Source organism: Lacerta agilis, chromosome 6 (assembly GCF_009819535.1).
Source record: "Lacerta agilis isolate rLacAgi1 chromosome 6, rLacAgi1.pri, whole genome shotgun sequence".
Taxonomy (NCBI): domain Eukaryota; kingdom Metazoa; phylum Chordata; class Lepidosauria; order Squamata; family Lacertidae; genus Lacerta; species Lacerta agilis.
In genome coordinates this window covers 22,613,555-22,757,733 of record NC_046317.1, presented here as the reverse complement: position 1 = coordinate 22,757,733, position 144,179 = coordinate 22,613,555, and the positions used below count along the sequence as shown (strand labels likewise).

The 144,179-nt window shown below is 43.2% G+C and overlaps 1 protein-coding gene across 1 annotated transcript; it reads left to right on the top strand.

Annotated features, from left to right (window-relative positions):
• Positions 1-31,648: 31,648 nt before the first annotated feature.
• Positions 31,649-113,441, top strand: PLPPR5 (phospholipid phosphatase related 5). The gene is made up of 6 exons (XM_033151586.1): positions 31,649-32,043; positions 67,227-67,359; positions 72,413-72,663; positions 96,481-96,657; positions 97,948-98,067; positions 113,296-113,441. Exons 1-6 carry the CDS (start codon positions 31,759-31,761, stop codon positions 113,326-113,328), a joined length of 999 nt encoding a protein of 332 aa, XP_033007477.1. The 5' UTR covers positions 31,649-31,758; the 3' UTR covers positions 113,329-113,441.
• The last annotated feature ends 30,738 nt before the right edge of the window (positions 113,442-144,179 follow it).

Below are 144,179 nucleotides of genomic sequence, written 5' to 3'. Positions count from 1 at the left end.
GAATCCCAGCAGGTATATAATAGGACGACCACCCTGGCCAGGCCACAGGTGGAGTAGCAAAGGGCCTCTCTTCATCTAAATCTGGCCCTTACAAGGAGGAAATCACAGCCATTCTGCCTTCTGTTAGTCAATGCAGTTTTGGCATGGAGGAAAACGACCTCCAAATTGAAGGTTTTCACATTCCCAAAGAGATGATACCACTTGTCAGTGGTTCGAATCCACATGCCGGGGTGAGCTCCTGTTGCTCTGTCCCAGCTCCTGCCAACCTAGCAGTTCAAAGGCATGCCAGTGCAAGTAAATAGGTACCGCTGTGGCAGGAAGGTACAGTAAATGGCATTTCCGTGTGGGGTCTTGTTGCCCCAGAAGTGGTTTAGTCATGATGGCCACAAGACCCGGAAAGTTGTCTGTAGACAAATGCTGGCTCCCTCAGCCTGAAAGTTAGATGAACGCTGCAACCCCATAGTCGTCTTTGACTGGACTTAACCATCCAGGGGTCTTTTACCTTTTACTTTATATGATGGACCCACTCTTTAATTCTAACCAGATATCTGCAGAGGTTCTTCATTCCAGATGTTTTTGCATGGCTTGTGGGACAGAGGGAATTATTATTTTTTGTGGGGGGACAAGTAGAAAGTGGTATGACTGTTTACAAGTCAGGACATGAATGCTCTCCAGTTCATGCTTGTGTTTATTCCTTGGCAACTGCCTTCTTCAGTTACTGCTGCCGCCTCCATTCCTATTCCTTCAATACACCCCTAGATAGAAGAATCAAGAGGAGTGGAAGATGCAATGGCTTTTCCAAGCTTTGGCTGTGGGACTGGATGTTTGGGGAACTTCTCTCCATTGCGTTTTCTTTTGATTTATATTCTGTGTCCCAAACTGTCAGTACAACGAGCTTCGCAAATCAAGAATTCCCATTCCCTAATTATGCATGGTTCCTGGACAGATTTGTGGCTCTGGCCAGATGGATAGCCCATTTGTGCTGACATCATGGAGCAAAGAGGATGAACCAGTCATAGGAGAGAGGCTGACAGTATGTCAGATCCTCCAATCACTTGTCAAGAGTGGTAATGCAGTTACTTCACATTTTACATTGCAATCATGTTTGATTGCTTAGAACTGCTTCACACTTCGAGGGTTTGGAATAGCTACAGAGGAGCTACCACCATGCTGTTTCCTACAGTAAATGCCAGGGTGTGCAGGACAGACACATCCCTAAATTCCCCATTAAAAAAGCTAGTGGAATGTCCCTTCACATCCTTGTCTTTTCATGCTGTGACAGAACAAGGCCAGCCCCACCATTTGACTGAATGAGGTGGTTACCTCAGGTAACAGGAGATGGGGCACAGGGCAAATGAAGAAGAGAACTTTGTGTGCCAAGTGCCTTGCACTGCAACCCTAACCTAGCCTGCTGTTCTCAGGTGGGATATACTGTCACTTTGTTAGTGTTGAAGTAAGAATCTCAACTGCCAATCTGGTCAATTTCAGTATATGGAACTATAGTGGGGGAGCCATCTTCTCTTTTGTCTAGGCATGAAGATGTCATGTCCTAGCCCTGTGGTAGAGGGATCCTGCACACAAGATAATTAGATAGAAAGAGAATGCTAGAAATGCTCAAATATGGGTATATATATCGACGTGGGTGGCACAGTGGGTTAAACCACAGAGCCTAGGGCTTGTCGATCAGAAGGTTGGTGGTTTCAATCACTGCAACAGGGTGAGCTCCCGTTGTTCAGTCCCAGCTCCTGCCCACCTAGCAGATTGAAAGCACGTCAAAGTGCAAGTAGATAAATAGGTACCACTCCAGTGGGAAGGTAAACGGCATTTCCGTGCACTGCTCTGGTCTGCCAGAAGCGGCTTAGTTATGCTGGCCACATGACCCGGAAGCTGTACGCCGGCTCCCTCAGCCAATAAAGCAAGATGAACGTTGCAACCCCAGAGTCGTCCACGACTGGACCTAACAGTCAGGGGTCCCTTTACCTTTACCTTTATTAGGGTATGCCATATTTCAAAAAGTGAAAATCCGAACACAAAAGCTGTTGATTTTATTTTTATTATTTTGCAAAATCTTTAAAAACAAAAAGAAGTTTTGGGCCAAAGTTGTTGAGCTTATCTTTTTTCTTTTGGCCAAAGTTGTTGAGCTTTCTCCAATGACTGAATCCTGCTATGTCTGGGAAATTCTGGACGTATGGCAACCTTAGTATATATACACTGGTTATCTATATCAATCTCTACCCATATGCATACATTTATGTACACTTTATCTCTGTCTCTATCTCTATCTATTTATCCATCTATCTATCTATCTATCTATCTATCTATCTATCTATCTATCTATCTATCTGCATGGATTAGAATTTATTTTCCCGCCCAGGCTTGCTCTGTGCAGGGCAATGATCAAAGCTGAACAAGAACGAAGACTTTGCATGCCTGTTCTACACCAGGTGTTTTTCCCTTTTTTTCCCCCACAGGTCAACATGCTTTCCTACACTAGGCCGCATCCTCGTAAGATCAAGACACTTTTGCCATGCTTTATTTTAGTCGAGGTAAGAAAACACTCAAAGTGCTATCGTGGAATTACCCGTTTCTGTTTCTGAAAGAGTAATAATAAAAAAAGAACCTCTCTTGAAAGAAACACACTCAGATTTATCACCGTGCTTTCAGTGAGCTCAAGGAGCCATTATTGTGTTGTTACAGCATGCTATCTATTTACTAGCAATCACTTTCCACAGCCATAAACGGTCCCGTTCCTGCATTATTATTGTTTCGTTCTTTGAAGGTAGGAGATATAGGAGTCCTGTTCACTGACTTTGCCCCTTGGCAATTTACATGGGGCTGGATGGGATGCAGTGGGGGGGGGTGTTGGATTTGACTTCAATGCTTTCGAAGTGATAGATTAAGCAAAATCACCACAAATAGAAAAAAATAGTGCCATAAATAGAGGTGCAGAGCATTATTCATTGTGCGTTACATTGCATGGCTCAATCCTGAGAGCTACTATAGGAGCAAACAAGGGAATTTATTTAGTTGAATGCAGTGCTATTTTTCTAGAAAAAGAGGTGCCAGAACTCACCATGAATGCCTCCCTTGTTCTCTTATAATGGCAGTGGTGCCCACCTGAGAGGTGCCAGAACTGAGTTCTGGTGAGTTCCAGCTGAAAAACGCCCTAGTTAAATATAACCCACAAACTTGGTTGAATACCACCCACTGGGGCTACTCTGAGTACTACTAATGTTGGATATCACCTATTTTTATTTTTATTTTTACCATGCATTCTAAAGGGAAACTTCTTAATTGTTTTGGAGGTGTTATTTTTATGTGTGCTAACATAATATAGCTATGGCATAGCAAAATGTTGGGTACTGACAACACAAGAATCCTTTTCAGGGCTTCTCCACAGTAAGGGGCTGGATCTAGACACATTAAAAAAAAGTGTTTCAGGAAAACACATTGTAAACTTCATAATGGGAAAACACATAGCTCTACATTTGTTGACAGTCCATGCAACTGCGACTCCCAGTTGCACAGGGTCCCAGCACCTGCATGCTTAGATCTGCACACACATAGAAGATCCTTTGCCGTTTTTGCACTGAAGGACCAGTGGCACACACAAAATTGAGGGAGGGCCAGTCATGTAGTCCTACTCTTCCTTTTCCAGACATTTGCCCTAAATGTGGAGAAGGTCTGGGGTAGGGCTATAGCGATAGTCCATTTAGTGCTTTGAACTAATTGCTCGTTTTTATAAAGCACCATTCTTATTACCAGAGTTATAAAAAGGTTTCAAGGAATGCATCTGGAGCCAGAATTAAATGCAGCAGGAGCTGGATGGCTTCTGCTCAAAGCAAAAGACCTGCACCCTTCTCCTCCTTTTCTCTCCCTCAGTAATGTCTACAGCAGTTTCATCACATCATGTGCTTTGTAGTACTGCAATGTAATACTACAAAGCACATGATGTGATGAAACTGAGTAACAGGCTTCCCTGGCTCTGCAACTGGCAGCCAATGCAGTGGTTCTATGGTACTAAATGTTACTGTGGGAAGGAGGACTAGACAATATGGCATTGTCTGCTACCACTGGCAGTGCCTCACCTCACATCTAGTTGTGGCTTGTGGAAAACGGGGAGAAACAAAGAGATAAAGCCAGAAGAAAAGTAAACTTAGGCCATTCTTTTCAAGTACTATTCACCAGAGGGAAAACCCAGAAAACCTCACAAATAAAAGCAAGGACGACATTACCTTCATATTGTTGAATCAGCTGTAAGTTGTCCAACTTAATTTGGTTCTTGGCAAGGAAAATATCTTAAGATTCAGTGGGAAATGGTTGCATAAAAAACTTTGCAGAGTGCATAAGTGAATCACAGATTGATGACCTGTCAGTTTTCCTGAAGAGGCTTAAAAAAAAAAGCACCTCAATCTAGCAAACACATTCCACATTTAATAGAGCTTTTGTGTGTATGGAATGTTTGTCCTTCAGGCTCCTACATGAACCTGCTACAACACTGAAAATAAGGATGGAAAAGTCTCTCAATTTTGGTTTATCTCAGATTCTCCTATAGCCCAGTCTTAAATTCCATTCGCTCCATTTCAGCAGAAGTTTGTAATTTTTCTTAGAAGTCCTCACCTAAATTCTTCACAGTGAAGTCTCTCCATGCTTTGCCATTCTTTGGAGGGATTGGATGAAGGAATGTCAAGCTGGCATGGGGGAATTGACTATTATGAAATTAGTTCAACGATTTAAGAAATAGCAAGTGAAAGTCAAATATCTCCATGGAAAAGGCTCACCTGCTCCAATATATCTGGGAGTGAAAGGGAAGAGCTTTTAGCTCAAAGTGTGGCCGGATTTAGATGAAGAGAGGCCCTAGGCTACTCCACTTGTGAGGCCCCTCCCCACCCCCCGACCCTCACAACTAGAAGAAAATGGAAGGGTGTTACAAACAAAATTGAGTGAAGCCAAGGATGATGACGGGTATTTAAAATTCTACAATTCACAATTTCTCCTCTAAAGGACATAAGATATTATTGTTAAATAGCATGGTGATTTTTTAAAATGCATAAAATTAATACTGAAAAACTTTTGCAGTAACAGAACTTTGTAAACCTTCTGTGGCCTGGAACTAGTTCCCATGTCTTGTTCATCTCTAAGGAATCAAGTTCAGCCTTCATGGCATTTAACCATGGCTCAGTATCCTCTGAGGTTAAACTCTGGACCTCTTGGAAACTTGAAGGTTCCCAAACCTTCTCTGAGTTACTAACAACAGCTGTATCTGCTATGACTGTTTTAGCAAAGTCTTCAGCATAACTTTTGGGTGGTTTACCTTTGTGGCCCTTTCTGTGTACTATACACAAGCCTTCCATGCTAGGCTTCTCTTTAGGAGAATGGTGGGCAGGCCGAGTCATCCTCTAATATACCTGCTGGGATTGACAAGGCACCTGACCCTCACCTGAATCTCATAGCTCTCCTGTAGCTGCCTCTGATTAGTTATCATTTAACTCTTGGGGGAAATAATTAGCATCACACGTCATGTGCATGGAAGTTGCTGAACCAATTAACCAACTAGAAGGATTACTGTTAATAGCACCAGTTTTCCTATAACTTGATATTGCTGGATAGTTTTGATGAACTGCAAAAGCATTTTTAGTTTGCTCTCTGTTGCCACCCTGGAACCTTTCTTTATAAGTGCCACTTTGTTTTGTACAATTCCTTGCAAATGAAGGAAAACAACTTTTCTGCTTGTATATGTTGATAATATAGTTTTGGTTACCAAGGACAAACAAGATTGTACAAAAGCAAGATTGGGTGCAGGCCTGGCCAGGACATAGGCATCCTGACTGTGACAAAGATGACCTGTGCACTTGCTTGCTTGCTTGATTAACAGCTGTTGGGAACTTGCTCTCCCTTCTTATGGTCTTTGTACTGGACCTGGAGACTGATTTCCAATAAGTCCCCCCCCCTTTATTTCCATAACAAGTCCTTGAGTCTGTACTCTGAATAGTGACACCAGGGACCTAGAAGGTGCGGGGCTTGTCAGTCCAACCCCTGCACAGTCTCATCAGGGCTGACCTAAAGGCAATTGGAGCAATTGGGCCAAATTGGGCCCAGCGTGCCGCTCCTAAGGGGCCCCCCACACCAGGGCAATCTAGATGGATTTTATTTATATAAGATTTTGCAGACTTTGACTGTGAACTGGTACCCTACCAAAAAACAAAACAAAAAAACAAGTTGCGCCCCACTGCTTCAAATTGGGCTCCAATGGCTAGCCTTGAGTCTAATAGTTGCTGGGTCTGAGTTGCCCTGCCCTTGCCTGAAGTCTTGGGTTTACAATTTTGGGAGAGGGGAGACTGCCCACTGGGGAGCATGAGGGCTGGCGAGGCCCCCTAGATTTAGAGGCCCCTGGCTTCAGCCTACTTTGCCTATACAGTGGTGCCTTGCAAGACGAAATTAATTCGTTTTGCGAGTGCTGTCGTATAGCGAAAATTTCATCTTGCGAAGCACCAACGGGGGAAGAGCAGTTTGACGGGGGGGGGGAATGGGCAATTTTTTCATCTTGCGAGGCAAGCCCATTGACAAATTCGTCTTGCGAGACAGCCTTCCGCTGGCGAATGCCTTTCGTCTAGCGAGTTTTTCATCTAGAGAGGCTTTCGTCTAGCAGGGCACCACTGTACATAAATCCAGCACTGCTTGCAAGTAGCGTTAAGCCCTGACACCTATTTTTTTAACGACTTAAGTATAGATGTTTCCCTATATATTCCCTGCTCGGAGCCTGTAAAATCCAGCTAAATGCATTTTACTGGATTCTACAGCCATGCACCCAGACGTGAAACTGTGATTTGAGTGTTGGCAAGGCACTGCTGACAACTGCTATAGTCAATGTGTCCTTGTACATATTGATTTTTCTAAGTGACATGTTAGATCTTGAACTTCCTATGAGCTTTAATTATCTGGGTTTTATGATGTACCTGGGTTTTTTGGAAAAGCATCTTCTGAGCTGTTGATGCTGACAGGTTCATTCATAAGGTTTTCTGCCCCTGCAATTAAAGGCTTAATCTTGAGCACAAAGGGTATTTCGCATGAGTACTAAGGTATGCATTTGTGTCTAGTCAAAGCTATGGATATGTTGTTCCCCACTGCATTAAGATACAGTAATATGTCTGAGAGCATGGGTAGGCAAACTAAGGCCTGGGGGCCGGATCTGGCCCAATCGCCTTCTAAATCCGGACCATGGACTGTCCGGGAAACGAGTATAATGTGTCCTTTTATTTAAAATGCATCTCTGGCTTATTTGTGGGGCATAGGAATTTGTTCATTTCCCCCAACCCCCAAAATATAGTCTGGCCCCCACAAGGTCTGAGGGACAGTGGACTGGCCCCCTGCTGAAAAAGTTTGCCGACTCCTGTCTGAGAGTGTAGCCCAGCTATCGACACAGTATCATTTTCTGCATATGCAACACTCTGTATATATGAAATCTGTTCTCCCAATCAACACAGAATTTGTTCTGTGACAATCCCTTACAAATTTTCATGTCTAGAAAGCAGAACAGTAGCATCTACTCTTGTTTTTGGAGAGGGATGAGGGAGAAATTTAGTTTACCTCACATTATGACGCAAACCTACTCAATTTGCACTTCCTGAAACTCAATTTTCACTTCCAAAACATCTGGAAGGTCCCATGTTGGGGAAGTTTTTCCATCAACCAAGCAATTCCACAGCCGTTTATTTGATTGCATAGGCATTTTCTGCAAGTTGTCAGAGAAATGGCTGTGAGCCTGACAATGTAAAGCAGACTTCCCCAATGTGGGACCTTCCAAATGTTTTGGACTACAACTCCCATTAGTCCCAGCCAACATGTCCAATAGCCAGGGATGATGGGTGCTGAAGTTCAGCAACAAAGACTAGAAGAGAAGAGCCACGAAATCCTGCCCCTATGTGTCATGCGTTCAAGTTCCCAGCTTGATAACACAGTAAGCATTGCTAATTAAAAAGGAGGATTTATTGCAAAAACAAACAGATAGCTCCAGATGGCTGTAACATAGCCTCCGGTGTCATCAGTCAAGACGACCCTTCTGAAGACTGTTTCTGGGTTCTACAGAAGATATTGAATTTTTGTACCCTGCATCTTTTCCTTTTTTCGGTCTAACAGCCCGCCCCTTAGCTGACTCTTAGTAGGGATTGGATCAGCTCCAACCTCTTCTCAGTCAGACAGACTACTTTCTTCTCTGTTCCCACCTGATTGAACTTCCCCAGGGTTCCCTTATCTACCGGCATTCCAAGGGGTGGGGGAGTTAGCTCTCTCTGTTGTTCATCCTGCATGAAAGTTAACCCTCTCTGTTCCTGGCTGCTTTCTTCAGTTGGCTGCAAACCTTCACTGGGAGCTAGCTCATTCCTGACGCTATGTACCAGCAGAATGACCAGGATTGTTCACACTCATACAATTAGCACTTGGTGCTCAGTTGTCAAGTGGTGTGTGTATGTGTGTGTGTGTGTGTGTGTGTGTGTACCAGCACTCACAGATGTGTCAGGTTTCTGATGCCCTTCCTGGAACATTAAAAACCAACCTCCTCCCCCAATAATCCCATTCATATCTTTAACACATTGTTCCCAGCATTGAATAAGTAATCTATGAAGCTAGACTACCCCTCAGAATTTTGGGGGCCTTGGTAGGCCAGAATGTGCAGATGTCAGAATGATTCAGCATGTTTTGCCCTGAGCCACAAGGACTTTACTGCAAACATATAAATTGGTCCAGAACTGTGCCCATCGATAGGTTGCCATTTAATATATATTTTTTCAACATAGCGCTGATAAATGCCAGAAATTGAAGGTGTTGGAGATATCTTTCAAGAAACATGGAACGGATGAGTAAATTCCAACCTAAGTTTATAAATAACTGAAAGGCCACTCTTGCATCAGCAAACTGTGCAGCACAACACACCCAGAACCCACTTTGAGGTAATTACATGGAAGACAAATTGCAGGATACATTATCAGAGGCAGTTTGTGCTCTTCAAAGTGAACATGGCTAGATCATTTTTCTTCTGGAGTTGGATAGAATTGGAAACAAGAAGCTGTTTTCACTTGTCTTTGATTGAGATGGGAGGCGATATGGTGCTGGGCTTTCATGATATCTGATGGAGGGGAGAAATGGAGTTCTTTTCCCAATTTGGCCATTGGTAAGGCAAAATACAGGCAAAGTCTGGATGCAAAATCACATTTTTTGTGATATAAGAGTAAATACTCTCCAACGGTAAATACTCTTTTACTCTGAAGGTGCCCTCTTCTATTGTCTCCCGAGACAGACTGATGCCAACAACTCACACACATATTAGATATACACACATTGGGTGATATCTAACTAAGTCAAACTTAGAGTAGACCCATTAAATTCAAGTGATTGTTGATCATTATTCATACTTATCATTCTACTCTGGGTATCACTAACATTGACTATTGCCGTATGCGTGTGGTACACACACACACACACACACACACACTCAAAGTTTCCAAAATTACACTTTCCAAAGAATGAAAATTAGGTTTGTTCATGGAAGACTGAAAATATCAGGAGGAAGGATTTATCTGTGCAGTTGTATTTGGGGGTTATATCAGCTGGGTAAGGTTGGGGTTACTACAAAATTCTGTATGTTGCTGCAACTTGAAATTATGTTAGTGAAGTGGAGGTGCAAAGGCATAATGACATCATGATGCCAGCATAACTTTAGATTTGTGTGGTGGGAAATTGGGTAGAGATGAGGGTGGGATGCAAGAAGATCAGCTTAGTCCAGTAAGGACCTCAACCTAGGCTGATGCAAGATTGCAAAACAGCTGACATACAACGAAATGCACATTCATAGGAGTCCATTCATCCAGAATTGTTTTTTCTTTTGCTGCTCTTGTGTCTTTAACTTTGCTACTGGGGGGGCATAGGGGGAGCTATGCTGCTACAAATTGTAGTGCACTGGTCGCCATCGTATAGCTAAAAGGGTCTCTCAGTTCATGTCCTCATGGCCTGATCCTGTGAGTGCTTACTCAGAAGGAAATGAACTGTCCAGTAAGTGTCCATGGGATTCACCCAAAGTCCCATGGGAAACATGATATTTAAATTAGCTATGGTCAACATCTTTCGAACTGCATGCACACACTTTATTTTAAAGCACATTCAAAGTACATTTTACCTCTCAAAGAATTCTGGGCATTGTAGTTTGTTAAGAGTTGCTGGCAGTTGTAACTCCGCGAGTGGTAAACTCCAGTGCCCAGAATTCTTTGAGGGGGGGAAAGTATGTTTTGAATGGGCTTTAAAAGTAAAATGTGCATGCAGTGTGTACACAGCCTTAGTGGGACTCTTGTCACAAGTGACTGAGCTATTTTCTAATGAAATTGGATTTACCCAAAATAATTTTTAGAGTTTTGTTCAAGGCAAACATGTCTCTGTTTCTATGGCAATGGTCATTTGCAAAGTGGTGAGAACAGAACATACAGTACCCAGAACTTGACCATTGGGCCTGCAGAAGAGAGAAGCACACTACCACAGATTAAATTCTGTCTCTTTAAAACAACAACAACAACAACAACAACAAAAAACAAGCAGACATTCACAAAATTACTTTGTGCTCAAATTTGTTAATCTTAAACATTAAACCGGCACCCAGGATACTTGGAAATACATATATATGTGTTTGTGTGTCATATGGTGATTCTAGTATAACTGATGTCCTATCTGCAGAGATGCGCTGCATTTTCTTCACAGCAAAATATAATGCACGAGTTGCCCAGAAAATGCATCTTTCCTGAAATAAGAGTGCGACTTTGAAGGAAGATGTTTGGACCATGAGTAAACAGCAGCTAATCAATGTGCACTTAATCTGCACCCAAACTGATTCCGAAGAAAGGCCTTGACATTGTCATAATAAATTCAATAAATTCAGAATAAATAATTTCCATATAAACTTGGAGAGCTCACTCATCTTCGGTACTGAATCCAGACCTACAAACTGGAGGCTCCATCCACTGTCCCGGACAAAGGCTTTGGATGTAAATGAATATTTTGCATCTCTCATTATCGCGGACAAGTATGTCAGCACTAATCTCTGCCAGCAATTAATGGATTTGCGTGTTTAGACCTTTTACCTTTCCCCAAAATAAATTCACACAGGAGTCAGATTTTTGGTTTGGTTTTTGGCAGAAATTTAGGCCACAACTTTATTGATTACAATCAAGTGAGTGGTTACATAGGTTCTGGTTCGACTATCTCCCTGCACCCATACAGGCAGTGCTGTCCCAGAGCTATGTTCATAGGACAGCCAAAGGATGAACACCAGGGACATCTGATGGAGGGAGCACCAAACAGCCACCCTGATGTCCCCTGGACTTGGGTGCGGGCCAAACCCCTTTCAGGGTTTGCCAAACCAGCGAGTCCCTGGATTCCTTTATTGGACTACCCTTCATTGCATAGGCGTGGCCACATCACGTGCCACGCCTGTCGCCTGAACCAGAGCCTATCTGCAACTTACAAGTTGTGACAATTTGCTTTGCGGCAGGCGAAACCCAAATGTCACCAGCCAATCAGCCAAGTGGGGAAAATTCCTACCGTGCCCCTGCCCCAAAAGCAGGCGACACATGACGGCATAGCAAGGTCAAGTGCAAGCCCTAAATATAGGGAGAGGTGGGCGGGTGTTCTGATGTGACAGCCCCAAAGAGGAAGCTCTTAAGCCTCGCATGGGTTTATATAGGTCCCGCATTGCTGCTTCTTCAAGGCACCCCATTGGTCAGATTGTGCCCAAACAACGCTGGACCCACCTATCAGGGGTTGTGGCTGTTCCAGGATTACCCACCCCCAACACTGGGTCAGGTGGCCAGGTCGCACCACAACACGTGCCCTCTTTGGGGGAGGACCCAATTTGGCAGACTGAGTCACTTGATAATGAGGGAGATATTAAAAGCAGATTCAAAAGAGAGATGGAACACACCCATAGTAATTCTATGTATATTTCATAAAGGAGATCTGAGAGAGGGCTCTGTTTTGATAAATCATACCCCCTTCTTCCCTCCTCTGTGGTTGTCTCTCTCTAGCTTTTGTCAAGACCCCAGGCCTTTTTGTACAGTACAGCCATGTGCTGATGTTGCACTAATTATCTAGACTGCCTAGTGGGCTGTGTTATTTGAACTTACAGCTGGATGAACTTAAGGAAGTGGGAGGGGAGAGGAATCTTCCGGTTGAGTCATTTTCTGATTTCACATTCATTTTAATGCAGTTTACGTTGTAAATTTTATATACGGCAGCAGCTTGTCATTGTGGGACAGAGCAAGACATTATTAGAAAATGTGAAGCCGTATCTGACTCTGCCTGATATTTTAACTTTTAAGAATGTGGCGAATTGTTATTGGAAATGAACTGAGAAATTAAGTTTTGAGGCCACATAATGTGGCAATAAATATTTCAGAGGAAGGTATCCATACTGAGTTTTTAGTGAGAGCAGAGCTATGAAGGCTGTGGGGGGGGGGGGAAGAATGAGGATTACAAAAGATGAATTGCCTTCAGAAATTTTTATTTAAGTTCCAGCCAGTAAGACCAGAGGTAGATGAGCCTCATTTTCAAAACTGAGAACCATAATAGATTGCCATCTGAATTCATCCTGATGTTGTTGGAATCCAATTCCTGATAACCTCAGCCAGTATTGCCAATGCTCAGACATTATAGAGTGTCCAGCAAGATTGGAGATTGCCACAGGTTCCCAACCCTACCTATTAACTGTGTTGAGCAAGGTGGAGCCTGACATCTGAGGGGAATTAGCTCAAGTAAATGGCTGCAACGGGACACGGGTGGTGCTGTTGGTTAAACCCACAGAGCCTAGGGCTTGCTGATCAGAAGGTCAGTGGTTCGCCCACCTAGCAGTTTGAAAACACGTCAAAGTTCAAGTAGATAAATAGGTACTGCTCTGGCGGGAAGGTAAATGGTGTTTCGGTGTGCTGCTCTGGTTCGCCAGAAGCGGCTTTGTCATGCTGGCCACATGACCCGGAAGCTGTACGCCGGCTCCCTTGGCCGGTAATGTGAGATGAGCGCCGCAACCACAGAGTTGGACATGACTGGACCTAATGGTCAGGGTTTTTTTTACCTAAATGGCTGCAACAGGATCACCTCAGCCTGCTTGGATGGCCAGCCGCTTCAAACATGCTTAGACAACAACAATATGATGGTGAGGAGCTGATACAGACAAGATGCCAGAAACCACCTGGGCCAGCTTCAACACTGGTGATCCTCCACATCCGAGACAGCAGAGCCCAGGAGAAGGGGGTGCGGCAACAGAAGGGGATGGTGGAGGGCTCAGGAGGAACAATGAAAGGCTGCTGCTGCCCCTGGGCATCTGTCCCCTGAGGCGATTCCCTCACTCTCCCTAGCGGTAGTGCTGGCCCTTGGTCTAATTTAGTAGCTAATGAGAAAAATTTGGAAGAAACATTTTATATCTTCCTACATTGAGGCTAGGCTAAGGAAGAGCTGATGTGGCTTAGGAACCAGCTGATGGTCCAGGTTCCCGGAGCAATCCTGTAGTATCTGCTAAGCCTGTACATTCCTAAATAAAGCATTACAAAGGCATCAAGAGTCCCTGCTTCCTCTTGCAAGGAGAGTTACAGCACTTGCTGTGGCTGCAGAGGCTGATACAGGAGAGACATGTTTTATTGCAGGTGGGTCAGATGGAAGTGCCCGGTTGTGCTAATGTCGGTGTACCATGGCGTTTCTTCTTTCTATGCACCTCCCAGTGGTCATTCCGCCTCTGATCACTGCTGTGGATATGCGACCTAGTACTGCAGCCATCTACAAAGGATTACCACGCGGTGGGGTTAATATCCCCAGCCTTCATGCCATGTTTGCAGACATCTTTGTAATGCAGACTTGGTCTGGCAATGGACCTGTTGCCTGAAGTCAGTTCCCTGTACGACACATCCTTGGGGATCCTGACATCTTCCATTCCGTGGACACAACCAAGTTGGCATAGATGTCACTGAGCCAGGAGTTTGAACATGCTGGGAACGTGGACTTGGGGAAAGCTCATCTTTCTTTGAAACTTTGTCTGTGCTGGTCCCGAGGGTAATGCAAGAGGCGAGGTCCAAGTCCAGTCCAAAGTCCAAGGAGTCAACGAGGGGTCAGTCCGATGAAGTCGAGGCAGGGTGCAGGGCAGGAATCCAGGCAGGGTCAGGAACAGGAACACAGGAACAGAGCCAGTGTGGTGTAGTGGTTAAGAGCGGTAGACTCGTTATCTGGGGAACCGGGTTCGCGTCTCCACTCCTCCACATGCAGCTGCTGGGTGACCTTGGGCTAGTCACACTTCTCTGAAGTCTCTCAGCCCCACTCACCTCACAGAGTGTTTGTTGTGGGGGAGGAAGGGAAAGGAGAATGTTAGCCGCTTTGAGACTCCTTCGGGTAGTGAAAAGCGGGATATCAAATCCAAACAGGCAGGATCTGGCTAGCAGCAATGTTGCTCCTGCAACCTGGGGTGGGATCTGACCGCCCTTTTATCTCTGACGAGGTAATGGTCGGTCCCAATCCCCCAATGACTCACTGCCCTGTCTCGCCTGAAGGCAAGCACTCCTCCTGTGAATACCCAGGTCCCTCCTTCTCTCAGCCCTGAGTCTCTGCAGCTCAGGAGACGCCGGAGGGTTACTAGACCCAGGGGCCACCTCAGCCTCTGATGGCCCAGCTGACTGCAGTGAGGTATCCTCAGCACCTGGAGCCAGGCCAGGCTCAGGCCCCTGACTTGGCCCAGCTGGTGCTTGTTGCAGGGGAACCTGAGCAGACTGAGGCTCTTCAGGAACAGGCCCCAGACTAGGTTCAGATGATGTCTGAGGCAGATGATCCGGTGCGGTGCCATCACATTATCCTGCCATTTGATGCCCAGAATCTTCAAAGTGAAAACAATACCCTCATTACAAAAAATACATTTGTTGCACTAGAGTGACAGAGTGGCTTAAATCCGCTTTAACTGCACAAACCTAAATTTGCAGTATGTGCTTTGAATCCCCCTTGCAAAATAGTAACTGTCTGGAGGCAGCCTAAAAATCAGGGTAGACTTACGTTGGCAGGAGCTTTGCTGCTCAGTCGCCCTAGAATATAACGACTTATTAGAAGAGTGAGATGGAAAGTTCAGAACTCCTTCCTGAAGCTTTGATTTATTTGGGCAATATATATAAACTGCAAAATCAATGGGAAACAGTCTGAAATGCGCCTTTCTGCTGACAAAGGGGCCCCTTGCGCTAATGACAATCTAAGCAGTAAAAGTGCTGGCGGGTTCTGTGTGGATGTGACGTTAAGTCATTTGCCCAAGGAGGCACGCTTGATTCAAGGGCTTAAATTCACTCTCAGAGCAGAAAAGAAGAATCCAGTGGCATTTTCATTGTAACGCTGATAGTTGTGGCTCTGAGTTTACATTGTATGGGAAAAAATAAAAAGGATACTCTTTCAGAATGGTAGGGTTTGGGTTTTTTGCAGGTGTATCCTGCAACATGTCATTGATGCAAAAAATAGCATGCTTATAAACTGCTTTGAGGTTTTTCCTACAATCAAGGAGTGTCTAAATTTTATGAACTAAATAAAGGAATGATGTCTCAATGCAGTGCTGCTACAAAGCAGTTGCGCAATTCAGATGAAGGGTTGTGGAAAGGTCTTTTTTCTTTCCAGAGTTTGAGTCATAGAATCATAGAATTGTAGAGTTGGAAGGGAACCCAAGGATCATCAAGTCCAGGGTTTCCAAAACTTGTGTCTCCAGCTGTTTTTATTTTTAAAAAATTCCAATCATCCCTAACCACTGGTCCTGCTAGCTAGGGATGATGGGAGTTGTAGTCCAAAAACAACTGGAGACACAAGTTTGGGAAACCCTGATCTAGTCCAACCTCCTGCAATGCAGGAATCTTTTGCCCAGTGTGGGGTGTACTGTTTGTCAATGTCGATGTGGCTCATTGTGAGACTCTGCCCCATTGGCCTTGCTGTGTACCTGAACAACAAAGTTTCCAGGCAAAACTACAGCATTCCTGCATCTAACCATTGTTATTGTAAGTCTCCAGAAGGCATGAGATTCATTCTGAGAAGGTGCTATTCATTGATCCTTCTGTTCGGCTTTTGCAAATGGGCCATCCTCCTAGTACAGAGGAATTTCGGCTTCAAGAGCCTATGGGTTGCTTCACGTGGTCCTTGAGACCACTGTAGTAGGTAAGGGCTGATATTTCATTTGAAGTAAGATGACAGTTTGATACGGTGACCGTTTCTATGGTGGCAGCCTGAGTGTTTGAAAAAAGTTATTTGACGTAATAAAGGTAGACAGGAAATGCAGTACTGGGACTGTTGGTATTCATTTTGTGGTGGCCTTGTAGACATCTTTCTGGTGAACCAACAGACAGCCTCATTTTGCAATTTACAGAGAAAATTATAATATTATCAACCAGCCCACATAAAAAATCCTGAGTAGTTTGTTGAATGAAGATAAAATTAATCACTTTGCATGTTTCTTAAGGGCATCAGTAAATCAGATTGCAAATGTGTACTGTACTGTCACCAAAGATTAAGCATAAAGCTGTTGTCAGATGTATATCCTATAGCCAGTGAAATATTGCTAAGAAATAGAGTTGTGTTCCTTATAATTGTAGTATACAAGACTGCTGGCTTTTTGCCTCAGGGTCCCCTTTCACGTCAGTTATGTACAAAATGGGCCCAGCTTGATTGTCTGCTACACAGTATTTGTTTATTGACCTAATTAATTCAATTTAAGAATACATTCCCCAAACAATATCTCAAAGTAATTTCACAATAAAAACACCAGCGATTAAAAAAACAACAGTTTCATATATGAAAACAATTATAACATATGTCTAAACAATTTAAATCCAACACAGATGCAAACTGGGATAAAAATATCAGTAGCACTTTTATTTATTTGAATTCATTGATTGATTATGTTGTATGTCCAGTATTTATACGCAACCCTGTATCAATCTTTTTTTTTTTTTTTTTTTTAAGGAATGCTACGTTAAACAAAAAGGCACTGGACCTGATTTGTCTTAATGTCTCCTGTCTTTGCTTAAAGCAGCTTGTAATGAATAGTGAAATGTAAGGGTCAGGTTTCAAGGTCCAATGCAGAGGGGGGGGACTTCAAAAAGTTTCATACAAGTTTAAACTTATTCAGCAGAAACTAAACTTGGAAAAGTGCTAGGTTCTGGCCAAAACAGATGAGCTGTGTCAGCCCTGTTATATTCTAACCACAAAAGTGTGCAGAATCTCTTGGTAACTCTGGTGCATATCATTTTCTGATCCTTAGAAAGTACCTGAAGCAGCAGAAGCTGTCAGGTTAGCCCCCTCCCCCTTTTAAAGTTTCCGTACAATGAGAAAATCAGGGCCGGCCCTACCATTAGGCAAAGTTAGGCAGTCTCCTTTGACAAACAGTGGCAGCAAGATGGTGGAAGACTAAGATGGTGGAGGACTGAACTGGGCGTGCAACTGTTCACCATAAGGTGGTCTTGCTGCCTTCAGATGTGGTGGTGTTAGGGACTGGACTGAGGAGGAAAGGCTTCCTGAACCTTCCTGAGAAGAGGAAGACAGTATGCATTTACAGCAGTGGTTTGCAGAAGGTCATGACTCTGAGACAGAAGAAGGACGGAGCTGGGAGATAATGGAAGGGGAGGAGAAGGAAGCAGCAGAGCCAAAACAGCTGGCTGACACTTTATCATTAGAAAGCATTCCCGACCCCCCTTCTCATAGAACCAGGAGGGCTGTGAAAGTGCAGAAAGCGAACAGACGAAGGGCCTTACGCAGCCACTGTATAAGGGGGTTGGCACTACAGGCGATGGAGAGTAAAAGGGCGGAAAAGATTACTCGGAGCAACACCATTGATTAATAGGGACTACATTCCTTTCTCTGTGTGTGTAAATCCTGAATAAATTATGTGGCAAGGACTCTTCTTGTTACCTGCCACTGGGGGAGGGAAAGGATTCCCTGAACCTTGACAGGTGGATGCAGCTGCTGTGGTGAAGTTAGAACCCATCAGTCTGGTCAGGTTCTGCATGTGACGGAACTGCAGGAGAAGGCGCCATCTTGCCTCTTTCTCCAGGCAACAAAATGCCTTGGTTCAGTCCTGAAAATACTGGAGACTTGTGCTGTTTTTTTGAAACACATTTTTCTTTACCAGTATTTAGATTGAGTGGAAAACAAGTACGCAGTTAGACAATCCCAAGGCAGCATCAAGGGCACTCCCCTACTATGGCTTTGGAGATGGACAAGGCCCAGTCCTGTAGCATTTCCTTGTACACTGGCTCTATGATATGATCTATGATCCCCATAGATATGTCCCCATTAGTACATAAGAGGAGTGGGAAGCTAATGGTCCTTCAGATGTTGTTGGCTTCCAACTCCCATATGCCCCAGGCAGCATGACCATTATTTTGGAATGATGGAAGTTGTTGCTCAACAACATCTGGAGAGTCACAAGTTCCCCATCCCTGGCATATAGAAATGACTTGATGTGGGTATACATTCTGGAGTAAGTTCAAAATAAAAATAAAAAAAACAACACAAGAACAGACGTGCTGAATTAGACCAAAGGTCTATCTAATTCAGCAAACTGTGTCCCATTTCCTGCTAGTATTCAGAAGCATGCTATTTCTGATCCTAAAGGTGGCATATTACCATCATGACTAGCAGCCATTGATAACCCCATCCTCCATAAGTTTAGGGCTTTTTTTATCTGGAACTCTCCAGAACTCAGTTCTGGCACCTCTCAGGTGGGCACTATTGCCATTCTAAGAGAATAAGGGAGGTGCTCATCGTGAGTTCTGGCACCTCTTTTTCTAGAAAAATAGCACTGCATAAATTTGTCTAATCGCCAAATTCTGGCAATGCTGGCTCTAAGCTAGGGGCCTTAACTCAAACCCTGAACATTGCATGATAAGCCTAGAAGTCACAGGAGACTTTTTTTAATAAAAAAAATGTATAGCTAAAATGCTGTTTACGAAATGATTTCTGAATTTCTATGATGTAGTCCCATGAGATTTTCAATCTTTTTTTTTTTCAGTGATGATGGATAAAATTAGAATTTTAAAATACAGCTGATCTTTCTTTTTTAAAAAAATAAAAATGAGGCAACCAGGAGCCTAATAAGAGTGGTGGCAACAGTTCTAGGCCTTGTGTTTCCTGCCTGCCTTTGTAAGTGTGTGTGAAAGAAAGAGTTCAGACACTACCACTGAGAGTAGATGAAGTCAGTATGAGGAGAAGGACTCACAGTCTCATAGCAAATAGGAACTAGAAAGGTTTCTGTGAAGTCATGGAAAAATGGCCTTCACACATCTTCCCAGAAATAATGAAGCCAGTCTCCTCAGTTACAGTTAGCTTGGACTCAGACATTTGTCTTCATCTTTCTCATAATTGGCTGGGCATAGGTATCAATTTTCAAGCAAAGGGCTTAAGGCCTCTACAGAAGTGTCGGGAATTGAAAGTTAATGTGTGCCCATGGACAGCTAAATATTGAGAGAGAACATAAATCTCCACACATAAAGGTGACTGGTGGGAGGGACACAGCCTTCCTTGGTTTGAAGCTTCAGGAATTTTGGAAGCTGATAAAACAATCTTTTTGTAACCATGACAGAATGGCAGGGGTAGCCCCTTTACGTTCATCTTTATTATATCTATACAAGTTGATGAAACAATTGGTTGCGTTAAGTTCTGTCTGTGTGTGGACATAGCACTTGCTTCTTTCACAAAATGTCCAAAGGTCAAACTGAGTGATGTACACCAAATCCGCCATGTTAACCTTGACAGGTTGTTGTTGTTGTTGTTGTTGTTGTTACATTCTAATACTGCGTTTTTAGTGTGAATTGTAAAGTTCTATGTGCATTGCCTATATTCTGTAAGAATCCGGTCTGTATTGTGAAATTCTACATTTTATTTCAAAGTGTGGTTGATAAATCTTTAAATAAATAAAAATTAAAAACAGAGCCAGGCCCATGGTGGTTTCTAGAAATGCTGGTGTGCTGAAAACAAGCATGTCTATACTTGCAAAGTTCTGAAAACTACCAGTCTTCAGTAGCTTGTGCAGCTGGTCTGGGGATACTACCAGACAAGGTGTGTGCTGAAATGGGAACTTCCAACCTGCTAAACCAGAGGTTCACAACCTTTTTGAGTCCATGGCTTCCTTGACCAACTACATTCTTTCTGTAGCTCCACTGGCCAGCCCCAGAGGCACCATTCGCCTGGGGAGCTTGTAGCCAGGGCTGCTGCAACAAACAGCGGCACAAGCCTTTGGGAGGCAGATACGCAAGGTGGCATCAGAGAAGGGAGGGGAGGAAAGAAAGAGGGACAGGAGCCAGTGTTGCCTGTGGCAACCCTGACTATTCTTCAAGGCACCCCAGGGTGCCATGGCACACTGGTTGAAAACCACTGGGCTAAACAATTGGGCGATGGGTCCTGCCCAGAGAAATAGGTGCAGCCCATGGGTTTAGCTGGGATTTTTGTTGAAGGGGGAGAGGACACCCACCTGCCACCACCCTCTGTCTCTTTTAGTTAAGTATTTTTATTCATTTACTTGGTTTTTTGGGGGGCAGCTCCCCCTGGCTACGCCCCTGGTGCTGCAGTATTAAAGAAGGCAGGCAAGAGCAACAAACACTTAGAAGATATGGAGGCAGTTGTATATAGTGGTTACATACACATGATAGCAAATGACCTTTTGATAAATGAATGGTCATCTGTTCTTACCCTCTTTGAATTAAATTGCAACTGTTGTCTTCTGTCACTGTTGCACCGGTGGTGCTAAGAAGCTATTAAATGGCAGAGGCACTGCTAGCAGCTGATAAAAACTGATGCATTTGAAATAGTCCTGTAGTGTAGGAAGAAGACAGGTCCAAATGCTTTTTCAGCTGCCCATTTTGTTATTGAATAAGGCAAGAAGAGTTCTGCATATGTCAGCTTATTCACCAGTGTGCTGTCTCATCAGCCCAGGATAATACTATAGTCTCCAGGCTATTTCTTGTACCCCCCGGGGGGGGATTATTCCAATGAAATTACTTACACGTTTATCGAAAGCTGATGAGACTGGGTCCTATGTTCTTAATTATACCAACTGAAAATTCAATTTTTACCCAACCAGTGGTGCCAAAAAGTGCGCCAGACTTTGACAAATGCAATGCAATTTACAGTTTTCAGTCCGGTGCCAATCTGTGAGCGTGATTCAATATTATATTCACCCATCTTGGCAATAAATGGGTGACGGTTGTAATAATTTTCTAATTCATTTCCTAAGTTATATTTCTTACACCAGGCAAAATTCTGACTGCTTAAAATCAGGGTCAGCAGAAGAGAGACAGCGGCAGAGTCATGGCCTGCTTGTGATCGATTGTTCAGTGCGGGCTAGCTGCTATGATTTGCATATCGCAGGCATGGGAAACCTGTGGCCCTCTAGATGATGCTGGATTCCCAACCTGCATGAGCCCTAGCCAGAATGGGCAATGGTCAAGGATGATGGGACTTGCAGTCCAGCAACATCTAAGCATAGGCTGTTTCCCTCTCACAGCCTCTGTTGGGGTGAGTTCTTAGGAACATTTGAAGTCACCTTTATGCCACGCCAGACCACAGGCAGGGATGGGTTAATCTGTCAATTTCAGTTTATGTCAGTTTCTCATTTTTCCAGCCTTAAGTTCAGTTCACATTTCTGCATCAGAAAGCCTTTTTTTTTTTAAGGATCTTCATGAAAATTCAGCAGCGTTTTAGCGCGAATTATTTTGTATGTCGTTTTGCCTAATATACACATTTTTGAAAGCAAACTCCCCAGGGATAGGCTAATCTGCCAATTTCGGTTTATGTCAGCTTCTCATTTTTCCACTTCGGTTCAGTTCTCCTCATCTCCACATCAGTTTGTGAATCTTTTCTTTTAAAGTCCTCTTGAAATTTTCCATCAGCGCTTTAGTGCAAATTTCTCCTAATATATACAATTTGGGAAAGCCATTATTCCTAATATAACAGGTTTTTGCATGCTATTTTAATGTGCACTTTACCCCAGTATATGCATTTATATGCACATTAGCTGGCTGGGGAACTGTGTTGCAAAAAACTGTGACTCTCAAAGGACGGCTGGTTAGGTTTGAAAATTAGGTAGGTTTGCCTTTAAATGTGAGTCGATTCCTTCCCAGTGCCTCACAATTGGTCCATCCAGACTAGTGTTTCCCAACCTTGGGTCTCCAGCTGTTGTTGGACTACAACTCCCATCCTCTCTAGCTAGCATGGCCAGTGGTCAGGGATGATGGGAATTGTAGTCTGAAACCAGCTGGAGACCCAAGTTTGAGAAACACTGATCTAGATCAGTACTATCTGCACATGGAACACTGGGTGCTTCAGATAGTCCTATCCTAGTCCTTCCTAGGTCCTACCTGAGACATGCCAAAGATTGAACCTGGGACATATGGCATTCAAAACATGTGCTCTGACACAGAGCTTTTGTCCTTCTCTAAGGGGAAGAGATTTTCCTCTGTGTGTAGACAGTAGGGGTGCCTGAAAGTGGAGATGGGAAACTGCATTGTGCTAGCACTCATCCTTAGAGTAGCCTTACTATTCAGTTGAATACAACCCATACGGACATAAGAAGCTGCCTTATGCCAAGTCAAAGGCTGGTCCATCTAACTCCAGGAGTCTTTCCTCAGCCTTACCTGCAGATATCAGGATTGAAGCTAGGACATTTTGCATTAAAAGCATGTGCTCAACCACCTAGCTCCAGTCCTTCCTTGCCAAAACAGGTGATTGTTTTACCAAACAACTGATTCAATTAGCAGCATGGTAAGTTAACATGTAGTAAAGGGTCGTTTGTACTTGCTCTTACACATTTGCAGCACTGTGCAGGATTCTTTTGTTTCCCCCTAGGAAACATATCAATCCCTGCTTTCTTTCCTTTTTTTAAGGAACAAAAGAGTGACAATTTCAACTCCTTTGTGCCATCACTAATTTTGCACAATCTATGTGTGTCTTCCCCCCCCCAGTCGAGCATTCATACACAGCGCCGCTCTTTGCTTCTTGTTCATCGGAGTCGCTCCGAGAGCTTTGAAAGCATTAATTACTTTAGTCATTTAATCAAGTGCTAAACAGCCGATGGGCTGAGATTGTGACTCAATATACCAATCACAATTGAGTTCACTGCCACCTCATGTCCCCCCTACTCCTGTCTTTTCAAATTTCTCTGCTGTTCCTCATCCTCTGCTCAGGCTCTGTACAAGCTTCCTAAGCTCCTGGGAGAAGAGGGAGGCAGGATTTGCAGTGGAGAAAATATTGGAGGTAGAAGCTGCAAAAAAAAAAAAAAAAAAAAGGATTTCCTCTGACGGGTGCACTGGAAGTTCAGTCCCATTTCATCCCCACCAACAGCAGGTATTGCAATCGGACTCCTGCTTCAGTTCATAGAATCATAGCATTGTAGAGTTGAAAGGGACCCCAATGGTCATCTAGTCCAACCCCCTGCAATGCAGGAGTCTCAGCTAAAGCATCCATGACAGACAGCCATTCAACCTTTGCTTGAAAACCTCAAATGAAGGAGAGTGCACAACATCCCGAGGGAGACCGTTCCACTGCCAAACAGCTCTTATTGTCAGAAAGCTATTCCTGATGTTTACCGGTACTTGGAATCTCCTTTCTTGTAACTTGAAGCCATTGGTTTGAGTCCTACACTCCTGAGCAGGAGAAAATAAGGTTGTTCCCTCTTCCATGTGATGACCCTTGAGGTATTTGAAGACGGCTATCATAGCTCCTCTCAGGGACTGTGGTCTAAACCACAGAGCCTAGGGCTTGCCGATCAGAAGGTCGGCAGTTTGAATCCCCATGACGGGGTGAGCTCCCGTTGCTCAGTCCATGCTCCTGCCAACCTAGCAGTTCGAAAGCACGTCAAAGTGCAAGTAGATAAATAGGTACCACTCCGGCGGGAAGGTAAATGGCGTTTCCGTGTGCTGCTCTGGTTCGCCAGAAGCGGCTTAGTCATGCTGGCCACATGACCTGGAAGCTGTTTGTGGAAAAACGCTGGCTCCCTCGGCCAGTAAAGCAAAATGAGTGCCGCAACCCCAGAGTTGTCTGCGACTGGACCTAATGGTCGGGGTCCCTTTACCACCTATCATAGCTCCTCTCAGTCTCCTTTTTTCCAGGCTAAGCATACCCAGCTCCTTCAACTGCTGCTCATAAGGCTTGGTTTCCAGACCTTCCCAGGTTGATGAGTCCTATCTTCCCCTCACTTCCCTCTACAGCATATGCAGAAACCACTTTCTTGACTGTTGGACCAACTATTGGTCTCGACCACTTAATCCACTGGAGCCTGTCTTCGCATGAAGGGGAAGTCCCTAACTTACTGAGGGTTTGAGGACAATGGGGTGAATGTGTGAGTAGAAACAAGCTACTTTACATAGGTAAAAATTACATTCACTGACCCTCTCACTTTTGCCTCTGGCCCCGCCCACCCCTGGCATATGGTCTCCAGAAATTTGTCCTGAAGGGGATATGGCCCTAAGTCTGAGAAAGTTTTCGTGTCTTGGTCTACTGCCCCATTCTTGTCTTATCTTTCTGCTTCCATACTATGAGTAGATTTTGCTCTCCTCTTCAAGTTGTAAGATTTGGTTTCCAGGCAGACAAAGACGATTGGGTTGATATCAACAGGGCTGAGACTCTATGGCTGCTCTGTTGTGGATCTTGACATGTTCAGTTTGTTTTAAAATTTTGTTTATAACCTTTATGATTCCGGGGGGCAGGGATCCCTTAGGGAACAACGTGATTGGAATTCAAACATGGGAACTGGTACAACAGACAATTAAGCTTTTTTTTTCTTTGCTGGTATGTATGCTTGTAAGCCAATGTTTTCACTACTAGACCTTAGTAAACGTCACTTCAGATCTCAATTAACTGATGATCAGCTCCAAACATCCTAAGACCTGCCACTTCTCATCGCACTTTGGAAATTGCACAAATGGCATTGCAGAAGCAGCACAACATGCCTGCAAGCTAAATGCCATTAAAGAGGGAAGTAAATAAGTTCGTATCCTGGATTCTGGGTGATTGTCTGCTCTGCAACTGAAAACAGTGTTTCTTTTTTCTTTTTTTAATTTGACGTTTGTTGACGCTATCGAAAGGTTCTGAAATTTAAGCTCTTTGAAAGGAAGCATCCAGGCCAGAGTATAAGAAAGTTCAAAGTTGAAGACAACAATAATACACAGAACTATATTCCATCAGATTCACAATTTCATATCTACAGTAGTGCATCAGAATTTCTGCATACAAGCACAGTGGGGACTCCATTTCCAAAGAAATTTCTTACTAATGCCTTATTTACCCTCAAGTTGAAATTAGTTACAGCAGTTACCGAATAAAATAGATGCATGCAGAACTCAAAATTAAACAACAATAATGGAAAACATCATCACAAAATAGTCAGCTCAGACAATCAGCTTGATGGTTTGCGTCAATGTTAACATCATCCTGTATTTATTACTGGAGACCACACATGAGAAGAAGAGGAAGAGTAAGAGTAAGAGTAAGAGTAAGAGGAAGAAGAAGAAGAAGAAGAAGAAGAAGAAGAAGAAGAAGAAGAGGAGGAGTTTGGATTTGATATCCCACTTTATCACTACCCAGAGGAGTCTCAAAGTGGCTAACAATCTCCTTTTCCCTTCCTCCTCCACAACAAACACTATGTGAGGTGAGTGAGGCTGAGAGACTTCAAAGAAGTGTGACTAGCCCAAGTTCACCCAGCAGCTGCATGTGGAGGAGCAGAGAATCGAACCTGGTTCACCAGATTATGCTCTTAACCACTACACCACACTGGCTCTCAGTGTGGGAACCAAGTGACCCATACAACATAACTTTGCTATATGGTATAACCATTAGCATTTGGGGAGGTCACAGTTTCCCCACCTCTGGGTTAGAGGAATGATGAATGACTTGAAAAACCTTTATTGCTCTAAGATCAACCTCTAGGCCTTTTTGAAATGCCTGGTGTTATGTGAACTTAGGGCAAGTCCTCAACGTACCAACTTCTTAGTACTGAGACAGTGGTTTTCAACCAGTTTGCTGCGGCATCCTGGGGTGCCTTGAATGATGGTCAGGGGGTACTGCAGGCAACATTGGCCTCTTTCCCTCTTTCCTTCCCTCCCTCCTCTGATGCCGTCTCACATCTCTGCCTCCCAAAGACTTGCACAGCTGTTTGTTGCAGCAGCCCTGGCTACAAGCTCCCCAGACGAATGGTACCTATGGGGCTGGCCGGGGCTGCTTCCTAGGCCTTTGTGGGGCAGTGGGAGGAGACACCTCTCTTTGGGGTAGGGGGGCAGCTCAGAGACTGGGGTGGCAGCAGTAGTTGCCCGGAGGGCACCCAAGGAGATGGGAGAGGAGAGGAGGCTGAGGGAACACTCCACAAGGGAGGGTGTTCAAAAAGGGGTGAGGGGCTGCTGGCTCTGCAGGCAAGGGGTGACATAACTGGGCTCCTGAGCCCCACAGGGGTGCCGCAGAAAGAATGGAGTTCGTCAAGGCAGCCGTGGACTCAAAAAGGTTGAAAACATCTGTACTAAGGGAATACCTGTGATTTATAAGCTTTACCATTAAAGATCTCCACAGTCCAGCCTTAGCTGCACCACTGCATACAGAACACACCCAATAGTTTCCTACCAGAGGATTCGAGTCCATTTATGCTAGGAGTCAAGCATGAAAAAAGTCATGCAGAAAGCCAGACTCTTTCATTGCTTCAGACATTTGGGCACACCTCTTCAACTGTGCCATCCTATGTTGCTGAATGCATGGGAGTCTGGTCCTGAGCCACTGGTCATCTATACACTGGGCTTTTTCAAACTAGTGCCCTCTAGATGCCATTGACTCCAATTTCCATCAGCCAATGGTGAGGGGTGGTGGGAACTGCAGTCCAACAAAAATCAGGAGGGCACCAGGTTGGGGAATGGTAATCTGTGTGCCCATAGGTAAAGTGGCTGGAATGTTTTTTGACTACGAGTTCTAGTGAAGTTTATTTAAGCAGTCTCTCTCCCTCCCTTTAAGAATGCAGATTTCCTATTCTGGAAGAACAACTTTCTCTGTAAGAACATACAAGTTAGCTGAGGACAGTTATGTGTTCGGAAATGTTTGCTGCACCTGTCTGCTTGCATTTTTTTCATCAATGAAAACTTTATTGCTTTTTCAGCACACTGTCTTCCTTAAGTAAGGTGCACAACAGCTGCTTGTCAGCATCTGGTTCTTCTGAGCTACGGTTAAGTGCAGCTGAATGTTGGCATAGGTGACCTGCATAAATTTAGGTTTGCCCTTCCGTATTCAGAAACTGTGCTTGAAGATGGGAAGCGGAGCTTTGCTCAGCTCAACTTGCCTTGCCCTGTCAAAGCTTTAGCAGCACAATTGTAACCAGGTCTGCTTGGAAGTAAGTCCTCCTGAATTCAATAGGTCTCACACCCAGTTTAGTGCAGTTAGGATTGCAGCCTTAGTGACTTGAGAAACTTGGCAAGATCCTGCGGTTCTTGTTGTGGCTGCTGTGAATATTCTACTTCAACTTGCGAGACGCATCCCAATGATTAATTCAGCTCATTAGGAAGCAAGCTTACCTTGCTTATGCATGGCACAGCACAATGCTGCTTATGTGAATGGCCTGGGGAGATATAATGCCTCTCCTTTTAAATAGATAAACAGGAGCGCTTTTTTGCATTCCGTTATTCAACTAACCAGGCTAGATGGGGACATAAAGAAATACCATCGAAAACTAGGTATTTCAGAAATCCAAGAGGCAGGCAGTTTTGAATTTTTATTGCAATTCTGCAAACACTTTCCGCTTCCATATTTTGTGTTTTACTACCAGTTAAGCAATTGTTTAATAAAACATCTGATTTTTAGTAGCCAGCATTGTATTTTTTAAAAAATGCACTAAAGTTTTTCCTCTTGATAATATCAAGAAGGCAGCCCTGTTTAGGGAAGTTTTTAATGTTTGATGTTTTGGTATGCTTTTATATTTGTTGGAAGCCACCCAGAGTGGCAGGGGCTACCCAGTCAGATGGGCAGGGTACAAATAAAATAATGATAATGATAACGATAATGATAATAGATTTATTTGAATTGGGAGAATGTTTCACTTCATTCTTCCATAGCAATCATTCAATCCTTGGCTGTTCCCCCACCTCTCTGAGACTGTTCATATACTGTAGGTAGATAGATTAGATAGATAGATAGATAGATAGATAGATAGATAGATAGATGATAGATAGATGATAGATAGATACATGTGTGTGTACACACACACACACACACACACACACACACACACACACACACACACATATACAGTGGTGCCCCGCTAGACGAAAATAATTCGTTCTACGAGTGTCTTCGTAGAGCGAATTTTTCGTCTAGCGAAGCGGCAATACAGAGCGGAGGTTTTCGCGACGAATTTTTTCCCCCCGTCTTGCGAGGCAGCCCCATTGACATTTTCGTCTTGCGGGGCAGCCTTGCACTAGCGAATGCCGTTCGTCTAGCGAGTTTTTCGTCTAGCAAGGCATTCGTCTAGCGGGGCACCACTGGAGAGAGAGAGAGAGAGAGAGAGAGAGAGAGAGAGAGGACCCCTAGACGGTTAAGTCCAGTCAAAGGTGACTCTGGGGTTGCAGCACTCATCTCGCTTTCAGGCTGAAGGAGCTGGCATTTGCCCACAGACAGCTTTCTGGGTCATGTGACCCGCATGACTAAACCGCTTCTGGCGCTACTGAACACCGTGACGGAAACCAGAGTGTATGGAAACGCTGTTTGCCTTCTTGCCACAGCGGTACCTATTTATCTTATTTGCACTTGCATGCTTTCGGAGCTGCTAGGTTGGCAGGAGCTGGGATTCAAATCGCCAACCTTCTGATCGGCAAACCCAAGAGGCTCAGTAGTTTAGACCACAGCACCACCCATGTCCCAATCCTGTGCATATAGGAAGTGACTAGGAAGAGCAAACTGTCTCTCAAGAATTGTGGATTTTGGAGGGGAGGTTCCACAGCTGTCACAGGAAGTACTGGTGGGCATAGTTGCTCCTGTGGCACAACGTTGGCAAACTCTGATGTAGGATAGCAATTGTGGCAGTGGGGGAGGGATAGCTGGAGAGCTGCAAATTCAAAGAGTACATGTGGTGAGGTGGAAAGCAAATGTAGTGTATGAAATCAGAACAACCTACATTAGAAAGCCCAGGTCATGCTCTCTTTAATGTTCTCTTTAATTCAACTGCTAGATATTTGGGAAGTTCTTTTCGCGGGGTTGATAAAGGACCTGCCTTTTCTCCAGTCCGATAAAAAGAATTTCGAAAAGAAATTCCACACAGCTACTGGCATTGTAAGCAGTCTCAGAAACATACACCAGAGATGCCATTAGCAGCGTTTGTGTTCATGCTAACTGTTGACCCCCAGGAAAGTTTGCCACAGTAGCCACAAACCCAAGCACAGCAAAAACATAATTGCTCCAGGACAAAACCAGTATTAATGTTCCACCAAGGCCAGAATTTCACGGTAGTTAATATTCCATAGAAGTGCCTATGAGAATATTTTATTCTGAACCTGCAGTCCCATAGAATACATTGAATGAATGTTTCCTGTAAGTCACTTGCGCATAGGAAACTGCATGACTCTCATGTGCTATGTATGATGGATATACATGTAGATCCATTCCACCAGTGACACTATGTGACAACCTTATCCTGGAGATATGCAGTTCCCCCACACGGAATTGATGTCAGGGCAGGAAATTTATCGTGTAGGAAAACAGCTGCATTGATAAAGAAAGTATTAAGCAGTACCAGTGGCTTAGCTACATTGTCTCCTATGCAACTGTTGCATCCACTAGTGTGGATGGAACAGAGAGGAAACCCTTACACACACATACAAACACACAAAAATGCACACACTGCAATACTCAAGCAATTGCAATCCCAAATGCAGCATGCAGTTTTCCAATGGAAGAGGATTGACTCTATAGCAGTGGCTGCATCCACATTATACCTTCAAAGTGCATACTTCAAAGAACGATGGGAACAGTAGTTCACCTCACACAGAGCTGCACCCTTAAACTACAGTTCCCAATGATTCTTTGAGGGGAGAAATGTGCTTTAACAGCATACTGTTTATGCAAGAGAACTCTCCGTGTGCTCTTTGTTTATTCAGTAGGCTATCCCAACCCTTTTTCCATCATGAAAGTCAAGGAGGCACACAAGAGATTCTGGGTGGCTTCTCATCCAGGTACTGGCCAAACCTAGGAGATTTCTGGATTGTCACTATTTTCAGGTAGGATTGAATCATGTTTTGGCAAGCCCAGGTTGCACAATGACTGCTGACTGGGAGGTTTTGTGCAGCAAATCCACTTCTCCAAAAGACCGGGCTTTTTGCGATAAGGAAAGTGAGGTTGGGAATGCGCTAGAAAGTGTGGGTGCTTTGATGCAACATCATCTAACGCAGATCAATAATGCTGCTGAAGCCAGAGCGATGCTAAATGAAGTTGTGGCTTTTCCCGTTTCTGTCGTTTGCACCAGTTTGCATAAGAAGCCTCTCAAGATGGTTGGATTCTGAGAAGCGTCTCTTGTGTTTCTAATCAGCTAGTACGAGCTGAGAGCCAGCTGCAATGCCAGAGCTTGCAAGCAGCTAGTTCTCAAAGCAGGAGGAGGAGGAGGAAGAGAAGGAGCTATATATATTATATATATATAATATATTACACACATGGGAAGCTGATGCTTCGATTGACGAGCACGGGGGAGTTACTGCTTCCGCTTTTTTCTTTAAGGGGAAAAAAAGCCACACACAACCAAAAATCCTTAATAGGGGAGGAAAGACGCGAGCGAGAAGGAAGCGCCTTTTCAAAATCCACCCACCTATCTCCCCACCCCCTCCAGCTCTCCGGCAGCCTTGGAAACGGCATTTGCGCTGCCTCCGCCGCTGCGTTCGGGCAGGGACCGGTTCAAAGCATGGCAAGGGATTAAGCGCAGGGCGAGCTTTTCGCAGGCGCGGGTGCAGCCGGCGGAGAGGTGCCGGGGGGCCGCATCCCCGCGGCGAAGGATGGAACTTTGAGCGCGCCGGGGGCAAGGAATCCGGTCTGGGAGTGGAAAGGATCCCTCCGATCGCCTCCAAGCCTTGTTGGATCCAAGTCTCCAGTCTGAGGGATTTATTTAACTGGTTTTTTGTTTTTGTTTTTTGGAACGACTTACTGATATTTTTTTTGCCCGCAGGCAAATCTGCAAAGAGGAGACTTCCGTGCGCCTGCTACCCACTCTGGTCTATACGGTCTATACGGGACGCTGCGGGATTAAAGGACCAGCTACGCCCCCCCCCCCCCAAATCTCCCCCAGTGGTCGCAGCGGGAGGCTGTGTGTGCGCGCGCCGCGACCCGCTTCCCCGGCGCGCGGTTGCTGCGCTCTCCTGCCTCGCTCGGAACCGTCTTGGAGAGCTGCCGCGGACAGAGCGCGCTTAGGACCCCCTCCCTAGCCGCTCCAGAGGCGCCCGGGGCTCCGTCTGCAGCGGGGGAGGCCCGGGCTGGTTGCCTCCATCACTCTCCCGGGGGGGCCTTGCCCCACGTGCGCGACCCTGCGCCCAGGACCGCGCCGCCTCCGCCCATTGCCATCCATGCGCTCGGCCGTGCGCCCGGACGCCTTTGGTCCTCTTCTTCTTCCTGCTCCTGCTCCTCCTGCCTGGGACTAAGGCGCCTCCTCCTTCCCCCGGTGGATGCCTCCGGGAAGCGGGCGGAGCGCGCAGCCGGGGAGGGGGGCTGCCGCTGCCGCCGCCGGAGTACATGCCAGTGCCCTCTCCTCCTCCTCCTTCTCCTCCTCCTCCTCCGCCACCACCTCCTCCTGCTGCTGCTCTTCTCACCAGAATGCTTTACTTCCAGATGGTGATCATGGCAGGGACTGTGATGCTGGCTTATTACTTCGAGTACACCGACACCTTCTCGGTCAACGTGCAGGGCTTCTTCTGCTACGAGAGCGCCTATCGCAAGCCTTACCCGGGCCCGGAGGAGAGCAGCGCGGTGCCCCCCGTGCTCCTCTACTCGCTGGCGGCGGGGGTGCCCGTGCTGGTGGTAAGCGTCGCTGTCGGCAAGCGGGGTCCCTCCCCTCTGCCTCTCCCACCCTCTGGGTCTGTCCCCCTTTTCCTGGCACCCCCCCCACCCCGGGGAAATATATACAGTATGTGCTTTTCGCCTTCTAAGTTGCTCAACTTGTTGACAAGGTGTCAGGAGGGCACAGGGGTGCCAACTCCACTTGAATAAAATATGGGGGGGGGAGGCAGGTAAGCCCCACCCCACATAATTGATCACATGACGGGGCACACCCACACCATTGGAATGCCAATGCCTATCAACTTGGGGGAGGCCCTCAAATATTTTATTGGGGGGGAGGAGAGGCAAAGGGACCTCTGCCTCTAGGAGTTGGCACCTATGGGAGGGCACAAGGAGGGAGCAATAAATTGAGGGGGGTGGAATCCACTGTCAGTGGGTCGGTTGTTTTGGGGGTAAGAAATCCTCCTTCATGCTATGCCTTGTTAGTATTTTTTGTTTGAGTACTGGAATATTATCCAACATTCTTGCTCTTTGTTCCTGTATTGAGAACACCCCCCCTTTTTTTTTGCTTGAGTCCAAATTTGTTCCCTGGTGCCTTTGAGATGGGTTCAGCAATTGGGCCACCAGTTGGACCCTCTCATTTGGGGAGGGGGCTCTCCACTCTTCTCAGCCATTTTCTAAGGACTGCTAGCTGAGAGGGGGCCTTCGGTTTTTTAGAAAAGCTAGGTTCAGTGCTAGTCCGTTTTGGAGTAGGAATAGTGCCTCCCCTGCCCCCATCCTTCTTTAAAAACCAAACCCAACCCTGACATGATTTTTGTTTGGCTCCATTCGAAGCATGTGTTAGTCACAGATCCGGTGGGTAGCATTCTGGAGGAGACCAGTTGCTGATAATAGCCACATGTTAATATTTCAACCAACGGAAAAAGAAAAGAAAAGACAAGCCTGGTTATTTCTGACAGTAGATCGCTATTTAAAATGGAGCATGTGCCTCTTCTGATTTCTGCCTAGTACATTTAAGAGAGGCACGGTGTGGCACGTGGCATGATGTGCAAGTGAAATCTTAAAAACCTGCTACTTATATGTGGTTTTCTGCACACATATTTTTTTAAAAAATAGAAGTAATTACACACACACAGATATGTGGCTGTGTTGTAATGCAGTTCAGCTGGGTTCTCGGCTGGGGGCTGGGGGAAAATATCAGCAGCAAAGCAACAAAACATCTGCCTTTAAATGGCTCAGTGTACAAGTTGTAATGTCAGCTGACAAAAGCATTAGCATCATTTAATAATCCTTGACCATATTGAACAGATGAACAGAAAGGGGAGTGTGTGGCTGTTAGGGCTGGATTATATATAGACATGAACACACACATGCGTGCGTGTACACACACACACACACACAGAAAGAGAGGGGGGGGAAGATACTGCATAGAATTAGTCTTGTTCTCGAATCTGCTGATTTCCCCCTTGGTAGCAGTAAATATTAAGGCCATAAAGATTAATGGTAATATTTTGGAATTTGCAGTTTAATAAAGCAATGGTCTCCTAGGAAATCCTGAATGGAAAAATAAAACTCATAGAGAATTTCCTTTCCATCACAGCAGGGCTTTGCTTAGGAGTCTCTTTAATTATAAATCAACCACACTTGCAACCCTGCGAGTCTTCATAGTGATTTTAAACCCGAGAGCCAACTTATGCCCTGATCAAGAAATAATTGAAGCCAGGGCTGGCACAGGTTGCCTCCCACTTTGCAAATGTTAAGGTAGAGCATTGGATAGAACGGTATTGTGCTTTTCTCAGGCCGGGAAGAACTGGAAATGGGAAAACTTTTTGAGTACCGTTCCAAGAAAACACACACAAAAACTTAGTGTATTAAACTACGCAACTGCCTGTCCTCTTTTTTCAAAGCTTCTTTGCTTTTCAGTTTCAAAAAAATATATATGCATATAACAAACAACCCCCATATACCTCCCACCCCCAAGAAACATTCCATGCACCTACACAGTAAGTGATAACAGCTGGACATGAAGTGGGATTGTACTATACTTTAGTGTTGATTTTAGCAGCCAAGGGTCTTCGCTTCTTAACAGAGAGTGACATATTAAAGTTTGCTTGCATTATAGGATGGGTCAAAGAAGGGAAAGCATTTGACTGTAAAAAATGTCACCTGCTGACACGGAAGTAAAAGAGACTTAAGGTTGCAGTCCTGTGCACACTTACTTGGGAGCAAGCGACACTGGACTCTGTGGGACTCACTTGAGTAAGCATGCTTTGGATTGTGATGCAAGTCAGTTCCTTATATGGGTTGCAGGGAGGTGGCGGGGCAGGGGAAAAAAAAGAGAGAATATTAGCCCATAATTCCCATAGAGCACTGGGCTATTTTTTTTTTTTTAATGTAAGGTAAGCGGAAATCTACTTCCATCAGACACCTGAAATGTAATTAACAGCAGGTATGTGATGGAAACCACTGTTGCCGGTGTCAGCAAAAAAAACCCCAAAGGCACTGCATACTGAAGGTGTCATTTTCCTAATACACTTGGCCCCTTATAGGAACCCTTTAGCAGGTCAAGGCATGAGGGCAGAAGATTCCTGCATTGCATGGGGGGTTGGATTAGATGACCTTCGTGGTCCCTTCCAACTTTACAATACTATGATTCTATGAATGTACAGTGCCTTTGCATTAAATGTATTGGAGCAATGTATTGGACCCTATTCTTCTCTCCAGATAATTATTTTTGTATCCATGTGAGTGCAGTACGGACCCAGCGGTATGCAGCGTGGATGTTATTTTGTTAGCTTGGCTTCATTAGGTGGGCAGGGGAATCTAGGTGTATGAAGTTCCAAGCATGGAGAGGATCGTGATAAATCACCAGTTCAAGACCTCCATAGATCTAAAACACTCTGTCGTGGATCCTCAGTGATCCACACTGGATTTGTGGCCGTTGTCTGCATCATCCCAACGTGATTTGGAAAGAAGGAAGGTCACAGCTGCTTTTGTGTGGCTGTGCATTTCTTTAGAAGGCAGTGATGACATTGCCGGATTATTACCCCAGTCCACACAATTTCACAAGCAGAGTAAAGCGGTACCTACATGACTGCATCTCTGCATATTAACCTGTGGAAGAGGCGGTTGCTGATTGTTTGGAGCGGCACAAGTTTAGAAGGGGATGCTGGGTTCAAAACAGTCAAGAAACACTGCCTGTGACCTGTCATTGATTGGTCCCATTGATTCTGTAGTTGAGTTTGGCACCTTTAGAGCTTTCTGCACAGATTGCTCTTTTTAGCCATTCCCGGTACAGGCACCTTGTATTGAAAGAGATGGCATGAAAGAAAGAAGACACATGGGGGGGGACCCTCCTTTTTAATTAGCCACATCACATGACTCTGCATCCACTGCATCGAATACACATTGGCTGCCAGACTTGTTTCCCAAGATATTAATTTTTAAGGAGATTTGCGGTCCAGTTAAATATTCATTACACACTTCTATTTGGCAAGACTGTTTAAAAAGTGGCCGTTAGATACATTTTCTCCTCCTTATTTATCTTCCCAAATGCCTCGTTGCAAGCAGGAAACAGCATTTGCATGGCCAGGCAGAGACCCCCCTCCGACCCCAGGTGACACCCAGGTGGAATAATGACTCGTGACACGTGTTATGGAATTAAAATTGGCCACAACTTTATTAAACTTTTAGATATAGGAAGACTTAGGCACTGGGTGTTTATCCCTTCCAGTCCCCAGCTGGGGATCTGGGGCAGATCAGGGTTAATCAGTCTATCTGGGGATTGGGCTGGCTCTGGAAGACGTATGTTCAAGCAGAGAGCCCGCCTCCCATTTCGCCGCCACACAGGGGAGAGCACTGACAACCTTTCAGTGTATGGCCAGTGACTCCCCATAACACAACCCTAGAAGAAGAAGAAGAAGAAGAGTTTGGATTTGATATCCCGCTTTTTACTACCCGAAGGAGTCTCAAAGCGGCTAACATTCTCCTTTCCCTTCCTCCCCCACAACAAACACTCTGTGAGGTGAGTGGGGCTGAGAGACTTCAGAGAAGTGTGACTAGCCCAAGGTCACCCAGCAGCTGCATGTGGAGGAGTGCAGACACGAACCCGGTTCCCCAGATTACGAGTCTGCCGCTCCTAACCACTACACCAAACTGGCTCTAGGATCGCCACTGCAGGGGGGGGGGGTGCATCACAGCTTCACACACACACACCCATTTAGGGAAGATAGACTAAAGGATTCCGCCCAAGGCCTGAAACCGCCAAAGTTGTGGTGTTTTGCTACGGGGACGGCGAAACCTGCCAATGCAGGGAAATTCCTTCACGGTCCCTCAACAGCAACCATCAAAGATCATAGCAGCGCCCACATGCCTGTAAAGAAGATGTTAACCTGCAATAAAAGGCCTAAACTAAGGGAGGGTGGGGTGGGAGAAGCTCTGGAGCCGACTGAGGGCTCCCAGGTAGGTTACACCCTCTATTGTGCCCAAAGGGCGGTCCCAACCCTTACCTGGTCCATTCTCCTGGCTACGCCTCCCCAGCTGCAATTGGTTCATTGAGCTGAGGTTAGGTGGAAATCTCTAGGTTTGCAACTAGGGGAGGCGGTCCAGGATTGCTTTGCTGGAAGTCGCGTTGGATCGGGGGTGCCACGCAAATGGCGCCATCCATTTGATGCGAAGAGCGGTCATTATGTATTTCTCAGCTATGTAAAATAGATAGCAGAGAAATGGCTCTATCTGAGCGTGCCAGGTTGGGCCTCACATGGGGGGGGGCCTTTTATGTGTGCATGACATCACACATGCGGCACCTTGCCCTCCATCAGGCCACGCCTGTTGGGACGTGCAGGTGCCTGCTGGGATGCTCTGGCAATCATGGGGGGAGGGAGGGTGAAAATTGCCCTCCAAGCCTCCTGCCCTGTGTGCTGGCATTTGCCTAGGGGCAGCAGGGGATTAAAACTGGCACACACAGAGAAACTCCCCTTCCCTCCACCAAGGCCTTCCCTTATACCCAAGTCATTTCGTACAGACAGGAGTCCCTTCATTTTTTTTTCTGCCCCCTCTGCCTTTAGAACCTCGGGAAACAGCTAATTCAAATAGTGTGATAATAGACTAGTGCAGTTGTTGTTGCTGCTGTTGTTGTTGCTGCTGCTGTTGTTGTTGTTTTGCCCCACCCATCTGGCTGGGTTTCCCCAGCCACTCTGGGCTGCTTACAGCATACCTGCAAACATAATAAAAACATCAAGCATTAAAAACCTCCCGAAACAGGGCTGCCTTCATATGTCTTCTAAAAGTTGTGTAATTCTTTATCTCCTTGACATCTGAAGGGAGGGCATTCCACAGGGAGGGCACCACTACTGAGAAGGCCCTCTGCCTGGTTCCCTGTAACTTCGCTTCTCGCACTGAGGGAACCAGCAGAAGACCCTGGGGGGAGGACCGCAGTGTCCGGGCTGACCGATGGGGGTGGAAACGTATAGAGAGATGTGCATTAGCAATCTTTACAAACTGCCTCTGAGTCTGTCCTGAGTCACCATAGTGGCATACAACAATTGAAGGCACCAACTTGCTTTTAGCTGAGAAACTAAAGAGTTGTGCTTGAGTACACCACTACAGTGGGATGACTGCACAGACCCTAGTAATTGAGAAACAACCCCCCATCTCCATATATTCATATGCTTAGTCTGTTTTGTGGTACCGCTAAATGTGACATAAATACATAGGCAAATAAATAAATAAACAAATAAATAAATAAATACATACATACATACATAGGCAAGCATGAGAAACAATTTGTATGGATATTAATCCCCCTCTTGATCTTGCTTAGTGTCATTGTTATGCTTGCAAGTGAAGGAAAGTCTGTTCCCTCAGATTTGAGTACAAATTCAGTTTTCTGCTACATAAAACTTGGGGAAGTGTTTGTTCGAACTTTAGTTTGTTAAAACAAACCAGGATCAAACTATGGTTGATATCCTGGTTTGTCAGCTAACTAAAACAACCAAAGTTCCTTGAGATGGTCATATGTAATGAAATACTGCAGTTTAATCAAAACGGAAAGTGGAAGCTTTCATTCTGTCATGTGAAAAGTAAATGGAGGGGCAGAATGGAAGTCTGAAGCTTGCTATGGCTCATTCCTGATAATCTAACTGTAGTTTATCTAGGAAACCATAGAGTTGTATTCAACTAGTTGTGCCAGCAGAATGTAATTTTCCCCTCCCCACCACTTCCAAGTCTGCTTCACAGGGCTGAGGAACTTTCATAATAGATTTAGGGTGGGGGAAGAATGTTCTGCTTAATGCTACAAATGATAGTTTAGATAAAGCACCCATGTGGTGCCTTCTGGATGCCTCTGGACTCCAACTCCCATCAACCTCAGCCAGCATGGCCAGTGACCAAGAATGATGGGAGTTGTAATCCATCAACATCTGGAGGGCTCCACATTGGCCACCCCTGGTTTAGACGATCTTCCAAACCTTGTGTGTGTGTGAGATACATGGGCAGAGATATATGAAAACCAACGGAAAGAGTTGTATATTTGTTGAGTAGCTGCTGAGAATGGCTGTTAGCTTCCTCCTTGCTTGTACTTTTGTACATGGGTAGCATAATCAAGAGAGAGCTCTCGGCCAATTGTAGGCATGGTGACAGGATGGAAGAGAGAGGCAGAGTCTTAAGTATGTGAGCTTCAAACAATTGTACCATTTTTTGTGGATCAAAATCTGTACCCCAAATTGTGCCTCGAAGGCCACCAGAAGCCGATTTGGACTGCAGAAAAATTAGCTGAGAATTCTCTTTTCTTTACTGATTGAAGTATTTAATATCTAGAGGTCATAGTCATGTTGAGATAATTTTAGTTTCTCTGTTATGTCTTGAAATCTGCCTAAGAAAGAAAAGGAGAACTGTCTCGCTTGATTCTCCACTGTGTGTGCTTTTCTTTGTTAAAAAAATGTGAATAGTTATACAGAATTTTTCCATTCAGTTCTACTTACAACCTTTCCTACTATGCTTCCTGGTTCTTTAGTAGGACTGCTTGCCTTTTTTGAACTCTTGCCTTTGACAGCTGGGAAATACATGTTAGCCTAATCTTTTGCCTACAGTTGAAATGATGCGTACATTACTTTTCCAGGAGGACCACAGTTAACCTACCAGATGTGCTACAAAAAGATGTGCCAATGGCCAACAACTTAGATGTCTTTGAAAGGGGATTAGATAAAACCATGGAGGTCAAGGCATGATGGCTGTATGCTATCTCCAGGTTCAGAAGCCTTTGAGTACCAACTTCTGGGGGGCAACAGCAGGAGAGGGCTATTGTCCTTCTGTCATGCTTGTGTACTTCCCATAGGCTTCCCATCTGAGGAAAGGGGATGCTGGACTAGAAAAGCCTTTCATTTGATGACTCCTTTTTTTCTATTGTGCTTTACCCCTTCTGCTTTCAGTGTCAAACAAAGTTGTCTTCTACCACTTTATCACTATTTTACTAAGATGCAAAAAGAATATCTTGACAGCTATGACACCCGATGCCACAGAACCATTTGGGCATACAATTTTTGCGAAGTGTTGTGATGGTTCTGTTGCTTTTCATTTACCCTTGTAACCTGCTATTTGCCTGGAGCAAGTAAAATGTACGTTCTGGCAAATGCAAACTGTGTGTCTTTTTGCTTCTCCTCACCTTTAAGAGGTACTGAGCTCTAAACCAGGGGTGGGGAACTGAATCTGGCTAGCAGACCAGATCCTGTTCTCCTCATAGGGCAAGTTCTACATCACCATGACAACAGTTCAGCATCCTTCTTGCTCTGGACTCTGCTCCAGATAAGAGCGGCCAACTTAGGGGTGCTCTCAGAGTCCCCCAAACTCATCTTTCCTTCAGAGGTGTCTTGGTAAGTTCCTGGCTCCTAGCATAGGAGAGTTGAGACTCTTCTCATCATCAAGCTCTCCTTGAGGTTAGCAGACAAATTCCCTTCTCACCTCCCTCAGTGCCTCTTCCGGTAAGGAGTTTACATCCTGGGTTTCTACATCAGGTTGGAACCCGGAAGGATTTCCCTGTCATCTCTGATGCTGAGACAGTGTTTCTCTGTGTATCTCTTCCTTCGAAATCTATGCTGCTCCTCTGGCTGCCTCCTTCCCACCTTCTCTCACTCTTCATAGTATGCAGAGGAGGAATAGCACCCCTCACACAGCTGTGAGGTTCCATGGAGGTAAGGCTCAGTTATGTCAAGCCCCTGACAAGTCCTAGCTTTCAGCCAGCCTCTGACAGCCAGGCAACTTTTTTTTTGCCCACATGGGTTTTGCAAAGTGCTTTGCAAGGTGCTGTGTTGAGCAGCTGTTCTGAATTCCCCAAGCTGCATGCACTTTTCCTTGCCACGAGAGGGAGGTGCTTGGAAAATGAATCTCTTTCCCCTCTCCAAATAAACCCGTTCAACAAGAGAAGGCTTTCTACAGTGGAACCCTGGGTTACGCACGCGATACGTTCCGGGTCGCCGTGCGTAACGCGGGTGTGCGTATCCCGAACGCACAAGAAAACCTGGAAGTAGCACGATTTGAGCGCTTCTGTGCATGCGCGAAGTGCTCAGAAGCGTTCTGCGCATATGGGGGCTGCGCGCACTCCGGAAACGCTTCTGGGTTGCAGGCGTTCTTAACCCGAATGTACGCAACACGGAGCGTGCGCAACCCGGGGTGTGATTGTATTTGGATTGTGGCTGGCTGGTGCCGGTGCCGCAACACCACTTACAACCGTTGCAAGAAACAGTTGAGAGAACTGACTCAGATACTCAGCAAACAAAAGGGGCTTCAACGTTCTCAGGGCTCAACAAGAGTTTCATTGAGAAGGAGGGATAGATATTAAAAAAACAAAACCTTTTGCACAAGCACAGTAGTAGTTGACTTTGTGTGCCTGGAGTGCCGAACATTGACCATGCAGCTACAGAATGTAGTTTAACATTCCAGATGTTGGCTTGTAATGCAACCGAGAATCATAAGCAGGACAAGTTCATAAACCAAGCCAGATTCATATTCAAGCTTTGGCAATATCACTGCTTGAGAGACCAAGGGCCATGTAGGAACAGAAATGCTCTCACTCTTCATTACCAGTGTTAGAAACTCAGATATATAAGCTAGGGCCAAATGGCTCCTTAAACCAAGGTTACAGTCACCAAAACGAAATGTCTAGTTGCCATTTTGGGGCAAGACAGCTCTTAAGTCTTATTTTTGAAATGATGGACTGACTGTGAGTGATTATCAGTTAAACATCTGGCTAGTTCAGATGACAACTTTGAGTGAGGTTAAGAGCTTTGAGAACTTAAAGAAGAAAAGTCACTTGATCCAGGGACAGTCCACATATATATTGGCTTAGTCCAGCCTCTTTTTCCTTAGTGGTGATATGGACCATTCACAATGTAGGGATATTCTTCACAACTGTGAGCAGGGCAGTGGGGGCAGGGTGTAAGTGAGGATAGGCTAAAACAATTTACTGTATCGTTGATCACTGATCCTGCTCAGGCTGCACTGAAAAAGCATTTTGGTTTCTGAAATTCATTCTGGTTGTGCAGATAAAATAGAACTGATAGAATTCTAAAGGGTGTGGTATTAGTGCATGGAAAACAGTCAAGATCCAAGGATGCCCAGGCATGCAGTTCCAGATGCTGCAGATGTCAGGTGCCATCCTGGCACCCAGGAATCTTTGCTTGGTCGCAAGTGGCCAATAGTCAGATGCAAAATGTGCCTGGCTAATTTTGAACACTGCTCATTACAGAAAGATTATATGGCATATCAACTAATAAGGTGAAACAATACCCAATCAAATGTGATTGACTTATAAATATGATAACTGTGGATTATTATTATTATTATTTGCCAATAAAACAATCCACATAATTCATTAGAAAGGGTGTTTTGTTGTGGTTCCTAAATGTCTCGTTGCAGCTAAAATGTGGCCTTTCAAGGACAACTTGGAGAGGGGCTGCCGCGTTAGTCGATGGCAGCAAAAACAACATGTCTTGTGGCACTTTAAAGACTTAACAAATTTATTACGGCATAAGGTTCTTTAGAGACCAGAAAAAGTTTGTGCCATAATAAATTTGTTAGTCTTACAAATGTGCCACAGGGCTCTTGGTTGTTTCAAGGACAGTAGCACAGACCTGAAAACTTGAGAAATATGTCAACTTCTCACATCCCGAGACTTTCTCCCCAAGGCACAGCAGTCAGAAATCACCTTTCTTGGCACTGTTATCATTTGTCCTGTCCTTGGTGGCACATGATTTTCTGGCTACTGCTGTGAACACGTTTTGTATCACTTGAACAGAAAGGAAGGAAATAAATTTGCTGCCCAAACAATTCAGTGCTTTTTAAGCGATCACCATATATCTGTTAAAAATTGAGCTCAGAATAGTGAGCATGATTACTGGGATTTGGGGCTCACATTTTGGATTTAGCCTTTTGATGCCTTCTTTGAAGTTTATTGAGCTGCCAATTTTAGTACTTGATGGGGCTTTCAGGACTGATGGGGGTATATCCTGGTGATGTGTAGATATAATGCCTGCTCCCTGTGAAGTAGGGATAGGGGACCTGTAGCCCTCCAGATGGTGGACTGCAACTCCCATCATTCCTCCTCATTGGCCATGCTGGCTGGGGCTGATGGGAGTTGGTGTCGAACAGCAAATAGAGCTTCCCTGTCTCTGCTGGAAAAGACGCCCAGTGTCTTACAAAGCACAATATATTGTGTGCTTCTTTCCCTTCCCACTTTCTGTCCTTCTTTCTGGAGTGAATTCTTGCTTCCTTTTCCTTTCAGTGATAACTATGATGCAGAGTTATACATACACCACCAGTGTAGGTGGTGATTTGGTTTTCTTGTAATCCCGGACTGCAAAAACTCTTTAAACCATGTTTTTAATCTCTACATTGCAGTAGTGATATTAGCCATGCGTTGATAACATGAACCCTAAACCATGGAACATAGCAACCAGGGAAGGGGGGAATCTGTGAAGCGTGATTGCTTTTCCAAGTCTAGCCCAAGGAAGTCAGCTTTGTACATGCACTGGTTCTTTGCTAATCACCTTCAACCATACATGAGTAACAACGAATGCTGACATGTGATGCTGATATGCATTTCACATTGCTTGAAGTTGAGAGGATTCTGCACATCTACCCTTTTAGACAACTTTCTCGATCCTGAACACGTTGCATGGAATCTTTTTTTTAAATTTTTTTCAATAAGATGTAATGCCACATTTTGTGCTAGAAAAGCTCTAATTCCAAGGATAGTTACTGAGAATCTTCATACCTCTAGAGTAGGTCCCATTGTTTCAATAGCACGTAATAGTGTGTTGCACCATGTATGAACAATGATTAGTTGTATGGGTGAAACAGTGATGACAGAGCATCCACAGTGAGCTTTCATGCTTTCCCTTATCACCCAATCCTTTGCGATGGAGGCAGTTTACGTATGCCTTCAGCTGTGATTTGATGGGTGCGTTATTGAATGATGTACAGTAGAATTGTATATCAATCATCCGTTATTTTCATGCATTGCAATGCAGCTGTTTTCGAAACATGTCAGATTCCATTTGGACTTAATATTATCACTAATGTGTTTAAGATCAGGATGCCAGTCATCATTATCTATGCCAAATGAGGGCACCATAGATGATAAGGAGAGCGAGCGTGATCCTTTTCTAAGGCAACTTAGATGGTGACATACTGATGTTGTGGGTGCATATGTCAGTGCAAATGCTTAGGATAAAGCTATTAGTGCAGGCTATGTAGAAGTACACAATCTATGCCTGTGGCAGGTGTCCCACACTGCCTTTCAACAGACCAGTAGCCAAATACAATATTTCCTTAGACCAGGGTTAAGTAGTCTCTGACCCACTGGTGTAATCCCAACCATCAAGGTCAGGGTAAAGAGGTGTATCTTCAGCATGTGGTAAAAACTGTCTAGTGAAGGTGCCAGGCACACCTCTGTGGGGAAGGAATTCCACAAGTTAGGGGCCAACACAGAGAATGTCATCACCTCAGTCACCATAATCCTTGACCTTCTGAGGACAATGGAGCTAACAAGAGGGCTTCCTCTGCTGATTTTCACACGTGAAACTGTCTGTAGTGAAGAAGGTGGACTTTCAGATATTTGGGGCCTATGTCACTTAGGACTTTAAACGCACACATGAGCCCCTTTATTGATCAGTCTTCAAGGACACATTCTAGCCAGGTGAAAACAAAATGAGGTGGGTGAGGGATGTAGCCTGGAGAGAAGTGTGTGGGCTGGGGAGAGTCCAGAGGGTGAGACAGAGAGTCGGGGGGGTGGGTGGGGGGTGGGGTGGCACCTGCCTTTGGCCATCCCTGCTCTAGAAAGAGGAAGTATTGACGTCCTCAGTATTCATTGTACATAATACTGCCTATAACCTCACTGTATACAATGATAGACCAAATCACAATGCAGATCAGATGCCACTCAGAGGGCATGAGTTCTTCCTTCTGCTAGACTAAAACTATAATAATAATAATAATAATAATAATAATAATAATAATAATAATAGCCCACGCACTAAAACAAAACCTGGACAATACAGAAACTTCAGTTGGCTAAATCGGTGAATTGTAAGAATATAATAATGAAGGGCAGGATTTATCGAACCAGCCCCTTAAGGACATTCCTCCCTCTCCTCCCCCATGTACCCCCAGGCCCCAAAATTGGCTGGAGAGGGGAATGGGAGAATCCTAGAGCAGTTTGTGTGTGAGGAGGAGGGGGATAGTTCTACCTGATGCGCCGCAATTGTATGACATTGTATCCTCAACATGTATGTAAGCATAGGTGAAGGTAAAGGACCCCTGGATGGTTAAGTCCGGTCAAAGGTGACTATGGGGTTGTGGTGCTCATCTCGCTTTTCAGGCCGAGGGAGCCGGTGTTTGTCCATTAAGCAGAGGCAGATCAAGAGATGAGAACTTGCAAAAATCCTTGCACTGGAGGAATGTGTGCTATTAAGGTCCCTTACTTGGGAGGGATGTGCCATAAACAAAACATGTTGGTCTTTTGAGCATAGAGCTATGTCATATCCAGCCCCTTGTGGGAAGGTTAGCCCACTCACATTGTTTCACTCTTCCCCCTTACTCCTCTCAGTTATCTACTTTTTCTAAGGAAATGGAGTTCAGAAGGTATACTTCCTTGAAATTTACATGTTAATTGGGTTTTGGGCTCTCAGGTTAATTAGGTTTAACATTTGTTTCACACTGGGATTATTCCTGTGATTGACTGAGGAAGCCTTGAGGGTTTTGAGGTCACCAGACTGACCTTTGCATGTCTTGTCTCTTAACTCCCCCCCCCCCCCCAAAAAAAACATTTTGCTCATATAATTCCCTGGGCTTGGGAACAGGCTAACCTTTGACTGCATGTTTCAGCTGATGCTGTTTGTCACACAACTTTAGTGACCAACATCCAGCTGAAGTAGGACATAGTCAACACACATATCTTTTGTTTAATGTCTCCAAATGTAGTGTAGTAAATAAAAATGAACAGCTGTGAAATATACTCAGAACTAAAACCCCAGTGAGTTCAATGGGACACTGTTTCAAGGAGAGTGGGAGTGGGGGTGCAGATGCTTCAAATAGCACTTTTGCAAAGCTTAAGGTTCATAATTATGTAAGAAAAGATAAGCATATGGGTTTTTTCAATTTTTTGTGTACATGATTGAAATTTCAATTTACTTTAAGAGATGTAATATATATATATATATGTATTGTATTGTAAGACTATTAATAAAGCTTGTTACATGTTTAAAAACAAACAAACAAAAACAACAAATAGCACTTTTGCAAAGGAGGAGAGTGGAGATGCTCACCAAACATTTGACTATCCTCCCCTCTTCTCCTTTGTACCCTAATGTTGAAGGTGCAAAGGAGCAGTGCTTGGTAAGAGACTGCTAAACAAACAAACAAACAAACAAACAAACAAACAAACGGAAGTGTGTTTGCATCTGGATATGCAAGATCTGATCTTGCTTTCCAAAGTCCTGCTAAAATTGTGCTATAGAAGGGTGGTGAAAGAAGGGACGCTTCTCTGAAAAAATGCTTCTGAATACCAGTTGCTGGAAACCACTGGAGATAAAAGTGCTATTCTGCTAATGTCCTGCTTGCAGGCTTACCATGGGCATTTGGGTGGCTACGGTGAGAAGAGGATGCTGCAATAAATGAGCCCTTGGCCTGATCCAGCAGGCCCTTCTTTTCAAACCTCCAACTAGTAGAAAATAATGTAGGAAAACAATTCGTAACTGATGGTGCCAAAACAAATAATTAAAGCCTGTCTCAGTTTCAGATTACATAGAACTTCTTCACCCAGTATGCAGCAATTACCGTAGCTGCTATTCTAAGGCCTCTGCCAAAAAACCCAGATTGGCTGTGGTTCCCTAGCACATGTCAGGTAGGTGTTGGGAGGAGGGAAAGGACATGCATAGCCAAAGGGAGGCATTTCTCCAAACTTGATTTTCTGATCTGCTGTTGACCTTGTTTGCCTTTGCAGAAAATGTATTCAAGCAGTGATCGTTTTTTCTCTCTCTCTCTTATGATGACTGATTTATGCAGTAACACTGTAGACAGCAGCGGTTTCAAACTGTCTCCCAAGGAATCCTGTATTCCTTAGAGGTTTATCAGGATTTCCTCAACAGGCAGATAAATAATAGGGAGTGAGTTTCTCTGAAAATTTGCTTACACACCATGACTGATGCTCTCTCCTATGCGGCCATAGGAGGCTGTTAGCTGAGTCAAGGAGTCATTCCTGGTTCATGTAAAAGTGACAGAGAGGTCCAACAGGACTGGTGGGCCATACTTCATCTCCCCAGCCTTCCAGGTTTCACCCTGTAGGGAGATGAAAATGCCCTCTGGGGAACATTCATTTTCTGCCCCCACATCCAGTCCCTTTAGCTGGAAGAAGCAGGAGAGGATGCATCAATCACTAATGCTTCCTCTCTCCACACTACTTCAGAACATGCCAAGTAGCTCTGCGGCTGGAAGGTTGAGGTCCACTTCTGAGGTGCAGGAACAAGCTACTGCTGAACTGGCTGGCTGTGTTTCTTATGCCAGAACACTTGTCTGGCGGAGATCAGGTTGCATCTGGAAGATTTCCTTCTGATGCCAGAGCCCCTTGCACAGTCAGTTGTGCATATGACTTTGTGTACAGGCTTGTGAGGCCGCGTGGATGGTATGTTTTCTTCCACTCATGGCCCTTTGGCTCCGAGCTTAAATGATTTATCGTAGCATGATTTTTTTTCAGGCAACAGCATATGAAAGTTTATGCCACAATAAACCAGCTACTCTCTGAGGTGCCGTAGCACTTTAAGGCTTACTGTAAATAGAAGTGCTGCCTGATTCTGAATATTACAGACAAATCCTTTTGCCTTTTTGCTAGGCTTTTAGTAATATTCTTATTTTTGAAAAAAAAAACACAAAACCCATGTACGGTCATCATTGTGTGTGTGTGTGTGTGTGTGCTTTCTGATTTGGCTCCTGTTAAAAACAGTCTTAAATACTCTGCAGTTTGGAGGCTGAAGAAGCAGATCGGATATGTGCTCACACCCGCACAAGAGGCCAATGTGCTATTCTTTTTGCGGTACCTCATATAAAAGATACAAGCTCAGTAACTCAAGCAATTTGTCTACCTGTTTGTCTCTGAAGGGCCTCCTGACCCACTCATTTATCTCTGCAATTCCCAGTTGACATGGAAGGTTTTGTGCATGGTGTGAAAAGACCCAATGTTCAGTTGAGCATATAGCCTTCATACTGTGGCAGTGGGTGACACGGCCCTAAAACTGTGCCTGTAATGAGGGTTTCTCATAGGTGAGAGTCATATCCAATCAAAGAGAATCGACAGATCTGCCGTGATTATTGGGGGCCTGCGATTCAGCATTTCTTTCATTCTAAACCATTGAGTAATAGGTTTTTTGTCTGGAGTCCAAAGGAACAATCTGCCCTCTCCCCGCTGCTGGTTTCAGGAGGCACTGCCAGCCTTGACATTCTGAAAAAATGAGATTACCAACAGTTCTTTTAACTTTTCTCCCCCTCTACATAGTACATCTCCGAGGCTTGCTGGAGTCATGATGGCACTAAGTAGGATGTGATTCACTCTAATCTATTGTCCCTGGGAAACTCGGGAATAAAATTCTGTACATTTCTTTCAGAAAAGCAATAGCTCATCTTCTCTAAATGAAACACTGAATGCAGGAATGCAGAAGTAGCACTCCAATCCTGTCTAGTCTTGTGCAATAGAGATTTGTAGCACTTAGCTCTGAAGAGGATAGGTTCCTCAGCTTGTCGGGGTTGGAGTTAGGGCAGTTTCCAGTTTGTACCCTTTGTATAGTTTGTACACTTTGTCATGGATGCTTTAGTTGAGATTCCTGCACTGCAGGAGGTTGGTCTAGGGTCTCTTCCAACTTTACAGTTCTATGGCCATTGTATTAAGAAGAATATAGGATAATCTGCAACAAAGTCTAAGGCAAAAACCTTTCACTGGAAATCCAGAACAGCATTGCTGTAGGGCTTGTCTTCATTTTAATCTCTGGCTGTTCAGCGGTTGAGTTTTTCATTGGGCCATTTGCTCTTCCCAATCAAATATCTTTTTAAGAGGAGAAATATAAAGGGATATGTTCCTTGGAAATGGAGTACCACATGTATATTATTTTTATGAAGTAGAATGATGGGTAAGCAAATGCCAAGGGAAAAAGAATGTAACAAGCTTCCATCTGTTCCACTTGGCATATAGCTTTGTGGATTTTAATGATAATTTTGCCTGTTTAAGGGGAGCTGATGGATGTTCCATTCTGTTCACAGCGACACGCACTTCATAGGGATCTTTTCTTCCTAGGTTTTGCCTACACTAGGAAGACAGGCTGAAATCTTCAGCTTTCCTCCTGTGCATTTAATTCCACCAACCAATGTCAATACTAATGCTGAATAAGGCAATGAAAACTCTCTGAATACCATCTTCAGAATACTGGCTTGGGTCCTAAGTTCCTCTGAGTCAAACTTTGCTCAGGAGATGTTCCTACTGCTGGAATAGGGATGTGGCAATTTTGGATAGCTGCTCCTACAGCACCCCTGTGCCACCCAAAAATGGTTTAACTGTTTGTTTGCTTTAAAAACAGATTGGTAACATGAGACCTGGGATGTTAATACTAAGTTAGGGTTGCCATACGTCTGGAATTTCTTGGACCTAACCGGTAATCGGCCGTCAGAAATAGTGTCCAGGCAGAAATTGCTTTAATGTCTGGGAAAATCCGTATGTATGCCATGTCAGCAGTGTCATTTGCAGAAGAAGCTTAACAACTTTGGGCAAAACTAAAATATGGCAACCCTATGCTAAGTGCACTGAAATTTCAAAAGCAACAAATAAGTAATCTGTAAAATCTGCGTGGCTGCCAAAGCTGTATTAAAAATCAACTGACAATTGACCAAGGAGAACCTGATTGTGTCTTCAAAAAGGCAGAAGGTGCCTTGAGGGAAATGTCGCACAATGCATTCCAAGGAAGCCAGGAATTTTATGCCACCCTAATAATTCCCAGGGACCCAGGTGGCGCTTTGGGTTAAACCAGAGTCTAGGGCTTGCTGATCCAAAGGTTGGTGGTTCGAATCCCCATGACAGGGTGAGCTCCCATTGCTCAGTCCCAGCTCCTGCCCACCCAGCAGTTCGAAAGCACGTCAAAGTGCAAGTAGGTAAGTGGGTACCGCTCCGTTGGGAAGGTAAACGGCATCTCCGTGCGCTGTTCTGGTTCGCCAGAAGTGGCTTTGTCATGCTGGCCACATGACCTGGAAGCTGTCTGCGGACAAACGTCGGCTCCCTTGGCCTATAGAGCAAGATGAGCGCCGCAACCCCAGAGTCGGACATGACTGGACCTAATGGTCAGGGGTCCCTTTACCTTTACCTTTAATAATTCCATCAGCTTCCTTCATGGAGAAAGAAAGAAAGAAAATTAAATATCAAACTACTACTGCAATGGAAGCATAGTGCTGTTTTGTGTGTAGCATGACACCTGCAAGAACTTATTTTAAAATAAAGCCCTTTGTTGTCATTGTCAAACATTGTCTATAAAGCACTTTTGCTTGTCAGTATTATTATACCAAGCATTAACTCTATACATTGTTATGTGTTGATTCAAAAGAAAAACACTAAAAATAACATGGTTGTTAAATCACATGGAAGGAAGAAACACCCCCTTCCCTGTTTTCAAGAGGCGTATTTGGAAGGATGATAGTGGAAGAAAAAAAAATGAGTTGCAAAAGGCAGGTTTACAAGCATATTATGCCAAAACTTTGCAGAGACATTTTTGGAAATAATTCACATTGACGTTTAGGTGGCCATCTAGAGGCAAGTCTGTTGACAGTTTGATGAAATAGAAGCACGGGAAGAGATAAATGATCAAAGGCAGCAGTCAGAAGTGTCAGAGTAGATGTCACCTAAGATGGATATTATATAATGTACGAGGAACCTACAACAAAAAAGTTGCTGGCAATGGTGTTCTCACCTCCTAATTGCTCAGGGTGCCTGCCAGCCATGCTTTTCTCCAGCCTTCCATTCCACACCCAAACTTCTCTGTTTTGCTTTTCTGATAGCCAGCGTCCCATGCAGCAGCGGTTGGCAAGGTGTGGGTGCCCCTCTGCTTACCTGAGCTGCCATCACGGTTGTTGCTGTGACATACCAGAAGGGTGAGAAGGAGGCAAAGTTGGCGTGGTGCAATTGCATTGGCAGGAGAGCTGGATTGACTCCACCAGTGTGTTTGCATCTCGCTGCTGCCTCGCCCCTCCTTCTTGCCCTCCCAGTATGCCATAGGGCAAACATTGATAGGTGGTCAGGTAAGCAGTTCTGCCATGTCAGCCACTAACTTATTTCCATGACTATTTCCTCAATGGGCTATTTTTGGAGTTTTTGCTCCTTTGGATATTCTGTCGAAAGTTTTTTTGTTTTGTATTCCCGAACACTTAGTAGTTCCCCCAGTCATGCAGTCTTGTTTCTCAGTGGCTCTGTTTTGGCTATAATCCTGTTGGCACTAGTTACCCATGTTCATTATTTTTTTAAAAAGTGACCAAACATTTGTAAAGTGCTTTTAGGTGTTCAACGCGCTCCACATTCATTTATCTATTTGTAAAGATTACAACAACATTGTAAGGCAACCCTGCATTATCATCCCCCACATTGGGGGGGGGGGGAACAGCTCACCAAAGGCTACTGTCAGGAGGAGGTCAGTAATAAAACACCCAGTGTCAGTGAAGTTAACTCTTTATTCAAAGATGGCCAAACAGTGCAGGCCTAGCGATCACATCAACTCTTCCCAGTAGGTATTGCCCCAATGAGGCAGTTGTGAGGACTGAAGGCTGGTGTCTTCCACTGCTCTCTTGAGGCTCCTCCCCCAGTTCCTTTCCCAGCTTCTTTGTCTTGTCTCTCTTTGTCCCCAACCCCATTCATCTCCATGTTCTGGGAGACCAGGGGAAAAGGGAGCTGGTCACAACAGGAAGGGAAGACTCCCTGGCTTCTTCAGCAACCTGCTTCATCTCTGCCTCTTGGCCCCACTCCTCTCCAGCCTCTGCTTCTGCCCCTGATTCTGGACTGCTCTCTGCCACGGCCTCTTCCTGCTTGCCTCTTCAACTTCCTATACCTCTTCCTCCTCCTCCCAGTCTGCTCCCTCTTCTCTCTCTGACCACTCATTGTCATTCCACCACCAACCCCCTGGCTCTGAGCCTTCCTCCCTTGGGGGCTCCCTTGGGGTTTCCCCAGTTGATGCTTCCTCTGCAGCCAGTCAGTCCATGACAGCTACCTACCGACTGTATGACCCATGTGAGATGTTCAAGAGGCTTTACTGAAATATCAACAATAAACCAAACATCTGATCCTTTCATTATATGTGTGTGTGTGTGTGTGTGTGTGTGTGTGTGTGTGTGTGTGTGTGTAATCTGTGTGTGTGTACGCAGATATCATGTTTTAATAGTTGATGTTTCACTAAGATTCATCCAAACTCCCTATTTTTTAAATTTCCAATAGAGTGGAGCATTTGTGGCTTCCAGTTATAGCTGTTGGTATGATGGTTGCAGTGAAGCAACCATTTTAAAATTCCTGTTAGATTTTAATTTCAAAGGAAATTAGTATTGAATACCCATCTGGCATATATTTGTTCGATCCCACATTGTGCGAACACCTGAACATAGGCTACTGAGTCTCCAAAATTTCACATCTGATTGCTGCAATATCATGCTTGGGTTCATTTCTTACTCACCTATTAGGGTTTTTCATGCCCAGTGCTACAGGATGGCTTTAAATTCATAGGGCTGAGTAGGGAGGGGAGCATGGAGCAAGAGTGTCCTGGGAGAATATTGGAGATGCTGTACCTTAAGCAATGTACTGACGCATGGATGGCCTGAAGATCTTAATGTGCTTTATTGCTGCTTGTTTGCACAAGAGGCAGAGGTGTAGGAAAGGACAGATTGTTGTTCTAGGTTCACATCTTCTTTTTTTGCCATTTGATGAGTGAAAGTATTCTTGTGTATATATCAATTAGGTGAGATATATATTCATAAATGGCCTCTGCAGAAGTACATAATTTTGTTTTGCCTTTACCTGGACAAACAACAAAGAGCCAGATATGAGTGTTCAGCGCTGTTCATCTGAGAATGTGCTTATATAAGGCTAAAAAAATCCACCCCTTTGTTCTTTTAAAAAGTACCCAAGTGCAAATGCTGAGCATCCTCTTTAACAATGGTCACCTGAAAGAAGAAGCTTTCTATGTACCACAGCAATTCCTACAACCTCCAATCCTAGTTTGCATTTTGGCTGCTAGTTGATTACCAGTAGCTGTTTAATCCACTTCAACAAGGTATACACCTAGAATTGCTGTGGATTCAATTCAAGTTTCATACAACAGTAATTGTATTAACAAACACACACTTCTAATAGCACATACATATAGCCTAAGGTAAGCAATAGTGGCACTTAAACATTTCTTACAAAATCTAGTTCTTAAGATTTCAGTAGTTCAAAACAGAGCATTTTTCCACATTTCCAGCTCTTGTAAGATCTCACCTCTCAAGTGATGAAAACAGGCTGGTATGTTCAAACTTCAGAGTGTATACAGTTTCTGAGAATCTTATCATGTGAAGATAGTAAGTCACTACCCAATAAATTAGGGTCACAATTAAAACTACCTTACTGTTTCTTATCATTCCCACAACTTGAACATATACAAAGGGAGTTTATTAATTAAATTGCTGACTCTAAAAATTCCTCAACAACAAATATAATTCTTCTGAATAAGACAAATTCTAAATATATTTTTGATGTTTTCATTAGTGCATTTTTTGGCTGTTCTTATGACATCAATATATTCAGCTTATCATGTCCAAACATTCCTTCACCCCAAGTTTATTGGTCATTGATTGATAAAACATAACTTTAAGTACCAATGTGAACTTGAATGATAGATTGAGCATCCCTTAAACTTCATATAAACCTTTACACTCCAACAGTAGGGAGGAAGTCAATGTAGGGTTAAACAGATTGCTCCATCAGGACAACCATGTCTCTTTTCCTGGTGGAACAATTTGTCCTTCCTCTTCCCACATGCTGCTCTGGGATTCTCTTGACCTATGTGGGGGATATGGGAGGAGGAGAGAGGGAAATCCCCATTGCTCTAGTGGAAGTACTTCCGTGTGGGCTTCTGCTGCTGGAAGCAAAAAACTGAATCTTAGTTTCATTCTCCATCATTCCCCCTCCATATATTAAACCATTCTGGCTTGTGAACAAAGTTGATATAATTCATTATGAGCTTGCTTTGAGTCTGTGTCCTTCCTTGGTACAATTATTGCTTTCACTTAATTACCTCTTAACATTTTTAATTATTTCTCAGGACCCATTCGCATTTTACAATGGCTTGCTTTTTTTTTTTTTTTTTTTTTTTTTTTTTTTTTTTAAAATAAACTTTATTTAGATTTAACAATTTCACAACAAATTTTAAAACCTTTCGTAGGTACAAATACAAAGGAATAACAACAACCACAAGAGATAAAAAACAAACAAACAAAAACAAAAACAACAAAAATAGAAACCACAAAAAGTTGAAAAGGAGAAAGGAAAAAAAAATAAAGAAAAAAGAGAAGGAAAAAAAGGGTAAGACTAAGTGTATAGTCACGTAAGTAGCTTCTACCAATGCAAGAGAGACACAAGCAGAGGAAACAAAAAACAATAGTTAATTCTAATTACACATTATTCAACTTTTTTCCTTTCCTATATTCCTCCCTGCATTGCTACAATTCTACACAACTAATCTATACAAATAGTCTATACAGTGACTTCCACCTTCCATACAGTACTTTGCTTCAGATTCATCGTTCCGTCTGTTTTAAATCTTTTTCCTATCTTTCATCTTTCTTAATTTTAATTCAAAATAACTCTTCCTACTTTCTTTCCTTTCTTGCTTTTGATAAATACATTCGGCTCCTTATTTGGAGAAGTCATTCTTAGCAATTCCAGCAGAGCTAAAGAAGATGCGCTGCTGTCAGAGGCCTGGCATATAAGTGGTGTGGTTGACTTAAAAGTGCTGTGTGACTGGATATGTAACAGCACAGTGTGCTGCACATGCAAAGTTCTGAACATGCACTCTATTCTTCCCCCTTTTTAATGTGAAGTGGGACATGTTAGTGTAGGGATGTGCTGAAGTATGCTCTTTAGCATGCAGCACGTTCACCAGAAATGGACTTGGATCCTGAGTTGCCCTTCTGTGAATGGAAGGAACTCTGATCCAGTAGATGCTCCCAGCGGTAGAAAGGTAGCCAAAGAGATTTCCACCAATTCTCCCTGAAGCTCCCTGTGCCATCCCTCACACTTTCCTGCAGTATCCTCCAACCCCCAGAGCATCATTTTGTTTTTACAAAGGACTATAGAAGGAAGTGATGAAAACCAGCCCCTTCTGCTAGCAGGGATATCTCATGAGATTGCTCTCTTTTGGCCCAAATTTACATTTCATATCTTCCGTTACATGTGTTGGTTTGGCTTGAGGCTGGAAACTCCACCTGAATGAATGCATGAAATCATGATGAATAATTTCCAAGGCTTTTAATTTAAATTTGTTATCATGAATCAGTACCAGTAATTTTTTTTAAAAAATAATAATAATATTATTAATTATCTTAAATTATCTTAAAAGGTAGCCTCTTTTGTTTTGGTGTGCTTGCAGTTATTTCTGAAGTTCATGCAAATCTGCATACCAGGCCTTTTTTCAGGGGGAACTCACAGGAACTCAGTTCTGGCACCTCTCTGCTGGGTTTCAGCACCTCTCAGGTGGGTGTCATTGCCGTTCTGAGAGAATGAGGGAGGTGTTCAAGGTGAGTCCCAGCACCTGTTTTTTTCTAGGGAAAGAGCAGTGCTGCATACCATTAGGCTAATGGTTCGCATCTGAAACCAAAGGAGGGGTGGCTAACCTGCAAGTTGGATACGTCCCACCAAGAGGCTTGGGGTGGGCCACAGAACGAGAGTGAATGGGATGGGGAAGGGAAGATAGATAGAGAGCGGGCAGAAGAGGAGAGAAAGGGAGCTGTCAACCCGTCTGCTGTATTCCACTTTGTGTGTCAGTCCTCCCTCTCTCTCGTGTGTGTGTGTCTTTGTGTATGTGTGTCTGCACATGCTTGAAAGAGCGGCCGACCCACAATGAAAATTTGGGCCAAAAGAGAGCAATCTAATTTAGCACATTGCGTTTTACTTGTACTCATAAAATCCAGGCCATGGTGTGTGGTGATTTGTCAATTTTTTTCTTCCAATTTCTTAACGCTCCCAGCATTCCCAGCATTGGCAATCTAGGCTTGAAGAGAAAACCTCTTTCATGGGGAATGAAAGGGCATACTCAGACAATGTATAAAATATTAGAACAAAAATGCTTTTAGCTCCGCTGCGTCACAAAACATGCCACTCTATACCACAGATTGTTTTTCAAAAGGCTGGGGGACTGAATAATAGATCTTGTCACTTGGTGTTGTGCGAAATGCTCTCATATAGAACTCCCAGTTCAAAATATCTGATTAATATGTTCTATCCAGCCAGCCAGTCAATCTTTATTTACGGCTTTTGCCAAATAATCCTTTCAGCTACAAACAGCAATTTAGTCTTCCCTACTTACCTGTGGCAAGTAGCAATTTTCCCCTGGGGACTAGGATAGAGACAGGTTCCACCATTACTCCCTTTTGTCAACTCATAAGACTGCATCTGTCTCAGCTGTGCCTGCTGTCCTCATTGTTTAAATCCAGGGCTGGCATTGTGAATTGCCACACACTTTTAATTTCTGTGATCTGTGTTGGCTGCCTCCTTCTGCCCTGATGTCATGGACTGGTTGGGCACAAAGGAATGGTGGGAGGAATCCACTGGGGAACCCCCAAGGGAAGAAGGCTCAGAGACCAGGTACTGGTGGTGGGACAATGAAGAGGGAGAAGACTGGGAAGAGGAGGTGTTGGAAGCTGAAGAGTTAACAGGTCTGTGGCAGAGTCCAGAACCAGAGACAGAAGCTGAAGCAGGAGAGTAGGAGGCCAACAGACAGAGATGAGTCAGGCTAGTGAAGAGTCACGGGTGTTTCCCCCTCCTGCTGTGACAAGTTCCCCTCCCTCCTGGTCTCCCGGAACCAGAAGAGGCATTAAAAGGGTGGAGGAGAGGTTGGCTGCACACAGATGCAGTCTCCGATTGCTTGGAGAAAACCCTGGAGATGATGGGACTTAGGCAGCTGTGGGGAGGCATGGACCTTCAGTCTCAGCAACTGCTTCATGGGCGCAAGACCTACTGGAGATGAGTTGTCACAAGAACTCCCAATATCAAGGGTTCTATATTATGCGCTCCCAAATATAGAGAATCCCTGAATTCTCAGTTGTTTTACGCAGGGAATGATCAAGGTTAAATCACCCCACACTTGGTCATGTTGCCCCACTCCCATCTGTTAAACAGCTGATGCAGGTTCCTGGGATTGTGCAGAAAATATGGATTTCTTGCAAGCTGTGAGAGAAGAACGGAGAAGCTGTATAGAGGAGAGATGGGATGATCACCCCCTCCAGTTACTACTTAAAAGTCCGAATTTGTGTAAAATGAATCATTTTTACCATTACATGCAGCACAAAAGTCAAGGAAAACAAGCCATTAAAAACAAAGCAAAAGAAGAAAGTTGAGCCTTGTTGTGGGTGTAAAAACGAAAAACAAGGATGTAATAACAATAACAATAACAATAACAACAACAATAATAATAATAATAATAATAATAATAATAATAATAATAATAATTGCCCACACACTAAAACAAAACCTGGACAATACAGAAACTTCAGTTGGCTAAATCGGTGAATTGTAAGAATATAATAATGAAGGGCAGGATTTATCGAACCAGCCCCTTAAGGACATTCCTCCCTCTCCTCCCCCATGTACCCCCAGGCCCCAAAATTGGCTGGAGAGGGGAATGGGAGAATCCTAGAGCAGTTTGTGTGTGAGGAGGAGGGGGATAGTTCTACCTGATGCGCCGCAATTGTATGACATTGTATCCTCAACATGTATATAAGCATAGGTGAAGGTAAAGGACCCCTGGATGGTTAAGTCCGGTCAAAGGTTGCAGTGCTCATCTCGCTTTTCAGGCCGAGGGAGCCGGCGTTTGTCCACAGACAGCTTTCTGGGTCATGTGGCCAGCATGACTGAACCGCTTCTGGCGCAATGGGACACCGTGATGAGTGCCAGAGCTGTTTACCTTCCTGCTGCAGCGGTACTTATTTATCTACTTGCACTGGTGTGCTTTCAAACTGCTAGGTTGGCAGGAGCTGTGGCAGAGCAACAGGAGCTTACCACCACTGAGCAGATTCGAACCGCCGACCTTCCCTCGCAGTAATGTGAGTAAGAAGGAATACATTAAATGCTCTCAATATTTTTCAGCGGAGTTGTGTGAATACCTGGAATGCCAGATACATTTCAGCTTCGTCAGCCTCCCTCAGTAGTCTGCATTCTCACTCCAGTTCCTATGTTGTACGTATCCAAAATTAAAACGTTTCCTTAAAATAAAATAAAAAATGAACAGATTGACCACATATCCTCCATTCCTATGACTTAAAATGATCTTATGCTCACCAAATACTTCAAAATCACCTTCAAATTGCAATAATTAGCACAATCGCCTGTTAAGAATAACATATTAAACCCACATTTTAAAAGCCCTCAAACTTCCTCATTGCCGCATGTCCAGGGGGGACCCTGGCACTTCTTCCCTCCCTGTGACACCAGCCCAGATTTACCTCACAATGTCCGTAAAGGGAAAGATGGGTCATTTTATGCACCAATGGTAATGCTACCATAGCAGATAAAGCTGACATGTGACCCACATTTTGCCCTAATATAGCTAGCTGCATTATACCTTTTAATGTGTATCACAGGTCAGATGCTAAATAATATGCCTTGCACAAGCCCAATATGCAAATATCAATAAAAAGCTGGGGGTGGTGTATGATATTTTATGCACAGAAATCAGTCATTGAATTCCTAATTTCATTTATTTATTTCAGTCTTTTTCTGCCACCGCTCAGAGAAAGGCCTCACCATCAGAATCACAGAAACAAGTTAGACATAGAAACCAACAGGTGTAACTTTAAACTAAGCAGCAGCATAAAAAGGTCCAGATAAATAGAAATTAAACAATTTTACATGATTTGAAGCGGCAACAATTTAAGATCACAATCACAAAGGCAACATTAAATTTACGCGTGGTATGAAATTTGTTTCTTAATGTTCGGTTCCAGTGTCAATCTCATTATTTATTCTAATCAGCAACATATCCAGCTGAATTAACAAGGAAATTGTTTTCCTTTCCCTTCAAAATGGCTGGTTATTTTTCCCAACAGTGGGGAGAAAAAAACACCACCCTGCTTATCAGGGAATTAAGCAGGGCGTTCTGTGTCTATTAAACAAACAAGGAGCAATGAAAACAAGGAAATACAGCAAAAATGGCCCCAGGGGAAGGCTCAGCATAATGAACTAGAAATTGCTACTGATAGTTATTTTGCTACTGCTCTTCCTGTCAGCGGTCTCACCTCACAAGCCAATATCAGTTTACAGAAAAGTGCAGTTCTCATTTACAAAACCTCAAAGGACCACAGTTTACGCTGGTGGATTTTTCTTTAGAGCAATTGCCAGCATGCTAAGTAGATTTCCCCGAGGCAGCAACAGTTGCTAAGGATGCACAAATGTTACTTTTGGCCAGTCCAAGGACAGATCTTCAAGATACACTTACCATCAAGAAAGATGCATTACTGGGCGGTAGGTATAAAGAGGTTGACTACCCCTGCCATAGATCATAAGGTCAAAGAAAGCTAAGAGGTTACCTGCATGGTTATAACAAGGGACGCGAGTGGCACTGTGGTCTAAACCACTGAGCCTCTTGGGCTTGCTATCAAAAGGTTGGCAGTTTGAGTCTGCACGATGGGGTGAGCTCCCATTGTTCTGTTGCAGCTCCTGCCAACCTAGCAGTTCGAAAGCACACCAGCACGAGTAGATAAATAGGTACTGCTGTGGCAGGAAGGTAAATGGCGTTTCTGTGTGCTCTGGCACTCATCACAGTGACGCATTGTGTCAAAAGTGCTTTAGTCATGCTGGCCACATGACCTGGAAAGCTGTCTGTGGACAAATGCCAGCTCCCTCGGCCTGAAAAGCGAGATGAGTGCCGCACCCTTTTGACTGGACTTAATCGTCCAGGGGTCCTTTACCTTTACCTTTAACAAGCAGTGTCAAGGGAGCTAGAAAAGTCAGAGAAGCTACTTTGAAATCTTGTTCAAAGTAAAACTTGAAGACAACATAAATTCTTGTAAACATGTCAGTAATGCAAGCAAATAAACATTGAGAAGCATATTGATAAATCATTTCATAAGACAATAATAATTTATTTAAATAAATACACGAGACAGAAGAGGCAGTCACAGGGGTAGGAAGATCGCAAGATGACAGAGTTGTAAAAGGATTACTGAAGAAGGGTAGCAAAATTGCAGAGAAAAATGAATTCTTTACATCCACCAGCAGAAGATGTTAGACAGGTACTCACACCTGATTCATGCCCCTCCCCCCCCCCGCCCAAAAAAGGCATTTGAAGAACAAAGTCAAATGGAGGTGATAAAAGATGAAGTGCCAGAACTAACTGAAAAATTAAAAATTAACAAGTCACTGGGCCTGGATGGAATATATCTGAGAGCTTCTGAAGAACTCGAGTGTGAAATTGTTGCTCTAGCAAAAACAGGGAACCTGTCACTAAATTGGTCTCCTTACCAGAGGACTGGACGGTAGCAAGGGTAATATCAATTTTTTAAAAGGTATTCAGATGAAACTCAGAAATTACAGGCCCATTAGCCTGACTTCTGACACTGCTAAGTTGTTGGAAAGCATTATTGAAGCTAAATTGTTCAACGTGCAGAAAAAAACAAGTATTGATGTGGAAGAGTCAGCATGACTTCTGCAAATGGAAGTCCTGCCTCACCAGTTCTTTAAGAACGTCAAAAAGAATGGTAGACATTATAAGCTTAGACGCAAAAGCTTTTGACAAAAAGTTTAGCAGTCGTTGGATAAAAAGGCAAGCCTTCTTGTGGATTGATCATTGGCTAAATAATATTAAGAAGAGGGCAGAAATAAAGAATTTTTTTTTACAATGGAGTGAAATAAGCAATGGGCTCCCCTAATAATCTATACTCTATATACAGTCAGAATTAATGTCTTGACCGATCTTTAATGGACGCTTGGGGTTTTATTTTTGCTGTAACGTGTGGCTTGACAATCATTCATAAAAACTATTTGCAAGAAACCTGAATGTGAACCCTGGAGAGGAATAGCATTCAATGCTTTGTTACTCAAATGATTGTGCAAGATCAAAGAATTGTTTACTCCATTGGGGTTTGCATATACGGTGGGATTTTGAGCCTCAGAATATGATATTTCTAAACTAAAGCACACAAGCCTTTAGCAGAAAAGGAAAGTCAAATTAATATTTGCAGATTTGAATATTGAGGTGCATACTTAGCAGGGGAAAAAGTATTTAAAAAATCACAAATTGTCCTTCACTGCCTGTACTTGGATTTACATTTAATAAATCCACAAAGAGCTTAGAGATTGCTGCCTTACACACTCTACTGTTTTGTGGTGTGTCACTTAGCTCTCAGATTAGGTTTTACTTAGCCTGTTTGAAACATGGGTTAAAAATTTAATAATTTTGAAAATAAAGAATAAATAGTGGTTTGACACAACTAAATATTGAAAACAGGTACTGTCTTTCAATATTATGCATAGTTCAGTTGAAACTTTAAAGTCAGTCTCAAGTGCAAAAAAAGAAGCAGGTGAAGATTTTCCTGATGTGACTTGGGGGAGAGGTTCCCTTATTTAATTTTGGTGTGTTAAGACCTTATGTGGCATTCTGCAGGACACAGGGTAGCCATTGACATGAGTCTTCCACCAAGTCTTTCTTCCCCAGTTAACTTCCAGTAAAAGAAACAAATAAAATCATACAATGAGGGTAAATGTTTATCTGGTCTGATCTCCAGTTTATTGGCTCTTGCCTGAATACGATACCCTGGACCCAATAATGCTACACAGGACACAGGTATGTTTGTTTTTAAACCCAAGATGTGGGAAGGTTGATTGGTGGCAGCAATGCACTTCAGATCATGTCTACTTAGGCTGCTGTCATGAAAGCCATATAGGAAGTTTCCTTAGACTGAGTCAAGCCACTAGCTTAGTGTTGTCTGCACTGATTGGAAGTGGCTTTACAAAGTTTCAGGCAGGAGTATTTCTCAGACTTACCTGGAGATCCCAGGGATTGAACCTGGGGTCGAACCTTCGGCATGCACAGCAGATCCTGTACCACTGAGCTGCAACTCAGGAACAGTAACGAAGCTGGCAAATCCTATCCATAGATTATGTGGGTCTAATGATTTGGCCACTGGAATCTATGCTCAAAATAGAATTGTTTTGTTTTTTAATGGGTGTCTTGACTATAGTGTGTTTTGACTTTAAGAACTGCCACGGGGTTAATACAGTAGGTGCAAAATCCCTTCAAAAGAATACACACACACACACGAGTATGATTCCACCCCCGTGGTAAGGGAATAGTGGTTGGAGCAGACTGCTGAGCAGAGTTGTAAACTTCCCATTGCTTTCCATTTTCAAAGAAAGATAAACGGCCTTTCTAAAAATGAACTACTTGCTAAATGTGAAATAAAGCAGTTCAGCTATATTGAGCCCTATATGTTCAATATGTATCATCTGTTCAGCAGCACATGGCAATTATTGGAGGAAATCCTGTCTCGTAAAGATGTCAGATGTAGTGTCCCTTTTAGACCTCGAAATTTATTGCTCTGAGTACAAGAATATCAGGACTATTCTTGGATATTTAATGAGAACATCAGTCATACCTTGAGGCCATATGATATTTCACCTTCATCCTGCAATTTCCAAGTTTTAAAATTCAATGCGTTTGGTCTCTTTCAGTAGGTTGGGCGCAGGGATAAGACAATGTGATTTCTTCTGGGTGATGTTGGACCCAACTCCCAATGGCACCAGACAACTTGGTGAGGGATGGCAAGAGTCTTAAGGGGGGTGGAGGGTGACTAGCCTTGTTTTAACGTCATAAACTTCTTTTAACTCAGCAGTCTGCTTGTAACATGGCAAAATAAGGGTTTTTTCGCATTGGTACTCGGTAACACAAGGCAACTACAAAGAAGTTGCAGGATAAACGCATTATCAAGACTGGGTTAGAAGACTGAATACAGTGACAAAAGCCAAAAATGGAGTAGTGGTAGAATCAGGAATAAAAAAAATATGCAGGCCAGGATACTTTCTGTCTTTGGCTATTGGAAGTGGAAAGCTTGCCAAGACCAACCTTGGATGACCCAGCAAAACAAACAGGAGTGGAGGAAGGGGGGCGGTGGGGGTGGGTTGCCCCGTGTGTCACCACTGAGGGGGGTGACAAAATTCCGGGTGGCACTCACTGCGGGGCCTGCAGCTCGCGCGAGCCATGTGTCTCTCCTGGGAGTGACACGGTGGCTTGGGTGTCTGCAGGCTCTGCGCTGCCCTAAACTGTACACTTGCTGCCTCCCCCTCAACTGTAGGGCGGCTGAGTGGAAGGAGGCAGGCACTCCTCTGAGGCCCCAGGGAGCATCCTGCCCGGCTTGCCACACCCTGTGGCTCCCTCCCTGGGCACAGGGCACGCACGTCGCCCCAGGCACCCGATCGGCTTGCTCCACTGCTGAACACAAATAATATCCCCCCCCCCGTGTGTTGGCTTCAGGGTGGAAACTCCTGAATGAATGCATGAAATCATGATGAATAATTTCCAAGGCTTTTAATTTAGATTTGTTATCATGAATCAGTAATTATTTTTAATAATAATAATCTTAAAAGCTAGCCTCTTTTGTTTTGGTGTGCTTGCAGTTATTTCTGAAGTTCATGCAAATCTGCATACCAGGCCTTTCTTTTGGGGGGAACTCACAGGAACTCAGTTCAGGCACCTCTCTGCTGGGTTTCAGCACCTCTCAGATGGGTGTCATTGTCATTCTAAGAGAATGAGGGCGGTGTTCAAGGTGAGTCCCGGCACCTGTTTTTTTCTAGGGAAAGAGCACTGCTGCATACCATTAGGCTAATGGTTCGCATCTGAAACCAGAAGAGGGGTGGCTAATCTGCAAGTTGGATACGTCCCACCAAGAGGCTTGGGGTGGGCCACAGAATGAGAGTGAATGGGATGGGGAAGGGAAGATAGAGAGCAGGCAGAAGAGGAGAGAAAGGGAGCTGTCAACCCGTCTGCTGTATTCCACTTTGTGTGTCAGTCCTCCCTCTCTGGTGTGTGCGTCTCTGTGTATGACGGCCAACCCACAATGTAAATTTGGGCCAAAAGAGAGCAATATAATTTAGCACATTGCATTTTACTTGTACTTAGTAAACACATTAGGTGGAATTCAATGTAGCGCTCTTCAATAATTCTAGCTTGCCAGATGGAACGATGCCCCACCCCCCTGCAAGCTGCTCTGGGAGTTCTTCTGACCCCCAGAGCCAATTTTGTGTGTGTGTGAGGGAAAGGGGGGGGGGAGGAAGGACACAAGCAGTTGCCTTTGTACAAAGCTTCCACTGGTGGGACTGGTTAGATGAATCCTGCCCATTGAAACTTTAAATGGGCATCTTGAATTTTGTAGTATGTGCTTGACGCCTTCAGAATAGTAACAGTTTGGAAAGAGTCTTTGATTTTAGTCTGTTTCCTGACATTCTGTAATTTTGAAATAAACCCTTTTGTTTTCAGTGGGGCTTACTTCCTAATTAATGTGCCGCAACCTGAATACTTTATGCTTTTAAATTTGTTAGAAAAACAACAACCTTTAAAACACCCACTTTGAGAGTCTTTGACTGAGAAGCAGGATAAAAGTATTTTATTAAATTTATAAAATGAAAACTGCATCAGATTGGCATTTTCTCTCATCAGCTTAAACAAGCATCAGAGACTTGACGCAATCCTATGAGTTTCTTCATTCTGATATCACTGAACAAACGGTTGTCACGAGATCACTGAAACTAAACGCTCACTTTATGGGGAAACAGAAGGCTAATGAGAAATAATGCAGCCAAGATTTGGATCATTAGGTGCAGGTGTCAGCAGGTGCCTCAAAATTAGAAATAATCTGGGAGGAGAGAAGGAGGGGGGAGAATCTAAACATTGGTCTAACAGTGATTGAGAAGAATGTAGGCAGAAATCTACCGAATTACTTTTACGAGGTTAATAAATAAAATTTGCAAGACAGCTTGTAATTGGCAGTAAAGGAGATTCTAGAATAGAACACGGAACATTGCTTGACCTTCCCAGTGGGAGGAGTGATAACAGAATCATAAATAGCAGCTAATCCTGGAATACAGTTCAAAGTAAGGGCCATGTACGCAGGAAAGCAAATTCTATCAGTAAGGCAAACAACTCTGGTGAGGCAAGCAGGGCTCTGGGAATCAGGGAAGAATGGAGAGTCAGACAAAAACAACCAAGAGGCCTTAACTGACCTTAAAAGTCCTGTACGGCTCAGGATCTCAATAACTTTCAGAGTTCCTCTCCCGATTTGAGCCTACCTGGACTCTTCATCTGAGGCTCTCCTCTGTGTGTCCCCTCAGAAGGAGGTTCAGAAGGTGGCTTCTCCACTTGTGGAATGCTCTCCCCACCGGGCACCATCATTGACATCTTTTGTGCACCAGCGGAGAGCCTATCTCTTCTCCCAGGTGTTTGACAGATCATGATCAATGTTCTGCTCTTTGCTTGATAACTGTTTGCTGATACTGAAGTTTCGCTGTTCAAGCAGCTCCAGGAGACATTCCTCGTCCTCCTCTGGCTCCAGCTTTCTGGCAGTAAATCCAGCACCTTCAAGGCTAGTTGAGCTCTGTTGACCTCACCACACAAGCACCTTATGCCTCACAGTAGAGGCTCCTAGCAATCTCTGGCACCACCTTGCCACTGCCAGCTGTTGACTCAGGAACCATACTCAAAAAAATGCTCAAATAGCTGGGCCCATAACCTGACAGACAGCGTTTTGCAGTAAATAAACAACAACAACAACACCATGCAGAGTCAAGGGTCCTAAAGGGGGGGACTTTTACTAAGAGGCAAAGGCTTGTTACAAAAAACTTCAGGAAAAAACGTCAGACACATGAGGTACAAATGAAAGTAAGAGAGAGCGAGAGAGCAGCTCGCTGAGCACAGGAATTTATCTCTCCTGGCTCAGCGTGACCTTGAGATAGTCAAAACAATATTTGCATCAGAAATGAACCTTCTAGAATCTTCCAGAGTCTTCTAGCACTTTCCAGTTTCTGCCCTCAGAGACTTTAGTCATGACAAGTTTATGGGTCGCTGTAATGGTTTTACTGCAATGGCTTCTCTTTCTTTCTATGTAAATTCTTTTGGCTGTTAATTTTTGTAAGTTGCTTTGTAGTGAGCAAATAATTAAGTCAAAAAATAATAATGAGCCCCATTCCCCAAGAGCTTAAGAGTCCTGAGGTAAAAGCTGGCTGGAGTTTGCCCAGAGAATACTGCTGTCAGATTTCTTCAGGAAATTGGAGCAGATTCTTCTGAACTTGCCTCAGCTGCATTGGCCATTTATCTGCTTCTGGACTCAGTTAAAGTTGGACTTAAAACGCACACAGTGCAACAAACCCATTGTGTTCTTTACAGTTGCTGTGGGGAGGTGGGAGGAGAACAAGATTACCTCTGAAATACAGAATGCTGTCAAGGCTTTCACTCAACACTTGAGTGGATAACACTTAAAATGCTGTTTTAGGATTGGATATAAAGAGCTCTCTTTGTTGTTGTCATTGTTCTGATTAATTCACATTCAAGGTTAAATTCGTATTTACTCAAGGACTGAAGGCAGAGGATATCATAGATGGTATGTGAGAGACAAAGCCCTGAAATTCCTGTTTTTAAGGATTGTAGGACTGGTGTGTACTCTCTGTGTGTTTGTGTGTTCTGCAAGAATCCATAATTAATTTACTTCCAAGACTTCTAAAAATTTATGCTAAAACTGCCTGGCTTCTTTAACCAGAATATAAAAGATCTGCACTGAAGAAATTCCAAGTTATCCCACGTCATTTCTTCTGATCCCTGTTTCTAGCTCACAGGTTGCACCTGAAAATATTTGTCTTAAATGCTCACTTAATAAAAATCTAGAAAGAGGAATTAAAAAAATAATACATGATAGTATAATAATTATAATGCGTAATCATAGAAAGCTTTAAATAAACGAGTAGCATAAAGTTTATTCCATAGTGGAATACAAGGTTCATATTTATACAAATCATATCAAATAATCATGAGTGTTGCCAAATAATGTGCCCACCATGAGTTTGTTTGTTCATATAAATCAGAAGCAAAGTCTACCTGTAGAGAAGGGCTGTAGGTCATTGGTTTAATACCTGGCCAGTCGCTGGAGACAAAACTGAGCTGGGAACAATATCTTCACTTAGTATAATGCAGTTCCCTATGTTCCATGATGGTTAGGGCTGGTGGGCACCAAGTTGACTATCCCTGCTCTGGCGTAATAAGGGAACAGATGACAATCTACAGCCTCCCCTCTCCCCGAACATCAGTATACTCAGCATCTCACTTGGCTAGACACTGGCTTCTTTAGGGACTGTTTGCACACACCTTTAAGCATATTTACTGAAACCCTTTTCTTCTTTGTTCTGCCCCTTCAAGATCATCGTTGGAGAAACTGCAGTGTTTTGCTTACAGATGGCCACACGGGATTTTGAAAACCAAGAAAAAACAATATTAACCGGAGACTGTTGCTATATAAACCCACTGGTGCGCAGGACTGTCAGATTTCTTGGTAAGACTATTATGCATTCTTTCCAGATCTTCATGTGTCACACAGGCTGTCCACCTGTCAATCATCCATTTTTGTTTAAAGGCATGCGCCCTGACACAGCACTTGCAAAGCCCTGATGATCAGCGGATTCGCAATGCTTGCAAAGTACTGTGTATAGGGTTTTGCAGCTGAGCTGATGTCAGTCAGCGGTGCCTGCAAACCCCATTTAGTCCAGTTGGTTTTTCACCTGCCTCACACGTATATGATGCCCAGTGTAGGGCAGGTGAGTGTGGCTTCACCAAAACAATTTTGTGGGCCAAATGAGGAGGCCTGGTGGGATGAATTGGGCTTGCAGGTCAGAGGTTCTCGGCTGCTTCCTTTGAGGTTTCTGTGCCCTTTCAAGATGAAATTCTGTTGCTAAATCTTCTACACCAGACTAGTCTTCAAAAACTGCTTACTTTGTTACATCAGACAACCTAGAATTTCATAACTCTTACATTATTATGGGTGAGCACCATGTGCAAAGACATGATCGGCCTTCCTTGCAGTTTTGTCCTGTTCTCTTGAGATGCCCACTAGAGTGATGGAAAGCAAAGACAATGCCAGTCTTCACCCTAGATCAGGGTTTCCCAAACTTGGGTCTCCAGTTTTTGGACTACAACTCCCATCATCCCTAGCTAGCAGGACCAGTGGACAGGGATGATGGGAATTGTAGTTCAAAAAACAGCTGGATACCCTGGTTTGGGAAAAACTTTCCCTAGATGGTGGTTTTTGCCAACCTGTTGCTCACCAGATGTTTTGGACTACAACTCCCATCAGTCACCCCAAACCCCTGGAGGGCAACAAGCTGGTGGTAATACTTTCCCCTCATGTTATTACAGTATTCATCTTGAGAACTACAAGGAAGCAAATAAATATTTTTTTTAAAAAAAGGACGCCACACACCATAGTGCTATAAATCCCAAAACATAAAAATATGCACCAGTGAAAATGAATCCCTACAAAAAAGGTGTAATTTTGAGGCATCTGAGAGAATGTGGGGTTTTTTTTGTTGTTGTTCCTGAAAACCTTTTCAGAATATTTTAAAAGAGAGGCAGTGATTTTCAACTTGGTACAGTATTCCCAGACAGATTTCTAAGGAACTTGATGAAACCCCCCTGAAAGAATTTGTCACATGATAACGCATCTGCTTTTTCTTTTCAGTAATGAGATGAATACATCTGTACTTGATGAACAATAAAGACCCAGCTTTGATAATAAAATATTCAAAATAAACATTCCTCAGCTTTGCTAATGTTTTGTTGAATATGCAACGCAGAGAGACGTTTTCAGTGGAACAGATATTGCTAAACACAAGTTTTCATAATTTGATGTACCATATTGGCTCGAATATAAGCCGCACCTTTAAAATTCAAAGGGGGGGGGGAGAAAATAGACAATACCCAAATATAAGCTGCTCCCTTAAAATTCCACATGTAATCATACCCATCCCGTTTTACCATATGTCTGTTTCAGCAGTGATATCGTAAAAGCCAATTTTTGTAAGGTCACAAATTTAAGCTGCACTTTAACTTTTCCCAGTTGGAATTTGGGGGGAAAGTGTGGCTTACATTCATGCGGATACGGTATTGAGCACTTCAGTTAACTTATGTGGTTGGGTTTGGGGGGCGGGGGGCAGAGTTGGAAGTTGTTAGAAGATATTATCATTTCTCGACTTCCGGCGGCTGGCGCAATCATGGATGGTCGTGGGTTGCTTCGGCTGCGAGGCACCCAGTTCATCCTGGGGGTTAGGAGCTCCGCTACCGCATAGCGGGCTCCAGTTGGGGCACGGGAAGAGCGTCCCGTGCCCTGGGCTCCCCGGCTGTGCCCATTGTGCTCCGAACCCTTCCCCCGCACCCCCTGTAAAGGGGGAGTGGGGGTGAAGGGACCACGGAGCCGGGCCTTAGGGGAAATGCCCCAACCGGGATGTTTACATGCGGCGGCAAAGTCCGTGATGAGCGTCTCTGTTCTACCTATCATTAAGGAGTTGCTAAGAAACCAGAAGCTGTGAGTAATTGACTGACTCTTTGTATTCCGGGAAAGCTCTGGGATTAAGAGAAGAAAGGCAGCCCGCCTCTCTCCCTTCGGGTGGTGAAAGAAATTAACTCTTTAAGTGACTGCTGCTACAACAATCAATTGAAAGTACTTGGAATTTGAAAGCTGAGTCTGTTGAGATCTCCTTTTGGGGGTTAACTGAGGAAAAAATATCTCCATTTGAAGTTTTGGTCTTTATACTCCGGCATTGGAAGAAATGGCGACGTTTCGGACTTGCGTAGGAAAAAATTTAGACAAAGGAAGGAAAAGACAGGAAATGCAATCTGATACCCACCTCCCCCCGAAGATGCTGGACTTTGCATTTATGCTGGCACTGAAGGACTGGGAGGAGGAGGAAAAGCTTACTGTCTTTCAACTGGAACTGCTTGATCGAAAACTAAGAGCCTTGAGTGTGATTATAAATGGAAAGAATTTGTTTTCCACAGAGGAGGCTTTTCGAAAGTTTTATTCAATGGAAACAGACTTTTGCAAAGAGTTGGAAGATGTGCTGCAAGGATGGTTTGAGATGGCTGAGCAAATCCGTCTGGAACAGGGGCCGAGTTCAGGGGGTGGCAGTAACCCTGGAACGGAAAGATTTTTAATATCCAGACTTCGAGGTGGCAGCTCGGGGTCGAGGGACATAGAATTAAGATTTACACAAGAAGAAGAAGTATGGTACAAAGACACGGAGAAACTCAGATTGGAGAGGGCGAACATCTTGGAGCTCGATGCAGGGTTTGTTGTGGTTGCAATCAGGATCTGTGGACACTCAGAAGAATACAATAGGAGATTCGGTTCTGGTGAAAGACAGGAGAAGATAATGGACAAAAGGGGAGTGGGCTGAATCAATTAAAGTATAACATAGATGGTCTGCCATGGTTTCCGAAATCGGAGTGTGAAGTCTGTTAATTACAAGTTTATTTTAAATAAGTAAGGAGATATTGAATCTAAGTTAAAAGCAGCATGATAAATGATAGAAGAAATAAGTCTAGCTGTAAGAATATTTGGTTAAGTTTTAGGTTATAATGCAAAGATTAAGATAAAGGTGTTTTTTCCTTTTTTTTTAAGTAATGCTAAATTTTTATAGAGAAAAGTTGTTAAGGAAATAGTGTATTGTTTTAAAACCGAAGGTGTACAGGCGGGGGAAGTCAAACGTCAAGATTTGGAACTAGAATTTTTTTTTTTTTAGTAAGGTATACAGACAAGAAGAAGAATCCTGACATTATGTGTATTTGTATTTGTTTTGATATTTGTAGGTGTGGGGGTTGGGTTTGTGTTATTTTGTGAAAATGTCAATAAATTCTGTTTAAAAAAAAAAGAAAAAAGAAGATATTATCATTTCTCAAAATACACTGGCTGGGATAGACTGGAGGAACTGCAAGGCTTTGACGCCTGCGACAGACTTTTCTGGACAAAATTATAGTGTCTGGTCTTGGATTGCAGCCTTAGTCCACTTTTAATTTGATTGCAGACCAAACTCTGTTAACTACTAAGATGCGGAAGCTCTTTGGTAGCAGTTGAATGTAAGGATGAATTACAGTAACTGCATTCAAAACCTGTACTGTGCACATTCATACCATTTATTTTCTCTCGAGGTGGGCACATTCCCTTTGGCTTGACAGCAGCTTGTCTTGGAAAGGATCTGATCTGTCGTCCCAACCTCTGGTTGACTAATTTCCTAGAGGCAGCCCTTCAAAATAGCCTCCTATGCAAAACAGCAGTCATTTCTCTTTTGCTGTGCAAAGGAGGTTGCTTTGAAGAACTGCCCTGGATAAAACTTGTGTTGGGGGCCAAAAGTCACCCTCTGGGACCTTCTTGGCAAAAGGGGCCACAGGCCAATCAGTGCAGGCGCCTGACAGTTAGTTTAGTGGCCTGCTTTGAAGGGCTCCCCTGGTAAAATTTCAAATTGATGGGAAGAAGGACAAAAACACACCTAATGATGGACCTTCTTCCTCTAAGGGAAATGATAACCAACATTTCCCCCATTTCATCTATTTCCCCAAGCTTCCTTTGCCCTGCAGAGATTCTAGGACTTTATGTAAGCTATGCTAAAAAAAAAAAAAAATCTCTCTTTGATTACTGTGCCTCTAACTAGCTAGGACAATGCAAATATACAATACTTCCAACAATACCCATAACTATATCTTCTTTCTTCTTTGGCGATCACTTGTAGCTGAGTAAGATTGTCTTCCATAAACACGGTTTTAACAATGAGTCTGTAAGTGACTGTGGAGGCCAATTCTGGATCCACAAGTCCTTCCATGTGGGGACATTGGTTTCCAGGTGGGAGTTGATCACGGTGTGGATTTGCCAAGAGTGCCTTCCTCTTAGCATGTTTCTCCCTTGTGTCCTGAGTTCGAGTGTCTTCAAAGCCCATGACACCTTTGGTAAAGGCTGTTCTCCAGCTGGAGTGCTCGCAGGCCAGTGTTTCCAAGTTGTCAGTGTTTATTGACCTGACTAAGGCTTTCGACACTGTAAATTGTAATGCCCTGTGGACTGTCCTTCTGAAAATTGGCTGCCCAGATAAATTTGTAAACATAATTCAACTCCTCCATGATAATATGACAGCAACAATTGCAGATAACAATGGCTGTCAAAGTGAACCATTCACAGTGGGAACAGGTGTTAAACAGGGTTGTGTTATTGCCCCAACTCTATTCATTATTTTCATTGCCATGATCCTACACTTTGTCGAAGGGAAACACCCCACCGGAGTAGAAATCATATATCAAACAGATGGAAAGCTCTTCAATCTGAGCAGGCTGAAAGCAAAGAGTAAAGTTACCATAACTTCCATCATAGAGCTTCAGTATGCTGATGACAACGTAGTGTGTGCACGCTCAGAGGATGACCTCCAAACCATCCTAAATACCCAAACTATATAATAGCAATGTTATTGCTCATGCATTCTGGATGGTACTTTCATGGAGAAATTGTTTGAAGTAACGTTTGGTCAGCATCCAGATTATGAACTCTTCCTTTTCCTCTTCCTTTTCTCCAGGTATTTATGCATTTGGACTTTTTGCAACGGATATCTTTGTAAATGCCGGACAAGTGGTGACTGGGAATCTTGCGCCACATTTTATTGCACTTTGCAAACCCAACTACACCGCTCTTGGATGCCAGCAATTTACGCAGTTCATCAGTGGTGCAGAGGCTTGCTCTGGAAACTCAGATCTTATCATGAAAGCCAGAAAAACATTTCCTTCCAAAGAGGCAGCTCTGAGTGTATATGCAGCGACATATTTGGCCGTAAGTAAAGTAGACAGCCTCGTTCTGTGATGCCTCGGCGGCTTCTTGAGCAACTACTGTATCTTGTTCTTCCTAGTTTATTTAAACTTGCTCTACCTTAACACACATGCCTCATGGGTTAGTTTCAGGGGCGTAGTGTGGGAGGTGCCAGGGGAGCAGTGGCCCCGGGTGTACAATTGGGGTGTGTGAACATGGCGCCCCCATGCAGGCAACCCCAGCACAGCCTGGACCAATGCTCCTCTCTGGGTTGGCCGGCTGGGCTGCCCATTGGCTCGGGTGGGCTGCTGGCTCATTGCAGCCTTACTTTGCTCTCATGGGGGCGAGGTTGCTCCAGTGGCAACAGTGAAGGCTGGGCTGCTGCCCTCCTGGCACATGCACCCACTTGCCCCAAGAGACAGCAACCAATGCTATGCCACTGGTCAGTTTTGCATTTCTTAAAAGTATGAAATGCCTCTGTTTCCTTTACCATGTACAGGTGTTTGAAACAAAGGATTTTGGAGGGGGTGGGGGAGAACAGATCATGGGGACCTGCCTCACCCCTCCTGTATCGGCATATTAGAGTGTTTTGTTTGGCATTGCAGCCAATGAGGCGGGTAGAGTTCAACCTGTTTAGGCCAGGGATGGGCACAAGAAGCTGGGATAGCTCAGTTGGTAGAGTGTGAGACTCCCAATCTCAGCGTCATGGGTTTGAGCCCTGTGTTGAGCAAAAAGATTGCAGAGGGTTGGAGTAAATGACCCTCGTGGTCCCAGATTGTGTACAGGTCTGCTCTAGATGAAGGATAGCCTCTTTGATGCCTTCTATATATGTTTTGGAATACAATTCCCATAATTCCTGACCATTGGCCGAGCTGGTTGGGCTGATGGGAGTTGTAGTCTATGGTGGACACAACAGTGACTACCCCTCATCTAGAGCATGCCTGCAGACAAACTGGGACCCACCTGCCATGGTAACAGCTCTAAGAAGTGTTTCAGAGTTAAAGTGACTGTAAAGTGATTGAAATGTATATAACTGAAAATCATGTATGTATGTATGTATGTATGTATGTATGTATGTATGTATGTATGTATGTAGTGTTTCAGAGGGTGGGGCAAGTCTGGGATAGATCCAGGCAAATGCAAGACTCTTGCAGTTTTGGACGTACTTAGCATTCCACCTAGGTTCATTTGTTCTTCAGATGGACTAAAATAATTAACCAAAATACCCAAGGACCAATCTGAGAAATGCATCCACTGTCAGATTGCGTTTGTCCCCAGATTAAGCAAGGGCATGTTTTAACCTTTCAAATGGAATTTTCCTCCAGCTTCCCCATTAATGCTGGCACTGGAGTAGCGGAGAATAAGGGGGGGGGGAGAAGCTAATTTCATGCCGCTTTCCCTAGTTTCTGCTGGCCTGGTTTTATGTGGAGTCCCAGCCACAATCTAAGTCTTCCACATGAGTGAAAAATAGGCCTTGGGAGGGCAATTTGACAACACTGATGTTGACATCTGTGGGTCTTTTTCAGCAGCCAGAAGAGCGCGATCACATGTCAGGGACTCTCATATGTACTTTATTTAGGTTTGTAGGTTGCGAGTTGTACATTTGAATCAATTAGGAAATAACTGATGTAAAGCAAGCAAGGAGAAAAATTCCAGGCATGCTGACACAGTTCTGGGTAGGGAGCAAAACCGAAGCAATATCGAATGCCTCATTAAAATGAGTTAAAATCAAGTGTAACGAGTAACAACATAACAAAAACTAAATAGTCTAGCTCTCAAAATGCCCTTTATACAAGACTACCTGTGCCACTGCAACCGCGTTTATCTTGTCAAACTGTTTCCCTTACACTCAACAGCTTTCTCTGCTGATTATTTCAGGAATAATTCTACGGTGGAAACATTTCCCTTTTCCTGAGATCAAGTACAAATAAGAAATGAGTCAGATCTCACACAAAGTAGGCTGTGTCACACATTCTTTTGTGGCCCAAAGTCTTTTCACAAATTCTTGAATTTGTGCCAACTAGAAATATTGAGAATTGAGATGGGAAGGAGAGAAATGCCAAAAGCATAGGGAAGAGAAATACTCTTTGGTTATTCCCCATAGTATATTCTTTTTTTTTTTAAAAAAAGGACTGAAAACTTATATAAAAGCTACATAAAAATGGTTTCTGCTTTCGAAAAGTTCCTGGCACGCACTTGAGCACTTGTGCTGCAATTTCAGTGCTGGTAAAGCTTCAGATTTATGTCATTACTAGAAATACACACGGCTCATATCCACCAGGAGTCATGTGTGGTGAGTCCAATTCTGTGAATTCCCCTCCCAGCTGAGATAAATCATCTCTCCCCTGCTCCCCCCCATTGAAGTTTATTATTAATTACCGTACATTTGCGTATTGCCCTTCATCTGAAGTTCACAGAGTAGTTCACAATATAAAGATTTTTTTTTTAATGTAAAATAACTTTAAGTAAAATTAAGTCTGCTTTTCTGTTGGATCCCATTGGTATGTCTTCTGTAATCCCTATTGCAAACTGAGTGGCGTATAAATTATATAAAGATCAAAGTGCATACAAGTGACTTAGAAAAAAATAAATCTGTTAGCATCTAAAGCCTTGGTCAAACAGCCTGCACAACCTATGGTTCATGAGTCCAAAGGTAGTCACAAAGTATGGACTTGAGGAACTTCCTGGGTTTTTTTTTTAACTTCCTGCCAAGCATGCAGTAGTCCCCAAGACTGAATTCATAGGTCACCAAGCTAAATATTTGGGCAACAATTTATGTCCTGTCTTTAGAGGTTTGGAACAGGGAGTGGGATAATGCCATGGTTGCAGCAGTGCAACAGGTGGACAAGTGGACCCGGTAGTGGCTGGCAGAGGAGCGTGGGGGTGGCGTGTCTCACCTGGCTTCTCAGCTGTCACCATTAACTGAGAGGGGAGAGGCACTAGGCTGGTTGGTGCAATGCAGGTGCTGTGTTAGGAGTGTCCAGTGGGCTCCTGTACTGCCTTAGCACTGCAGAAGCTGCAGCAGCTTCTTCACCACATTGATTCCCTCTGGGGCATCCAGGTAATTAGCAGTGCCCCACCAGCTGCTGCTGGGTATGCCAGTTGACATACATGAATAGGGAGGAGGGAAATAACTTGGGTATCATCCAGGACTACTTCGCCAGCCCACCAGAAACACCTGGCGGGGGGTGGGAGCAGGACTGTGGAACTTGAAGACCAGCATAGAGTCAAATTAATTTGAAACCCATTATCATCATTATTATTAGGGACGTGGGTGCCGCTGTGGTCTAAACCACAGAGCCTAGGGCTTGCTGATCGGAAGGTCGGCAGTTCGAATCCCCGCGACGGGGTGAGCTCCCGTTCTTCGGTCCCTGCTCCTGCCAACATTGCAGTTCGAAAGCATGTCAAAGTGCAAGTAGATAAATAGGTACCGCTCCGGTGGGAAGGTAAATGGCGTTTCCGTGCGTTGCTCTGGTTTGTCAGAAGCGGCTTAGTCATGCTGGCCACATGAGCCAGAAGCTGTCTGTGGACAAACGCCGGCTCCCTCGGCCTATAGACCGAGATGAGCATACAACCCCAGAGTCGTCCACGACTGGACCTAATGGTCAGATGAAATGGTGAAAACTCAGGAAAGCAGCCCTGACCTCCTTGGTGGATGGGTGGGAGAGAAAAGTACACAAATACCCAATTTTACTCACGTTCAGTTCTGTACATTTTGCACTCTTAACTGAGAGGAGTAGCCAATGTTATGTCTCACACCATTATGCCCATGTTAATTATCTCCAGGGTATCTTCTAGCTTTTAAATATCTTAGCATATTGTTTTATAAACAATAGGCTCCCTTTTTTGCCACTTTTAAGTGTGGGTTGATGCTGCTATGACAACCTGGGACTTTCTCTCCTGCTGGATATGCAGCCTTCTACCAACAGCTTTTATATTGCCTGCTTGGAAAACTTTGTGGTTATTTATTTTATACTGTTGTTGTTTTTTAACCAAAAATCTCCCAGGAGAGATGGGAATATTGAGGAAGTTTAGGAAATTGCCTCCTTACCTTCTTTCATGTGTAGAACACTCTAAATCCATTTATTTTGCACAGTTGGACACATTAGCAAAATAAATTCATTATGGGGGGGGGATCAAATTGGATATCATCATTTATGAAAAGTTTTGTCCCCTCTCCTTTTGCTACTTTCCAATGTGATACAATTTGTTCTGTTAGGGATGTTGGAATTGGCATCAACTTGTAAATCTGTTTCAGTAAACACTACTTGTCTCATCCTTCATTTTCAACAGAAACCCAAAAGCCAAGTGCAGTCATAACCCTTAACTATGGTTAGTGATAATCATGGTATGTTGGTTAAGACCCCCAACACCCAGTGGCTAAGTCTGCATGGAACTGAATATAAAACTATGGCTTAAGATATTACTTGGCTTTTTCCCTCGTCCTTCCTTCAGCACTCAACAAAACAGAGGCCAGCTATGAATTATGTGTGAACCAGAGCTTGTGGTGTGTTTTCCTCAAACAAACCACAAGTAGTAAGCCAAATGAACCATGTCAGATCCCAAATTAGCCCCCTTCATGGATTGCTCATGTGAAAGGGGGAACTATGCAGAAAGGAGACACAACTGCAGCTACTCCTGTTCCCACCTCACTGTCCTATTCTGCATAAAAATCTCTCTCTGGCACATGCTGCATACGATGCCTCAGGATGAATGCATAGTTCTGATTGGCTTGTGAACACAGGGAGAGCATGTGGTTCTAACTGGTCTCAGGAAGAATGCATGGTTCTGATTGGCTTAGGGTGGGCTGATTGACAGGGAGGGCTACCAGTGTCCTGCTGACCCACCTCTTTATACACACTAACTTTTTTCTCTCTCTCTATGTCCCTGACTTCTTACAGAGAAACAACGGGGTGAGGAATAAGCAAAAGAATCCACCACCCTACTGAAGCCATTTTTTGTGGGAGAGAGATGCTGGAGATAGGGGTGGGACATGTTGGTAGTGAATATTTTGATTGGCTAAACAGAGATTACAGGCAGAAGCATATAGGAAGCCTCTCAGACAGTAGAAAATGTATTAATGATGATTGTGGGTGACAAGGTCTGGACTATGGCTTGGGAAGTTTGAGAGGCCCTCAATCTTGGAAGGATTACACCCCACTTTGCCCAACAGGGAAGCATCGACTATACACAGCTTGTACATGTGAAACAACCTAAATTCAAACACCCCCACCCCCAATGTGTATTTTGGCCTGTCAGATGTCTGACAATCCCTCTTCTGTTCTTATTAAGCTGGGCAATAAATCAGGATCAAGAATCACCAGCCTTTCTTTCTTCAGAGAATGATGTTCAATCCTCCTGTTACTAATGAAAATTTAGCGCTTATGATATTATCAGCAGCCAGATTGTTAAGTCTGATAGCCTACTTTTCTTTCTGGTCCCACCCACTACTGGCATTTTGCCCTCAGAAGGTTGGCCAGAAGGGAATGTGGCCCTTGGTTCCCCACCCCTAAATTTAGGGTGGCAGAAGGAAGGAGCCACAACTGCAGACCCTCTTCCTGTTAGAGCCTTGTAAGGAGCAGAAAGAAGGTCCAGGTTGACACCTGAGATTCCTACTTCAAATTTGCCTTGTTTTAATAACTCAATGAAAGGGAACAGGACACAAGGACACACACGTTGTTTCCCCCTTCCTTACCAGTTCTGCTTGTTGCTCGCATTCTTTGACAAAGTGGAGCAAGACTCCTTGACCTATTAACTGCTTCTCTGACTATGAAATATGGCCGCGGCTGTGATTCTGGACAAGAGCAGAAGGCGTGACACTAATTGGCTAACACCGCTGAGCGATTGATCTCCTGCCCTCCAATTCCAGTTGTGCATGAAGTCCTTCTGCATCCTTCCCTTCATCTCACATATGTGTGGGGGCACTGGAGGAGGCTGCAGTTTCAGCCGTATGATGGTGACGCTGCTTTCTTCCTCGGTTCCAGATGGCACAGTCTTTCAGCTCACTCCCCCCCACCACACCTCTCTGCTTCCCAACGGCTTGCTTTGAGGCTGGGTGATGAATAGCTGCTGGCTGAATATCAATGCAAACAAGGAGGAGAAAACATTTGGAGGAAATGCCATCATGGGAACTGCTTGAAAGTTGGGCTGTACATTAAAGATAGATAGATATGATAGATAGATAGATAGATAGATAGATAGATAGATAGATAGATAGATATGATTGATAAATAAATAAATAAATAGAGATAGATGATAGGTAGATAGATAGATAGATAGATAGATAGATAGATAGATAGATAGATAGATAGATAGATGATAAATAGATAGATGATAGATGATAGATAGATAGATAGATAGATAGATAGATAGATAGATGATAGATATAGGCATTTTACTTGCTTGATGTAATTGGTTTTCCCTCTGCCCAAATTCATACCTGTTTCCAGTTAAGCCAAGCTGGAGTTGAAAAGCTCTTGTATTTTTTTTTTCAGGTAACAAGTGATAATTAAAAGATTCCCTCCCCCACCCCCCAACTCTATGGAAGGGCTGTAGCTCAGCGACACAGCATCTGGTTTGCATGTAGAAGAACCAGGTCTGATCTCCAGGTCTGGTTGGAAAACAACCCTGTCTGAAACCCCAGAGAGTCACTGCCAGTCAGTGTGGATAATACTGAGCAAGATGGTGCGGTCATCTGACTTGGTATAAGTCAACTTCCTATGTTCCTGTGTTGCAGTTACAGGTTGTCTCCATTTCTAGCAAGCCGGAGTTCAGATAGAGCCTCAAATACAGTGGTACCTCAGGTTAAGTACTTAATTCGTTCTGGAGGTCCGTTCTTAACCTGAAACGTACTTAACCTGAAGCACCACTTTAGCTAATGGGACCTCCTGCTGCTGCCGCGCTGCCAGAGCACCATTTCTGTTCTTAAGCAGAGTTCTTAACCTGAAGCATACTTAACCCGAGGTACCACTGTACTTCATCCCACAACATACTTCTCAAAGCCAATCAGTTGTATACGCAGGAGCCATGTTTGCTGCACACCAGCAAACTGTATCTGCACACATAAAGTGTTCTTCTAAGAATTCCAGTTGCTGGGAATCAAAAGTGGGAAGAGTGCTGTTGCACTCAGGTCTTGCTTGCGAGCTTCCCATTGGCATCCGGTTGGTCATTGTAACAACACTATGCTAGACTAGATGGGCCTTTGACCCGATCCAGCGGGGGTGGCTCTTCCTGTATTCTTAAGAAAATACCCAAATAGTACTGCTGCACAAAATGTGAATCTCAGACCGCAGTGCAACCCTGCCCTACAACCATCTCAGCTTTGTTCAAGGAAGATCTTTGTACCCACATAAAGCTTTGGATGGGGAAAGGAATGGAATAAATTTGAGGTTATTCTTTGTGGGTTAGTTTCCCTATGGCCATAGCCACATAACCACAGTTTAGCCTTTTAAGCATAAGTGTTCACCCTTCCCTTTGTCCTGCATGCCCGGAAGGAGCCTGAAAGCTTTGTCTTCAGTTTTCAACTAACCATAGTTACTGGTTATTTGACAACTGTGGTTAGGGTTAACTGTTGTTGTTGTTGTTGTTCAGTCGTTCAGTCGTGTCTGACTCTTCATGACCCCATGGACCAGAGCACGCCAGGCACCCCTATCCTCCACTGCCTCCCACAGTTTGGCCAAACTCATGCCAGTCGCTTCGGGAACACTGTCCAACCATCTCATCCTCTGTCGTCCCCTTCTCCTTGTGCCCTCCATCTTTCCCAACATTAGGGTCTTTTCCAGGGAGTCTTCTCTTCTCATGAGGTGGCCAAAGTACTGGAGCCTCAACTTCAGGATCTGCCCTTCCAGTGAGCACTCAGGGCTGATTTCTTTAAGGATGGATAAGTTTGATCTTCTTGCAGTCCATGGGACTCTCAAGAGTCTCCTCCAGCACGATAATTCAAAAGCATCAATTCTTCGGCGATCAGTCTTCTTCATAGGGTTAACTATGGTTTAGGAAAACTAGCCAGAATCATTAACCATAATTTGAGGTCTGTTGGTTTCCCTAAACTTGGCACCCCCCAACTGTTACCATAGTTTCTCCTCTGATGCTACACTGCCTGCTTCTATGTTTGGCAGCCATGTTCTACTCCAGGGCTGGGAGGGCTGGCCAGGCTTGTTGGTGATTTAAAAATGGAGCCTGAAGGGAGTGTGAAAGCAATTGCACCCTGTAGTCACATACTATAGTTCCCTTTCCACTTATTTGCAGCTCTGTTATCAAAACAGCAGCTGACCATCCAAGTGATCTCTTGTCAAGTTATCAATAAAAGTGTCACTTGGATTTTAAAGTGCATTTCCCTTCTGGTGTTTTAAAAACAGCAATGGTTTCACTTGGGAGGTTGGCAGCAAGGTTGGACACCCGACCTTGGCTCAATCCTGAAGAAGAAATGAGAGCTGGGAAACTTTGGTCACCTCTCTCTGAGTGTGGAAGCTCCAGAGGTCACAGAATTTGGTCCCCAAATCCATTCCTAGCAGCACCACTGTGCTAAATCATAACTAACATTAACCACAGTTTTGTGTGAGTTTTTATGGAGTGAGCAACCATGGTTAATGGACTATAGAAGCGAAAGTGGGAAGAGGGAAGTACAGTGGTACCTTGGGTTACGTACCTGATCCGTTCCGGGGTGCCCTTCGCACCCCAAAAAGTCTGTAACCTGAGCAGCGATATCGCACATGTGTGGAAGTTTACTTCCGGGTTTGCCACATGCGTAACCTGCGCTGCTCGCAACCCGCAGTGAATGCAACACAAGGTACAACTGTACACGAATCCACATTGCTGCTTGTCCTCTTAATGCTCAACTTTGGTTGAGCATTACATGCAAACACAGTCATTGTCATTTACTGTTTTTCTTATAGTAATACTGCTTGCGTGGTCAGAAATCTAAAATTTGAGTTGTGTGCATTTCATAAATACTTCATTCAGTGAAAAACTAAATTGATAATGAAGCATCTGAGCCCCGGCATACAGGTACTTTTTTGAGATACAAAGCGAAGCGACGTTCATTATTCATTAGTAGTGTTTGTTTTCTTACCTTGATGTGGGCTCTGCGTTGCATGGGAAAAGTTCAGCTCATTGTTGTCTTCTGGTAATCTGTGTAATAAACAAATATAATTAGGCGGGGTCAGTTTCAGGGAGATTTATCACTTGCCTTGCAGTGAAGGTTTATCCTATATGGTGCTAGGAAGATGTAAATCTTGATGGAGTATTTGGGACTTCAGTCTTCCTCATGGTTAAGGCAAATCTGACAGCTTTTGTTTCTCTCATTTTTGCATTTCCCCAGTCTTCAATTTGGTTCTCCACATTTCTGCATCAGATTGCCTTAAAATAAAAAAGTCCTTGTGAAAATTCTGCAGCATTTTAGTGTGAATTATTTTGCATGCAGTTTTGTCTACTATACACATTTTTGCAAGCAAGCTCTCTAATCATATTTCATTTTTTGTATGCTATTTTCACTATGATATGAAGTTCAGTGCACATTTCCCCCCTAATAGATGTCTTTTTATACAATTATCTGGCAGGAGAACTGCAGGGGGGGCACATTCTGAATAATAACTGCATTTTGGTTTGTGTATTGTTTCAGGAAGTGCAAATTATGTAGGATTGCATTAAAATAGGTACCATACCAAACCAAAATACCCCCCCCCCATTCCTAGTCTCTGCTGGCCATCTGAAAACCAGTAGAGGTTGGACACAATTTGAAGGGGGGAAGTGGAAGGTGAGAGGAATATAGGAATCTGCCTTATACTGAGCCAGACCATCTATCTAAGTTTTATCTACATTGACTGGGAGCAGCTCTCAGGGTACCAGACACGAGTCTTTACAAGCCCTACCTGGAGACATATCGGGGTTTGAATTTGGGGGCTTCAGCAGGTACACCACTGAGCTGTGGTGCTTCTCCCTTTTTTACCCCAACAATTTCTCTCTCAACCGCAGCAAGCATGAACCTCATATCCTTAGTTGAGTCAAGCAGTACACACGTTTCCTCTGCTGATTTCTTTAATTATTTGTTTTTTATTAAATCTGTGTATCACAACATAAAAAATATACAAAATGAAAAATACATGATAAAAGCAAGAACAAAAAACACAGACCAGTAACCCCCCCCAAAAATAAAAAGTATATTTAAAAGGGGTAGAAGATGTTAATCAGCCCAGACACTGAGGTCCACCTCTAAGGGCCATCTGGTGGTTCCCTCACTGTGAGAAGTGAGGTTACAGGGAAGCAGGCAGAGGGCCTTCTCGGTAGTGGCACCCGTCCCTGTGGAATGCCCTCCCATCAGATGTCAAGGAAATAAGTAACTATACAACCTTTAGAAGACATCTGAAGGCAGCAGCGTAGAGGCTGGTTTTAATGTTTTATTATGCCTTTGTATATGCTGGAAGCTGCCCAGAGTGGCTGGGGCAACCGAGTCAGATGGACAGGGTACAAATAATAAAATTATTTATTATTATTATTATTATTATTATTATTATTATTATTATTAGCCTGGTTGAAGAGCAACGTTTCCATCTGGCACCTAAAGTTGTATAATGAAGGTGCCCGCTTGCCCCTTCACCCTTCTAAATCATGCCTGCCTTTGCCACTTTTCAAAGTATTAGGTGGATACCCAAATTTGTATTCTCTCATCTCCCACCAGATGCCTAGTTCAACCTTTAGGCTGCTTAAATCCTGTTGAAGTCGGTCGGATTTAAACAGCTTGGCTGTGCAGAAGCTTACAACTTTTGTTTAGAGTAAAAGGAAGGAAAGGAGAAAACAAGCTTAGCTGTCCTACTTGCAAACCCGAAGTTGTATCTGTAGAGTCACAATAATACAGTGATTACTATATTGATCAAGAACCCAAGATTTTTATTTTTATTTAATGAAAAACTAAGCCTGAAGTCACAAGAATTGGCTGTTCAGTTCGAAACCTGTGAAATTCAGCTCTTCCTCCTACATTTTCTTATACCCACTTTCTTGGCCTGCCCTGTCTCTTGTACTCTCATTTTCCTACTCATATTGAAATACTGTCCCTTAGTGAGGCCAAACTTAGATTCACAAAATGTTTAAAGGTATGTGTACCCCTGTGTACCCCCAGAAAAAAGCACTGCTCCCAGGTAACGCTTGTGCCTTGCAAGGCTGCACGGTTCTCGCCCACTCCCTCCCTCCCTCCCTCTTTTATTTTATTTAACAATAAGTATATAACTTTTTTTAAAGAAAAAAGCCCTTTAAGCATTTTACATAACATAATAGAAAATATTCTTAAGAAATTACTGATACAATCAACAGATATAAGAAAAGCATCAAAATATAAAACCAAGTGTTTTTAAAAAACAAATATAAATTTTTGAAAATATGTCTGGGGAGGCTTGCCTAAACATAGAAGCTTTTAACAGGTGTCGAGCACAGTACAGTAAAGTCAGTTCTAGAAAATAGGTGCTGCCACACTAAAAGATTGATTTGTCGCAACGGCAGAAATGAACATTATATGGAACTTGTTATAGTGCCAGTTCTGCAGGTGGAAGCATATATTGAACATGGAAGATAAAACATTGTGGTTTTTGAGAAATAAAACAACATAAGATTATTATTTTTAAAAAAAACAAAGCAAAGTAATAATTAAACTAAATAGTGTATTTAAAGTAAAAGTTCCTTTTTTTCAAAAAACAAACAAACACAGTTTGGTTTAAATTAAACCTGAATTACCGTATATAAGCACTTTATTTCCTTGAACTAAACCCATCTCCCTTAGACAAAAGCTGAATTTTTGGGGGGATGCCTAAAGAAACATGGGCAATACATTCCTGGAAGCAAGCATTGGAAATATAGCAGATGAGGTCATATACTATATTGGTGGTGGAACTTGACATGTTAGGGACATGTGATCACATGCACAGGACTCTAGCTCTAGTTCCTGGTTCCGGGAGATGCCCTCCTTAATTATCACTAGGAGGATTCTACCCACTCCAGTGAGCTTGTGCCCTTTTTTTATAGCTACCTAAGCTGTTCAGTTTGCTTAGTTCTCAAAATATGTATCTTGACCCTTTATTTCCTTTTCAACCTATGAAAGGAAATGGTTCTACCCAGTAACTAGTAGCTCTTCATTCCGGCACTGTCAGGGGCTGGTCTGAGGAGGAATGGTGGAAACACCCTCCCTTCCTGCACCTTCCCGAGAAGAGGAGGACCAGTATAGATTTAGAATGGTGGTTTGCAGAAGGTCATAGTTCAGAGGCTGCAGAGGGAGAAGCTGGGGAATATTGGGAGAGGAACAGCAGGAAGAAGAAGGACCAGGGAAGGGACAGCTGACAGACTCGGTGTCTCTATAAAGCATTCCTGACCCCCCTCTCAGGACCAGGCGGGTATTGAAAGCAGTAGAATAGAAAGTTCAGAGGCAGAAAGCACAGATCAGCTGGTGCAGGGATGATGTAGAATAGGAGGGCCTGGGGGGTGAGACTTTACTTAGAGCAATGCCATTACAGTCATACCTCGGGTTGCGAACGCTGCAGGATGCGCGTTTTTGGGTTGCGGACTGTGCCGAACCCGGAAGTACCAGAACAGGTTACTTATGGGTTTCGGCGCTAGTGCATGTGCAGAAGTGCAAAATGATGTCACGTGCATGCACAGAAGCACCGAATCGCACCACACGCGTGCGCAGACGTGGCACTGCGGGTTGCGAAGACTGTGGGTTGCGAATGTGCCACCTGCACAGATCATGTTTGCAAACCAAGGTATGACTGTATCTAAGAGAGGCCGCATTCCTTCCTCTCTCTCCGTGAATATTGAATAAACTACTTGGTAAGAACTCTTCTTGTTTATCTGCTTCTTGGCATCTCACCATGGAAGGGATAAGATTCCCTGAAGCCTGACAGGCACACACAATCAGCAAAGATCTTATATGTTCAACAAACGACACACCATAAGGAGTAAGGATGCAGCATTTATATAAGGTTAGCACCAACTAAGTTCTGCCAGAGTAGAACCTTTGAAATTAAAATCCCCAAGTTTCTTTGTCTCTTACCACACTGAATTTATTTGTTGGTTACTATCATCTTGGTCATTTCAACCACCACTAAAAAGGAAATACACACACACTATACAAAATATACAAAATATACATAGAGACACCATTAAAAGGCAGTATCACCAAATTAGTACATATGTATATTCAGGGGAAAACAAGCTGAGACAAATAAGTTTCTAAAACTCGTTGCTGATCAGATCTTCACAGTCCACCTCATTACCCTTAATGTACCTTCTCAGTTTTTGAGCAGTAGTTGAAAATCTTGTGATAAGTGTGTCCCAAACTTATCAAAGCCAGACAAAAAATACATGATCTTCAGTTGGTCATCCGCTTCCAAGTTTGTTATGCCCATCAATTTTGCTGGTTCTGCTCTAAGTAGAATTATTATTGGACACAACCCAAAAATTATACAAAGTATACAGTCCTAGGTAGTGTAGGTGCAAGGTTTTAAGCACATTTTAGTGCTTAGATTAACCAAAAAGTTAGCAACATTGGTTCCTTCCTTCCTTTCCATTCATATATATTGTTTTCCTCCCAGTTGCTCAAGGCAGCATACATTGGTCTCTTTGCTCCCCCCTCTTTGTTTTACCCTCACGCCAACTATTTGAGAAATAGTTACCAATGACTCTCACGCCTAGTCCAGAACTCAAACCGCTCCATAATGAAACCCAGCCAACTATTTTGGCCTTTTTTGTTTTGTTTTGTTGCTGCTTTAAATAGCCTTGATTTGTATTGACCTGCTGCACTATGAACCTGTAATACCAAAGTTTCAAATGCATTTTTCTAGTTATGATTTCCACAAGCCGTTTTCTCAGCAAGATTCGTTTACCTGTCATCTGCCAGTATGTGTAACGGTGAAGATGATTATTCCTGACCTCTAGTGGAGTTTACCACAAATTACCATTTTATTACATAATTATGACAACCAATTGTTTTGTCTAACTTTACAAAAAAAGATTTAATATGTCTAGGGTGAAAGAATGAATTTATTTATTAGCATGCTATGGGGTGGAGGGAGATGATCATTTATTGTGCATTTATCATCGTAAGAGGTTGCTATAATTAAATATTCCCTTCTCTCTGATATTTGCTAAATTGGACCATTAGACCCAATTATATAAAATTGGGGGGGTTTGTGCCTTGTTTTTTATTATTTAAGAATTTTGAATTTTATTTAGTATGGTTTTTAAAAAATAAAAACCCCCATGAATGTATGTTTGTGCATATAATTTCCCAAGCAATTTCAGCAACATGCTTAGCATGTTCCTCCCTTTGTGTCCTCCTTTTGCCTCTGGCCAACAAGACTGGCCCATAACATTTTGTTGCCTGAGGTGAAAGAGTGTGAACAGTTAGAAAAAGATAATGGCTGCCGAGCAACTCCAGAGCAGCATATTGTGGACTTCTCTGAGCAGATGACTTCTGTAGGTCCACTGAAGGCTTCTCCTTGGTTCTTGGTACAATCATCTACTCTAGGCTGTACCTGTCATGCTAGGCATATTAAGGTAATGGTAAGGTAGGACACGGGTGGCGCTGTGGTCTAAACCACTGAGCCTCTTGGGCTTGCTGATTGGAAGGTTGGTGGTTCGAATCCCCACGACGGGGTGAGCTCCCATTGCTCTGTCCCAGCTCCTGCCAACCTACCAGTTCGAAAGTACGCCAGTGCAAGTAGATAAATAGGTACCAATGCAGTGGAAAGGTAAACGGTGTTTCTGTGTGCTCTGGTCTCCATCACGGTGTTCCGTTGCACCACAAGCGGTTTAGTTATGCTGGCCACATGACCTGGAAAGTTGTCTGTGGACAAATGCCGGCTCCCTGAAGGCGAGATGAGCACCGCAACCCCATAGTCACCTTTGACTGGACTTACCCGTTTAGGGGTCCTTTACCTTTACCTTTTACCCTAGGCATATTGAATGGAGCTTGTTCCCAGTAAGGATGTTTACTTTATGCCCACTGAATTTAGTTAGGTTTACTTCCAAGTAGACTTGTATAGAAGTGTGCTATTGTGGAGAAGTAAAATTAAGGAAACATCGCTGGAACTTCTGCATTATAGTCATGGTTTTGTTAGTATGTTTGTTTGATATAAGTGCCACTGTACATACCTGCAGACTAAGGCTGGGTAATCCCTAAGGCACATTCAAAGCACAGTATTTCTCTCAAAGAATTGTCGGCGCTGTAGTTTGTTAAGAGGTACAGTGGTACCTCGGTTTAAGAACAGTCCGGTTTAAGAACAATTTGGTTTACAAACTCCGCAAAACCGGAAATAGTGTCTTGGTTTGAGAACTTTACCTTGGTCTAAGAATGGAATCCGAACGGTGGAAGGGCACCAGTGGCAGGAGGCCTCATTAGGGAAAGCGTGCCTCGTTTTAAGAACAGTTTTGGTTTAAGAACGGACTTCTGGAACAGATTATGTTCATAAACCAAGGTACCACTGTACTTGGAATTACATACCCTCCAACATTTCTCGAAAATAGGGATGTCCCATTCTGTAATGATAATTTTACTATTACTATTTATACCCCACACATCTTACTAGGTTGCCCCGGCCACTCTGGGCAGCTTCCAACATATATAAAAACATAATGAAACATTAAAAGTTAAAAATAACCTCCCTCTACAGGATTGCCTTCAGATGGCTCGGGAGTCAAATAACTCCATAACCTCCAACATTTCTTCAATGAAAACAGGGACATCTTGAGAAAAAGAAAGACAATCCAGGATCAAATCAGAAACCAGGACATCTTCTCTAAATCAGGGACATCCCTGGAAAATAGGGACACTTGGAGGGTCTGGAATTGTATCTATATGAAGTGTCCAGAATACTTTGAGGGAAATAATGTGCTTTGAATGTGCTTTAAATGTATATTGCATGCACAGTTTGCTTCTGTGTGTTCAGAGACTAGCCTCTTCTGGAATAGAAAGGACTGGGGGGGGGAATTACCGTAGATCAAATGTGCTAGGGGAAATGTCCCTGGTTCTATTCTGCAATCCTGGCTCTGTTGCCAGAGGAGGTGTTCATGTCCAGCCATAGAACAGGCCCACAAACTTAAACACATTTAATTAAATACACAGGATCACAGGGTGCATTAACTTTGGCTCAAAATCTGAGAAGCAGAGTGCCCTTGTACAGTGTTGGGGAGCAACAGAGACGAGATCAGAGCTTTCCCAAGAAGTGAGTTTTATTGGTGGAGAAGAACAAAGTGGTCGTATAATAATTGACTGTGAAGGCTGTTCCAGAGAAGGGAAGGAGGGGTGGGGATGAGAAGTGATATGGCTGTCAGCCACGGAGGGTGTACTGTACAGTGGATTGCTTCAGGGAGGAGGTGTAGTGGGAGTAGGAAAGCTGGGGAGAGAGAGAGAGAGAGAGAGGCTTCCTTATGCTTTGTCTGTGCAGGGATCAATAGCATTAGGGTAAACTGAAAAATAAAGTAAAAAGGAGAGACTTCCTTCAATCTCAGCTAGTCTTTATGGCACATACTCTACTGTTAGCAGGAGTGAGGGAAAAGAAAATGCAAAGCTAGGCATCCAGAGTCAGTCAGGTTGATTTTTTTTTTGTAGCAAGTCTTCTCTTGGGATCACCTAGAGTTCAAGGGTTCGGAGGTTCAAAAGCAGGAACTCATCCAGGAATTCTAGAGGCCATACAAATAGAGTGTTTGCAAGTATGGCGCTAACAATGGCATACTAAGTTGGGAAACGACTGTAAGACTGTGGAAATTAAAGAGAATTCCTGCAGAGCAAAAACAGTCAATTTTACATCAATATTTCATCTCTAAAGAACGTTGCATCATTTCCGTGCACTGTAATTTAAGATGGATGTGGACAAACAAGAGTGTGTCTGGAAGAGAGGGCCTAAAGGGGAGAAGGGCCTGGAGACCAAGGGTTTGTTCACACCGGAGTATGTTGTGGATTCAAAGTTTGCTTGGGTTCTCATTAAATGAGCATCATTGGCGTGACACCCATTGCGGAGAGCTGCAATTTCACACATTTTCTCCATTGAATTTGGATTTTCCCAATTGGGGGGATAATTCGATAAGGGGAGAAATAAATGACCCCAAACTGCTGCACTGTGGTCAGTGGATGATTTGCATCAGGTTCCCCCCCTTCCATGAATGGATCAATGCTTCCCTTGTCCTTTCCATGTCCCGCACTCAATTACTTACAGTGTCATCCTGAGTTGCGAGTGTTGCTTTGATTTTTTTTAAAAATAAAAAATCGTTCACTCAGATTAACATATAAAGAGGGGTGGGGAAAACAGAAAAGCATTAAGAATAAATAAAAAAATGCCCTTGCAGGTACAAGAAACGGGAAAGAGAAAGGGGAGGAAAATAAGTGGCGATCTTTCAAGTGAGCGACTCCAAATTCCACCCAGGGGAAAGACATGGAGCAATGCTGGTGAACAGTTAGGCCTGGGGAGAATCCCAAGGGACTGAAAGAGAGGCTTAGACTTTGTTCCTCAGACTGAAAGTTCCCCGCCCCTGAAATATGGTAACTTACAAAATCAAAAGTAGATTCCCCCTCATGTGTCTTGCTTTTTTATTTGTATGTCTCAAAATGACAAAATGACAGCAGTGATTTCCCCCACATTTCAAAAAACCAACAACATAACTTTAAACAAAGTTTAGGCAATCCTTGCTGAGTTTATGAAGCCTCTGTTTACCAGGGGGCTTGAATTTGAATTCCATTACTGAAAGTGTTGTGTGGTTTTTCCTGAACATTCTGTAAATGTTTTCTCTTGACAGATACACAAGCTCTCGTTTCTATTTCTCTCCCTGCCAGCACAAAAAACCTCTGTAGCACTACGCAATCAGAATCAAGTTCAAGAAAGACCAAGATTAAAAATGGCAACAATACTGGAGGGCAGGATTTAACAAGAATATGGTACTGCAGGAGTTAGTACAGTCTGTGAAATGAATACAGTATCAGTTTTGACTGAATGCGGTCACAGATTTATTTGCTTGGAGGTTGCCTTTTACATTAAACCCCTCCCAAGGTGACTTCCTATATATAAATTCATGGTGTAAAACTAATAACCAATTTAAAACAATAAGAGGAGCCCACAATACCTTTCAGGGGAATCCATTGCATAATCCTTCAAAGTTTTGGTTCCCCTGCCATACCACTTCCTCAGTTTTCCATATTTTTTATTGCTGCCAATCAATGAATCATAGACATGTTCAGTCTATGTTTATATACTGCTTCTAACGGACGTATCTTAAGCAATGTACAGTAAAATCAACACACAAGAGACAAAAGAGGTTGAAGAACAACTACTGTGTGATTGCATCTTACACACATTTTACTTGTGTGATTTCAACTATACAGAGTTGCATAACTATTGTTCTTCAGCATCTTTGCAGTTCTCCTTGGTATCCTTTCTAGTTTGTCAATAGCTGTCTTGGATTGCAGTAACTAACAGGAGTAGTGTTTTAAGATGTCAACCTGTTTTCTTAAATTCCTGCAGAGTTTGTTTTCAATAAGATAAGTCTATCCTATAAAGACAATTAAGAATAATGGAACATTTTGATACTGTTCACTGGCATCACCAATAGGTATGAGATGGTTATTATTATTATTATTATTATTATTATTATTATTATTATTATTATTATTAAGATACAGTTGGAGGCCTTGATCTTACAGGATTTACAAGTTTGGAAAATGCACCTTTTAGGGTGTAATAATAATAATAATAATAATAATAATAATAATAATAATAATAATAATACACCACCCATCTAGCTGGGTTACCCCAGCCACTCTGGGCAGCTTCCAACAGAACATTAAAATGCAATAATCTATTAAACATTAAAAGCCTCCCTAAACAGTATGATGTGTAAAGGTTGAGGGTATTTTGTGTGAAAGTGAAAAGCCAGTTTAATTAAGAATAATATTTTTTGTTGTGGTGGTGATTATCCTGTTGTGTGTGCTATTGAGGCTCACAAGGAAAGTAGGTAGTGTGTGGTGAAGTCAAGTCAAAAAAGATACTGCCCAGTTGAGATAAGCAAGGTTGAGTCACAGTGGGCCATGTCAGGTTCATCAGGTAAGGTGTAGTTTAGCCTTTCTCAAACTTGGGTTCCTATGTTATTGGACTACAACTCCCATCATTCCTTGTCAGCATAGCCAATTGTCAGGGATTATGGGAGTTGTAGTTTAATAACATAAGGGGACTCAGGGTTGAGGAAGGCTGGTGTAGAAAGTCAAATTAGACTGGGCTGGGAAGTATGGTCAAAAGTTCACTTAACAAAAAACAGGACCTTGGATAGCTCCAAGTGAGCCCTTCTAGCTGAAGTTCCCTTCTACTAAAATAACTATGGGAAGATGTTGGCTCATCCAGGAATGAAACAGAACTGAAACTTTATGTCAACCAGAGCCTTCTGACAAGACCTGAAACATGGTTGGCTTGGCTACCCCTAGAAGAGCAGGCTGGTTAGTTAAAAGGCCCTTGCCTGATTTTTCAGAAAGCAGTGCCAGCCCTCCTCAACCCAAGTCCCCTCCTGGAGACCATCTGCTTCAGATCCGGCCCCTAATCAATTCAGGGGCGGGGCTAATGCTTAACCAAGATGGTAATTAAATGTATGGTTGGAAGAAATGTGCCTCCCTCACCCCCGACCAAGAGCAAGGGGGTTCAATTCTGTGCAGGGTGCTTCTTCACAAATGCCTTCCCCACAGGAAAGGTGCTTGTTAAGAAAGCATGTCCTGCAGGACTGAATTCCAACACTCCCTGCCAGGCCTCCTCACAGTCCATTCCCAAGGCCCCATTGCCATAGCAACCCCACAGGCCTACCTCCATATTTGATGCAGCATCCACAGCAGGGCCAGGCTGTATTTGGGCTCTACCAGCCATAGCTCTCCACTTACTTCTTCCTGACCAGGATACATTTTCACCAAGTTTTCCTGCAGCCCAGTCATAGGCCTGGATGGTTGCCATGGGAACAGGGCCTTGGAACAGGCCACAAGGAGGCCTGGAGTGGGGAGTGGGGATTATATAGGGCACTCTTTCAAAAATGCCTTCCCTGTGCTGCGAGTCAAGTCCACACTTTATATGGCAAATGTTGTTTCCCGCCCCCTGCTGTTTCAGCATAATGTGTGGGCAGCAGCACATAAATACAGTAACTCAGAGCAGGGCTTTTGGTGTGGCTGCCTCTGTTCTGTGGGAGAGCTTCCCTGCTGACATACAAAAGGCACCCACTATTTGTACTTTCCAGAAATCATTGAATACATTTTTATTTTGACAAGTTTTTTCAGCTACTTGTAATAATCTTTGCTTATTCATTTTGTATTGTTCTTAACACTATCTTTACTTTTGCCTCTAAAAACTATTTTTAGCTTTTCATGGTATGTTTGTAAATCACCTTGATACATAGGTAATCACTTAATAATAAATTATATAATAATAATAGTACACTTGAAAACATTTGGCAGGAAGCCATGGTGCTATCAGGGCTTCCAGGAATATGCACCAAGTTTTTTTTAAGGACAAACATCTGTGCTTTTGAGTTTGCTGCTGGAGAAACCATTGAATCTTGGCCAGTATGATGGTCACATAAGGTTTGGGTCAGTATTAAATGCAGACCTTGGGGAATACAGCCCCCAAAAGCAGCTGCGTGTTTATTGGTATTTGAAGACAGACGCTGTGAGAAAGACAAGAGAAATTGAATTCTTATCTTAATACAGAAGAGAGAATTCACTGCAATTTGGGGAACAGAAATAAAAGGAGAGCTGCAAAAACCACATTGATTCCTGACTGTAGGGAGAAAGAAGGAAAAGTGGTATTAGATATGCAGCCTTTTTAAATTATTGTTTATTCTCTATGTTAGGCAGAATTGTTTTTGTTAGCTTGCCATTCATAAAGGAGCACATTCACAAGCAGATGATGAGCTTCAGCATTTTTCTCTCAAGAAAAAAATGTAATGTTTGCTACTATTTTTTTCCTTTTTTGCTTATGGAAATGTACGTTAAGCAAAATGACTAAAGTGTCATATTCTGCAAAGGACTGGAAGTTTAGCCTTCACAAAAGATCCCAATGTGTATTATGGACAAACACATGTGTGTACATATACAGACAGAAAGCCTTGCAAAAACTAGCCAGGCAATGAAAGTAAATAGTCTACATGCAGGGACTGGAGCTACTCCTTGTAGCAAGCAGTTGCCATGAGAAATGGTTCCAACCATATTATCTCTTTCTTCCTAAACTGCAACCAAGAATATCGGTCAACAGCATAGGGGAAAACTTGGTGTGGGCTTTGACTTGATGAGATGCTTACAAATTTAGTCAGCATATAAATTCAATTTCAGGTAGTGCATCATGGACCAGGATTCTCAGTTCTACTTTAGCCTTGACTATGACCCTTTGAGGAGGGAGAAAAACCTTAGGTTTTTTTTTTAAAAAGAGAATTGGAAGTAGTATGATGAAGCCATTGATTCCCTTGTATATCAGCCTATCCCAATCTGGTGCTCCCCAGATCTTTTAGATGGCTACTCCCACCATCCCTTTTTATTGGCAATGCTTGATGGGAGTTGTAGTCCAAAAACATATGGAGATTACAGTGATGGGAAAGGATGATGCACACCAGGAGAAACAAGCATGGTGCCCTTTAGATGTTTTGGGCTACAGCTTCCATCACCTTCAACCAGCATTACCAAGGATGATAGGAGTTGTAGTCCATAAGATCAGGAGCACAGCATGTTTGCTACCCCTGGTGCAAACTCACCTTTCTTTTGTCCCACTGCCATCTCCCGTCAAATAGGTTTTGCAGGCATTTCAGGAAACCCCCAAAATGGCAGAACCCTGTTTTCCAGGATTGGCTATCATACTGCCTTCAAGATGCCAAAGAAAGCCATAGTCTGTCTCTAGCCTTGATCAGTAAAGCTCCCGATCAGTGTAGAATACTTGCTTCATAGGATTAATCTTCAGGATGAATTGGGTGATTACCTCTTAGATGTAACCTACACTGATAACAGGTTTCAGACATTGTTGCTGAACGGTTCTTGCATCCTGTGACTAGAAGCAGTGGAGAGCCATCAGGAATTCAAAGTGTAGCATTTTGTTGCTTGTGTTTCATTCCTGAGTCTGTTGAACACATTTTACTGGGCAGTGAAGAAAGATGTTAAGTCACAGTTTAATGCAGAGTTATGTGCAATCAGTCCATTGATTTTACTTAAAAGTGCGCCAGTGTTGGATGGCAGCCATAGACTGCAGCAAGATTACTTGCTAGTCTGCAGCTTGCTGGAAATGTTGAAAGCAAAGATGTTTCTTGATTAACCATAGAGACGTTTCAGGTTACGTCCTCTTCACACAATGAGGTTGCTTAGCATTAATTGCCCTTAGTGAACATGAAGAGGCAAGAGGCAGAGGTGCATTAGCTCTCCAATAACACTGAAAGTGGTTGGCGCAATTTTTCTTGCTGCTATCAGGGCCCATTGTTAGCTTATTCAGCCCAGAACACTGGATGAGTGCATGGCGCTGTTACGACTGTGTGTACAAAGGAAAGGGGTGGGGGCAGGCAAAACAACACTAAGCACTTGTTTCTGCTGGACTTTCCCCTCTTCCCCCCCCATGACCATCTACCACTAACTGCCCTGTGGGAAGGTACAGGGAAGTGAGGGAAGCAGAGATGGACTCCCTACTCCTGTTCAAGATGGACTCCCCTTTCTGACAATAGCATTTTACCAACAATTGCTCTGCGAGAGCAGGTACATACATCAATCTCCTCCTGCTGGATGGTTCCTTCTCCTACTATCTATCTATCTATCTATCTATCTATCTATCTATCTATCTATCATCTCTCTCTCTCTCTCTCTATCTATCTATCATCCTCTATCATCTATCTATCTATCTATCTATCTATCTATCTATCTATCTATCTATCTATCATCTATCATCTATCTACTGCAGGGGTCCCCAGACTAAGGCCCAGGAATCAGTGTGTTTTTACATGAGTAGAATGTGTTATTTTATTTAAAATGCATCTCTGGGTTATTTGTGGGGCCTGCCTGGTGTTTTTACATGAGTAGAATATGTGCTTTTATTTAAAATGCATCTCTGGGTTATTTGTGGGGCATAGGAATTAGTTCATTCCCCCCAAAAAAAATATAGTCCGGCCCCCCACAAGGTCTGAGGGACAGTGGACCGGCCCCCTGCTGAAAAAGTTTGCTGACCCCTGATCTACTTATCATATCTATCATCTATCTATCTATCTATCTATCTATCTATCTATCTATCTATCCATCTATCTATCTATCTATCTATCTATCTATCTATCTATCTATCATCTATCTATCATCTCTCTCTCTCTCTCTTTCTCTCCCTCTCCCTCTCCCTCTCTCTCTCTCATCACCAATGGCCTGGTGGACGTTGATAGATAACAAAGGAAGCAGGTGAAGACAACATCCACCTGGTCCTCATGCAGCTAAACTGTCGTTGTCCCCACCATACACAGGGTCATTTACCACTAACTGCCCAGTGGGAAGTAACCAGAAAGAAAGGGAGGAAGGTGAGGGTAACATCAGACATGTATTTCTGCTGGTTCGGCTTTGTTTCAGGTGTATTACTTTTAGTGTATCCATTTGATAAATGGTTCCAGCTTTTTTGAGCACTTCTGTCTAAATTGCAGGGGTATATAAACAATTGAATGAATCAAGGCTTAAATTTATATGTTCTACATTGGATTATTTAAAATCATTATGTTCTATTCCCCACCAACCAACAAAGTAAGTTTTGCCTTTTTCAAAATCTGAGCAACGCTTTCCCCACTTAAGAATTAAAACTCACGCTGCTTTCATCCCCTCCCCAATCTTTTCACCCTCAGATGTATATCACCAACACGATAAAGGCCAGAGGAACAAGACTGGCAAAACCAGTCCTTTGCTTGAGTTTAATGTGCATGGCATTTCTTACTGGTATCAACAGAGTAGCAGAATATCGAAATCATTGGTCAGACGTGATAGCAGGATTTCTAGTTGGCATTTCTATAGCAGTGTTTCTGGTAAGTATGGCTGCACGTGACTCTTTCTGTGACTATGAGTTTGACTATGAATGGGTTCCTCACATGCTTTATTCAGCATGCTTGAATAACAATCATTCATAAATATAAACAAATGCATAGTTAATGCTAATCCTGAGCTCAATATGTGCCCCAGCATGCACATGGAACACATTCATATGAGAGATCACTGATTTCACTAGTTTGAATTGTTACATGTGTTCATCCCTTTGCCTGCAATGAAAGTGTCTCCTCCACTGAGCTGTGTGCATCTGCAACTACAACTAATTTTCATATTGGATCCTGTGTTTAAAATAATATGTTAGTTTTTTTTTAAAAAAAGGTTATTATCTAAACCTCACCATTCAATTCCAAGTGACTCCACTGTATTGGAAGGCTTCAGCAGAAATTGGGGCTGAGGCCAATGTGAGTTCACGTTTGTCAGCAATGTCACTAAATTATTGTCAGTGCAATGTGTTAACTGGCTTTCCTTAAAAAAAAGTTCAAAGTACTGTACAGTCATTTAGAAAATGGCATTTTTGTTGCAGCCTTCTGACAGTGTGGATCCACATTGCACAAGTTGAGTACAGAAAGTCACCATGTGCTGGAAGATATGCCACATTATTTACAGTAGTGGGCAATGCAGGCAGAGCTGCATTGCTAACCCGGTTTCCCAAAACAACATGTCACTGCTGGCTGTTAAGAGGGAGGGGGAGGTAGTGGGAAGCTTGATGTGGTGCAGGTGTAATAGTGGGGGCATTGGATTGGCTTCACTGCTGTACCTGTGAAGAACTATCCGCCGCCTTGTCTCTCCCTCTCGGTAACTGGCAATGATGCGCAGTGTTGGGAAACTGGGTCAGCAATACCACACCAGCCACTACTGTTTATTTCATCTATGAGCTCTCGATGGTTAGAATATTCTGTTCAAAGAGTGTGTGTTGATGGATAAGTGCATACTGATAAGTGCATTAAGTTGATGTATAAGTGCATGTTGATTTCTGTTGAAAAAGAGTTGGAAAACACTCCAGAGGCATATAAAAATGTCTATTTACAAGCAATTGTTGGTAAATTCAAAGAACAACAATGTACACTGGCATCTTCTTGATAATTATCCTAAGCATATTCTAGCCGTGTTTTTACAGTGTTGTGCTTGTGCTGTAATCTCATTCTTTATGGAAGAGTGATTTAATAATTAGCATTTCTATCAGAGGACATTGTACAGTTGATGTGGGTGTTCAGGGTCCAATCTATTAAACTGTCTCATAATATCTGATTTCTTCCTTCTCTTTCTAGGTTGTGTGTGTGGTAAATAATTTTAGAGGTAGACAACCAGAACATGAACATTCTCACATGGACAATCTGGCTCAAATGCCTATGATCAGCCTCCCTCGAGTAGAGAGTCCTTTAGAAAAGGTAATGGATGCTCTTCTTGAATTTGAAATGTCACTTCCTTTCTAAATTCTAGTGACACAAAGGAAGAATTTTCTGATTCATAGCCACAAGCTACCATTCACCGAATGCTAGGACACCTGCAGACTTGGGATAGCAAGGCAAATTTTGCATATAATGCCAAGCAGGTATTTAGTGCAGGGGTGGAGAACTTAGGGAACATGGGCTGAATGTGGCCCTCCAGCCCTTTCTGTCTAGCTCTCGGGAGTCTTCCCTGGCCACACCCCCTTCCTAGTCCACACCCACTCTCTCCAGGCCACACCCTCACCAGTCCCACTCCATTTCCTCTTTTGCCAGCTTAGAGTGTGTCATTGAACTTTGATAATGCCTGTTGCTCGTCTTAATGGGAGATGGAAAAGTGTCTATGTAGAAACCTCCGACTTCTGCATGGTTGGAACATAACCTAGTGTACAAAGTAAGAGTCACATCCATTGGCTTTCCCACTTTTGTCTCCAGTTCCTGCCCACCAGCTGGTTGCCCTTGAGGGAAAGTGGACCTTGGATTGAAAAATGTTACCCACCCTGCTCCCCAGGTTTCGTGCTCTGTGCATGAGTGGCATCAAGTCTTGGGTTTCCACACTTTTCTCTCCTCCTTTGGCAAACCCTGAGGGGGAAATCAGAAGCACAATGTTGTGATTTAAAATTGCCTAGAAGTCTTTGGAACTCAGGGGAGCTGCAAATATTTTAAACAAAGGTTTGTTCACACAAGACAACTTCACACCACTGTGTATGATCCAGCCTCCCTCCAACCTGGTCTCTTCCAGATGTTTTGGACTCCGACTTCCACCATCCCAGATGATTGGCCATGGTGGCTGGGGCTGATGGGGGTCTGGAGGATACCAGGTCATGGAAGGCTTGCTAAAACTATCTAGAATTCCCCTGAGTTCAGATGCAACCATGAATTATAGGTGCTTTAAAACCCAGTGTGGATGCTTTCAAAATCCTCTCACCATGCCAAGGTGGAACTTATGTGCAACACAGGCATGGCAACTTCAAAGCAAAATCCAGTAGAGGGTACCAAAGAACATCTTCATTGCTCCTCTCCCCCCAACATATTCTTTATATGTTAATTGAGAAGAAACATCTAGTGGAAGAAACTCAGGAAGTGAGTCAGCCAAGAGACACCTGCATGAAAGAGTAGAAGGTTCAGGATGATAGACAAGTCTTCCAGCAGTCTCCCCAGCCCCCACTTCCTAGGCACAGAACTGCTAATGAAGTGAGCAGAATTTTGGTCTCTGGTAGGATTAGGCAATCAGGCATCACACTGCACTTCCTTTGATCAGGACAGCAGAACTGCTAATGGTTAGGAGTTATTATTACCTTGCCAAAGCAAAGGCTGAAAAGCCTGCAGCAATCACAGGTGATTCTAGGAGATGTCAGTCAGAATAAATAATACATGGGTATATTAGGCAGTAAGGAACATTTTTAGTTCCGAAAAGATGCCACATAATAGAAAGTCAGATTGTGTCAGAATGGCTTTTTTTGTGACAAAAGCAACCACTGAAATGGATAATGAGACAGGACAAAATGTTTTAGAAATATTAATTACCTTGAAAAAAAGTTAGATTACTCCTTATTTGCACAAATCTGTCATTATCCATTAACCTAGCATGTAATATTCAGCCTATAATTTATTTGCTTTTTAACCTTATACACAGTCTAGAGAACTAGAGAACATTTAGAGCATCTTACATGTCAACACAAGAGGTCGTTTTATTACTGTTCATTATACTGCAGAATTCTACATTTAAATGTGCACCTGGAGTTTCTGCCAGGCACACTCACCAGGGAGTTGTGGGCAGTGAGTGGCATTCAGCTAAGTTTGACTTGGAGTGCATCTATTGGAATGAATGAACATGGCTAAATTAGGTCCATTAATTTCAGTGGCTCTGCTCCTAGTACAGATTCGTTGAATACTAATCACTTTTCATAGACCCACAGGCAACTAGTCACACAAAACAACTTTTTGCCCCAAATGTGGATACACACTCCCTGTCTCCATCAAAAGAGGCACCCAGCCAGCATGATAGAGCTCAGAAGATCAATACAGTGTAGGTGAGGTGTGCATCAAGATGTATATCTGCATTGCCAGTATGCAGGAGAAGCAGCTTGCCACCATGGAAGCTGCTGGGTTGCAGTGGCAATGCATGAAGTGGTTTAAAGAAAGAGAAAAGCGTTGTTGTTCATTGCTATGGTTTCGCTTGTTTATTTTACCATGGCACTCAGTATCCTTGTCTTTGGCATATAACCCTGTGATTTCCCTGAAATTTGTGGGAGTTACAGATGATCAGGGACAAGTGTAAGAGCCTTTATGTGTTTCAGTTCCATCGGAGAATAAACAGATTTCTTCTTGGAATTCTTTGACACACCACTCAACTCAAAGATGTCTGAGATACTTTGTCATAAGGAGGTCACCATCTCCTTTGCTTGAGCAAGCATTTGCTTGATGAATGTGCATCTTCTACACAAGCCATTCTGTTAGGCCTTTGCTAGATGTCAGAATGAAGCAAGATACTTGGGAAAGGCTTTAGCCCTCCCCAAAGGAACTGTGGAAGCTGCTGCCAAAGTTCCCATCGGAAGAGTTGTGTGGGTTGAAGAGAGCTCCATCCTTCAGTTGACCATCTTGTGCCCCATCACTTTAAGCAATTTACTGAGAGCCCAGCTCACTTCCACTCTCAGAGCTGGACTGAGAGAAAAGTATCAAGGAGGAGGTGAAGAGCTCCATGGAAAGATGAGGTGGGGGAGAGTTCAGATTTCCTCACCCATGGGCTTTTCCTGATGTTAAAAAAGTCAGTCCCCACCTGCTGCTTTGTTAATGAATGGGGAAGTTAAATGACCCACTCCCCCACCACCACTCCATGAATGTTGTATTGTATGTACAGACTGTTCCTTCTCACATGGAGAGGAGAATATCCATGGCTGGGAATCTGGGCACATCAGAAATCACACCACCTTGTGGAATCATATGGATTATTCCAAATCTAGCATGTGAAGTGACTCTACCTGTGTGTTTCAATGGAGAGCACCATCTTGTGAAGGGGAATCCTGATTGGCCTGGGATTCCCTCTTATGTGGAAGAACTCCAGAAGCAAGTCTGAAGCAAAAATAAAACCTCTGTGAGCCTATCGGAGCTGGAGCTGGTGGAGGGAGCATGTGAGGGTTGTGTGTGTTTGTGTCCCCCCCATCAACTTGTTAAATAACCAAAGAATAGTGGAATGTATTGGAAAGGAAACTCTTTCCTTTCAAGGCAGGAATATGAAAGCTCAGACCTGGAGCACAAAGGCAGCCTCCCAGGCTTCTTCATCCATCCCTCAAGAGTCTCCCCAGGCAGGACACACTTCTTTCCCCAGACTCCACCCATTATTCCCCCTGCTGCATGCCTCCCTTGGGTGCATTTGTCTGATCAGAAAGTGTCCCTGAACTGTGATGATTCCTCTTGTTTGTTTGTCTGGCTGGCTGGTTGGCTGGATGACTGGCTGGCTGGAGCTCCCCCTTCCTAGCTGTGGCAATTGCAGAGCAGAGGGAACTCAGGGTACTTTCCTGGCTTTGGCTAGAAGACTAGTGTTGTGCTCTCGGAGACTGCACAAGGTGTCAGCTTGCTCCTCCTTCTTCCCCAGGTGATGGCCAGGACAGTGGGGGGGGGGCACAGTGAAACTGACAGAACACAAACAGGGAAAGATGTTTTGAGACAGTAGGAAAACACGGAATTGGATAAGGAATGGCATTGTGAATCATTAGTGAAAGAAATGGCAGCTTGGCGTTTCCCATCTGTCTGGCTGAAATGCAATATGTTTCTTTACAGTGGGGAATCAAAGCCTGGTATTAATATTAGGAAGCCTCCTCTTGCCTTTGCTTGTCAAGAGAGCAATAACCTCTGCTTACTGCATTTCAGGCTTCAGCTTTTCTCTCTCCCAGCCCAGCCACTGACCTCAGGAAACCAGAGCTAGACGGTCTAGATTTGGCACAGCTGCCCGAAGGCCTGCCCTATCCCTTATGTTCAGTTTGAAAATTCAGTGTGACATTTGCATTGTCTCTGCTTAAATATATCCTTGGATCTATTCATAGCATTGGAAGGTCAGGAAATTCTTGTTATGCCCAGCTTTCTTCTCTGATTCACCAGGCATCTCTACACCTGTGGTCCTCGGAAGAAGGGTGGTATAGGAATTTAATGAATAATAATGACAATAATGATGATGCTACAAACAATGTAAATTGTTGAGCTGGTTTTGCTGCTCTTCTAAAATATTCTGACAGCTGAAATGAGTATTCACAGTGTTTGGAGTATGATGCAAACCAAGAGCTCTGTTTGCTGTACCTTTCTCCATCTATCCTATATAACCAGCCAGCCATGCAGTCTAAACTATATTTCTTTCATTTGCCATAATGATCCATATCTTTTACCATCACATGTACTGTCACTGGAGCTTAGGATATCTTCCAAGTTGCATTCCATGATGCACTGGGACTGCTTCTGGAAGAGAAAATGGACAAACCACCCACACTTAGCATGTAGAACAACTTTGTATGGATCTTTGGATCCCAGGCTAGTAGAAATTAGCACTAAGGGAAAACTGACCCATGCCTCTATCTTGAGAGGCACACATTTATCTGCTTTGCATTTTCTAAAGCAAACACACACACACACACACACACACACACACCATAATTATTACCAGCAGCTAGGGACTGGGAGAAATGGAAAAAGGTCTTCTTTAAAGGTGACCTTACCCAGTTCAAACTATCTGAAACAATATGCAACCTGAAACAGCTTTCATTTTTAATTAGCCCTTTACTGAATTTTGCAGTGTAGTTCTTCAGCCATATGTGTACACAAATGCACATGTTTAAGTAAATCATGCTTAAAAATGCATATATTAGCTGCAATAACAAGCAAAATTTGTTATATTAGGGGAAATAAAAATGTCTATATTAGGTGAAATTGCATACAAGCCTTCTGTATTAGAAGAAATTCGTGCTAAAATGCTGATGAATTTGCATGAGAATTATTATCATTTTTAAAGTTGCAATCTGATGTCGAGAACTGAATTTAAGACTGGAAGAATGAGAAACTGAGAGAAACCAAAATTGAGAGATTCACCCATTCCCACTGGCAACCCACTGAAAGAATAAAAATCGCTTGCCATCTCTCTCTCCCTCTTTATCCCCTGTACACTGCCATCTGTGCCACCTTGTGCCCTCCCTTCTTAAGATGTGCTTGGATGCAATCTCAAACTAAATCAGGAGTGGGTTTTTTTTAAGCAAGCAAGCAGAAGCTACTGCTCTGTTGCCCAGACAAAGGCAAAAGGTCAAGCTTCTGAAATTTATACTAGGCCAGACTCATCTGTGATTTCCCAGTGTTCAAGAAAGAACTTGCATTACAAACAGACAGAAAATACCAAGAATGATTTAAAACAAGGCTCTGCTTGACTAATGATCCACAATGTCATTCTTACCCATTGAGCACAGAGGATGTAAACATGCATAGGGTTGTGCCATTTTTAAGAAATGCAACACTTTCAACTGTTGCCCATAGGCTGTGATTGTACTTTGTGCGCAAAAGATAATCATTTTTCCACTGTAACTTTAAAAAATGAACTTAATTGAGAGTGTTACCTAGGACAGAGAATACAGACTAATGGTAATGACCAGCAATTAATTATATGCTCATTCTGTGTAATTGACATTCAAGTGATCAAGTTTAACGGAGCTAGAGACAAGCTTTATGTGTTTAGCATAAAAGCTGGGGGAAGTATGCCTCACCTCCAAGGATTGCTAATTAACATGGTTTTAACCCCAGCTATGAGTATATTTATCCTTAGGGTTGTTAAGATGAGGGATGGGAGGCAATAAATATTTCCCATGTTCAATTCTCCCTGTGCAAAACTCTTCCTTGCCACTTCCAGGTTTCTCTTCAGCTCAAATATGTTCTGCTTCTCTAATTGTCGCCCAAACCAGGCTCTGCATTTTGCAAAGAAAGAAAGAAAATACTTCCAAAACGAAAAACACCAGCTTCTCTACCTCCTTATGATCACTGCACCCGGGTCTTGTTTGCAGGCCAAAGATTGAGAATCCACTACATCCTAGGGAAAAAGAACCAGAGTAGATGGAAAAGGCAATGAGAAATATCTTCTAAGTAGGACCTTGCACAGATTCAGTGGGAAGACCACGAGACTCTTAATCTCAAGGTTGTGGGTTTCAGCCCCCGTTGGACAAAAGATTCCTGAATTGCAGGGAGTTGGACTAGGTGACCCTCATGGTCTCTTTCAACTTTACAATTCTATAATAAAATGGAACAGATATGCCTCTGTGCCTGAAGCTACATGGAAGTAGAAAGCGCCACTAGTATTATATCCAGTGTAAGTTGGTTGGGCATCCTGACCTCAACAAAGAAATTGGGCTGGGGACATAGGCAACTGCCCTCTAACAGAAGCAACTGAGGAGCAGGGCCAATGAGTTGTTTCTCTCTCTCTCTCTCTCTCTCTCTCTCTCTCTCTCTCTCTCTCTCTCTCACACACACACACACACACACACACACACACTGTCAGGAGTCCAGGTTCCCAGCTTGATAACACAGTAAGCGTAGGTAATTAAAAGTGAGCATTTATTGCAAAAACAAACAGATAGCTCCAGACGGCTCTAACAAAGCCTCCGGCATCATGACTCAAGATGACCCTTCTGAAGATTCCTTCCAATGTTGACAGAAGATATTGAACTTATGGCTCTTACGTCTTTTGTTTTGCTTCCTGTCTAATAGCCCTCCCATTTGCTGACTCCTTGGACTTATTGGATTAGCTCCAACCCCTTCCTGTTCTGACATGCTATCTGTGTGTTTATTCGTGCCTGTTTGAGCTTCCTGCGAGCTTTGACTGTGTTCTAGCCTGCTCTCTGCTAATGCCTTATAAGCCTGCCCTTCAAGGTCAGGAATAACCAAAGCCTGCAGCTGCTGACTCTCCCCTGCCTGACTAACATCTAAGCTTCTCTGTTCTTGGCTGCTTTCTACAGTTGGCTGCAAACCTTCGCTAGGAGCTGGCTCATTCCTGACACCCACACACTCAAAATAGTTTAAAGCAGACATTTCTCCACTTTCGGTGTCTTCCCCTTCTCACTGTACTCAAACATCTCCCTCTTCCATTCCCTTCTTTACCTAAACTTCTGCCATTATTTTTAACCATCACGTTCCATCCCCCTCAGTATCCCTCCCTTCTCACTCTCTTTTTTTTTTATAAGAATTTATTGGCATTTTTCTATAACAAACATATACCCACACCCACACCTACAATAAACAAATGCAAAACAGATAAAACAAATACAAACAATGTCAAGCTTTCTTATTGCATCTTTCTAGAAAAAAAAATTTCTAATTCCATATCTTGACTTTTGACTTCCCCTGCCTTTTCACCTTCGAGTTTGTATCCTTAATCTATTTTATAACCATTTCTCCTACAATAAAACATTAACTACAATTGTATAATTACATTCAATTATATCTTCAACAGTTGCTAAAAATGCATCATCATAATAATACCTCACCTTTTAATCTTCTAAATCCATAAACTTAATCCACTTAAATTCACTTTGCTTATACTCCACCTCGTAAATCTTCTCAAATCATTCACATCTAATCTATCTCTTCTATCCTTAAGGTTGCTGCTAGTAACATAAAAACTTGAAATATCTCCTTTCATGTTCAAATAAGAAATATAACAAAAAGTTGTTGACAGTATTCACCCTCCGATTTCAGTTTACCATATCAGGCTGCTTAAAGTTTTACTTAATGCTTCACCCCACACCCCCTCTGTCCATTATTCTTCTCCTAATGGCATCAGCACTGAACTTCCATATCTCTTCCCTCTCCAAGCGTCCACAGATCCAGGCACAGTCCAAACCTCTCCTTGCCGCGAGTTCAGAGGTGTCCATCTCATCATCTCTCAGCTTCTTCGGTTCTTTGTAACATTCCTTTTCTTCTTGTAAATACCTTAATTCTCTGTCCCTGGCCCCCGAGCTCACACCTCGGGGACTGGATATACGAAATCTTAACGTCGCCTTGGGGCTGCCACCCCCAAAAAGCGAATTTCTTCTCCGAAGTAGCTCATTCATTTCACTCCATCTTTGCATCCATCCTCTCAGCTCTTTGGCAAGGCTTTCTTCCAAAGTATCAAAAGTTTTGTAAGCCTCCTCTGTGGGCAGTTGGTTCCATTTCAGACCCCCACACAAGACTTTGACTTTTCTATAAAGCAGTTCCACCTTCAAGGCAGTGAGTCTCTGTTCGTCCGTTAGTCCAGAGTTCAGTGCCAGTTCAAGGACGAAACCCAGCATACTGGCAGAGGAGGAGGAAACGGGTGTCATATTTCTACTCCCCTCTTTGTTCATCGCCATTTTCCTGAACTGGAGCGCAAATACCGCAACTTTAAAAGGAGATATTTTCCTCTAGTTAACTTCCCAAAAGAAAAGTTTGCCAGTCTCCTGTGTCAATTTTAAATACATTGTAACCAGTTCTGTAGCAGCAATCAGTCAAATTGGTTAGATTCTTGAGCTCGAAGGGAGGGAGGGCAGGCTGCCATTCTCCTTCCCCCCGGATCGTTCCAAAAGCACGATTTCTGATCAAATTCTTTACTCACGACCCCCGGGTTCTTTTAGCTCCATTCTTCACAGGTAGAACTTGGACGCTCACCGCGGGCTCTGTCGCCGCATTTGCATCCCGGTTGGGGCATGTCCCCGAAGCCCGGCTCCGTTCGCCCTTCACCCCCACTCCCCCTTTACAGGGGGGGCAAGGGAAGGGTTCAGAGCCTCCGCGGGCGCAGCCGGGGAGCCCAGGGTGCAGGACGCTCTTCCCGCACCCCAACCGGAGCCGCGCGCTGCGGTAGCGCGGCTCCTAACCCCCGGGATGGACAAGGCGCTTCGGACCCGAAGCAGCCTTCGACCACCCGACGATGGCGTCGCCGCCGGAAGTCCCCTCCCTTCTCACTCTCATGCCATAGCCACTGGTGTTGTGCAACCTGCCTTCACATTTGCTCCCCATCCCATCCTGATTTCACATAAATCCAGGATTCTGACGAGGCACTACAAATCCTCCGATAGGGGCCACACAATGATATTCATATATTTTGTTAGTGAGTGAGAAAGAGAGAGAGAGAGAGAGAGAGAGAGATTTAAAGCATATTTTTCCTGTTCTTCAGTCAAGAAAAGCTTCCAGAGCGGCATACAAAGATCAGTTATGAGACAATCCTTGTCCTCCGGTTTATAATCTAAAAGACATGACATGAAAAGGGATTCAAATGAAAGAGATGACACACAAACTTGGGTGTTAGACTTACTTCCTTTATCGCCTTATGTTTTGTTTATTTATAGTCTGCCTGTCTGTCATATATGTATATACTTCCCACAAGAATATGAATAAATATATGTTCATGTGGGAAGTGCTGACTGCTCTTGTTCAGATGTCACTAAATGTTCAGATGTCACTCTTGTTCAGATGTCACTAAATGGTAATGCACAAGCCAACCATAAACCAAGGCCACAATCCCATGCCCACTTACCTCTTGGTAAGTCTCATTGAATATAGTGTGATGTACTTCTGAGTAAACGTGTGTAGGGTTGCACCGTTATTCTCAAAGGAACTGGAAAAGATATTATTTGAGCTGCAAATGGGTGCAAAGGCCCTTCTTCAAAATAGCTGTTGCATCACAATGGAGTTGAGGGTGGCAAGCAATAAGTGGCAAAACAATAAAAGCATCTTTAAAACATTTTTTTTAAAAAAATCTATACAATCTCAAGGTAGCACTGGTTGTCTTTACATGCAATGCATCTTTCTTTTCCTCCCAAAAAATATACATTCACTTGCCTTAAGGCTGAAATAATATCAGTCAATAGGCATATGGTGTGTGTGTGTGTGTGTGTGTGTGTGTGTGTGTAGGGGTAGGTGTGTTATAAATATACCATATGCATTTTCACAGTTCATAATCCTTCTCACTCCACTCAAACTCGATTCCGAAAGCAGCTCATAGCAAGCAGTGAGCATCCAATACTATACAGTCAAACCTCGGTTCCCGAACGGCTCCATTTTTTAACGTTTCAGCTCCCGAACGCTGAAAACCCGGGAGTAAATGCTCCTGTTCTTGAACGTTTTTTGGAACCCGGACATTTGACATGGCTTCCGGTTGACTGCAAGAAGCTCTTGCAACCAACCGGAAGCCACGCCTCAGTTGTTGAGCATTTCGGAAGTTGAACGGTCTTCCGGAACGGATTACGTTCGACAACCGAAGTTTGACTGTACCTGTTAAATCAGTTCAGAATGCTGATTGGGATGGTGTGAGGGTTCGTTCTTAACTGGGCTTGGATCCAGGCACAACTGAAGGGTTAAAAAAATTGCTCCACAGGCCCAGAATTGGGCAGGAGGTTATTTTTGTCTGCTTGGTTGCAGATATATCAGTATATCTGGAACAGCTGGAATGTATTACAGCGAACTCCAAAATATACGATATTGTTGTTTGCACAGAACACCCACATTTATTTTCCCATCACATATTTCTCCCCATTCCCCAGCATTTTCCTTCAGGGAGCTGCCTATAAACTGCCATTATTTCTGTTCATGCTTTGTGCTTCGCCTTTCATATTATTATTATTATTATTATTATTATTATTATTATTATTATTTGCTTCACTTGAAGTGCTGGTTAGATGACAGTACATAATGTGGAAAATATGTCTAACTCGATTCTGTCTGTGTAATTATTGTACATTTCGCAGAGTCGAGGCATTGGTAATGGTCAAGAGGAGCCATTCCAGCAGAGCTCTTTTAAAGCACGCCTCTTTAGGGTTTTCTCCTGGATAGTAGGAATGGACCAGTTTGAGCATCTTCATATAAGGCAATAAACGTATGTGCGCATATAAGCGCACTGGTGTGCTTTATGTGTGTTCTCACGAAGGCGGACGTGTTAGCCTTCAGTGCAGGCTAAGGGCATTTTGAGAAACGGAACTTTTGTGAAGTACTCTTTTGTATTCTATACTAGGTTTGCCTCTGCTGTAACAGGGGGAGGCAAAAAAGAATTCATTTGCTGAGGAGATGTGCATTTGCAAAATTTGCACTTCAGTACCGACATCTCTCATAATATCATTTTAATGCTCTGAAATCAGATCTAGAATACAAAGTATAAATAAGGAGTCTGTAGTCACCATTTATATATAGATCTCCAATATTTAATACAGCCCCTTTCTTATTTTTCACAAAACATATTTTATATGACTGTGATACTCCTTCATATGTTATTATTATTTTTTAAAATAAATAGAATAAACATTTAGCATCCTGCTAAATATGTTGAAATGTTTGATCCAAAACCTGCACTTGAGGTTCAGCCTTCGTATCCTGCTTTCCTAATGGGAGGGTGATTTTACTGGTTTGATCCCTTTGGGCTTTCGTGTTATGCCATTTTCTCTGGTTCTCCTCCGGTGATGCATTGGTGGGAAATAATCATTACAATGCATGCTGTGCTTCTAATCTTTTCTGTTGCTGCTGCCAGTTGCTGCCTCTGATGATTAGAACAAAACAAACTCGTGTAGTGCTCTGGTAGAAAGCCAAAGAGGAGGCTGATGTGAACTAATTGTGAGCACTGACGGGTAGAAACAAACATTCGTTTGGGAGCCTGGGCGTGTGTGCTGCTTACTCGCATGGCATTTCAATTTGTCTGCTGTGTGTGTGTGTGTGTGGTGTGGGAGTGCACCTCAAGGACTTGCTAAAGATTGCATGGTTAGAAAACTCCAGAGTTCACCAATTAAGGGTCAGGCATATTACAAGACCCCTTACATGATCAAATATCTGCATTAGAATATATAGGAATAGGAATAATTTATTGGCCAAGTACATTTTCCAACATACTTGGAATTTTGCTTCGGCTACATTGCAATGTAAACATACCTTGTACAAACACTGTTCCACTCACAATACAATGGCACAGCAAAGAAACCCCACCCATAACTGGCCTCCCCTTCCGCTACACAACTACAAATTTTACAAGTTAATGGCACGAGGGGGAAAACTGTTCCTGTGCCTAGCCATTTTTGTGTATAAAGTCCTTGTATACAGTATATCTTCAAGCTTAGATTTCACAAAGTAGCATTTTAAAGAGCAAGGCTCGTAGCTCATTACTACAGGTGGTTAAAGGCGTTCCTGGGGAATAATCATATGAATGATTATTTGAACAACTGGCACCGGTGTGCGAAGGGTGGAGGGAGGATGGCAGCAGTAGCCTTCTGGTGACGCAGTGTGCCAGGACAGGAATGGAGTGCACACAATTGCAGGACACCTTCGCCCAGCCCAAAGCTCCCTCAATGTCATGGACTTTTTGGATACAGAGGAATGGTAGGAGGAACCCGCTGGAGAAACACCCCCCCCCAGGGAAGAAGGTTCAGAACCTGGGGATAAGTGGTGGGACAACAAAGAGGGAGAAGACTGGAGGGAGGAGGTGTTGGACGCTGAAGAGGTAACAGGGCTTAGTGAACAGAGAGAGTGTGTGGCAGAGAGAAGTCCAGAATCAGAAACAGAAGCTGAAGCAGGAGAGGTGAGGAGAGAGACCAAGAGGCAGAGGTGAGTCCAGCTGGTGAAGAGGCATGGGTGTCTCCTCCTTCTGCAACAAGCTCCCTTCCCCTCTGGTCTCCCAGAACTAGGAGAGGTGTGAAGTAGGAGGAGCATAGAAAGGCATGCAGGCACAATCTCTGATTGCTTGGAAAACACCCTGGAGAGGAGGAAACATAGCCGGCTGCCGGGTGGCATGGACCATTAGTCTTGGCAACTGCTTCATGGGGGCAAGACTTGAGTTGCTGTGCTCATTAGACCTGACAGTTCTGTGCAGATCCTGCTTTACTAATAGAGAGTTAACTCCAGCTTGCTCGGTGTGATTAACTGCTGGGCTGCTCCTGTCACTCAGCCTCACTGCCATCCCATCCAAATGTTGTAACCTGCCTTGGGATGTTTGGGTGATGAGCAGGAAATAAATGAATAAGTAGGTTTTAACACTTGGTTGTAAAAGCAAAATACCATGCAAATCTGTGACTGTGGGCCTCAGATAATTTGTCGGTATAGTTAGAATTAAGTTTCTGTTTACAGAAGACCACAGTTTGTGTTTTATATACAAACATGTATTTTTAAATATTTGCTAACGTGCACAAACAATGGAGAAATAGAATCATCCTGTTGAAAGAAGCAGAGTGAAGAGCCGATCAAATAAAGGGGGCATCTCACTGATTGAAAAAGAAGAAGTGTTTTTAATGTGTACTGTCAATGAGCAAATGTCATTTTCATTCTAACATTTAGCTGCTTCATTCTGTGCCATATGTCTCTCTGGGAGTAATTAATACTTTTTAAAAATGAAAATGAAGGAAGAAAGGAAGAAATGCAGCATTAAAATTGTATTAACAATGAAACACGATATGATCCGCTATCAGATGCTATCTAATTTGTTGCCTGGAATTTAAATCCTAATTATTATAAGATGGTTATAGAATTACACCTAAGTTACCCAATACTCGCATTGCTAAGCAATGGCAAATAAAGCAAATGTAGAAACAAGGTGAAACTAAACGTTACAATAAAAGAGAAACATTAGGTCTTCAGTCCCATGTTTTCCTTGTAATGAAAATACAGGTGGAGGACTTCTGTCCTACTCTGTGGTCCAGCAAGACAAAACCCAATTGGGGTGCAAGGTGAGGCAGCATTCAGGCAGGATACAACATACTGGAAAACAAAGATCTCTGATGTTGTTCTAGCAAGTAGCAAACTGAAACTGAGTCTTATATAGTTGTAGTAACAGCAGGTGCAGCCTGGAAGGAGCACCTGTTCTACAATATGCTATTTGACCCAAAGGGCCCCAGACTTCTCCTGCAATCTCCTACTGCTCTGGAGTAGAGGACCCTCTGGGAGTCCTCCAATGAGTCAGAAAATGGCAGTGCCCAGGACCAGCCCACCCCTGAGGCAAGGTGAGGCAATGGCCTTAGGTGGCAGGATCCACAGGGCAGCAGATCCTGATGTAGTTCTTTATATCCCCCCCCCGCTTGTTCCTAATGTAGAATTTGACTCTCCCCTTCTTCCCAGGCAGAAAGTGGGGGGGCATTTTGTTTTTCGCCAAAATGTCTTCAGTCGGCCCTGGCCAGTGTGGTGTAGTGGTTAAGAGCGGTAGACTCGTTATCTGGGGAACCGGGTTCGCGTCTCCACTCCTCCACATGCAGCTGCTGGGTGACCTTGGGCTAGTCACACTTCTCTGAAGTCTCTCAGCCCCACTCACTTCACAGAGTGTTTGTTGTGGGGGAAGAAGGGAAAGGAGAATGTTAGCTGCTTTGAGACTCCTTCGGGTAGTGAAAAGCGGGATATCGAATCCAAACTCTTCTTCTCTTCTTCTTCTGGCAGTGCAGCATCCTTGGGCCAGGGGGTGGGGGGCTCTGCTGCAACCCAGGTTCATCTGATAGCAGTACTTCTGGGGCTGGCCCTATGTGCTGACTCCGGGCCCCTGTCAATTTCCAAGCGAGAACTCTTGGGAAGGAAAGTCGTGCAGCCTGGAAGGAGCACCCTGGCATAGGCAAACTCAGCCCACCAGATGTTTTGGGACTACAACTCCCATCATCCCTGACCACTGGTCCTGTTAGCTAGGGATGATGAGAGTTGTAGTCCCAAAACATCTGGAGGGCCGAGTTTGCCTATGCCTTGCTTAACCCTTCTCCTACCTGCTGATTCACCCTGCAAAGGAGACCCAGTCTGTTTTTCATTTTTTTTTTTTTTACCTCAAGTGGCCTCCAAAACTGGCAGTCAGATCAGAGGAAAATCAACTGGTGAGAGGTGGGAGTTTCAAGGGAGAATATATCTTGTGGCGGCAGCGGGTTAAGTACCGCACACTCTCTTGGAATGTTCATTCTTCCTTCAAATGTCCCCTTAGCCTCCCCACATTCTCATTGGGTTGACAGTGCCCTAAAATGGGTGGAGTCTTGTGAAACGTTTTGGACTTCTTGCAGGAATGTGTGTTTGGACCACCGCAGCGCAACAAAACTCCAAAAGCACATGACTGTTCTCAAAGTGGTAGGGTAGGAAATGCACATCATTGTTTTGTCAGTTGTGGTATAGACTTTTAACTGTTTTCTTCTCTCTCTTTCTCTCTCTGTGTTTGTGTGTGTGTCCCCCAACCCCACGCCTTTTTTTACATTTTTGTAGAACCACATCACGGCCTTTGCAGAAGTCACATGATGTTGAGACGGATGTCTATTCGCTGCACTGGACGTCATCCCTTTTCACAGTTCACTCATAATAACTGACATGTTTTCCAGCAGAGGAGAAAATAAAACTTTTGTCTGGTTTTATGACCTGATTAGCAGCATTAAGATTTACATCAGCCTATGAAGAACATGCCAGAAATGTCAAAAGTTAGGAATGTTTTCCAACAAAAAGCATAGCACCATTTAGGGGATGAGGGTTTTGGGATGGGGAGGTATTGGGAAAGCATGGATCTGTTCACATCACATAAATATATCATTTCCCATCTCTGGCTGTCCACACCCCCCCCCCCACCTAGCCATGTAAGTATCTGACGGAACATTATTATGTCTGATTTTTCATTGTTACTTATTTTTACATTTTAGCATGGCACTTGTTCCCATTCAAAACAGATTTCAGTGTATACACTTCTCCCCCCTTTTTTTTCCTTTTCTAAAAATCCCATACTCGAATGCTGTTTGCACTTCGTATTATGCTGTGTTTCACATACACATTTATATCTTAAGACTGGTGCTTCTGCTTTTGAAGAAACAACAACAACAACCCGCCAATTTTTACTGTAATAAGTATACTGTATCATAATTTTAAAACAAATTATTTATTTGGATATTTTCCTGACTTCATGTGGTTGAATAGTTGATTTTGTAGTTCTTGAATGTCTACAATGTACCCTGTAGTTAGGATTAGAAGTGAGAACACTTAGGCATTGGGATATCCTATTATTTTAGCGATTAACAATCTCATACTGAAGGTTAATGGCTCTGTTCTGAGGTCCAGCATATTCTCCCCCTACCCCATTCATAATATAAAAGTAAAATGATTGCTTTCATTGATAGCACTTGAAGGTTAATGTGACGTAGCTAGCAACCTGTTTCCAAAAGTGATCTCAAAACCTTTGATTCTGGCATGAAGAAGGAGCAATATATAAGATGCGCTTGAGGGGACCTCACATCCTTCTCCCTTGTTCTGATGATGACGATGAACTTTGTTTTAATAATTTAAATTTATCACCTACCCTTCACCATGAGGTTGCAAGGTGGGTTGCAACAATTTAAAATATTATATTACAAAGTAATTTAAAACAAATTACAGTCACGGGAATAGTATGGGTCCTAAAATATATGTTTAAATTGCGAAAGGCTAGGATTAAGGGTTTGTTCTTCATCGTTTGGTGAAAACTGCACAAGGAAGGTGTTGGACACAACTCTGTGGGAGGGAATCCACTGCCATACAGAATACCGTCTCCTGGGCTGACATGCCCCCAAACCTCGGAGGTTGGTGGAACTGATCTGAGATCTGTCCCCATCCTTTGTGTGAAGCAGTGGTAAATGATGGGTCCTCCAATGCTAGAGAGTGAAGTTTTATAGGGCAAGGAGAAGGTTGGCCAACATGCAGTGGCTGATAGAGTGGACCAGAGTTCCTCCCACTGGCACATTATTGCTGTAGCAATGGGTTTAGCTATTCCTTTTACAAGTACCTGGACTTAAGATGCCCAGCTCGGCTTCACTGCTATCAGTTTCAGCACATGCCTCTGTTCTGCAGCAGCTGTGGCTAGGTGTATGATCAAGAATGAATCACTGACAACTTAATGATATAGTCCTGTTCACCCTAACACTACCAGATCAGGGTGAATGGTTTGTAAGGATCCTGTAGTCATTTCAATACCTAATGTAACCATGTTCTATCGCAGTTCTCTGCTCTTTCTCCGGGACCTGGATTCACCATCTCTTATGACTTTCTCCCGACTCCTCTCTTCCCCTTTCTTCTCAAAAAAGTGGAAGCACTGCTACTATGATTCACCTTAAGTCATGTTGTAGCCCTGTTGTAGGTGTTCTGGAGCACTAACTCCCATTTTTACTGAAGGATAAAATCTGGATTTGGTCACTTCAGGCCCCATCTCTAAGTCACCAATGCCAACCCCCTTGTTGATTTGTTGACTACAACCCACAGTGTGAAGATCACCGCTCCCTACTGCTTAAGGCACTCTTGAAAATGGGATTCAGGCTTCCAAATAAAGGGTCTTTTCACATTGCCTTTCAAACACCACAACAACCAAAGTAAAATGGGGCTATATCACAGCCTATTTACGCCAGGAGGCTTCACGTTTCAATTTTATTAGTCTGGGATGCAGTAGGGGGTGGGATGCAGTAGGGGGTGGGTGCTCCCCCCCTTTTAATGGACTCATGAAAAAAATGGTCTTGAAAATGGTAAGAAGTTTAACCAAAGTACTATCATCCTTCCAATTATTTATTGTATATCTCAGGAATTTTTTCAGTTACGCCAGGAAAGTATGTGAGAATACATAAGAGAAGGCGGGGAACAGGCCTAGTGAACAATTTTGCACATGTTCCTATTTTTCAAAACCACGAAGGAACATAAAATCCAAAACATATTCATGCTGTGTGAACAACAACAAAAAGTATTTTGAGATCTAACTTAGCCTGGCAACCTACAGACATATTTTCACATTTCCTCCCCTGTGTGTCAAAGTGAACTAGGCCTTTCTACAACAGACTTTGCACACAATCCCAAGTTACGCACCTTTATATTCCCTTGATTTCACTGAGAAAGTTAGGCATGCACTTAATTTCCTCCATTTGAAATCAGGGAGGAAAAAAAATGCCGCCCTTTGCCCTGATTAGCTACCTTCCCTTTCCATTAATTGCTTTGAGCAAACATGCTGAGACTTCCCCAGTAAGAAGGTAACCCAGCTCTTTGCTCCTGCTAAAGTGAAATTTGTACAGGGCAAATGTCCAAAGAAAATTGTCCCTTGAGCCATGCTTTACCCATATACTTGATGTTTTGCTCTGTCTTGCAGCAAGAGATGAAACTGCAACATAAATTCTATGTGGCTCGTGTACACTTGCCAAATTTCTAATCAAATGAATGTGGTGCTTCGTGCCATCCACAATTACTCTCATGGGCATTTTATTATCTTCATTCAACATGGCAAATTAAACGCTGTTCTCATCAACAGAAGATCCAAATTCTACGATCATCAGAATTACATGACTTTGGCCTTTTCTAGAGTTTGCTACTTCAGAATGAAGGTTATGGGGAGGGGGTCACATTGTTTAATACACCCTCTTGTTAAAACCCTCCAATAATAATAATAATAATAATAATAATAATAATAATAATAATTTCTTTATACCCCGCCCATCTGGCTGGGCTTCCCCAGCCACTCTGGGCGGCTTCCAACAAAACATTAAAATACAATAATCCATCAAACATTATAAGCTTTCCCTAAACAGGGCTGGCTTCAGATGTCTTCTAAAAGTCTGGTAGCTGTTGTTCTCTTTGACATCCTAAATTTTCTCAGACTAGCATGCCATGAAGGTTGCAACATAATCTTCAACATGTTACCATCCTGTGTGCAGGAAAGCTAATGGTTGTCAATGTTTCCTTATGTGATCTCCCCCTTGCAGTCTGAAGTGATGCATTCTGAAAGAGCTTGTAGCATGTGGTTCTGCTAACCGTGTAGCTTGACTCAAAGTACACGATATTTCTTTCAGAAATAGATCAAATGCACTCTTGTATCCAGCCTGCACGATTGATGGTGATGACCATGTAACTTAAATAGACAATTTCCAGCTCTTGGTCTAGGAGCGTTCTTAAGGAGGGGACGTGTCTTCTCTAAGAAAGGATACAGTTGTGTGATTTTGGGTCAGAGGCAGTTGGCATACAAGTGTTTCCCAAAGATTATGTGATACTGTGTGGATCTTTTAAAAAAGAAGGGTTTGGCCAAACTGCAGGAGGCAGTGAAGGATAGGCGTGCCTGGCGTGCTCTTGTCCATGGGGTCACGAAGAGTCGGACACGACAACAACAGAAGCAAAGAATCGAGCCCTTAACTATAAGTCTAATGTGTGCTGCCAGCATAATTTCTTAAGGGATCAATTACGTTTGATAAATCATAGCATATCCCATATGCTCCCCTTGCTTGTTTCATTTCTTGGTCTAGCTGTTTAGGACCCTCCTTATGTACAATTGTTCACAACGAGGATTTCAGGGAAATCCTTGGTTGGTCAGTGCAGTACAGCAATTCTGCAGATTTTATATCTGATTCTTAAGTTCAGGAAGAGACTCTTTTATGTTAAAAGAAAGACTATTCTTTTTCAGCATATTGTCTTATGTAAATCAGCATGTAACTGAGTCTGTCTCTCAGGATTTATAAGAGCCTAGTATTTGGGTTAAATTGATCATGTTATCTTTGTGAATCAGCAGTAACAGGGTGGGGAAGAGACACACTGCTGTGTACTGTATTTTTAAATAAAGTAATTTTTTTCAAGCATACGTTGCAAGTTCTTTTCTTAGAGAAAGTCCCCTTGAGAGACTCGAAAAGTTGTCAGGCTGCGTGGTTGTAAGTGAGGCGCTGGCATTTACAATGGAAAAAAACAATTGGGGTAAGAAAGAAGGCTCCATATTTGTCTGGTGGACTCTGTTTACATCTGGTGGGCTGTGCTGAGCTTGAGTCAAGAAGGAAGGCCTATCCGTGGCACTTCTCTGCCTCCACTCTGCCCTGAAGCCCACAGGTTCGTGGGCCGGTGAATATATCTGAGCCTCACCTACCTTCTCAGGGTGGTTGTGAGGATAAAACGAGGAGGGAAAGAACCATGGAGAAACTGTGGTATGAATAAGTAAATGTATAAGACTCTCAGAAGTTATCTCTGATGAGTTCTTCCATTAGATTCAGGTAGGTAGCCATGTTGGTCTGACACAGTCAAATAAATAAATAAATTGCCCAGTAGCACCTTAGAGACCAACTACCGGTAAGTTTGTTTGGGAGCCAAACGTTCTGGGGATAAGCTTTCGTGTGCATGCACACTTCTTCAGATGTATCTGAAGAAGTGTGCATGCACACGAAAGCTTATACCCAGAACAAACTTAGTTGGTCTCTAAGGTGCTACTGGGCATTTTTTTTGAGTTCTTTCATGCACAGCGTTTGAAATGTGAATTTGTGACAAGGCATATGGGGATACCAGCTGGGTGCACATCCATACTGATGTCCGTAGATGTATTTTCTGGCATTTCTGCAATTATGAAATGCAGAAGGCATATGGAGGCAGCAGCTGGGCTTGCAGCTCTCTTCAGCTTTTACAAAAGTTCCTTCTAGAAATATATATATTTAAAAAGGTGGGTATAATGTCACTCTCCCCCCCACCCGACTGCAAATTTCATGGCTATTTGCAGTTTCATTCTCACTCTAATGTGCTTTACAGAGAACCAGTTCATGGCCATTTTTCAAATCATTTCCCGCATTTGAAACGACAGGGAGCTTTGCAAATTATTTAACAGTATTATGCATATGTGTGTCTCTATATTTCCTCTTCCTTCACCACCAAATCCTCCTATATGCTGTGCTAAATGCAGGTGTGACTGCAAGTGCTTTCCTGCATTAGCATAATATATTCAGTAAAAAAAAACCCCAACAACAACGGGGCAAAAGATGATTGAGTATCTGGCGTGGAGGAAAAGGCAAAGTGAGAAAGAAGGAGGAGGCTTTTGAATGTTTGGCAGCCAAAACGTTCGACTCCCAAGGCGTTCGGGAGCCGAGGTACGACTGTATTGCATTTCTATTTAAATAATAATAACATAATAATTTCTAATTTTGTATTTATACATATTCATTGACTTGCAATTTTTATGAAAATCTGACATTTTGAGGGTTTTTTTTTGGGGGGGGGGTACATAAATGGCCACCCTACCAATCAGCTGAGGGGCAACTGGAGGATTCCAAATCCAGCCTTTCCTCTTGTTCTGTTTCCTTAACAGCTGATTGGTTGGCTTTCTCCTTTTCCTTCAAAAGGCTAAGCTCCTGAACAGGCTGAAAAATTGTTCACACAACCCCCATTGGTTCCTGTGATTCCCCGTTCATAAAATGAAGCATACACTGAAGCCAGCTTTTCTGACCTTACAGCTCCCAGTTACAGTTAAATGGCAAGCAATAACAAATGTAATCACAAGAACATTTAAAAAAAATGCTTTGTCATTATTGTTTTCAATAGAATGCAGAAAACTGGGAAGAATAGGCTTTTGAGCCTTGCTGTGAATCTCTCTTTGTGTCCCTCCCTCCTGGAAACTGAAATGGTGCTCTAAAATTATACTATAAATATCATAATCATATCCATTTGGATCAGAACTCAATATTCAGCTAGCACCGAGGCACAGTTAGTGTGCCTGTAAGCAGTAAAGACACTAGTCAGTAAAGAGAGGAAATGCATGATCTGTTTTCATGATTATTTCGCTTACAGGGGATAACAGACAAAATACTTTGAGGAGAATGCAGGATTTTAAAAAGAAAGGCCACCAAACAAGTCTAAGGAAATATTGATTGTAGCTACAATTTTAAAAATCTATAGGTTCCCCCCCCCAAAAAAAAATATTGATCTCAGCCATCTGAAATAATTTCACACATTTTCTTCTATCTAAAGTTTTTCTTAACTCCTCTCTCTCTCTCTCTCTCTCTCTCTCTCTCTCTCTCTCTCTCTCTCTCTCTCTCTCTCCCCCTCTCTCATTACATACCACTCCAATCTCCAAGCAGGGGTATCGGGCACACTTACCAGAGCCTGTGCTTCCTTTTGGGCAATGAGGCACAGCAGAGACTGTGGTGTCTTTATGATATATGGTTTATTTGCACATATATACAACTTGAGCCTGGATGGAGAGAGTGCAGAGCATTCACGTCCCAACAGGGTCCTGTTCCTTCCAATGCTGCAGCCTCAGATTCAAAGAGACCCCAAACTTTGTGTCTGACCTTCTCTGCAGCATAAAACAGACAACCCCACCTCAAGCTTGCAAAACTAAGTTTGTTCTTGGTATGAGCTTTCATGTGCATGCACACTAGAAGTTGGTTTCTAAGGTACTACTGGAAGGATTTTTTTTTGACATTTCCCCATGTTCTCTTACATCAGTACCCACTGCAAACCTCCGTTCTGGCATCATCTTCTGTTAATTACCCAGAGCATGGGGTGGGTCACATAACCATAGACTTGCTGATGGCTTTTTTCTCTGTCTTTTCTTAGGTCAATTCCGATGATTACCTCTTGATCATTCCTCTTGATAGCTCCTCTGCCAGGCAGTTTCCTGGACAAGGAAAGCTGAATCCAGCTATTTAAAACCTAACTTTCAGTTTAACCCTCCAAGAAATATGTCCATTCTAACTTTTATTAGGCCCAGGAATTTAGGGGAATCTGCCCTGCCCCATACTGATAACAATATACATCACACATATATACACACAAAGAGAAAGAGAGAGAGAGAGAGAGAGAGAGAGAGGAGAGAGAGAGAGAGAGAGTATATATATATATATATATATAGAGAGAGAGAGAGAGAGAGAGAGAGAGAGTATCTATATTGGGGGTGGGTCTGAAAATAGGGCAAAATATAATGATGTAACATTAGCTCTATGTAATGGGAAGGAAAACTCAAACTATTTTTTTCTAGTTTATAAAATTATAAAGAAGAATAGATAGGCATGTGTAGCTACCACTCATTTATTAATTCTTTCCTGCTTTTTCATTCCTGGACAGAAAATAAGTGCCTTCTTTTATTATGGACAAGATATAAAAAGCTTTCACCTCTGGGCTAAAAACAACTAGACCAGCAAGAATTTGATTAAACTGAGTACTATAAATGCTGATTACAAGTGAGGTTTTTTTTATTAGCTGCACTGGCAATAAAAAATATCTACCAGTTCAATTACTGCTATTCTTCTGTGATGAGATTTCATATTTCAACGTAATACATTTGGGGATCCCTTTCCTCTTATCACTGTTAAGTATCACAGCAGTGTACACAACACATTTCTCTTGAAACCGCTACTGCAGAAAGCATTTCCATCCAGAAATGACTTAGGGGGGCTCTTAAAGGGTAGCAAATTGGCAAGTATTTACCGAGAGGTGACTCTCACTGAGTTAAATGGAGCTTTACTTCCATGCAGACGTGTCAACTTGTGGGAGAAATTGGGGGCGCTGACATTGCACACAGCTTCTTGGCATCATGTCAGGTCGGAGGAACGTGGTGGGAACCCAGCTTCAATGGCTGGCAGCTCCTCCTCCTTCATCTACAGAGGAGAAGAAGGTGGTAGGCAGCCAAGTTTCAAGACACGGTGTGGTTGTAATGGTTAGAGAGTTGGACTATGACCTAGGAGACCAGGGTTCAAACCTCCACTCAGCCATTATTATTTATTGAATTTATATACTGCCCTATACCCGGGGGTCTCAGGGCGGTTCACAGAATGAAATCAAGATATAAAACCACAAAATACAGTGGACGCTCGGGTTGTGAACGTGATCCGTGTGGGAGGCATGTTCGCAACCCGCAGAGTTCACAACCCGCAGCGCCACATCTGCGCATGCGTGGGTTGTGATTCGGCGCTTCTGTGCATGCGTGAAGCTTGATTTAGTGCTTCTGCACATGCGCGAGCACCGAAACCTGGAAGTAACCCGTTCTGGTACTTCCGGGTTTGGCGCAGTGTGCAACCCGAAAACAAGCAACCTGAAGCGTCCGTAACCCGAGGTATGACTACCTAATAAAAATAAAAACAACAACCCAATAAAAAAGGTAAAGGTGCCCCTGACCATTAGGTCCAGTCGCGGGTGACTCTGGTGTTGCAGCGCTCATCTCGCTCTATAGGTTGAGGGAGCTGTTGTTAAAACACATTTTAAAAGGCATAGGATGTAAATCAAATCAATCAAAGGCCTGGTTAAAAAGGAATGTATTTGCCTGGTGCCTAAAGGTATATAATGAAGGCGCCAGGCGAACTTCCCTGGGGAGAGAATTCCACAGACGGTGGGGCCACTGCAGAGGAGGCCCATTCTTGTGTTGCCATCCTCCGGACCTCTCGAGGAGGAGGCACACAAAGGAGGGCCTCAGAAGATGATTTCAGGGCCTGGGTAGGTTCATAGGAAAAGAAGCAGTCCTTGAGGTGAGCCATAAAGCTCACTGGGTGGCTTTGGGCCAGTCACCATTTCTCAGCTCAACTTACCTCACAGGCTTGTTGTGAGGATGAAACAGAGAGGAGGAAAACCACGTATACACCTTGAACTCTTTGGAAGAAAGAAAGATAAATGCAATAAAAATTAAATAAACTCCAGGACATATCCAAGACTCTTCTGCTTTCCCGTGAAGTACAGTAGTGGTAGGCAAAAGACCCTTCTGGAATGTTGGTTCTCCATTATTACTTTCTTTCTTAACTTCACGACAAACTTCCAATAATCCCCAGAGTTCCCCACAACACGGTTTGAAAATCCCTGCCATAGAGTGCAGCCGTTAACAAAACCAATTAGTTACAAAGGGAATTTATATTAATCCTAATCTTCATTTAACCTCTAAAGTGTCAAGATGTGTTTGTGTTCCTTTTGGAGCTACAGGCTAACAGGATTACTGGACTTCATTTATCTCCTACTATTCAATAAAAGAAAAGTATTACTTTCTCTCTAAAGCAAGTAAGCTTTGGGGATATTTATTCCATAGTCTCTCCAAATCTTTGCGGAAATGATTGAAGAAGGCTGCCTTCCCAAGAAACGAGAGGTTTATTAAGATGGTAACCTTGTCTATGCTCATTCATGACTAAACCTAGTTTACTGTGGGACATAAAGTCAGGGAGCCGACCTTTTGTCATCATTTTAAAAATCCCTCGGCAATCTCTGCACGGTTATTGTAGAGAAGTGGCTAAATTTCTGCTAGATTCTACCCATATGAGTTCAGTCGGACACCCCACATCATCATTTTTTTGTCTCTCTCCCCAACCCCAAATCTTGGCCTACTCCTCATGTCCAGTGATGGCTTTTTAATTTTATTGTCTTTCATGGTTGTGCCCTGAGGGCTCTTCTGTTGTTGTGGGGTCATAAACAGGAAACATAAATAAATATAACTCATACAAAAATAAACCCAAGCAAGGATTGTGAGCTCCTGTAAGCAGGAAGCTGGACTAGATGACTGATGGTCCGACCTAGCAAGGAAGTTCTTTCAGAATGGCTGTAGCTCAGTGGTAGAACATCTGTTTTGTGTGCAGCAGGTCCCAGGTTCGATCCCTAGCATTTCTCTTCCTGGCTATTGAAATCTGTCAGAGGGAGCTGGGCATGTGGACCCTGGAAGTGGTGAATGCCATATTGAGGGCATGGTATTCCCTGCTATCCTAAAGAAGGCAGTGGCCAGACCCCTGTTACAGAATCCAATTAAGTTCAAATACCCTCCAGTGTTCCTCTGATGAAAATAGGGACATCCTTTTCCATCCCCTCCACCATTTCTCCAATGAAAATAGAGACATCCCCTCCAACATTTCTCCCATGAAAAGAGGGATGTCCTAAGGACATTCTGGGATCAAATCAGAAACCAGGACAGCTTCTGTAAATCCAAGACTGTGTCTGGAAACTAGGGACACTTGGAGTGTCTGAGTTCATTTGGCGTGAGGGAACTGTCACCCGGTCTCCAATATTGAGTGCTTTAGAAACGTAGTAGAGCAGCTAATGTCTGGATAATGCAAGAGTGAGGCAACTCATATGCTGGGAGGTGTTGGTACCCCTCAAGTCTCTCTCCTGAGCTCCCTCACCATACCCTTCTGTTGGAGAAGAAATCCGTGTGTCACATCCATTGCCCTCCACCTTTATAACTAACTTGCTGATCTCCCTCAGAGGCAGGGCTGTGCTCTGTTGCTAGTATTGAAGTAGGATTCGCTACTAGATGTGTAATACTATTTGTGTATACATGCCATTTTGTCCTTTGCCTTGGGTGGCAAAACAACTTGGACCGGCCTTGACTCTAGGCAGTACTGGGTGATTCTGATTATTTGGATGCATCCCAGTCTGACATGCTGGAAACAGCACTGGTCACTCTGAAGCCTGACTTACACCGGAGGTGGGAGCATAGCATTGGTCATCTTGGCTTTTAGTAACAGTTTCAAACACTGTTTTGAGAATTCCCCCCCCCCTTTGGTGTGTCACAATTCTGAGCTGTATTTCATTGTATGTTCGGTATCTGATTTGTAAATCACTTTCGGAAGAATATTTTCCTGAAAAGTGGTTTACAAATGTATTAAATAAATCAATTTGCCCCATCTCCTGCATTCTATCTTTATCCCCATCACCAACAGTCATTCAGTATTCCACAGTGACTGAGCAAGCTCAGTCTTCATTGTTTCGGGTATTCCCTGCTCCCTAAAGATTATTATTTGTTGTACTTCTGAAAAACTTCTGGCTTCTCTGAGCCTGCTGCAAACTCTCTGCTGTGCACGGATGGTTCCATCTGGGCTACACAGGAACCAACATTTGGAGAACTGAGATTGCTATTAGAATATATGACCCTGAAAAGCAAAATAAACAAAACCTAGAAAGTGATAAGAGGGAAAGTGCGCAGGGTGGGGGGGGGAAAGAGAATCAAAATAAAATAAAAATCACCCCATACAGCAGCCGATATTATATTTCTGAAATTAATGAAGGGAAATGTTAATAATTGAGATCAGCATGAGGGAAGGAATAGACTCGATTATTCCTTGGCATCGTCAAAAAGCACAAAGCAGCCCTCAGTGAAAGGACCTCTCATTGCAAATACCATTAATAATTCAGTGCATTACTTGCATATCTGAAGGCTGCCAAATCCCACCTTCTAAGACTCTGTTGAAAGCGATGCTGCTTTTCATTCTGCCAACATATTTGATGATTTTAATAAAGTAGAGAGGAAAAAATTGAATTATCGGGAGAAAAGAAGAAGAAGAAGAAGAAATTAAAAATTCATGGGGGTCTGGGGAATGGAAAAGACAAACTACGGGAGATGTGGAACGGACAAGGTTGCACCGAGTGAAGAGAAAAAGGAGAATCCACAAGCAGTGCTGGGTTGGCCCTCGGGATGTTGCCAGATGACAGCTCCCATCACTGCTGACCACTGGCCATGCTCAATGGGGCTGATGGGAGTTGGAGTCCAACAACATCTGGAGGACCACTAATTCCCCACCTCTGATAGATGGAGGCTTGTGGCTTGTGGAGCACTAACAGGATGACCCCCTGAGAAATCCAGAATTGGTCCTACCTGGTTTCTAGGTATCTTGCCCTTAGGAACAGAAGGATCTGCCTTATACCAAATCAGACCAATGGCCAATATTGCCTACACCAGGTATCTTCAGGCTATTCAGACCCAGAACCTACTTTTAACACAAACATGCCTATGGGGACCGAATGTATTTCTTAACCTTTCACTGTATATTTGCATGGTGGTAGTATTCCTGTGTGGAAGACAGAAGTGCCTGGCGTGCTCTGGTTCATGGGGTCACGAAGAGTCAGGCACAACTAAACAACAACAAGTATTCCTGTTGTGAACCACCAGTTGAAGACCACTGGTCTAAACTGACTGGGAGCTGCTTCCTGGGGTATGAGGCAGGGAGTCTTCCCAGGTCTACATGCACATGCCAGGGATTGAACCTGTTGCATTCTGTCTTCTGGCATGTTCCCTGTGATGGGCGTAGCCAGGATTTATTTTAGGGAGGGCAAGCTTTATGTTAGGGTGGGCAGAACCAAGTTACCTGTGATGCAATTGGTCAGTTAGTTGAGTATTTTTATTTATTTACTTGATTTAGGGGCAGATCTGCCCCTCCCCCTCCCCCTGGCTACTCCCATGTGCCTTGCCTCTGAGCTACAGCTCTTCCCCTGCAGCACTGGAGTTGTCTTTCATCCAGTCAAGAGCTGAAAGTAAGAGTCAGTTGTGTTCTTGTAAATTCCCCTTGAACTCCTAGCAGCCTTAGATACTATCAACAATAATATCCTTCTGGAACAGTTGTCTGAGTTAGGGGTGGGTGGCACTGCTTTGTGGTGGTTCCAGTCCTACTTGGACGGTCATTTCTAGAGGGGGATGTTTGGGCAGCCCCATAGAGCCTTTAATGTGGGGTTCCTCGGGGTTCAGTTTTATCCCCCATGTTGTTTAACACCATGTCAGGCTGGATGAGGAGGAGTGGTGGAAACTGCCTGGCCTTGTTTGGAGGTTCTAGCAGGGGAGCGCAGCTATCGTATACCCTTGACCGAAGAACGGTACACTCCTTCTATCTGGGAAGGTCGTCCTCTTCCACCGAGCGCGCAGCTTCGGGAGGGACGCACATGGAGCGGTGAGGGAGGAAGGGGACACCCGCCTAGCCAGCCAGATCAGCCGAATCAACCCTGGCGATCAATGGGGTGACAGATGTCGCAGCCAGATCGCCCTCACATCCATGGCAAGGAGAGTGTTGGACTGTGCCTGGATTTGTGGACGTTGGGAGAGGGAAGTTGCATGGAAGTTCAGTGCTGATGCCATCAGGAGAAGAAGAATGGACAGAGGGGGTGTGGGGTGAAGCACTAAGTAAAAGCTAAAGCAATCTGTTATGGTATTTTGAAATCGGAGGGTGAACACTGTCAACAATAGTTTGTTTTATTATTTGGTTGAATATGAAAAGAGATATTTCAAGTTTCTATGTTATTAGCAGCAGTTCAAAGGATAGAAGAGATAGATCTGATGAGGATGATTTGTGAGGATTTATGAGGATGTAGTATAAATGAAGTCATTTTAAGTGGTTTAAGTTTATAGATTAAGATGATTAAGACTAAGATGAAGATTAAGATGAATGCGTTACTTTATATATATAGTTAAGTTTAATTTTTTTTTAAAAAATGAAGAGGTTATGAAGTAGATTATGGATATAAACTCGAAGGTGAAAAGGCAGGGGAAGTCAACTGTCAAGATTGGAAAAAGAAATTTTTTTTTTTTGCAGATGTTCAATTAAGAAGAAAAATCATGGCAATCTTTGTATGTGTAATTGTATTTGTTTTGTTTGTGTATAAATGTAGGTGTGGTGAAGGTTGTATGTTGTTATAAGTAAAAATGTCAATAAATTCTTATAAAAAAAAAAAAAAAGGAAACTGCCTGGCCAAGAACCCCCCAGGGAAAGCGCAGAGGGAGATGATTTGGATCCTGACAGTGGGCAACCAGATACACCCCAGAGGAGGGGAAGAGCTATGCAGTGGTACCTTGGTTCTCAAACTTAATCCATTCCGGAATTCCGTTCCAAAACCAAAGCGGTGCAAAACCAAGGCGCAGTTTCCCATAGAAAGTAATGCAAAATGGATTAATCCGTTCCAGACTTTTAAAAACAACCCCTAAAACAGCAATTTAACATGAATTTTACTATCTAACGAGACCATGGATCCATAAAATGAAAACAATAACCAATGTACTGTACTATAAAATAAAAAACACAGTGTTGTAGATGATAAAAATTAACATTATTTTTTTCTTACCTGCACTGATGATAGTCATTGTTTGGATGGGTTTGTTTTTTTAATCCATTTTCACAGTCACACAATCAATCAATCAATCAATCAATCAGTAGCTGAACTGGGTTCCACAAAGTCACAAAAACGAATTAACCAAAAAAAGTCTCAAAAACGCAAAATAAATAGCAAAAACAAAAGCATCAAACTTAATCCATTCCAGAAGTCCGTCTGACTTTCGAAATGTTCAAAAACCAAGGCAAAGCTTCTGATTGGTGCAGGCACCCCGGAAACAATAGCCGAAAGCCACATAAGACCTTCGACTTCCGAAAGATGTTAAAAAACCGGAACACTTACTTCTGGGTTTTCGGCGTTTGAGAACCAAGGCGTTTGAGAACCAAGGTAGCACTGTATTGTAAACCACCTTGTGATCCTCAAATGAAGAGTAGTATGGAAATTAAATAAACAAATGAATGAATGGCTGATTATATATTAACAAATAATGCATGACTTATTTAAACAAATGGTTTTATTGAGGCAATCACAAAAATGGCTGCCTTTCAGAAAATTCCAGTTATTACTGGAAACTTTACAGAAGGCCAGAGAACAGCAGCTTCACAGTAACTCATGATTCTGTGAGTTCAAGAAAATATACAATATGGGAGAGGGGCACCAGAAAGCATGTGTGGCTTTGAGATTTTGAGGAGATTTTTAAAATAATAATAAAAAATCTGCTTGACATTTGCAGTTGGAGAGAAGGTCACAGACCAGCCTCCACTTCCATGCAGGTGTTGTGCTAACTTCAGGAGCCATATGCATGCAAAGACATAGGATTCCCGAATATTTCCCCCCTCCAATTTCATCACTATTTATATAAATGTGAAAGCGTAAGCTACATACACAGAACGGCATACAGATACAGCTGCCCATTCTTTTCCACATCTGAAAATATTCAATATGACCTTTCCTTCTAACAGGGAGCTGTGGCTTCCCTTCTCCCTCATTCAATTTTAAATGCACCACAACCTCTTTCAAAAAGTAGTAAACACACGCCAGGGAATTTTTTAAAAAAAATTGTTGCTGTTTATAATCTGTTGTTGGCTTTTGATCTGCTTTTATTCTCTTCCTGGTTTCATTCTGTTTTAGAGTTCATGGTAATGGCTTCGCATCTAAGATAAACTGCCAATCGACCCTTTGCTATTGAGCAGTATAAGAATCTTAAAAAAAAAAGTAAACTAAAACTAAAATAACATTTTCAAAACTGGCTCACCATGAAGAAGTAAATAAACCCCCAAAAAAGTACTAACCAGCACCAACCATTCCAAGAGGGCCTTTATTGATCATTTTTAATTGATTTAAGCTTTGATTTTTCTTTATGAGTGCCCTTTATGCATTTGCAGCTGCCTCAGATAAACCCTCCAAGTGCCTATTTGTCAATAGGAGGTAGTGCAACAGAATGATTTAGTAAAGTATGCTGAAAGACTGGAAGCTTTAAATCCATAGGCCAAGTAATGGAGTAAAACGGGTGTTTTTTGTTTGTTTGTTTGTTTGTTTCTTATTAGCAAGTCACACAAGCACGTGAGGTTTAAAAATAAAAATACGTTTCAGAAACCGGCTGAAAAACAAAATTTCCTTTTCCCATGACAGGGATAAGGTTCCTGTTTGTGTAGTAGTTACAGGATTCTTAGAGTTCACTTTCCAGATTTATATTAGGAACAATGTTGTCTGAAGAATGGTGAGGGAAAGCACAAATAAGGAAGATTATCCCATGGTAACAATTCCCAGCAGATGCTAAATCTGAATCCCCTGGGGCAGTAAAAGGTAAAGGTAAAGGACCCCTGACTGTTAAATCCAGTCGCAAACGACTCTGGGGTTGCGGCGCTAATCTCGCTTTACAGTCCAAGGGAGCAGACATTTATCCGCTTCTGCAGACAGTTTTTCCGGGTCATGTTGCCAGCATGACTAAGCCACTTCTGGCGAACCAGAGCAGCGCACAGAAACACCGTTTACCTTCCCACCGGAGTGGTACCTATTTATCTACTTGCACTTTGACATGCTTTTGAACTGCTAGGTTGGCAGGAGCTGGGACTGAGTAACGGGAGTTCACCCCATCGCGGGGATTCAAACCGCTGACCTTCCGATCGGCAAGCCCTAGGCTCAGTGGTTTAGACCACAGTGCCACCTGCGTCCCTGAATCCCCTGGGGCAGTAATATATGTCAAAGCAAGGATTTCTGCTTGTGCAATCAGACTTCTCCCTGTCTCCTGCCCTACCTCACACCCTGTGCTCTCAAATCTTCTGCAGAGTGTTGCGGGAAACCCTAGAACAGATTTATGGGGCACACAGGAGGAGGAGGAGGAGAAGGAGAGGAAAACCCTTTGCACAAGTTGAAATCCTTGCTCTGAAGAGGTGCATTATTTAGCTCTACTTTGCATACAACTCCCAGGCACTGAAACCACCCAATGCATCCCCAAACAGCTAACAGGTGGAATTGCAGATTTATAAACCAAAGCAAACTAGAAGGCTTCAGAAGTTTGATCCGCAACAATAACTATGCACATGGCACTGGGCTCTCTGTGTGGTTCGTCATCCAGCTAAGCAGTGGAGTCCGAAAGCCTGCTTACGTGTGTGTGTGCCTCCTCCCAGCATGTGCTTTTTTCAACTGAAAGTTCCCTCATTAGGTCAAAACAGGCATCTATCCTGGGATTTTGTAAGATGCAAAACAATTTCTTTAAATTAAAGCCAGACTATTAATCACCTAAAAATTCTTTTAAAATTGCCCAACAGCTCTGTTATTTATTCCTAGTGTGTTGATTTTATTTCCCAGTTTGTGTTCAAATCAATTCACAGATTTTAACGGACACCGCCTGGCTGTTAGCTCGATGGTAAGGCAACTGCTTTTCATGCAGAAGGTCCCAGGTTCACGCCTTGGCACCTAGGCACCAACTCTGTTGGGCTGAGGACAGCCCCCCCCCATTATGTGGAGGCAGGGCTGAGTCATCGCCCCCCCCATCTTGAGGGGCTGGGTCCTACCGGGTCTCCCCATGGTGGTGGAGAGCCTCGCTGGGGCTCCCCGCAGTGGTGATGTCCCCTTGAGGTCTCCCCGCAGTGGTGGAGGGTCCCACTAGGCCTCCCCACTGTAATGTTGGGCCTCGTTGAGCCTTGCAACCTCCTTCTGACCCGTGTGATATCATGTGTGTCACATGTGTGATGTCACGAGCATGCAACGAGCACCGCCAATGTCGTGTGGAACTTGGCACCTCTGCCCTGGCATGTTCAAGTAAGGCTTGCGAATGATTCCTGCTTGAAACCCTAGAGAAGCACTGTCACTCATCATAATTCTGGGTCCAGGGCAGCTGTTTATCAGCTCCATCTGGTTCGCAGGCTGAGACCTTACCTGCCCGTGGACTGTCTCACCAGAGTGGTGCATGCTCTAGTTATCTCTCGCTTGGATTACTGCAATGCGCTCTATGTGCAATGCAGCTTTGAAGGTGACTGGGAAGCTACAACTAATCCATAATGCGGCAGCTAGACTGGTGACCAGGAGCGGCTGCCGAGACATACCGGTAACACCGATCTTGAAAAACCTACATTGGCTCCCAGTACATTTCCGAGCACAATTCAAAGTGTTGGTGCTGACCTTTAAAGCCCTAAATGGCCTTGGTCCATTATACCTGAAGGAGCGTCTCCACCCCCATTTTTCTGCCCGGGCACTGAGGTCCAGTGCCGAGGGCCTTCTGGCGAATCCCTCACTGCGATAAGCCAAGTTACAGGGAACCAGGCAGAAGGCCTTCTCAGTAGTGGCACCCACCCTGTGGAACGCCCTCCCACCAGATGTCAAAGAGAAAAACAACTGCTAGACTTTTAGAAGACAAGACACCTGAAGACAGCCCTGTTTAGGGAAGCTTTTAATGTTTAACAGATTATTGTATTTTGGTATTCTGTTGGAGGCCACCCACGGTGACTGGGGAGGCCCGGCCAGATGGGTGGGGTATAAGTAATAAATTATTATTATTATTATTATTATTATTATTATTATTATTATTAGACAGCATTGATCTTGATATTCCCAGGGTTTGACTCAGCATAAGGCAGCTTGCTACCATGACAGCCAGATTTCTTACCTGGGAGCTCCCGCTATTTGGAAAGGATCTCTGTCGCGATTCTTGAATTTTCACTGTTTCGATTGTTTCTAGAAACGGTCCTGTAGAGCAGTGTTTTTCAACCTTTTTTGGGCAAAGGCACACTTGTTTCATGAAAAAAATCACGAGGCACACCACCATTAGAAAATGTTAAAAAATTTAACTCTGTGCCTATATTGACTATATATAAAGTAATTCTCTTGAATTTTTCAATTTTTCCCACGGCACACCAGGCAACATCTCGCGGCAACAGTGGTTGAAAAACACTGCTGTAGAGAGGTGTCTGAGGAGACGGGATCCAAAAGTGACAAATTCTGTGAACTTGAAGCAACGATCATTGTTGCCAATAGCAGTTGGAAAGCATGAACTCCCAGCCTCTGCCGAGCTTATTAAACTTCCTAATGATTGATGCTGTTGAATCTCATCATAAAGGGGAGGATTCAGTTGAATCCTTGATGGAATTGCAGAGCCCGAGTTCAGAACTTAGCCCATGATTGTCGTTTGCTGTGTAGCATATTCCCAGCTAAGGCCTTTTGATTTTTAAAACCATCCCTCCCAGGATTTGCATTTCAGCGCTCATTATTATATTGCAGCTAGCTTGGGAGTTGAAAATATTGTTCCAATTCCCAAGAGTTTTAGTGCCATGTTTATTATACTGCAGGGGATACATTTCACCATTTCATTTCCCACAGAGATATTAAATAATGGTTGGGTCTGACTTTTCTCTCTCTCTCATAAAGAGCTCATCTTCTGAATTTCTTAATTGCTAGGAGGAATATGGCTGCATTAAGCATTATGTTGGTAAGCTATGTGAAGGTTTGCACTGCAGAATGCGAGCTTATACATCTCATATGTGAACCCCAGGAAAATGAGGGTTCCTGCTATCATAGACTATATAATGAAGCCTGTAGTAAATGCCTTTCTTGCTACTTGAATTATGGCTACTTCCCATGTTGCAGGATGGAAGAGTATGAGCCATGATGCATGTGCTTTTACATACAGCAGCAAGAAAAAGCAGGCAGTCAAATTTAGGTTACTTCCAAAGTGGTACATGTTTCTATTTGTACTGAAACACAAATGTGGCTTGCTTAAGCTTGGAGCATCCAGCTTAGACCTCCTTACTGCTAAGGTTTGCATGGTGGAAGTGAGAGAACAAAGCGTTTGGTAACCTTCCCTCCCAAGGTGAGGGGGTGTGAGCTAGCCAAGCCTGGCAGGAGAGCTTACTCTATGGTCTTAACCCCTTCGTGCATTAATTAGAGTTAAGCATTTTGGTTATACAAGGTATCCCACTGGAGGGTCCAGGGCCAGCCAGCATGTCCCTGCTCTCCCTCAAACAGTTCTAATCACACAAGAGAATTGAACCCGTCAACAGGGCTCATTCTTGTGGTCAATTGGAATATTTTTCATTTGTGGGTCAGGAGTGACAGAGGATGTAATTAGGTTTCCTTTTCTATCATGCAGTACATTTCTCACCAATCATTTATAGTCCCTTCCTAACAGATGCCTATTTCCGATAGAGATTTGATTTTCAGGAGTAGGTCCATGACACCCAGACAGCCCTAATCTCTGATCATATGTAAGTTTGTGTGTCTACTGGGCTTTCCAGGTATTGCCAATCAAGTGATGGCTGCAACCCCCCTTCAGCCCAGCCACATCTTTACCTGTCCCACAGCTGATGTAATAATAATAATAATAATAATAATAATAATAATAATAATAATAATAATAATGCCTGTGGGTCAGAAGTTCCCCACATAGCATGGACAAGGGTGCCATTCAACTAAATATCTGGATTAGTGCATGGACTATTGCCACTCCAATGGGATTTCCTCTCTTTCTATTCCTTGCAGGAACCCTGCATCTTCCACAGATTTGTCCCAGAGGGCTAACGGAAACCCCATAACAGATTTAGGAGGTTGTGGAGGGAGGGAGGGGGGGAGGGAGGGAGGAGGAGGGGGGAATGGTCCATTGCTTAGAACACTGTTGAGTGCTACCCAATGTGATCACAAAGTCTGATTGTCAATTTCAGTTTTGGACACGTTTTCCATTGCAGATGAAATTTGTCTATGTGGCATCCTTATGGAGCAATACTTTCATTTGTGGGAGGGGGGTATTATTGCTTTGTTGTTTTTGTTTTAACTATTTCCTTGGGTTTTCACCTTGTGTTTTTATCCTGTGAACTGCCCTGAGATCTTGTGATTAAGGGCAATATATATCTTAATAATAATAATAATAATAATAATAATAATAATAATAATAATAATGAGTTCTGCTTCTACAGGTTTGCTTTATGACTGTGCTGGAGGTTACTCTCATGCCCATTGCCAGGGAGATTTCATTTCGGAGTCTTGTCTCGTCTATTGACAAATGAGTGTTCCTTAACAAACCAGTCCATTTTTTAAAAAGATTGCTTTCATTAAGATGCCTACCTGTGACTTCGAGTGATTGGCGATAAGAACGTTTCTACTTGGAAAAATAAGTACACCTTTATACAGCAAGTGGGGGGAGGGATAATTGAGAGAAACAGAGATATATGACTACTGCAGAAATCCCTATAGCAATATTCTTTATTAATAGTACAAATAAACTCTTTTGTTTTGAGGAGATGAAATGAAGTTCTGTATCAGCAATAATGCAATCGAGTAGCATTTTAATAGAGTCGAGTGCATCTAATTTGAAATGAATAATTTATTGAGTGAGTTTACCCGTTTTTATTTATTTGTAGGTTTTTCTTGAGTTCATCCTTTACTCTCATAATTGCATTGTAAATTAGAAGCTTGCGGAGACATGTGTGCAAGGGACTCTGGGAATAGCTTGGCTTAAGGCAGGGCAAGATGATGAAGAAGGGCAAGATTATGATAAGACAACATAGTGAATTATATTACGTTGTAAGGTGTGAGACAAATTGCAACAGCGAAAAGCAAATCATATAGACATATACTAGTCTTGTCCTCATGTAGCCCCTCCTGTTTCCCTCACACACTCTGGTTAACATTCTTGATTTTGATTTGGGAGCAATACATAGTTATGTCTTACATACGAACCAAGCCAGGGCCGTCTTTACCCGGGGGTGCAAGGGGTGCGGGGCTCCCAAGTGCCAAATTCTGGGGCAGCGGCAAATGTATACCTACTGTATACCGGTCCCTCTAGATCGGCAGCAGTGAAAAGCAGTGGCACAAAAGTCCTTCCCCCCCTCAACTATTCCCATCGACTCAGGAAACAAAAGCATTTTATCCCCACTGTGTCTCCGTTACACATGAGCTATTCCCCCCCCCTAAAAAAAGGTCAACAACTTTGGTTTCCCCTTTCCCAAAAAAAGCTCAATAAAAGTTAATTTGGGGGCACTGGGTGGATCTTTGCACCCCGGTGGCACATATGCTAAAGACAGCCCTGAACCAAGCAAACTGTGGTTGATGCAAACCAGTTTTCCAGCTGGCCAGGATTGTAAGCCCAATTCAAGCTGTGGTTTGCCAATCGAGATATGATTGGCTTAGAATGCTGTTCAGATGAAACCGAAAACTATGGTTTGCTGCTGACACTAGGGACAGAGAAGAGAAAACATTTCAATCACTTTAAGTTCATCTTTAGTTGTTGGGTTGTTGTTTTTTTGTCCTTGTTTTAGTCTGTTCTTAGCTGTATTTATGATATGTTTGTAAATTGCCTTGAGATACATGGCAAAGGCATTTCACAAATAAAACAAATGAGCACAGGGCTCATTTGCATAGGCATCCCTCCTCCAAGGTTCAGTCTGCATTTGGGTGTAAAGTGACTCTCTGCTTGTTCTTAATTTCAAACATTTCACCTTCTTTTCAAAGCCACCCTCAAGCCTTGCTGGAATCAATCACTTACGTGCTTACCTTGACTGTCACAACAGGCTTGACAAATTGAGTTGTTTGGAAGAAGGTATTTTCAACAACAAGCTTTTTTTAAAAAAGAAAAAAAAAAGAAAAAAAGAAATCTCCCACCTCTATATTTCACTGGACAGCAGAACAGACAAGGTATGATTGTCTTATAGACGAACACCTTAGCCTTTTTCACATATACAACAATTCAGGCAGTAGGATGGTTTCTGGGCTCCATTTCTGAATCTAGGCGGGAGGAATTTCAGAACTGAAATGGACGCCATGGAAGTGGGATCTAGTTTAGTCTTCACCTGAGTACGGCAATCTTCTTGTTCCAAGGCAACAAAGTAACAAGGTAGTTTTGAAGGTAAAAGGGAGGAAGGATGAATTGCAGAGCCCTGGGTTTTGGAGAAAGTGTGGAATGGATATTAAATAAATTAATTAGCTGGCAAATGAATGCATGCAATTATGGGTTCCTGTGTATATTACAAAGAGTGCCATGATATCCTGGGGGGGGGGGGGTATCCATTACAGAGTTTTCAAAAACAACAACTTACAAACAAGACAAGCAATAATAATAAAGAGAACAATGACTACGTGGAGCACATGACTGCAGTTGGAAGAAAATAAACAGAAGGTTCGGTACACTTTTGCAGACATCCTAATAAAATAGATTCCGAAAAATGGACATTTTCATAGAATCGTAGACTTGTTGAGTTGGAAGGGACCACAAAGGTCAGCTAGTCCAACCCCCTGCAATGAAGGAATTTCGTGCCCAATGTGGGGCTTGAATGGAGGACCCTGAGATGAATAGTCTCATGCTTTTTCCAACTGAGCTGTCCAAGCATCATCAATAAGCTATTGATAAGGTAGCCTTGCCACATACAAGCATATGGCATTGAGGGGCAGGCAGGGCCGGATTTCGGTTTGATGAGGCCCTAAGCTACTGAAGGTAAAGGTAAAGATAAAGGGAACCCGGACTGTTAGGTCCAGTCGTGGACAACTCTGGGGTTGCGGTGCTCATCTCACTTTATTGGCCGAGGGAGCTTCCAGGTCATGTGGCCAGCATGACTAAGCCACTTCTAGCGAACCAGAGCAGCACACGAAAATGCCGTTTACCTTCCTGCTGGAGCGGTACCTATTTATCTACTTGTACTTTGACGTGCTTTCGAACTGCTAGGTTAGCAGGAGCAGGGACTGAGCAATCGAACTGCCGACCTTCTGATCAGCAAGCCCTAGGCTCTGTGGTTTAGACCAGAGCGCCACCCATGTAATGGGGCCCCTTATATGTCCAGCTGTCCTTTGTCAACAACAAGTTGCTGTTTTATGTGTTGAATATATGCTATATGGTAATTTATGGACCTAATAGGTACTTAAAGCCATTTGCACATAACAAAATATGTATTGTATTTTATCAACACAAAACACTGTTGCTGTATGTAGGTTTTATTTTATTTGTTTTTTATCTTATATTTTGGAAATGTACATTAAGTTTTTCCCCCCCTTTAAATTTTTTTGGGCCCCCCAAGAGAGTGGGGCCCTGAGCTATAGCTTGTTTAGCTTATATGTAAATCCGGCACTGGGGGCAGGACGCTATGCAGTGTGCTATTTTTATTTGTAAAACATGTAAACGGTGTCCATGCAACATCACAATGGTCTCACTTCAAAACTGCTCCTGGGTCCCTTCTGTGATTGGTTCAGACAAGGCATCCGCTCTCAAACCATCCATCCCTACAGGGATCAGATGCAGACTCCCAATGTTTGTCAATTTTGAGTCTGGCTCCAGCCAGCAGCAGAGCTGGGTGGTGTTTAAGTGCCATGATGCCCCCCCAGAAAGAGAATTTGCTCTACGCGATGGCTGTTATCTGGCTCAGGATGCTGTGACACTTCTGTTCTTTGTGAAAGCCATACATGCTCTTGCGACATCCCATTCCAGCCAGAGAGTTAAGCCCATTGTTTCTCAGAAACCCACCTATCCCACCCATTAACAAAGTCTTAACTTGTGCTGGCAGGATTGCGCAATGACAATACACCCAGCCCTGGCCACAGTTTGCATCATGTTTATGGGCATGTTGCCATTTGAGAAATTGCTTTGAAGGTGCCTGCATGGGCAGGGAAGCTTCTGATTAAACAGATCGGCTTTCAGCTGAAAAATTCTTAACCATAATAGCATCATGGGAGACTTAATTGTACAGCGTGTCAGACTGCACTTTATGGCCAAGCTGACAGATTTTGGCAGATAATGTTTCGTATTATGTTAATTACAGCCTAAACAATCCATGATTAGTGCTGGAGAATGAATTTTGGTGGTGAAATCTCCTCCTGCCTGAAATGGTTAGAAGCATATTTGATTGCTATACAACTCATTTTCCTAATTATCGCGTGCATCTCAAAATGCATGCTTAAACTCGACTTCCATTCCAGCTGCCTTTACAAGAAAAACTGTTACAGCTATTTTTTCCTCAATGTCAGGTGAATTGCTACAGTTATATACATAGCCTTTCTAAGGTTTAAGCTTGTCTGCTTTTTCTTAAGTCTTCATTTAGTGCATTTATGTTGCAGAATCATTGATTCTCACCCCCCGGATTTTACTGACTTCCAATTACAGAGGTTTCTGAACCTAAACTTTGATTAATTTGTAGCAGTAACGAGAAATGCTATATCAAAAGACACCCACCTGCTTACTGACAAATATTGCAGTTCATTTGTGGTGCTTTTTCAGGTATCTCCTGCTGTTTGGGGTTATCCATGACTAATGATCAAAATAAGGTTTAAGAGCAGGAACCAGTGAACAGGTCATGCAAAAGTACTGTGTGATTTAATAAATGATGCTCTCAAAAATGCACCAGCCATTTGAACCTAACATAGGCATGTGGAACCTTTTTTCAGATTGATGGCCACATTCCTGTGGGAGAGCTTTGGATGCATATTTTGCTAGTTAGTATATGAAAGGGTTAAGGATCACAGAGTTCTAATTGCTAGAGTTGGTTCAGTTAGATAATGCCACCCACCCCGTGAGGGAGGAAGTGATGTATTTCTTATCTTCCTCTCCTTACTCTCTTTCTTTACAATGTAGCCATGGGGGGAAGATGCACCTCTCAATAGCTCCCAAATTCAGACTCATGTCTGAAGCTATCTTGCTGCATCTCTTCTACTAAGCTGGTGTGGGGCATGGCCTAGAGCCGTGGTTCCCAACAAGGGGCACATGACCCACGGGGGGGGCAATTCAAGAATGACTTATTAACAGTCAATGGCCTTTTAGGCTTCCTCCACATGAATAGTTCACTTTTTGAATAATAAGAATTATATGTCGCAGGGGGCGGGCATCAGGATTTTAGAGATAGTTAGGTGGGGCATGGCCAAAAAAAGGTTGGGAACCACTGGCCTAAAAAGAGCGTGGAAAGAGTCTCAAGGGGCCACATTTGAACCCTGAATCAGAGGTCCCCCACTCCTGCCCTTTTAACAATCTGGGTTCGTAGAAGAAGAGGATGATGATGATACCCTACCCATCTGGCTGGGTTTCCCCAGCCACTCTGGGCAGCTTACAACATATACAAAACAAAGTAAAATATCAAACATTAAAAACTTCCTGATACAGGGCTGCCTTCAGATGTCTTCTAAAAGTTATGTAGTCCTTTATCTCCTTGACAGCTTAAGGGAGGGCGTTCCACAGGGTGGACGCCACTATTGAAAAGGCCTTCTGCCTGGTTCCCCGTAACTCCACTTTTCACAATGAGGGACCCAGCAGGAGACCCTCAGAGGAGGACCTCAGTGTCCGGGCTGAGCAATAGGGGTGGAGACGTTCCTTCAGGTGTACTTGGCCGAGGCCGTTTAGGGCTTTAAAGGTCAGCACTAAAGGTATGCAAAGGTAGCTTTGCATGCACAGAACAAGATAGGTGCTCTAAATGTATTATACCTGAAATATCACAATGTAACACATACTAATACTCTGATTGATATGAGCTTAAACTACACACACACACACACAGAGAGAGAGAGAGAGAGAGAGAGAGAGAGAGAGAGAGAGAGAGAGAGAGTCTCTGGTCAATCTTGGATTGATATATACAATTCTACAAATTAATTTCAATGTCTCCACGTCCAAAAGTTCAACTATATTGTACTAAAGTCCAGAGTGCAGATTCTCTGTGTTCAATCTTGTAGTTGGAAAACGGTGTACAAGGAGGACTCTGACAATGAGACATCCAGGTAAAATCTCTGTTTCATCACCCTTCATCAGGTCAGCATTTCACCAGGAGCTGAGCGCCTTCGCAAGGCAGGAGCTGACCTAATTGTTGGGCATTATGTTGCCTGTATGTGTAAGTGTAATATAGGAATATTTTGGTTATATTACGTGGCATTTTGCATATAGGATTGTATGATATGAGTCATTAACAGCATGTCATGTATCATTTGGCAATGTACTTGGACCGACCTGATGAAGGGTGACAGGACTTTACAACAGGAATTTAATCCAATCAGTATTTGTTGATGTTTTCCAGACATTTTTAATGGTTATCTTTGTTGAATTTATTTGTATATGTTGCATTCTGCCTTGCTATATTTTTATGAAAGTGCAAATTATAAATTCATAAGTAAATAAGTAAACAAACTCCAGTTTCCCTCAATGTCTCAGAAAAACACTGGCCTTGAGAGTTCTGTAATATGTCAATTTATTTAATCCATTGTAAGGCAGATAAGACAAGGAATTGGCTAAAGTTGTTGTGGTGTCATTGTTGAAAGCATAAAGGGTGTAATGCTGTTGCAAGTACATAACCTCGGTGTCACTTGATGTTGATGGGACTTTAGCCATTGACTTCTTCCAAAGGTCACTGTAACTTGAAAAGGATTCAACATGACAGCATTTTAAACACCAGGATTTATAAATTTACGCCTACAACCCAGAACCCGTCAAATTCTCAGTGGTGCATTGGGTTAAATAAGCTAACATTTGGCAAGGGAGTCCAAGAGCTGTACTTGAGGCTTGTGGGAGATTTCATGTCTCATGAATGCTGGAAATGTTTCATAAATATCATGAAATTGTAAGGTGTGCTCTTGGAAAGGAGCAGGTAGGATTCATGACCCTTGAATTGCTTTTAGTAGCCTCAGTAAGCCAAGTATACAATCTAAGGTACTATTGTCTTTGTTAGGGACACGGGTGGTGCTGTGGTCTAAACCACAGAGCCTAGGGCTTGCCAATCAGAAGGTCGGTGGTTTGAATCCCCGTGACAGGGTAAGCTCTCGTTGCTCTGTCCCAGCTCCTTCTCACCTAGCAGTTTGAAAACACATCAAAGTGCAAGTAGATAAATAGGTACCGCTCCAGCGGGAAGGTAAACGGCATTTCCGTGCGCTGCTCTGGTTCACCAGAAGCAGCTTAGTCATGCTAGCTACATGACCTGGAAGCTGTACACTGGTTCCCTTGGCCAATAAAGTGAGATGAGTGCCACAACCCCAAAGTCGTCCGCGACTGGACCTAATGGTCAGGGGTCCCTTTACCTTTTTACTAGTGTCATTGTATACCCCAACCAGACTTTTTCTTCTAGGTCTGCCTGTTTGCATATTGGATGGAATTAAAGATGCTATCCTTTCAAATCTGCACTCCTCTGGATTTTGTGATATGGTAAAAGACAAACAAATGTGAATGTAGGCAAAAATGCATCTGCTAGGGGAAAATGTGCAAATAATTCATATATCAGTAGAAAACTACATACAAAAAAATGCATGACTAAATCGCCTGGAGAAATATGTGCAAAAGGCAATTTGTAAATCCACAAACCAATAAATATTATAGGAACTGGTTTGCTGTAACATCCGTCAAGCAAAACTGCATACAAGTGGGTGTGTCAGGTGAAATACAGACTACAATGCGTTTTTGTGAGGATCTCGTTCAAACAAAATTTGCAAACTAACATGGAAATGTGGATAACTTAAAACAGAGAAACTAAAACTGGTTGATTTAGCCAGCACTACCTGCAATTAATGATGCTAGACCACAGAAAGAGAGTAGTAGTCTACGTAGGTTTTCTGCACTAAAAACAGGCACCAGCATTTCTGCCTCTTCTGCATGTATCTGGGCTGATCAGGTGAAACTACAGGATGGGGTGAAGATGAAGGTGAATGTGAGAGATGTGAGAGACTTGGTGGAACCAAGAGAAGCCCAAGGGAAGAGTGCCAGTAGTGAAATGAAGCTGAAAAGGCTGAGATGTTGCTGATCCCTGGAGCTTGAGTGGGCTGAATGCAGAGACACTGCCTAAAGTCTGGGATTTCAATACTGCTTGATGAACAGCCACTGTAGAAAGCGGAGGAGAGAAGAGGGGTGGGGGTAGATAGCTGGACAGAAATATTATATCATTCCCCAATAAAGGCTCCCTCATTCAAAGGAGGTGTGTGAGAACCTCTCATGCCCAAGCTGCTAAGCATTAGGAATTTTGTCATTGGGCCAACATTCAAGCCAGTTGAAGCCACATTCTTGGAGAAGGTTCTTGAGCAGGCGCTCTTGGGGGAAGCTGATTTTCTAGATCCATTTCAGTCGGCATTTAGGCTTCATCCAGTTAAGAGCCAAAAGTAAGGGTCAATAGCATTGGTTACCCTGTATGATGACCTCTGTTGGGAGAGAGACAGGGGGAATGTGTCCTTGTTAACTCTACTTGACCTCCCAGTGGTTTTGCGTTGGTTCCAGTCCTACTTGGGTGTTCGCTTCCAGAAGGTGATGCTTGTAGAGTGCTCTTCAGCCCTGGAGCCTTCAATGTGGGGTTCCTCAGGGTTCAGTTTTACCCCCCCCCCCCCATGCTGTTCAGCATCTACATGAAACCACTGAGTGAACCCAGAACAAATGAAGGCCACACAAATTTTCTCCTAGCAGAGAACCCAGTGTGAGGGCAGGGAGCCCTTCTGAACCCTAGGGAGACGCTTTTTGGTTGGGGGATAAGTATTTGTGAAACTGCAATGCTTTGCTGCCCCCAGTTTCTTTGCATGGGAGAAGGATGGGGAGGAAAGCAAAACAGCTGGCCACAAATGATGACCTCTCATTTGCCACGCACCCCCCATGACTTCCTAGCAGTCCTGCCAGGTTCCTTGGGCACCACTGCACATGGACAAATGAGAGCCGAATTACTTCTAATTCTTTTATGCGGATGCAAATTGCTGGTGTTACTTTTCACCAGATTGGGAGCTGAATGGAACAATCAGTCAGATGCAAATCCATCCAGAGGCAACAGCTCAGTTGGGGGGGCACTGCTTTTAGCCTAATCCGCATTATAGGAAATGCTAGGCTGCTATTAGTTTTGTATTCTACCTATAATGCAAAACTAAAAGTTTCCATCCCTGCAGAGTGCTAAAATCAAGCTACTGTCCCCATGCATGTTTTTTAAAAAGTACAAGAGATCTAGTTCAGAAGTGGACACAATAATGCGCCGGTTTTATTGACTCAATCGAGCAAAGCCGCAGTTCAGAAGCGGACCAGAGCGTATTACACGTTGTATGTCTAATGATAAGGTTTGGAAGATAACATTTGGAAGCAACAAGTGCAGGAGTAATAGCAATAATTTTGTTCTCACATAGCATTAAACTACCCAAAAGAGAGAATGCAGTGGAATGGGAGAGCAAAGCATTTCCCCACAAACAATGAAATCAAATGATTTCTAATCCCCTGCCTCACTTTTTAGTGTCTGGGGGAATTTCAGAAAATTCCCAAAATGTTCAGGATTTTGAGGTTTATTGCCTAAGAAAAGCTCAACAACTTTGAGTTTCCTAAAAAAAAAAATTAAAAAATAAAAAAGCTCAACACATTTTGTGTTCTGAATTTTACTTCTAGAAACATGGCAACCCTAACCCAGAGTTGCAAAGATCAGCATCCTGACCCAAATATGTACACCTAAGTTGGTATAGGCATACATAAATACTACCTGTTGGATTGACAAGTGAGGTAAAACTGGAGGCAAAACATAACCATCATGGCTAGCAGCCATTGACAGCCATCAGTAATTTGTCCAATTCCCTTTTAAAGGCATCCAATTTGTTTGCTATTATGGCCTCTTGAGCATAAAGTGGGAAAGGCATTTTTTAAAAGATCTAACCATACAGATTTCCAAACTTTTCTTTGCTGCACATTTTGTGACTTTCAATCTCTGCTAGTTCCAGTTACAGGTAGGTAGCCGCGTTGGTCTGCCATAGTCAAAATAAAATAAAATAAAATAAAAATTCCTTCCAGTAGCACCTTAGAGACCAACCTTAGTTGGTCTCTAAGGTGCTACTGGAAGGAAATTTTTTATTTTATTTTGTTTTAATCTCTGCTAGGGTTCTCTCACCAAGGGTTCTCTTGACCCAAACTAGAGTCTTGGCATCCAGGAAGTCTCCATTTCTGCATTATTATTATTAATGGTGCAAACAAGAATTAAGCCACATTATGTTGGGTGAGACTTACTCCCAGGTGAGCGGGTATAGGATTTCAACATGAACGACTTTTTAGAATACTACATTGATGGGGGCAACTTCTGTGCAGCCAGCTTGGAAGATGATGGGCAGTGACTGGGTCTATCCTTGTAAGGAAAAGAACCCAGATGGAGAACCGTTCTGTGCGATACAGCGGTTTCAGCTGTCACCTCTTCCCTCTCCCT

Bases quoted from the DNA above. Each gene is read 5' to 3' on its own strand.
- PLPPR5 (XM_033151586.1), top strand. From the start codon at position 31,759: ATGCCAGTGCCCTCTCCTCCTCCTCCTTCTCCTCCTCCTCCTCCGCCA. The intron at 67,360-72,412 runs GTAAGACTATTA...CCTTTTCTCCAG, and splicing joins CAGGACTGTCAGATTTCTTG to GTATTTATGCATTTGGACTT. The intron at 96,658-97,947 runs GTAAGTATGGCT...TTCTCTTTCTAG, and splicing joins TTTCTATAGCAGTGTTTCTG to GTTGTGTGTGTGGTAAATAA.